Source organism: Lonchura striata, chromosome 4A (assembly GCF_050655825.1).
Source record: "Lonchura striata isolate lonStrDom1 chromosome 4A, ASM5065582v1, whole genome shotgun sequence".
In the NCBI taxonomy this organism is placed as follows: Eukaryota; Metazoa; Chordata; class Aves; order Passeriformes; family Estrildidae; genus Lonchura; species Lonchura striata.
In genome coordinates this window covers 15,707,219-15,820,763 of record NC_140742.1, presented here as the reverse complement: position 1 = coordinate 15,820,763, position 113,545 = coordinate 15,707,219, and the positions used below count along the sequence as shown (strand labels likewise).

The window sequence follows — 113,545 nt, the reverse complement described above, 5'->3', positions numbered from 1 at the left end:
GTTCACCCCCGCCAGCAGAGGTGTAGCAAATCCATGACAGCACAAAAACTGATGTCATGAGCCTCAGTTGGCATCAAATGAAACTATTTCTGCAAAGTATGTGCATTTTGATGGAAAAAATCACGCGACGCTTTGGCTTGTGCAATCGCGTCAGGCTGGGGCACCACCCACGCAGGTTTAGCCAACCTGCCAGCCCTGGCATTACCTTCTGCTGTGAAACCCAGCAAACTGGTGTGGCTCCAAATATGCAGGATGTAATACAGCTGGACTTGGTTTGAATTGCACTCCACAAGGCTTTCAACAACTCAAACAAAACCGCGTTGTTGACCTCCTTCAGAAGTGAACAATCCAAACGCTTGGTTATGTCCATGACATAGCGGAATCAGTTACCACATTCAGAGGCACTAGGAAAAATTCCTGGAACGCCATGGCTACGGCCTTTAACTCAACCACTTGGGCCGAGCCTGACTCATGGCCCTCCAGTGACTGCCATCCAGATTCATCCTTCCAAGTAACAATGGCCTTCCCCATTTTTCTGGAGCCATCAGTGAAGACAGTGGGCCCTTGCACTGGCACCCGGCTGCTCTTTGGGTGCAACAACAAACCCGTTGTCTTTGCCAGCAGCAGCAGCTTATGGCTGGACATATGATAGGCAATCTACCCTGAAAAGTTCTGCAGCACACTCTGCAGAGGAGCACTATTACCAAGACTCCATTCAAATCTTCCCGCTCCACAGGAAGAATGATCACTGTGGGATCGGCAGCCATCAATTGCAAACACCACTGACGGCATTTGATTATCAAATGAGCAATCAGCTCATACAATGAGAGCGCCGCCTTCTTCAGCTGATGGGGCAAAAAGACCCATTCCAAAACATGCAAGGGACCAGACCACTTGTCACTCCACTATAGGATGAAAATCTGGATTGCTAATGAAGACAGTGATATCAATGGAAGGATCTATTTGATGAACCTGATGAGCAGAAACAGCTCTTTGGATCTCCTCCAGCACTTGCCATGCTGCAGGAGTCAATTCCCAAGGCGACCTCAGGTCAGGGTCCCCCCTTAAAGTCTCATACAATGGGGACAGTTGTTCTCTGGTCAGTCCCAAGAAAGGCACAACCAGGTGATGACACCCATCAACTTCTGGGCATCATTCAAGCACAAAGTGTTGGCTCATCAAGGTACATGCCAGATTCCCCACCCCTACAATGGGTATTCCCACAGGGGCCAAAGGCCACGTAGAAGGCCACACAGAGAGGGAGAACGCAGTCACATCCACCCGTGTCAATCAAATCTTGCAGCTCAATCTTTGTTGGGTGGGCACCCGGCAGGGTCAAGGTACACACCATGTGGGGTCGTTGAGGAGGAATGGGCACACACCAGAGGGCATGTGGCAGTCCCAGGGATCCGAAGCCACCAGTCCCACAAGTCTGCAGATCAGTCCTGGGGACACATGACTGAAAAAGCACAAGTTGAGCAATCCAAGTCCCTGGCAGAATAGAGACAGGGGGTAGGGTGTGAAAACCACGGCAAAAACCAGACTGGAAAAGTCAGAGTCGATGATTCCTGGGTGAACAAAGATTCCTTGTTGGGCGACATTAGATTTCTCCTCAAGCAACGCGCCCAGTCCCTATCCCAAAGGTCCGAACACGTCCAAAGGAATGCTCACAACGGGATTCTAGGATGACTGTGGTTGCAGTATGTACATCCATGCCGGCAGAGCTGTGGGTGATGTCTCTGAGCCTGCTGGGCAAACCTGAGCCGGCGCTGTGCTCTGAGAAATCACTTTTGTCAGGGTGCAATTCCCCTGTGTGCTCTGCTTCCCGTTTCCCAGGCCTGCCAAAGGCTGGCCATTAGTGTCAAACTGGGAGCTGCACTGGTTTGCAAGGTGACCTGCCCTTTGGAATCTAGCACACAGGAAGTCGGTACCTGCCGGCTTGGGTGCACCTTGCTGCTTCTTGCCCTTAGCTTTGTTCTTCTTCCTTTGTCCACCCCCTAAGGCTACCTGGCCTGGCTGTGAAGCAACTGCCAGAGTGGACGCCCTGTGGTCCGCATCACCCATCGTGACACGTGCAATGGCCATTTCTGCCACTGATGGGTCACCTGGAAGAGCAGCTATGATCCTCTGGCACTCACTGTTTGAGTTGAACCGGGCCAATTGCTTGCATAAGATCTCCCTTACGGCAACATTCTCAATCTGTCTCTCCAGGGCAGCAGCAAGCTTCTCAGCAAACAGCAAAAAAGGCTCGCCTGGTCCCTGAACTATCGTTGCATAGTGTGGCCCAGGGGAGGCCTCCTCAATGGTCTTCAACAATGCACCAAATCCTACACTTTGACACTGCTCAAGAACAGCGGAGTCCCAGGTAGCCTGCAAATCAGGATTGGAAAAGGCATGCTCGCCAAGGAGAGCATCCACCCCCACACCATACCTAGGGTCACCTGAGGCAGAAGCCTGTTGCTTTCTGCCACCTTTGCAGCAGCCTGTGTCCAGTTCTTCATAAAAATCACATATTGCACAGGCTGGAACCATTCCTGACCAATACGTTTAGTATCAAATGGAGCAAGCAGGTCCAAGGCTATCACTCTGAGAGCCTGCATGACTTGCTCAGAGCCAAGGCCACGTTTTGCAGCCCGGTCTTGCAGATCCTGGATCACCTGCCAGGCAATCACACCATGCTTGTTGGCCTGTCCGGAATTTGGGACAGCTCTAAACATGGGAAGATCTTGCACCTCGCCCTGTGGCCGAACACGGTCCTCCTGAACCACCCGTGCCTGAACCACCCACCTCCTGAACCACCCCCAGACGTCGGAGAAGCCGCCTGACCGACACCTGCGGCCCCACGCCCCGAGGTGGGTGTCGTGTCATCGGCTGCACTCCCTGACCTTCCCGGCCCTCCCAACGGATCCTCATCCCCAGCCTCTGAAACCCGCGCCTTAACCGCTTCCCACAGGCTGCGGGGGTCGCTGGGCTGCCCAGTCACCCAACAGGGAGGTAAAGTCCAGAGGTTACGAGCAGACGCCGACTCCGCCTGCCGCTGCCCGCGGTCTCCCCCCGGGACACGGCCCCGCCGGGGGACTGGCCGCTGGTCGTCATCGCTGTCCGAGTCCCCACCTCGGAAAGGGGAGGGTGCCCAGCGGGTAACAGGGGATGGCATGCTAGCCAAAGGGTCCTGATTCGAGAAGCCGATTGCAGGCTGCGAGGCCGGAGGGCTGGTCAGAAGCCGAGACTCGGACGGAGCGGCCGGAGGCAGGGCAGCGAGCAGCGCTGCCCGGGCAGGGGTGGAAATGGCATTAAGCCAACGGCGTCGGTCGCCGCGCCGGAATGAAGAGGAGGCACAGCCCCTGGCACCTGATTCACCATTCGGACAGACGCTGCCTGAGCCGCGGTCACAGCCCTCGCCGTCCGCGCAGGCACCGCGGCGAGGGAGGGGAAAGCCGGCCGGGAGCGCGACGTTGGCTGGAGCGAGCCCCGGCTGACAGGCACCGGCGGTGGGCACGGCGGTACAGCCGAGCAGGCTCCGTGCCTGACGACGAGGGAGCTGGAGGGGCGACCCGTGGAGTCCTGGCGACCGCTGAGGCCGGAGCCGAGCCCGTCCCCTCCCGCGATTCCAGGGGGGATCCCGAGCCGGGAACTGCGGCTCCCGCCGGCCGGGAGAAAGGCAGCACCCGGGTGGCAACGGGGGACAAAAGCGGGGCTTCCACCGGCCGGGAGAAAGCCAGCCCCGGGTGTCAGAGGGGGAGAAAAGCGGGGTGACAGCGAACCCCCAGCCCCGTGCCCCAGGAGCGAGGAGAGCCGACCCGCCGGGGACGGAGGGGCCGAGCGCGGCGCGGCCGGGATGCGGCGATCGCTCTCGGCGGCGTTGATGTCGCAGCAAGAGGAGGCGGCGACCACCTCAAAGCGCAGGGAGCAGGGCTGGCCGCGGAACGCCGCAGGAGCCGCGGACCCAGTCTTCTTCAGAAGGACGCGGGGAAAGGTCGTTACCTCCCCGGGGAAACGGGGCTGTCCGAAGGCGGGCGGACCGCGCGGCTGCCGCGGGTCCGGCGGGGTCCGGCGGGGTCCGGCGGGGTCCGGCGGGGTCCGGCGGGGTCCGGCGGGGTCCGGGTGTCCCCGGGTGCCCCGCGATCCGCGAGGGGCCGGTCGGTGCAGGACACGTCACCAGATGTCACCCTTGAGCCCGAAATGATACAAACTCGCAGGAGATGAATTGCAGCTGAAGAATTGCAGCTGAAGAAGAAGGTGTTTAATGCTCTTTCTCTTTTTATAGACAGATCCGATACGTTCTACTTGACTGGCTAATTAACATAAACGTCTTTCTCACAAACAGTCCTTGAGAAGAACAGAAAAACAGAGTAGAAAAAGCACCGCCTGCAGGTTGTTTATACTAACGAGTTATCACCGTTCCTACAACTCCCTGAAGTTCTCACAAGCCACTGTGAGAAACGAATGTCGTTTCTCTCTCTCTGACCAGGCTGGCATCCACACCCTGGGAGGGAGGTGCGACCCTGGCACAGGGTGCCCAGAGCAGCTGTGGCTGCCCCTGGATCCCTGGCAGTGCCCAAGGCCAGGCTGGACACTGGGGTTTGGAGCAGCCTGGGACAGTGGAAGGTGTCCCCGCCATGGCAGGGGTGGCACTGGATGGGCTTTGAGGTCCCTTCCCACCCAAACAATTCAGAGATTTTTATGGCTTCCAGTCTGTATTTGGTGTGTGCCAGCAAGCAGAGGCTGTGAAGCAAAATTGCCATTATCAAACTTTCCTTCCAAACATCCAGGATGAAATGCAGGTGCAGCCTGTCCCTGGCAGGAACACTCAACAGGAGCTCCCCACGACTTCAAAGAGCTCCCTGGAGCACTCTCATCAAACTCCTTATCTCCCTCTCTCTGCTTTCCTGGCTTTTCCTTGCTGCAGCTCCTAATTTTGCTGACCTGAGATTGGTTTTGGCAGTGGGAGAGATAAAGAGAGATCTTCTGCTGCTTATCCTGGAGAAGGGAGAGGGAGGGAAGGGAGAGAGGATTACAAGTGCTTTTCTAGGTGGAGTTAAGGTAACCAAAACCTCCATTCCCCTCTTACAGGGATTGCAAAGGGAACTTGTTCAGGATTGTCCAAGGAATTTCTTTCAGTGCTGCCCTTGGAACGTGGGGGGAGCCCTGGTCCAGATACACCTCCAGAGAGGAAAAAGGGTGGCTTGGGTGTAATTACCAGAAATAGGTAAGAGGAAAAATGGATGAAAGCAGGTCAGAAATGACCCTGCATGTCCAGGGGGCAGAAAGGCTTGGAGGGCACTCCAGGGGTGTGCAGGAAGTGTCCATGGCCGGGCTGGACAGGGCTGGCAGCAAGCTGGGACAGTGGAAGGTGTCCCTGTCTGTGGGATGGAACAAGAGGGGCTTTAAGGTCCCCTCCAAGCCAAAGCATTCCATGAAATTCAGTGAGGTTTGGGAGCAGTGTGCCATTTGCACCCTGCACTGGGGGATTTCCAGACACAGGGATCCAGGACATGCTGCAGGGCTCCAGCTCAGCATTTTGGGAAGCTGTGGAAGGGGTGTTTTCTATCCCAGTACATCCAGTTACCCCAAGGTGCTGATGGCAGGGAGCACCAGGACATTCCCACACCTCCCAGCCGTGGCAGGATGGGCTGGCTCTGCTTCCTGGCAGAATTCTCTCCCGAGTTTCGCTGCTCTTGTGCAAGCCCCAGGCTGGTGCCAAGCCCACGGGGGGAGAGTGAAGCAACCCGGGCCCTGTCAGGGCAGGGGGAAGAGCAGCTTGTTTGCCTCAGAGCCTGCAGGGACCTCGCTGAGCTGCTGAGGAGAAATCAGCATCTCCCTGCTTGCGCCACAGCGGGTTTGGGTTTTGTGGTGGCACCACGGTGTCCCTGCCACAGCTCTGCCCCTGTCGTGCCCCAGCTCTGCTGACAGCACCACTTTGTGTTGTGCTGGCACTCCTGGGCCCCAGGAGCGTGCAGGTGTGTCCGTGACCACGGGAGATTGCTGTGCTCCTGCAGGGAATTGTTTGGGATAGACAATGCCCTGCTGCCACCTGCTATTAGGAAGGTGAGGTCTGGCGTTCTGGCAGAGCTCTGCAGTGACACCTCATGAAAAACCAGTTTGATTCCCTTGTAACAAATGGGTGTAGTGGTTTTACACCCTGCGACTCATCCCTGCTCTGCTGGGGCTTGGGGCTGGTGGCACCTCTGCAAAGCACCACAGGACTGCAGGGTTACTCACCTGCCCCAGGGAGGGGCTGCAGAAAGTGAGATGGGGAAAGCAGGAAATGTTCCAGGGCAGCTCAGTGCTCTGGAGGGGGCTTGGTGCATTTCTCACCACCAGAAAATAGTGAAAAAAATGTTACAGGATTGCAATGGCTGTTCAAACACAGGCTGGGCTGTGAGGCTGTCTCTGGGCAGGAATCACCTCTGCCATAGGAATGATTTGGTAAAACCCCCTTCCCATAAAATCGGCTGCCTGGATTTCCAGGGTGAGCAGGTTCCTTGCAGACATCCCTGTTCCTGCAGGAATGAGCTGTTGGCACCCAGCTGCTCTGGAAGTGGCACAACAAGGATCAGCCAGTGCCAGCTGTGGGACATCTTCCTGAGAAAGGGATCTTTGTGCTTTCCTCAGAGAGGAGAGCCCATAAAAATCCATTTCCTGGTAAAGTCAAATATTCCAGGCTGAAATTGATTTTGTAACAATAATGTTTTTAACTGGAGCTGGGGAAAAGACTCTTTTTTCTTGCTCTCCCATGCTGCAGGAGTGTGTGTGTCCCTGGAGAACTTGAGGGCTGGGATGGGATTCAGGACCTTGCTCCTGCTGGGCTGGGCTCAGGCACAGCTGTACCTGAGCCTTGGCTGGTGGCTGAGGAGGGGCCAGGCCTGCAGGGTGGGGGTTCAAGCCAGATCCTCTTGGTTTGAACCAGATTCAGTGGGAAAATTTAAAAATTCCTCTCTTGGATTCCACTCAGATTGGATGAATATAAAGGACTTTTTGTGTTGTTGGCTTCAGCGCACTCAGGTTTCCTCCAAAGGTGTGCGGGGCACCTGTGCTGCTCCAGGTGGGGCTGCTCCTGCCAGGGAGACCAAGATTGGTGTCTTTTCCTGGAGCATCTGAATTTGGACTTGTTGAAGTTCCACTGTGAGCAGCTCCCTAACAGAAATCTGGAGTCTATCCCTGAGCCTCTGGCAGAAGCTGTCTCCTCCAGGCCCTGCAAGGCCACACTGAGGTCACCCCAAAGCTTCTCCTCTCCAGGTAAACAACTCCAGCTCTCCCAGCAGAGCTGCTCCATCCTCTGCCTATCCTGGAGCCTCCTCTGGGCTGTATCCAGCAGCTCCAGGTCCCTCCTGTGCTGGGGCAGCTCTGCAGGTGGGCTCTCACCTGAGGGGGCAGAGGGGCAGAATCCCAATCCCTTTCCTGCTGCCCACGCTGTGGGGATGCAGCTCCTCAGGCAGCTGGGACCTCCTCGTGCTGCTTCAGGAGCTCCACATCCATTGCTCAGCGTTGATGTTGAGGTGCTCATAGCATCAACCTTTTATTTTTGCCCAGTTTTTGAGCAACTCAGCATGAACCAGTGTGTTCCCACCGGGAAAAACCAGAGCCCTGGGTGTCCCTGTGGTGCTTGGGGACCTGCAGGGCTGGCCAGGCCGGGCTGTTACTCACTGTTATTGCAGGGAAGAGCCGGGACAAACCTTCAGCAAACCCTGGCGTGACTCAGGGCTTACCGAAAATAAAGCTGCACTGTCAGCTGGAGCCCTGGAGCAGAGGATGCTGTCCCGGGAAGGGTCTGGGCTGCGTTTTCCAGCCGGCTTTGAACAACTCCGGTTTCCCTGAGCTGGACACCCGAGCCCGCGGGAGCTCAGGGCGCGGCTCTGGGAGCAGCCCGGCTTATCGCAGCCGGGATGGGCGGCGCGGCAGCCACCGAGCAGATCGGAGGGGAAGATCTGGGGCAGCAGGAACGCCTCGATGCCTGAAAATCCCTGATGTCATCCTCGCTGTGCTGCTGGGAGCCAGGACTGGGCCATCAGCCCTGCTCCAGCACATCCCGATGGGATGGGATGGGATGGGATGGGATGGGATGGGATGGGATGGGATGGGATGGGATGGGATGGGATGGGATGGGATGGGATGGGATATTTGCCCATCATCCCACAGCAGGAGCTTCCCTTTCCAGCTGTGCCTGAATCAGGGACAGGGATTCTGATGGGGGCTTGGCTGGGCCTTCATCACCTCCAGAGCTGCTCCAGGGCTGGAGCCCCTCTGGAGCCAGGATGGGAGAGCTGGGGTTGCTCCCCTGGAGAGGAGAAGCTCCAGGGAGAGCTCAGAGCCCTGCCAGGGCCTGAGGGGCTCCAGGAGAGCTGGAGAGGGGCCGGGGACAGGGGATGGAGGAACAGGACACAGGGAATGGCTCCCACTGCCACAGGGCAGGGATGGATGGGACACTGGGAATTGGGAATTGTTCCCTGGGAGGGTGGGCAGCCCTGGCACAGGTGCCCAGAGCAGCTGGGGCTGCCCCTGGATCCCTGGCAGTGCCCAAGGCCAGGCTGGACACTGGGGCTGGAGCAGCCTGGGACAGTGGGAGGTGTCCCTGCCATGGCAGGGGTGGCACTGGATGGGCTCTGAGGTCCCTCCCAACCCAAACCATTCCGGGATTCTCTGGTTCTTCCCACACTGTGGCAGGGCCAGGCTGAAGCCCTGACTCCTCAGTGCAGCTCCAAACACCCAGCCCAGCTGCCAGGCTCTGGCGATGGGCAGGGAGCGAGTGCCAGGGTCTGGCCGTGCCAGGGTCTGGCCGTGCCAGGCTGTCCCCACAGCCGGCCCTCGGCCCTCGGGGACCGTGCGGTGACCAGAGCAATTAGAAAGGGAAATCAAGTGCGGAAGAGCGGAATGCCCGGTAATTTCCTGTGGGATTATCACACCTGTGGGCCTCGTTAATGAGTTCCAAGTAGACAATCAGTGTCGAGGGTTAATTACAGCCCCGCTCCCTGATGCTCCCCGGGTACCACTGCTCCAAAGCGGCTCCGAGCCTGCGCTTCCCGAGCAGTAGCGGGGTCCTCGCTCCCCCTGCCTGGGGCCGAGCCCTGGCAGAGCTTACCCCGAGGAGAATCTCCACGTTGTGAGAGCTGGGGGCTGCTCTGGGCTGTGCCCGAGCACAGGGCTGGGGACCGCGGCATTCGCTGGGGAATGCCAGGAATGCAGAGGAGAGCCTACAGGGAGGGGAGCCCGTGCCGCCGAACGGAGAAACCTGTTTGATTCCCCTGAAGGGCGAAACACACCCAAGTCTCCTCCTCAAAACAAGGCTTGGCTTTCCCGGGGCCGGCCCTCTCGGCAGGTAAGGGCTCAGGTGTGCCACAGCCGTGCCGGGGCCGCTCGGACCGCGACGGGAGCGCGCCGGGGAAACTCCGCAGGTACGGCCGGGGATGGGGATGGGGATGGGATTGCTGCGTGAGAGCAGGAGAGCTGTGCTGCCCCCCGGGACACCGTAAATCCCCCTGCTCCGTGCAGGTGCAGCTGTCCGGGGTGTCTCGGATCGAAGCGTGGCTCTGCCTGCCGGGCTGGGAGTTCTGCAAGGATGGGGTTCCTGCAGGAACGGGGTGCGGCTCTGGGGTTTAGTTGCACCTGTCTGATCGCAAATTCCCTCCCTGCCCACGGCCCCACATCCTTGAAACCTCTTTCCCCTCTGGTTTTCCGTGGGGCACAGCAGTGTCCTACCTGGGGCAGGGTCTAGAAAACTGGGGAAGTTCAATCCTGTGTCCCCTGAGCCTCCGGAGAGGTTTGGGGGAGCTCCGGCTCCTCCTGCCTCCCCAGCCCCTCCCTGTCAGGGCTCCTGTGGGACACAGGGGCTGCAGGCAGAGATTTCTCCCTCTCTGCTGCTCTGCCTTGTTTTGTTTGTCCCCGAATCAGTGTGAAATCAGCACCCTGGGAAGGAGTGGCAGAGCTGGCACAGAGGAGAGAGCACCTCCCTCTTGTCCTTGCTTCATCCAGGGAATGTCACCCCCATTTCCCTGTCCCAGCCCTGCTCAGGACAGACCCCACAGAGGAGGATGAGCTGCACTCACCTGGGCAGGCTGGGAAGCAGGGATATCCTTCCTCCTCAGCTGGACCAGGAGGTTTTGTTAAGGATGTTTTATTTCTTCTATTATATTTTATTTTATCTATTTTATTCATCCAGCCAATGATTCAGTACATTTCTTCCCCCAGAAATTACCAGGACTTAAATGGAAGTCCCAATTTCCACAAGTGGCAGATTTTAGCTTTCTTTTACAAAAAAAAAAAAAAAAAAAAAAAAAAAAAGTTGTGTTTTCTTGGCAAAACTTTGTGGTGTCTCTGTGACGTCACGAGGCTTCAAAGAGCTTTTGTCCTCCTCTGTGGGTCCGTGACACAAACACAAAGCTCCGCCTTTGACACAAACCCCATTTTCCCTTCCTTTTTCCTTTCATCTTTAGACATCAAGGCTCAAGGTCAGCGATGTGTGGGTGTGGTGAACGTCCTGCACATCCTTCCTTTAAAACCCAGAAATTAGCTGAGCAATTAGGAATTAATTCCATGTAATTAGAGCAATGAAACTGCACACCCAGGATGGTGAAAACGACCCGAGAATTTCTGGCAGTAGCGGGGGTGAGTTGCTGTGCTGGGGGTGGTCCTGCTGCGAGCCCGGGACAACCCTGGGGATGGGCAGGGCTGAGCGCTGCTCTCAGGAATTTCAAGCCACACTTCCCTGATTTCAGCAGCTCCAGATTGTGCCAGCTTCAAGTGGATTTGATTTTTTTTTTTTTTTTTTTTTTTTTTTGTGGGTTGTGTTGTTGTGAGTGAACAAAGGGAAATTGTACCTGTGCGTTTGCAGCTTTTCACGCGTTGTCTGGAACGGGTCTGTGTTGCTCCTGTTCGGGATGTCTGGGCAGGATTTCCCCCCTCCAGCTGCAGTTTTCCATCCCTTCTCCCCAAGTTCTGGGAAAAAGAGACCTCCACTGCCCTCAGGTGATGGAGGGGAGGTCCCAAGGGAATGTGGTGATGTGGGATGAAGCTCCTCAGAGCTCCCACACAGCCCCCAGGCTCTGCTGCAGCCACCGGGGGTCAGGACAGAGCTTCAGGATGGGCATCAGCAGGAATTTCCCCTTGGAAAAGGTGGTCAGGGCTTGGCAGGGAGGTCTGGAGTCCCCATCCCTGGAGGTGGCACTCAGGGCTCTGCATGGGGACAAGGTGGGGATCAGACACAGGTTGGATTTGATGATCCCAGAGCACTTTTCCAGCCTCAGGGATTCCAGGACTGGGAGTGCTTTTGGCTCATGAACCAGGCAGGCATGAGCTGCTGTGTTGCACAAGCCCAGAAGGGTGAATTTAATGTTTGATTTAAGGTTGTCTGGACTGTTCCAGTTATTGAATTCCTGATTGTTCATAGCTTGACTTTAGAAGTCTCCTGGTGCTTCTTAAATATCCCCAATGTTTATGGAACAGCATCAAACAGTCACTGCATGGGAAAAGGGAAAGGCAGGAATAAAAAGCTGGTCCTTCAGAGCAGCTGAGCATTGTCTAAAACCTGGAATCCCAGACTGGTTTGGGTTGGGAGGAACCTTAAATCCCCTCCAGTGCCACCCCTGCCATGGCAGGGACACCTTCCCCTGTCCCAGGCTGCTCCAGCCCCAGTGTCCAGCCTGGCCTTGGGCACTGCCAGGGATCCAGGGGCAGCCCCAGCTGCTCTGGGCACCTGTGCCAGGGCCTCAGGCTGGGTTTGGTCTTTCAGAGGCTCCCTCAGAACCTCCCACTCCAAACACAGAGCCCCTGTGTGCAGGGGGTGTCTGAGATCCTCAGCTGGGAGTTCCCAGTGTGGAGCCTGAGGTGCAATTCCCGTTGTCCCTTGTGCCCCCAAGAGCAGACAGCAGCAGAGGGGTGTCCATCCCTCCCAGGAACGGGATGTGCTTCAAGTCACAGCTCAAAGGTGAACTAAATCCAGCTTTTAGAATACTGGCTTAAAAATGTCACAGCCACTGGCCCAGGTGCTGCTCCAGCAGGGGCTGGGGTGGGTCTGGCAGGGGATGGGGTGGATTTTGCAGGGGTTAAGGTGGGTCTGGCAGGGGTTAGGGTGGATCTGGCAGGGTTCCTTCCAGCTCCTGCTGTCCCTTCTCAGCAGATCAGGTGTCGGGTGACATCAGGGCAGAGCAGGGACAAGGTTTGCATTGTGTGCCAGGGCTGGTGCACAGAAATTCGAGTCTGTGCCTTCTTGGGATGGGGGCAGTGCCAGGGTCTGGACCTGCCTGCTGGGCCAGGTAACCTGTGCCAAAGGAAAAGGAAAAGCTTCTCTCCCCTCCTGCTCTCCTCCCTGTGAGTGCCCAAAAGCTGGGCTCCAGCTGCTGAGTGCCACATCAGATTGATGCTGGGAGCCTGGTTCCTGAGAATTTCAGATTTTCTGTGCTGCCAGGCACTGACCCCCAGAACTCTGCATTGACCTGAGGCCGTGTAGAAGGCTCCCAAAATGGAATGACAGAATTGAGATTATAAGTGTATAGTTTAATGATGAGTGTATAGTTTAATAATGAGATTATAAGTGTATAGTTTGAATAAAACTGTGTAATGCCACCTAGTAGAAAATGTAGAGTTTAAGGTTTTAGAATATAATAATATACATACCAAAATAGGAGTTTTAAAGCAGTAGCTAGTCCTTCTTCCTCACCTTCTTCTTCATGAGTTTAAGTAGTATTGTGTAATTAAATAAAAAAGTCCACATTACAAACCACAAGTAGTTAGTTCAGCTAAAAATAATTTGTCATTTCTTAATTAGACAGTTTATCCTTAAAAGGCCTTATAAAAAGAAAAAAATACAAATCCATTTTTTTAGTTTGTTAGTAAAATACTATAAAACTCACAACTTATAAATACAGTATATATATGTAATATAAATACACTATATATATGTAATATATATAAAAACTAATCAACATCTAAGGCCAAACAAGAAATACCATTTCACACATTGAATCTCAACCTTAAAAAAAAAAAAAAAATCCACAAGTTCCCACCTTTCACATGGAACTGGGGACCTGGCCTGGAGCTCGGCCTGGAGGCCAAAACTCTCAGCAGGCTTGAGGAGGCTCAAAGGAAGGAGGTTCAAACCTCTTGCAAGCTTTAAATACATTTGAATTTGAGGCTCGTGAAGGTCAGGACAGGCAGCAATTATCCTCAGAGCAGGAGCTTTTTCCGCATGACTGCCCTGGGTGCTGTTTGCAGCCCGGGGTCAAGGCCAAGCCCTCCATTAGTGCCCAGTCCTGGGGGAAATGAGTCCCGTGCTGGCAGCCAGGGGCAGGAGGAGCACGGGAGAGACCCTTGCAGAGCTCAGTGGTGGGAGCAGAGCCTGGAGCTGCTGCTGGGTCCCCTGGGGTGGGACCTGGAGCACCATGGAGCCCCGGTCACCGTGGGCAGGATGGGATGGCTTCAGAGCTGGGACCATCAGTGGTGCCACCTGGGTGTTGGGCTGAGGGAAATAACCCTGGTGAGGGCACAGGTTGGCATCTGTGGATGCCCTTTGTGGGAGGAACACAGAGTTTCACTCCCTGTCCAGGAGTCCCAGAGCCATCGAGGCCAGAAGGGACCTTCAAGGTCATCCAGGGACCTTCCTCATCCATCCAGGGCTGGGCAGGCCTTGCATGGACAGGGGAGGCAGCAGTGGGAGCTGGGGGCTCCTGTCCCAAAAAAATCCGACCCAGACAGGGATGGGAAAGTGAGTGAGGAGCTTGGGATGTCCCACCCCAGGGCCAGGAAACAAAACTGGGCCTGAGGCTGGCCTGCCTGCATGGACACTTCAGCAGTCTGAGGGCACCCGGGGTGCTCCCAGGAAAGCTGGATTTATGGGATCAAAGCAGCTCCCAGGGCGTTCCTTCAATCCTCAGAGCTGGGTCACCCCCAAAGTGTGACATTCCCATTCTCTGGACAGAGAGACACAATTCTATCTCTCAAAACTTTGAGGAGGGGACAACTTTGGTCTGGGGTCCATCCTTCGATATAAGGATTTTTTGAATTCAGGCCCCAGCCCAGTGCCAGGGGCCCCTGGGCACAACCTTTGGCCATTTTCCCTGGGAAAGAAAACTCACCAGTCCAGGTTGCTGATGTCAGTTTGTAGGGCTCCTTTGGGTCTATCAGGGCAGCACAAGTATGAGGAGGGGATTACTTCAGTTTGGGTTCCAAACGTCGATATAAAGATTCTTTGCAGTCAGGGCCCAGCCAAGTGCAAGGGGCCCCTGGGCACAACCTTTGGCCATTTTCCCTGGGAAAGAAAACTCACCAGTCCAGGTTCCGGATGTCACTTTGTATGGCTCCCTTGGGTCTATCTGGGCAGCAGAAATTTGAGGAGGGGACAACTTTGGTCTGGGGTCCACCCTTCGATATAAGGATTTTTTGCAGTCAGGGCCCAGCCCAGGTCCAGGGGCCCCTGGGCACATCCTTTGGCCATTTTCCCTGGGAAAGAAAACTCACCAGACAATCCTTGTCTCTGCTCCTTTGTTTTCCCCATGTGGAATTTGGTGTGGAGATTGTTTACCTGAAGTGATTGCTGGGTTGGATTCTGGTGAAGGTTGTTTGGGTTCCATGATCCAGCTGTGTCTTGACTTCCAGCAGACAGTCACGGGTTTGTTAGTTAGGTAAATAAGAAGTAAGTCTGTAGAATAGTAGAATATATCTTTAAATAGTATATTCATGTATTGTAGTATAGTTTTAATAAAGCAATCCTTCAGCCTTCTGATCTGGAGCCAGATATCATCATCAATTCTTCACTGAGCTGGGGTCGCCTGGTTTCTGATACCAAAGCACAGGGACAGCAAGGTGCTGTTAGGCACAAAGGGACCATTACCCCAGGTGCCCTACAAACAGCAGGCTGAACACTTGTTTTTAACATTTAAAAGTCCCAGCTGGGCCATCACAAAGGAGGGTGGCTAGCAGGGAAGAGGAGCTCCCAGCAGCTTTGAAAGAACAAGCAAGTGTTTCATCTCCTGCAGGGTAATTGGAGCTGTTTAAGTGCTTTCCGTGGAAAGCAGATTCTTTCCAATTAAGGACTGGGCTGCTGATTTCACACTTGAAGAATTTGTCAGGGAAGAGTTGGTGTGGCTGTGCCTGCACTTCTGAGGGTCAGGATGGGTGGGCAGGGACAGGTCACCCCCTCCAGGGCCAGGCAGCTCCGTAGCCTTGGACAGAGCTGGAGGTGCCCCTTGTTCATCCCATGGGCAGTGATCCATAGGGATCACTCCCTGCCAGGGATGAATTTGGGGTGCTGGAGCTGCTTGAAAACTCCAGGGCACAGAAAGAGGCAGGGCAGGGACCCCAGGGAGTGGGGAGGGACAGCTGGGCTGGGCTCTGCCCCGGAGCTCCTGGACATTGGCATCCAAACAAGGTTCCAGCTCCTTTATTAAATAGCCTGGAGTTGCTTTCCTCATTAAATAGCTTGGGATGGCTTTCCTCACAGGGATGAGGAGCTCCAGTGTCCTCAGTGGGACACTGCAGCCAGGATTGATCCCAAAGCAGGGGATCTCAGCAGAGCTGCCCGTGAGCCCCAGGGCTTCCCAGAGCTGGGAACGACCTGTGTGTGTTGTCTTGGTGGTGTTCCATGCCTTTGGAAATAGGGATTCTGTGTTGCTTAGCACGGGTTTAAGCAGCAGCTCCCTTTGGAGTATGCAGTCTGGGGACACAGTTTAATGGGATTTTTTTTCTGTGCAGATAGGACATTTACCTCTTGTTCTGGGTGGCTCATCTTGGGTGCTTTCTCAGTGGGAATTAACCATTTTTATGGATCTCCTGCTGCCTAGGACATCCCAGTCCTCCATCCCAGAGGCTGGTATCCAAAGCTGAGCACCAGTGCATTTATCCAGCACACAAGATGAGGGATTTAAGGTACCAGGGACATGAGCTGGACCATAAATCACAGGTTATTCCAAATACCAGAAGGAATACTGGAATATCAGCTGCCTATTGCATATTTGGATTGCACAGGGGTGGGTGCAATGCTTGGGGATGTTTGCAGAGGGAGAGTGTCGGAATCTGAGGTATTGATGATTCTGAGATTGTAGAAAGTCTCTGTCTGTCAGCCCCGCTGCCAAAGCAGAAGCCATAATTGGTCTGTGCTGGTTTCCAGGTTGTTTATTCTGTTTATCTCTCACATGTTCTGCTGCCCTGCCCAGCTCTGTCCTGCAGGGCAGCGTGTGGGGCTCTGCCCTCAGTGGGATGTTACAAACATTAAATACCAGAAACTCCCTGGGCTGCATTTACAAGAACGTGCCAATATCTGTCACCTACGTTGGACAGTGTGTCCCCAGCCTGAACCAACAGAAAAATGCCAACACCACAGTGAAACATGGAGGGCATGAAGAAGGAGAAAAAGGACAAGGCACACCCAATTTCCTCCATCTTGTCCCCTTTGGACCCCTCATCTAGAATCCTAAAATTTTACTTTTGCACCCGTGCCACACTTAATTATTACTGATATCAAACACTCAGAGCTTGTAATTGATCCTGTAAGATGGAAAACTCTTTTCCATGGACAGAGATCACAGCCAGTGTCTCTGGGGGCTCTGTCCAGGGGGGTTCCTGACCCCTGCCAGGGTCCCAGACCTGCCAGGGCAGCCAGAGGGAAGCTCTGGATTCCCACAGGAGAGGAGCCTTGGGGAATTGTTCATGATCCTGATGGGAAGAGCAGGGGATGAGCAGTGGGCAGATTCCTGGCTGGGACAAGCCGGGGAGGAGGCTTTGGCAAGCCCAGTGCCATGAGATCAGCACCCAGCAATTCCCCCTGGCACGCGGCTTCCCGGGAATACTGCAGGGACAGGCCCACTGGCAGGGAACAGCAGCCTGCCTCTAGATTCTCCCAAAGAGGGTTAGGCCTTCTCATTCCTGGCTCACAGAGTCAGTCCAGAATCCAGGAGAGAGTTTTGGCAAGGGAAGACTGGGGGTGGTAAAAGCTGGAAGGTGTCCCTGCCATGGAGTGGTTTGGAACTGGAGATTTAAGGTCCCATGCAACCCAAACCATTCTGGGATTCAGTGCAGGATTTTCTCCTCCAAAAACAAAAGCTCATCCCCCAGCTTCCATGGAAAAACCAGGAGTGCAAACAGAACGGAATTATTTCTGACAAACACAGCCAGGTGCTGAATTAACCTGGATCCTTCTCATCCCACCTGACACAAATCCCAAGGGTGCTCCGGGATCCTTGAGGCTCTGTGGATTCCAGAAGGTCTGGCCCAGCTGAGTGGCTCTGGGCACTTTTGCAAGGTCTCCCCCACCACTTTTCTCCCAGATCTGGAAAAACACCTCTGGCATGGTTGGGTTTGATTTTCCCTGTCGTTGATGCTGCAGGTTTGTGGATGGGGAAGAATCCTAGCTATGGTACAAGGCCAGAGTCTCCCCATGCTCTGCTGTGCCACTGTGACTGTGCTCTCCTCTCCCCACGCCTGCCAGGTTTTTATACCACAGCTGATATTTTGCTTATCCCCTTTTCCACTTCTTCCAGGGGCTTGTTGGCTGTGAGCAGTGGCAGAAGAGGAAAGTGCTGCTAAGACCATGATGTCCCTGGGTGTCGCTAAAGGTAATTCTTTCCTCCCCTGGTTTTCCTCAGTTTCCTCTGCCCAGCTGGAGCTGCTGGAATGTCTCTGCTAGGACAGGCCACCAGGGAGGTGTTTTTGTGAGGTGTGAAACTCTGTGTGAACCTCTGGGATCCACCGGGTTGCTGATCCCGAGGTCTGGATGGCCACGTCTCCATCTTCCATCAGAGCTGGTGAAAGTCTCACCCAGTGCTGGACCCTCTGACAGAGGGGAGAGGGCTCCATGCTGGGATGGATCCCATGTGCCCTGGGGTCCTGTGAGTCCTTCCCTCCCTGCCCCTGTTCTCCCAGGAGGGCTGATCCTGCCCACGGACGAGGATCGCCGCAGGATCATCCGGCAGATGAAGGTTCGCACCACCCTGCGGGGGGACAAGAGCTGGATCCAGCACCACAACTCCGACTCGGATGAGGAGAAGAGCAGCCCCCTGTAAGAACATTTCCTTCTCCTTCCCTTTCCCCATCAGAATTCCCTGAGTTGGATCACTGATCCAACCCCCAGCCCTGCAGACAGCCCAGGGATCCCACCCCGTGCCCGAGTGTCCAAACACTCCTGGAGCTCTGGGCTCTCCGGGCACCCCGGTCTCCAGCTGCACAAGATGGGCTGTGACAGGTTTTGGGGTTCCTGTGGTGCCAGGCAGTGACACTGCCAGAGGAATGTCTGCTCTGTTTATTTCTGGTAAATGCAGGGTGGGCAGGAGCTCAGACAAATATCTTCTGCTGGAGCTGGAATTCAGCAGCACAGACAGATTGGAAGGCTCAGGAGAGCTCCAAAGTTTTGTGAAGCCAGATTGTGCTTCAGCATCTTGGAGTGATAAACTCAGGGCAGGCCTGGATGGAGGGAGTTTGGGATGGAAGAGGCAGGAGATCAAACAGTTCCCTGGATGTCACACAGTGCCCTGTGCCAGGGAGCACCAGTCTGCTCCAGCTCCTCTTGGGAACAAACCCAGCTCCACATCCCCCTTTCTCTTCCCCTCTCTCCAAACCCATGCTCAGCAATCAGTTAACCACATCCTTGTGTTTCCTGTTCCCTCAGGTCTGGACAGGCTGGTAGAGGATCCCCAGCCCCCAAACCTGCTGCTCCCCAGCAGGACAGGTAATTCCAGGGGCCCATCCTGCTCCTTCCCTGCTCTGCTGTCTGCTGGGGTCGGTGCAAGCCATCGCTGTGTGCCCCCTCAGCTCCTGCTGCCAGCACAGCTCTGGGCACTGCCCTGCTCCCGGGGATGGCTCTCCTTGGAGAGAGCACAGATTGGCTCCTGAGAGCTCCAGCAGGATGCAGGGATGACTTGAATTCAGAGGAACTCAGCCTTTGAGCCACTGATGCCACAAGGCTGGGATGGGACATCAGCTGCTGTGCTGGTGCAGCCCCTCAGTGCTCCAAGCAGGGGCTGCTCAGGGCAGGGGGAGCCCTGGGTGGGGCTGAGTTTGGTTCAGAGCACGAGGGGTCTCCAGGAACTCCGGAGCTTGGAGCAATATCCTGAAATACCAAACTCCTGGGAAGGGCCTGGCCCTGTGGGAGAGCTCTGCCCTCTCCCCTGAGCACTTCCCTGCTTCCCTTTCCCTGTTTCTCCTGGTCAGACAGTGATCCCCAGAGGAGCCACGCTGTGCTGCCTCCTGGGAATGCACCTCGGAGGAGTTGGAGTGCAGCTGTTGCTCTCCAGTGACAAAATCATCAGGATCTGCATCACGTCTGATTTCCCTCTCCTGTGCCACCAACCTGGGCTAGAGAACACAGACAACACATGGCTAATATTAATTGGCTCACTCTAAAATTAATTTTCCCTATAAAAAAATAATTTATAGACCTTGTTCTGTTGATTATTCATTTGAAAACATCCCTCCAGCTGTGGGATCCCTCCAGGCCTGCTTAGCTGGATTTTTGGTTTGACATGCATGTGGACATTCCCCTTCAATCCTGGTGCTGCTGCTGTTGTTTTCCCTGTGTATTTTACTCCCTAATGTCTGTTCTTTGCACAGGTCCTCTGCCTCCAAGCCCCAGTCCGGATACCTCATCAGGTGGGTATGGAATGGGAGAGATCTGGGCTGCAGGGGGAGGAGAACTGGATCAGGGGCAGCAAATGTTCCCTCCTGGCTTCTCTCAGCTGGGAACATCCCAGTGCTCAGGGTCAGGAGCCAGCCCTGTTGTTTCACTGCTGGTTTGAACTTGGCTCCAAACATTTTCCAGCCAAAAATGTAAGATGTCCCTTCCCTCCCCAGGGGGGTGTTCACCAGGACCATCGATAAAAGCTCGTCCACGACGGATTCTTCACCTTCCAGCCAAGCACAGAAAAAGTACGAGTGTGTCCCCCTGTCCCCTCCTGAAAAGGAGGCAGATGCTGCCCTCCAGCTGAGCAGCATTCCCTGCAATCAGCGTGGGGATATTTGGGGTGATGCTGTTGTCCCCCTCCCTGTGGAGCTCCCCTGGGGAGGGATGGGAAGGTCACATTCCCAGGCGTGGTTTGTGTCCCCCCAGCACTTCCCTGAAGGGACAGAGCCGCTCCCCCTCCGGATACAGGATGACCACAGAGGACTACAAGAAACTGTGAGTGGGAAAAGGGAGCAGCTCCTCCTGTCCCTGCTCAGTGTGAACCCTGGGAATGCCCCTGGAGCTTCCAGAGCTCCCAATGGACGCTGCAGGGGTTCCCAGGGCCACCTCTCTGTGGGCCAGGAGGTGCTCCTTGAGCTGACACTGGCCTTTGCACGAAGGGGATTTTATCACCAGGCAGGAATGGAGGGTGAAGCTTGGGAACTGGGTTTGGAGCTTTCCTGAAGCTTGGAGAAAGGCAGGGCAGCACTGTGGGTGTTTCCTGCCCAGCTTTTTGTGTCCCAGAGCATGGCTCTGATCCCAAATGGGGCTGGGGCCTCAAAGGTCCTTCAGGGCCATGTGCACCCCTATGGAAAATACAGGTGTCTTCCAGGCTCTGAAGCAGTCCCTTGGGTTCTGTTTGGCTCCTGCTGTCTCTGCCCCAGGCAGAGCAGCAATTCCCTGACCCTGGCTCTCCCTTCCCTCCCTCCCCAGAGCTCCGTACAACGTCCGGCAGAAATCCGCTGACGGGGAGGAGGAGGATGTGCCTTTTTCCCCGGATGAGCACAAGAAGAGGTGAGGCCTGGAGGCACCTGCAGGGACAGTGACCAGTTCTGTTCCATCCTGGAGGCTTGGTGGATCCAGGCAGGGCTCAGGGCTGGGTGCAGTCCGAGGATAATCACAGCTCTCCCTGCCCCGAGCCCCGCTCTGCCCAGGGGCCAGCGTGCTCCCAGCAGAACGGCGTTAAAATCCTGACGTGATCCAGCCTGACAGCTCGGCCCAATTTCCCAGGCAGCTGGGAGGGCTGTGGGATCCCTGGGCTGCCTTGTGTCCGTGGGGAAGATGGAGATGCACAAACAGGCAGGAGGGAGGAGCCCGGCTCCCCCCACTGTGGGTGCGCCCCGGGATCACTCCAGGACTGGCACCCGAGGTCAGCTCCAGGCAGGGCTGTCCTTCTCCTACTGGGAATAGGATCAGAGAATCATCCCGGAATGGTTTGGGTGGAAGAGACCTCAAAGCCCATCCAGTGCCACCCCTGCCATGGGCAGAGACATCTTCCACTGCCCCAGGCTGCTCCCAGCCCTGTCCAGCCTGGCCTTGGCACTGCCAGGGGTGGGGAACAGGAACAGGAACAGGTCTGGTCTCTCTGGCTTCAGCCTCGTTGCTTTTGGTGGAATTTCTGAGGACCCTTTTCCTCAGCCACAAGGCTTGTACAAAGGAAAACTTGGTCTTTGTCCCCTGGGGTCCAACCACTAAAGAGCTGGAGAGGGACGTTGGATAAGGGATGGAGGGACAGGACGCAGGGAATTTCTGACTTCCCACTGCCAGAGGGCAGGGAGGGATGGAATATTGGGATGGAATTGTTCCTGTGAGGGTGAGCAGGCCCTGGAACAGGGTTCCCAGAGCAGCTGTGGCTGCCCCTGGATCCCTGGCAGTGATCCCTTCTCTTGGGACACATGGTAGTACCCAGGTCAGTGCAGAGACTCCATGGAGTGTGTCAGCCACAGAATCCATATCCCATTTTTCTGTCCATGGAATGCAGTATTGCAGCAGTCCAGGTCTGCAGTGGATGGTCCAGGCCTGGCACAGCTGCCCAGGGCAGTGGTGGAATCCCCATCCCTGGAAGTGTTTTAAAAAGCCTCTGGCTGTGGCACTTGAGGACGTGTGTTATGGTGACCATGGTGGTGGTGCTGGCTGATGCTTGGACTGGGTGATTTTTCTCAGGGTCTGGGTGTCAGGATGACCCCAAGATTGTAAAAGTCCTCATTTCCCAGCCTGTGCAGCCAAAGAAGGAGTCTGAATGTGTAGGATTGGTTTCTCAAGGTTGATTATTTTGCCTTATCTATCACATTCTTTCTCTGCCTGCTGAGCTCTGCCCAGCAGGTCGGCCATGGCATTCTGTCTGCCCTTAGGGCAGTGTTTACATTTTATACTAAAAGCTGCGTGTGCTATGTTTACAATAACGTGCCAATATCTGTCATTTATGTTAGACAGTGTGTCCCTACCTTAAACCAAGGGAAAAGTGTCACCATCACAGCAAGACATGGAGGGAAGAATAAGGAGAAAAAGGCCAGGACATGCCCAAATCCCTCTATCTTGTACCCCTGATTCCCATTCTAAAAACACCAAAATTCTACTTTTTCACCCTGTGTTAATCCAACTACCACACTACTCAAACCCTTGTGGCTTGTAATTCCTCATATAAAATTGGCAGTTTTTCTCACTGGCTAAAATTGAAGCCACGGATGTTTTTGACTTCGTGTCAGGGTCTCTGAGTCCCCTGCCAGGGTCTGGAGGCAGCCAGAGGGATGTCCTGGACTCCGACAGATTTTAAAGACCTTTTCCAACCTTACCCATTCCACGGTTCCATGCAATCTGCTCCCCAGAGCGCAGGAGCTGGTTCAGGGTTAGCCCAGCCTCCAGTGGGTTTTTCCTGCCCGTCCAAGGCTGCAGGCAGGCGGGAGCACTGGGATGAGCAGGGTGTGACCCGTCCCTTGCTGTCCCCCTCCCCTCCAGGACGGAGGCTGCCAACAGCGTCCTGCGGCGCTCGGCCGGCCGCGAGCGCGCCTACGTCCTGTCCGCGGCCAAGAAGAGCAACGGGTGAGTTCCAGAGGGTGGCAATGGCACAGGAGCCAGGGAAGGGCTGCTGGAGCTGGAGGGAGCCTCTCCAACACAGCAGGACAGGCCACGGGTGCTGCAAGGGCTGGAGCTTCTTCGCTACAAGGAAAGAGCTGGGGGTGCTCAAGCCTCAATGCCTGAAAATCCCTGATGTCATCCTCGCTGTGCTGCTGGGAGCCAGGGCTGGGCCATCAGCCCTGCTCCAGCACATCCCGATGGGATGGGATGGGCTGGCATGGCATGGGATGGCATGGGATGGCATGGGATGGCATGGGATGGGATGGGATGGGATGGGATGGGATGGGATGGGATGGCATGGGATGGGATATTTGCCCATCATCCCACAGCAGGAGCTTTCCCTTCCAGCTGTGCCTGAATCAGGGACAGGGATTCTGATGGGGGCTTGGCTGGGCCTTCATCACCTCCAGAGCTGCTCCAGGGCTGGAGCCCCTCTGGAGCCAGGCTGGCAGAGCTGGGGGTGCTCCCCTGGGGAGGAGAAGCTCCAGGGAGAGCTCAGAGCCCTGCAGGGCCTGAGGGGCTCCAGGAGAGCTGGAGAGGGGCTGGGGACAGGGGATGGAGGGACAGGACACAGGGAATGGCTCCCACTGCCACAGGGCAGGGATGGATGGGACATTGGGAATTGGGAATTGTTTCCTGTGAGGGTGGGCAGGCCCTGGCACAGCGTGCCCAGAGCAGCTGGGGCTGCCCCTGGATCCCTGGCAGTGCCCAAGGCCAGGCTGGACACAGGCTGGGACCAGCCTGGGACACTGGGAGGTGTCCCTGCCATGGCAGGGGTGGGGCTGGAAAGTCTTGAAGGTCCTTCCAACCCAAACCTTTCCATGATTCCATGGTATCTGCAGGTTTCTGCAGAACTGGGAAATCCCCCAAGTATTCCTTATTGAGAGGAATGAAACTTCCAGAAAAGAAAATCCATAGGAGTCCCTAATTCCCTAAGGCAACCAAGAGTCCCATTTTCAGCCTCAGTCCTTCAGCTGCTCTCTGCAGTTTTGTTGCATTATTTCATTGGTCTGACACCCCTGCTTGGAGCCAGCTCTGCCCAGAGGGGTGACAGGACCTTGCACACCTGGGGCCGGGTCCTGGGGGGCTCTGCCCCTGCCCAGGGAGTGTCTTTCCCTCCCATCCTTTAACTGCTCCTTAATCCTTCCTTCACAGCAGCCCAACACAGGAATTCCCACCCCTGTTTGCCAAGAGGTAGGTGCTGGACCTTGGGGAGCACTGCTGGGCTGGGTGCAAGTACCAGGCTGGGATAGCAGATCCTGGGAGTTTCACAGCAGAGGAAGAACAATTCCTTGAAAAAGGATGCTGGGGGTTGGATCCTACTGGGTTTTTTGGGGTTTTTTTGGGGGAGAAAGAGTGTTGGAAAAACTGGGAATGCAATCCTGATGGTGCTTTGGGTTATGGACAGCCTGAACCTGGGGAGACTCAGCCACAGCCTCCCTGTTTCCTGGGAAGCTGCTCCAGCCAGCCAGGAGAATGCTCCTCAGGCATTCCCTCCTAGAGCTGTCAGTGGGACAGGGAAACGTGCCCAAGGCTCCCTCTGGTACTGTTGTCACTGTCAGTAATGAAGGGATGGGACTATTTTTGAGCTAAGAACAATTTATTGCTCAGATAAACATCAGTCTCAGAGGCTGTGAGATTTTAAAGTAGTAAGTAGTCGGCCATAGCTCAAGAGTAGTCACAAGTTCTTTGTTACAAGACAATGTAGAACTTTCTGATTTAATGAACACAAGTTTCAAGGTTTAGTTTGCCTTTCTAACTTATCACTTTTATTTAATTTTGCTTATACTTTTGCCTAATGGGCTTCTGTCTCCCATGCACACAGATGCTTCTATTACAACATCTAAACTCTCAGCTTAGTCTATACAATTATATTACTACACTATAAACCCTTTACCATCACACCCAATACAGTTTCTTACTTACTTCAGATATATTCTTACATACAACTATAGGAACAGAAGTTTGTTATTTTTCTGCTTAATATCTGTATATTGTATTTTTACATCAATCCAAGCTTCTCCCAAGGCTCCAGATCAAACCCTTCAATATCTGTGGAAATTTCTGTTTTTCCTATTCACACACTCGGGAGTCTAAAAACTCAGGTGTGTGGAAAAATCCCACTGGCCTGGCTGCATTCTGCCCCTTGGGATGCTCAGCAGGAGCAGCAGCAATAACCTGGTCAAGAAACAGGGAAAACATGGCTGGGGGAAAACAGGGATAAACTGCCTGGAAAGCTGCAGAAAAGAGGAAATGATGTGCCATTTGTCTCTTTCTCCCTGTGGGAAGAATTGAGATAGAAGAGGAGGAAGGACAGCAGAGGAGGAGTCCGACCGTGCCGGGTTCAGCCAGGTTTGCTCCGGAGAGCAGCAGGTACTCATTCCTCAGGGTGGGATGTCTGATTCCAGGGCTTTGCCAGCTCTGGGGATAACTGCATTTATCAAACACAACCAAACGTGGAGAGTTTGCAGAGGAGACCTCCCAGGAAACAATGGGGATAGAAACAGCTCCAGCTGGGATAAATGGGAAAAAATCAGTTTCTAAACCCGAGCAGAAAGGCAGATGTGAGTGACAGCAGTGCCACAGAGCACAGGGACACTGCTCAGGAAGCAGCACAGGAGCTGTGGGCACAAAGCAGCATTTGTGCTCCCATGGGAGAAGCACCTAAAAAACACCTGAGTTAATGTTTTGTTGATTTATTAATTTTTTTTTTTTTTTTTTGTCAGTGCTAATGGGCTAAGAAAAACCAGCCCTGTGTCTTCCTGGGATGAGCCAAAGGCAGCAGCAGCCTCTTCCTCCAGGTGAGAGTTCCAGCACAGCCAGGATGGGTGGGACAGTTTGGGCTGAAGGTCAGAGACCTCTGTGGGCACCACTCTGGGAAAGGGGAGGAACCAAATCCATCTTTCAAGGGAAACCCTTCCTGGATGCAGAGAGCTCTTAATAAAGGTTTTATGGCTGAAATCCGTGGCAGGATCTGGCAATATCCTGATTGAAGGGCTCAAAACCCAAAAGGAAAAAACCCAAATGTAGAATCCTGGACTGCTTTGGGTTGGAAGGATTTTAAAACCCACCCAGTCCCACCCTATGGGCAGGGACATCTTCTACTGTCCCAGGTTGCTCCAAGCCCCTTTCTTTCCAAACAGGTATAAGGGAATCATTTTGAGTTGCTTTCCAAGGTTTTGGACTGAATCCATGCCTGGTGTATACAAAAGGTGGAATAGTTCTCACTGCACACAGGCTGCTGCCCTTGTGCTGGTGGTTTTACTGGTGTGCCACTGTAGAAAGTGGCAAAATCTGTGTTTTTAATTTAAAATTGCTTCTGAGAAGATGACTTTGCCAGTGAATGGATTGAGAAGAATGATGATTCATTCCCATTTTGTTCATTCCCATAAGGAACACTCCAGTGCAGGGTAGATTTGCTGCAGCTGGAGCTGGTTTGACCAGGAATGACAATTTTGTCCCTTGTCTTCTCTTGCAGCCCCGAGCCAGGCAGCAGGAGCCAAACATCCCCATCCCTGAGTGACACTTTGGGGAATATTTCCATTTCTGCTGAGAGCAGGTGAGTCTGGAGGCCCTGCAGCAGCCTCAGGATCCCCTGAGGGCAGGATGGGGAATTCAGCTCTGCCTGGGGGGATTCCCTGGAGACACAAAATCCTCCGACACAGAACAGCAAACACCACACAGGGAATTCCAGGGAAGGGGCAAAAACACCTGGGAGGAAACATTCCCAGATGGAAGCTGAGGGCCTGCCAAAGGTTGAACATCGCCCAGCCCTGTGCTGGGAATCAGAATCCAGACCTGCAGCTCTTCCTGTGCAGCTCCTGTGGCTCCTCATCCCCCTCCCTCACACTCCTGCTGTTTTCCCTGCAGGAATGGTGAGGACAGACAGGCCCTGCATGGGAAATTCCCCTTGGAAACGGGGTCCCAGCATGGAGATGGGTAAGGAACGGGCAGGGGCTGCTCTGTGCTGCTGACCCTGGATTTGCTCGGGAGCAGCAGCTCCCTGCTCCTGGTGTCACTCCAAGAGCAGCATCTGCTGGCAAAGCTGCAGCCTGGCAGAGATCTCCTCCCTTCCCTCACTGCTCTGGGATTCTGCTCCCTGAACACTCCACTCCCTGAACACTCCACTCCCTGCATTTCCCTTGATTTTGCTGCTCCCTTTGCCTCCCACTGCCATTCCCTGGAGCTGTCCCAGCTCCAGGGGCTGTGCTGGTCCTTGCTGGCTGGTGGCTCCTGCTGGTCTTGGGCCACGGTTCCATGATGTGCAGTCACACCCACTGGGCTCAGGAATGCTGCCCTGCCCATCCTGATGGAAAGATTTAACCCCATTTTGTTCCCCAACCAAATAGCAGCAGAGTTCTCTAGGATGATACATTACAAATGCTGACAAGTCTCACTTTCACTAGAATTTTCCTTTTTTTTTTTTTTCTAGTGACAAAGCTGTGAAGGAAAAGCCTGAGAGGTTCCCATGGGATGAAGGGGCCCCCAGAGCCACCAGGGTTTCCATGAATGGAAGGTAGAGTCACTGTGGGATCCCTGACTTGGGCACTGCACAATCCATAAACTGCTGTTCTGGGGCTGGCTGGAATCTTGGATATTTACTGATGGAGAAACAGATTCCATGTGGGCTTTGCAGAACTGCTCTCTCCTCTGTGAAATGCATGGGAAAGTCACTGTGGAACATTCCTCAAGTTGTGTCTCTCTTTTCCAGTTTTCCTGAGCACACAGAAGCTAAGAATGGGTTTTACCCATCAGAGTAAGTGGAAAATTCTTTTTTTCTCCTTCATTTTAGATTTGAGGGGGGGTGTTTCTCCTGACCCGGGACTGTCCTGTGGATGAGCCCAGGGAGCAGCCCTTGCAGAGGCAGCTGGGCCTGACCCAGCAGCTCAAAAGGCCTGGGCTCTTCCAGCTGCTTTCCTCACACAAGGACAAGTGGGTTGGATCTGGGGCTCAGCCCTTCAGGAAATTCCCATGGCTAAGCAGGAGGGAGGGAAAGACTGTTCCACTGGAGCCAGGAAAACCTTGTGGTGGATATTTTTACTTCTTGGTGTTCTCCTCCTGCTGGGACCAACCCCCTTCTCTTCCAGGTCTGGCTCTGGTTTCTGGCACACGCCTGGGGATGCTCCGGAGAAGCTGCTCCGTCCCTCCGAGCCCTCCCAGGGGGACATCAGGTGTGACCCTGCACAGGGCCTGGGGCTGGCACCTCTGCTTCCAGAGGGAGCTGGGCTGGGAATAAGCAACTTGTCCATAGTAGAGCTGGGATTAGAATCCAAACTGGGCAACAAAGCAACTGGAAAAGGGGAATCCTGTGTGGGTAAACAGTGGGAACAGCATCGTTCTGTTCACTGTTACATAACTCCTTCCCAGAGAAGCAGCCTGGGAATTCAGGAGGAATTTCTTCATGGAAAGGGTGGTCAGGCATTGGAAGGGGCTGCCCAAGGAGGTCTGGAGTCCCCATCCCTGGAGGTGTCCAAGGAATGCCTGGATGTGGCACTCAGTGCTCTGGGCTGGGGACATGGTGGTCACATGCTGGACTCGATGCTCCCAGAGGGATTGTCCAGCCCCTGGGATGCTGGGAGCAGATCCAGCAGCGTTAGCACTGCCTTTAGTGCCTCCATCCCACAGGAGTTTAGAGCCTTTGCTCCCCTGACATTGCCAGGGGTGCAAGGTCAGGGAGGAATTGGCAGCACTGATCTCCCTGGAGCTGCTCCCTCCCTTGTCCATTATTTTGGGATTCGTTTCCCTGTATTGGCCCAAAAAAGGTATTGAGGTGAGCAGGTTTCAGTGCCAGGTTGGACAGGGCTTGGAGCACCCTGGGACAGTGGAAGGTGTCCCTGCCCATGGCAGGGGGTGGGACTGGATGAGCTTTAAGGTCTTCCAACCCAAACCTTTCCATGATTCCTGGATTCTATGAAATGAATTCAGCCCCCTGAGCTGATGTGAGGAGGATTCCATGGCCTGGAGCTGCTGCTGGTGATGTAGGAATGTCTTCTCCAAAGTTACTCCTGTTGTGCTTTGTCCAGGTGCTCCATGCTGGGACAGGACAGGGAATTCTGAGATATGTGGGAATTTAATCCCAGTAACCACCTCAGTTCCACCAGCAGCCTCTCCTTCTCTTGCTTAGGATGGAAATGGGTTTTTCTGAGGGAAAATCAATTCTCTGAGACAATTCTTTCCTGTTTCCTGGTCTCATACAAAGTACAGTGTTGCTGTTCCAAACAAATCCCCTGGGGATTTTTGGAAGCTCTAAATTCCCCATTTTTTTGCTAGGTCATCCTTGCAGCCTGATGTCCCTTTTTGTCCCACTGAGAGAACCCCTGTGCGTATTGAGGACACAGAATATTCCTTTAAAAGGTAAGAGCAGGGTGAGTTTAGTGGGTGTAGGAGCAGCCCTGAGGATTAAGGGAAACCTGAATGGGCAGGCACAGAAAGAGGCTCCTTCTCCTGCTGTTTTCCCAAGGATGGAAACAACTGAGGTTTAAATAAACCAAGAGCTTTGTGTTGTATCCCCCCTATCTCCTCTGAGAGCAGCCAAGCACTGCAGATTTTTCCTCCTCTTGTGCTCTCAGTGGGGCTCAGTCATTCCCTTTCAATTCCCTGATAATCCAGGGATGCTGGAGCAGCAGCAGGGAGCTGGGAGCAGCTGTGACACAGGGACATGGGCTGTCCCAGGGAAAAGCCAGTGCAGGCTGGCACAAGCCTGGCCTGCTGAGCAGAGCAGTGCCAGGGTCCCGGTGCCAGGTTTTAGGAATGTGATGAGTGTTGCTCTGGTTTCCAGCTCTGTCCTGGACTATGAGGAGAGGAGCAGCTCCACGAATCCTGAGGGCCCATCCCACCACCAGCCATACTGGGATGAGACAAGGTTTGGACTGGGGGCACTGGGATGTCTGGGGTCGGAGATCTGGGATGTCTGGGGTTGGTGATCCAGGATGTTTGGGGTCAGTGATCTGGGATGTTTGAAATTACTCTGGCCAAACTGGCTCCTGCTCCTCTCCAGGGAATGGGTTTCTGCCCATCCCAGCATGGATTTTCCCAATCCTGGATCTCTGGTTTAGGTTTCTGGACTCAGCCAGCCTCACTGAGAGGGGCCAAAGAGCTCTTGGTCATGACACCCCCCCAGAGCCCCCCAGACTGAAGGATCCCACTGAGCCCAGCAGGGCTGGGTAAGGAATTGGATATTCCCCTGCCTTTTCCTGTGGGATGAGGGGGCATTCCTTGGGCATCTTCCCCCCTTCTGATAAATATTCTCCCAGGTTCTCCTTTTCATAGAATCCTGGAATTGCTCAGGTTGGAAAGGACCTCTTGGATCAAGTCCAAGCATCAGCCAGCACCATCACCATGCTCAGCACTAACCTGTGTCCTCAAGTGTCACATCCACACATTTCCTGAACTTTTCCAGGAAATCACAACCCTTTCCATGAAGAAATTTTTCCCAATATCCAACCTAAACCTCCTCTAGTGCCAATCTGAGGACTTCTTGTGCCTGATTCTAGTGCTGCTTCTGCTGGATGAACATTTTACCATGGTTTTATAGGAAAACCTGGGCAAAAAGATCATCCTTAGCTGGAGCAATCAAACCCTGTCCAGCTGGACTGCCAGGAATTGCTTCCTAGACTTTAAATTTGGGAGAAAAGGGTATCTAGGGAGAGACAATAAGCAATAAAATTTGGCATTGGGCTCCACAGTAACACTGGGTCTGGTTTTGAACTTCAGGGCTGGGTGTCCACATGGGAGGACTTTACGGACTGAATTCCTTTCTTTTGTCCGTGTTTTCCTCCTCAATGGGAAGAATTGAGGCTCCCTCCCAGGTGTGTCAGTGAGAACACCTTGGAGTCAGAGGGTGACCAGAGTGTTCTTCTCCCCAGGTCTGAGCTGCGCTCCCAGGACACTGCTGGGAGCAGGGACAGGGACATGGGAATGTCATCCTGTGTGCAGAGTGAGGAGACCACTGCAAGAAGGCAAGAGTGATCAGGGGACTGCTTTTCCTGGTGGGAGGATGTGGGGAATTTGCTGCAGGGGGCTCTGGAGAAGGCACTAAAGGAGCCGTGGTTGGGGTCCTTCTTTTCAGACCTGCTTTTTAAGAGTTCTGGATTTTCCATCTTGTTTTTTTTCACATCACTTTGAGTTATTTGAGAATTTGGGTTAGTGCTGGGTGGTTGCATTTGATGATCTTAGAGGGCTTTTCCAACCTAAACAATTCTGTGATTCCATGATCTGGCACATTTCCATGCAGAGATATTGCACTTTTTTTTTTCCCCTTGAGGCAGGAGATTTTCCAGGGGCTGCATCTCCGTCCCACAGGAATTCTGTGCTCAGGGTGCTTCCACAGACTGTAAAGGTCTCATGTCTTGGCAGGTCCAGCTCTGTTCTGGAAGGAAGCAGCATCCCAGCTCCAGAGATTCCACATGCAAACGAGTCTGAGCCACACCGGGACAGGTACGGAGCTGAGGGACCAGGACATCCCTCACAGACCTCCAGGTCTCCTTCCTGGCCTGCCCAAGGCATCCAAATGCTCATTCCCTGGCTTGGGGAATTCAGGAACCAATACAGGCTCTGCCAGTGCCACCTTTCCCCCTGGAAGGAGCACAGCCCTGCAGGATCTCCCACAGGAATTGTTACAGTTCAGCATCAGAAGGACCTGGAGCTGCTGGAGAGAGTCCAGAGGAAGCCACAGAGCTGCTCTGAGCCTGGAGCCCCTCTGGAGCCAGGCTGGGAGAGCTGGGGGTGCTCCCCTGGAGAGGAGAAGCTCCAGGGAGAGCTCAGAGCCCTGCAGGGCCTGAGGGGCTCCAGGAGAGCTGGAGAGGGGCTAGGGACAGGGGATGGAGGGACAGGACACAGGGAATGGCTCCCACTGCCACAGGGCAGGGATAGATGGGATTTGGGAAATTAGGAATTGTCCCTTGGCAGGGTGGGCAGGCCCTGGCACAGCGTGCCCAGAGCAGCTGTGGCTGCCCCTGGATCCCTGGCAGTGCTCAAAGCCACTGTACACTTTGCTTGGAGCAGCCTGGGACAGTGGAAGGTGTCCCTGCCATGGCTGGGGAAAAATTGGGATGAACTTGGAGGTCCTCCCAACCCAAACCATTCTGGGATTCTGGAATTCCCTGATCCTGTGGTTCTGTTAACACCATGGTGCCCCATTTCTCTCTGCTCCCTGTAGGAAGTGGCAGGATCTACCCTCAGCAGACCCTGAGCACTCGTGTGAGCTGCTCAGAGCAGACACCCCTTGGCTTTATGGTCACACTGGTTTAAATTCTTCAGCAGGTCTGACTTCAGCTCCCAGGAGAGTGCCCCCAGTGCCCCTGAGTCCCAGCCTGCCGTGCCCCTGTTCCAGGAGCGCCAATCCTTCGGAGGCTCCGTGCCCAGCCACAGGATTCCAGGCTACGTGGACAGCCAGGTGTTCAACACCAGGAGGTGGGGATCTGGGGACGGGTTTGGGGATGAGGGTTTGGGGGTGAAGGGTTTAGGATGCAGAGACAGGGAAAGCTGCTGGCATGGGACACTTAGTACTATCCCAAGCTGCTCCAAGCCCCAGCCAGCCTGGCCTTGGACACTTCCAAGAATGGATCAGCCACAGCTTCTCCAGGCAATCTGTTTGGGAATGCTTTGGCTTTGCTCAGGTGTTGGGTTTGGTCCCTGCTGTCCCTGTGGAGCACAAAAACAGGCAGAGCATGGGGGAATGCACGATGGAATCATGGAGTCCTCATGGCTGGAAAAGGCCTCTGTGATCATCAGCTGTGTGACATGGTCAGCACCAAGCCACAGCCTCAAGTGCCCCATCCACACATTTCCTGGGCACTTTCAGGGACAGGGATCACACTGCTGTGCCAGGGCAGTGCCAGAACCTGGCAGTGACTGTGAGCCCAGCGTGGGCACTGCAGAGATTCCTGCTGCTGTGTGCTCAGGGCTTTGTGTCCCTTCGGCAGGCCCAGCCCGGATCCCAAAGGGAGCGTTTATTCTGGGAGCAGCCCCAGGAGCAGCTGGTATGACAGTGCCAGGGGGCACGGGGACTTCAGCCCCCCCGCAGGACGGTGAGTCCAGGGCTGGGATCCCAGCTTCCCAAACCAAGCAACTCCCCAGTGCCACAATTACTCAGCGTCCTGATCCATTTGCTGATTCCCTGGCGGTGAGCAGGTGTTGGGTGTGCTGTGGGAGGGGTCAGTGCCCAGCAGGGAGATTCCAGCTGAGATTCCCACCCTGTCTGAGGATCCCTCAGGTGCCCAAACTCAGAGCTTGAGATTGTTCCACTTCCTGTCCCCAGCCACGACTCCCTTCCCAGAGATCCCACCATGTCCCAGAGAAGCCACAGGGTGCCATTCTACATGGACAGCTTAAACTCCAACAGCTCCAGGTAAATGGGGAGTCACAAGGGCTCCGAGGGGCATTTTCCCAGAAATTTATGACATAGGAGCTAGCAGGCAAAGCCAAGAGCTGAGAGAAGGAGGATTGTATTCCAGGGAGTGGATGCATGATCCAGAGGCACAGACCAGCTCTTAAACCATTCCTAGCTAGAGATGCCTAGCACAGGGTCTGGAGATTTTTCACTGTATGGGAGGCCAGAAGAGAGGGACAGGAGAATGGGGAGCTGGTTCCTGGCTGGGAACTGGCCTTTGCTACAGGAAAACAGAGATCACAGCAATGAGAGGGGGTCACTGTCCCCAGAATGTCAATGGATAAATGACAGAACTGCTCCCAGAAGAAGGCTGTTGGAAGGGGCAGGAGGTATGAAATACCATTATCCTGGGCCCCTGCAGTGCCTCCTGGCACCCATGTGCTATCTGATGCTCCATGCAGCCACCAGGGCAAGGCTGAGGGATTGATCTGTAACAAGGAGTAGTTGTGGAGGTGAAGGGGAGGCACAAGATCCTTGGGCTGGCTCTAGGGAAGGTCAGCCTCATTGCAGATCTCATTGCTGAGTGGATGGACAGAGCTGTTTTCCATAGTTTTGTTGCATTCTTCATTCAAATTACTGAGTTGGGGACAGTTCTATTGGCCTTGGGAATGTTCCCATCTCCTGCAGTTCCTCCTGGGCCCTTTATCCCCGTGGCTGCTCCCAATCAGGCTCTCACTCACTCAGCCCATCCTCACAGGAAGATCTCATTAGATCTTCTGGCTCATGGCTCTACAAGTGAGACTTCCCCAAATCCCTTCTACAGGGAAGCAGTTCTGTCCTGTGGCAGAGGCAGAAGGAGAAAGGGATTGGTTTGGTCCATGACAAGGTCTGGCAAAGGGCTGTGCTGTCCATCTGCCCTCCAAGCAGTGGCTGCCAGTTTGGATCTTGCCATGGCTCACAGACTTTTTCCTCTCTCCACAGGCTCCTCTCCAGTTCCAGTGAGAGGCTCTGCAGCTCCCACCACAGCTCTGGGTACCAGCCTGACTCCAGCACTGCCGGGTAAACAACCGAGGGGGCAAAATTCCCTCATCCTGCTTGTGAGGAATTCCAGCTTTGGCACCTGGCTGGTGTCACCCACTGTGGCCAGCAGGGTCAGGGCAGTGATTGTCTCGCTGCTGGGCACTGCTGAGGTCCCACGTGGAATCCAGGGGTCAGCTCTGGGCCCCTAAGGACAAAGCTGACCCTGAGGGGCTGGAGCGTGTCCAGGGAAGGGAATGGAGCTGGGGAAGGGGATTGGAGCCCTAGGAGCTTCTGAGTGAGCTGGGAAGGGGCTCAGCCTGGAGAAAAGGAGGCTTAGAGGGGCTCTTCTGGCTCTGCACAGCTCCTGACAGGAGGGGACAGCCGGGGGGTCGGGCTCTGCTCCAGGGAACAGGGACAGGAGGAGAGGGAACAGCCTCAGGCTGGGCCAGAGGGGGTTGAGGTTGGTGGTGGAAGTGTCCAGAAAATGTGCGGATGTGACACTTGGGAGCATGGTTTAATGGTGACCATGGTGGTGGCACTAATTGATGGTTGGATTTGATGATCTTAAATGTCTTTTTCAACATTAATGATTCCATGACTCCATGACGTAGAAAGAGCCCGTGCTCAGTTTAAGGAAAAAAAAGAGGTTTCTCTCCTTAGCCATGACAAGTCTTAGTGTAAGAAGAGAGGATTAATCCCAGCTTTTAGGCAGCAGTGGAAATGCACCATGGAAAAAGGCTGATTAATTCCTGTCAGGGCTGCAGGGTGTGGGGCACAGGGCTCCCCTCAGCCTGCACAGAGCTGCACCAGGGTGGGACATGGAATTCTGGAGCTGGGATTGGAAAAAGGCAGGAATATGCAAGGGAGGTAAAAGCATCCCCAACCAAGCAGCAGCAGTTTAACACTGGCTGAATGCACTGGAGATAATCCAGAGGCAGAGCAGCCCCTGGAAGCAGCGCTGTGCCACAGGGCTCGGTGGTGAGGGGGAGCTGGGAGTGCCCATTGTGTGCCTAATCCTGATGGGAGCTGGGAAAGACTTATCCCTCAAACCCGTAACTGGATGAAAGGGTTACATTATCCATCCCATTCTTTCCAATTAACTCGATTTGTTTTGGTGGCGTAATTAGAGGAGTTGTTATTTAGCAACAATTGCTGGATATGCAGGATTTATTCCAGAACAGCATCCTGCTCCGAGCCTGTCCCGCACGCGTTCCGTGTCCGGAGCACACACGGTCCCTGCCCGGCTCTTTTCTCATGCAAATGCTTCCCGTTTTCCCAGGAGAGGGATCCTCTTTGTCAAGGAGTACGTGAACACCGGCGGCTTTGCAGCCTTGCCACGCCACGGCAGGTACGGAGTGTTGGGGACACCCGGTGTCCCTGCCGGGTGTCCCTGCCGGGTGTCACTCCGTGTGTCACACAGCGTGCAGAGCCCAGCAGCTGGCTTTGCCACCTCACACAGCCCACCTGGAGGGAGCAGCTGGAGCTGATCAGCCTGGGGGGTTTATTGGGAGGGTGGGTTCTGCTCTGTGGGGTCCTGCCCTCTCCTCCTGCTGTGCTGGTGACAGCAGGACTGTGTCCCACTGCTCCCAGGGGACAGGGAGGCTTCACCGTGCACCTGTAAACAATGACTGGAATGCATGAGGAGAATGTGGAAAGTGAGGGCTCTCATTGGAAAAACGTCATTATATGAATTAAAAAAAGTTAAATTGCACCATTTTCAATCTTAAATCTTCAGTCCCTTGAGTTCTGCTCAAGTGAAGCTGCTCCACACTGGCCCCAGTGTGACAAGAGCAGAATTTGGCCCCACGCACATCATCCTCACAGTGTTGTGGCACCAGTTCACACCAGTTTGATGCTCCCTGCAAGCATTATCCTCCCTTAGCTCTCTGCTGGCATCCCTGGGGGAGCTGATTACACTCTCTAAATCTCCAGCCTGTCCCAGAGCTCAGCAAAGCTCCTGTCAGCAGCCAAAAATAAGCTAGGATATCCAGGAAACTCAGGCAGAGAGGGAACACTCAGCTGGATGAGGGATGAAACCAGGGATGTGCTCTGTGCCTTTTCCTGCAGGATAGTGCAGGATTTGGAGTTTTAGCAGTGAAAAGCTGGTATTTGTAGGGGCCAGATGTAAACATGGAGCCCTTGTGAGGCCAGGGGAGTTTTGCCTGGAGAGTCCTCTCGGGGGTACTTCAAGGTTTCACTTTGTGTCCTGGGAAGGCACTTTGAGGACCTTCTCCCCAAGGAACAGGTAGCCAGGATATTTCAAATCATTGGATTATGACTCCATCCAAAATTCTCTTCCCACATATCACTGCCAAGTGCTGATATCTGCCTCCTTCCTTCCACAGTGGCAGCCTTGTGGATTTGAGTGATCTGGGGAGAAGCAGCTACAGCCACCACAGTTACCTGTCCAGTGCTCCCCTGCACAGGTAGGACAGGGCAGGGCTGCCTTGGGCAGGTCCCAATCAGAAATTATTGTAAGGGTTTGCTTTTTGAACACACTGCAGTGTGTTTGCAGAACAGCAGCACATTAAATGGAAATACAGCGATTCCAAATCAGAGTCTGGAGCAGGCCACCAAGGTGATCAGAGGGATGGAGCACATTACCTGTGAGGAAAGGCTGAGGGAATTTGGGTGTTTAGTCTGGAGCTGAGAAGCTTTATGGTAACCTAATTGTGACCTTCCAGTGCCTGAAGGGACCCTGCAAGAAAAATAGAAAGGGATTATTTCCAAGGGCCTGGAGTGACAGGACAAAAGGGAATGCCTTCTCACTGACTGAGGAAGGGTTAGATGGGATAGTGGGAAGAAATTCTCCTCTGGGAGGGTGGGCAGGCCCTGGCACAGGATCCCCAGAGAAGCTGGGGCTGCCCCTGGATCCCTGGAAGTGTCCAAGGCCAGGCTGGAGCAGCCTGGGATAGTGGAAGGTGTCCCTGCCATGGCAGGGGTTGGAACTGGATGAGCTTTAAGGTTCCTTCCAACCCAAAGCATTCCATGATTCCAGAACTGTAGGATTCTGAGATCTACTGTGGGGGCACCCCTGGGACAGCACAGTCCCTTGTTCTGTCACTCACACAGTCACACCTGTGGGAGCAGGTTGCTGATGGCTGGGATAAATAAACCCTGGCACCAGTGCTGGGACTGGAACCAGAGCATCCCAGAGGAATCCACTGCCCTGTTCTTCCCAGGTCCAGCGAGCCCCTGTGCAGCTACTGTGGCCGGGAGATCCGAGACTGCCCCAAGATCATCATAGAGCACCTGAACATCCACTGCCATGAGTACTGCTTCAGGGTAAGCCCCAGTGCCTGTCTGCTGGGAATGGCAGGGCTGGGAGCAGGGATCTTCCTGCAAATTCCATCCCCAGGCTTTCAGAGGTATACATGGGGTGTTGCCAAATCCTTACCTCAAATTCGGACAAAAACAGTCTGGCAGTCACAGGTGTCCCCGGAAGGTCCTTGAATAAATGTTAGAACAAGGAGAATTCTTTATTATTGGCAGCACCATCAGAACACCCTCATGTCCTTGCCCCACTGTCCTTGGGGCAGACTTGCTGCTTTGTGCTCTAGTGGAGGTGGCTGAATTCTCAAACCCTGCAGGGTTTCCAAGGAAAGTGTGTGGGGATGTGGGGAGGGTGGGAGGAGGAGGGATGGGGAATGTGGGAGGAAGAGGGCTGCAAGGACATTTGGCCATTGTAGGAAAGTGCAGCCTCAAAGGTTGCATCCTCACCTTTCAATAGAACAGTGCAGAGACCTCTGCCCCCTCCCTTCTGCTGTTCCTGCGTGGGGTTTTGGCCATTGTCCAACCTCCTTGTTTTCCCTTTGGCAGTGTGGAATTTGCCACAAAGCAATGGGAGAGCTGCTGGATAAAATATTCATCCACCGCGACATTGTCCACTGTGACAAGTGCTACGAGAAGCTCTTCTAGGTGGGTTTCCAGGACCCCTTTCCAAAGCCATTCCCAGGGGGATGGCTGGGTGAGAGCTCAGAGTTCACTGGTGAAGGGCATTTAACCCTCACATTCCCAGGGTGACCAGGCAGGGATCTTCCTGGGGTGTTCAGTGGGAAGCAGTGACCTTGCTGCAGCATTAGCTGGAAACTCACTCACACTGTCCCGGGGGTGTTGGTTGGAGCCAGAATCTCGGTGGCAAAGAAGCTGTGGTGGCTTCCTGGGGGTGACAGGCAAAGGCTGGCTTGAGTGATGACAGAAATGCCCCTGGGAGGTGGAGAGTCTCCACGGAAGGCAGTTAAAGGTTCCTCTCTGTGTCCTGGGCTGACCCCGTGCAGGCACTGCGGGCGGTTCGGAGCTGTGACATTCCCCTGACAGGGCCACAGCTCCTCGGCAGCGGGTGCAGCTAATCCTTTACAAAAAGATCCTTTGAGGTGAAAACCTTCGGGTAGAGTTGTACATTCCAAGAGATCGACAGCAGCGGGTTGGACACGGCTCGGTTTTGTCTGATTATCTGGAAGGAGCAGGAGGTGCCATGGCAGCCACCAGAGTTGCTGTGCTGGGGCTGGGAGACCTCGTGTGCTCCCAATGCCTCCCGGCACAGGGAAGGGGCTCTGCCTCGCTGCTCCCCGTACCTGCTAATGGCATCTGACTGGTGAGATGACCATCCCCAACCACCTCCAAGGTCGCATCAGCCCGTGCTCAGCCGCTCTTTGTGTGCTTGCAGGGCACCGCGGAGCTGGGAATGCAGCCCGTGCCCGGCGGCACGCCTGGGAATACCGCAGCTCCTGACTGGCCGAGATTGCAGAATTCCTGCTGCCGCTTTCCTCGAGTTCTTTTCCCTCTCGCTGCCCCGTGGCCGTGGATGAGTTCAGCACCTGCTGGTTGATGCTGTCACCTGCACCAGATAAGAGTGATGGGAACGAGATAAGGCAAAGATAACATTTTCCAGAGGTGCTGAGCCCTCCAGCCTGGCTTTAGCTGCATGAAGAGTCCGAGTGCTCCCGAAGCTGGGAGTCAGGCACAGCTCCTCAGGTTCATCCCAGCTAACTGCCATGAGTCTCACCTGATGATATTTGTATTTCTTTCCCTTGTGCAGCCAGGCTGTGCGAGCTGGCACACAAACACCGGGAGCCTTAAACTCTAAATTTGGATTCTTGGGAGGATTTGAATTTAGTCCTTAGCAAAAGCCTATTTCTGTGTCTTTCACCCCCAAATTCAGCCTAGAAATAGCTTCTGCCTGATTTCCATTTGCTTTCTCCAGGATTCCAGGAGCACTTGCAAACTCTATTCTAATTGTGTGTCAGCTTTAATTCCCCTTCCTGCCTCTTCCCTGAGGATGCTGCAGCAGCACTTGTGGCTGCTGCCTGTTTGGGGAGATAAGTGTCCTTCCCCTGGTGTTTAACTTGGGCTCTGAGGGCAGGTGTCCTGTGCCAGAGCAGGGGCATCTCCATTCCCTCTCCTGACAAAGAGCTCTGCTCAGCTGAAATCACACTTTCCCCCCTCACCAGGGCTTTGCTGTAGATTATTCACAGCCCAAATGCTCCCTAACAACATTGAACTTCCAGCAGATGCTGCACTCAGTAAAATCAGAATTGTGTCATTTTAGCCCTTCACTCAGAGCTGAGAGGTTGGGAATGCTGAATAGTGAAACCTGAAAGTCAGGTGTTCTCAAAGGGTCCAGATGTAGTTTCCTCATGGAAAGCATTAGGAGCCATAGAACTAGAGAATCCTTAAAGTTCATCTATTTTAAAGTTCAAGGCAGGAACCAAGCTCCATCCAGCCTGGCCTTGGACACTTCCAGGGATCCAGGGGCAGCCACAGCTTCTCTGGGCTTCCCCATCCTCACAGCCAAGAATTGCTGAAAACCAAGCTTCTCCTAAAATCCTGTGATTACCCTGATCCCCCATGTGAATTTTTGTTTGTGTTGAGAGCAGCTGAAGGAGCTGGGAAAGGGGCTCAACCTGAAGGAAAGGAGACTAAGAAGGAACCTTCTGACTGTGTACAACTCCCTGACAGGAGAGGTTTTTCCGCTTAAAGACATGTATCACCCCAAAGGAACCTGCAGCTATTATAAAAATGTTATGCTTTATAACTTGTATTGATCTGAGCTTTGAAGAATTGCTGACCTACCCCCCGTGAATAAAAAACAAATGAATTATTCAAAGAGGCAAATCTTCCTGGTATTTGTGGAGAAAGGTCACCTACACACAGATTTTTTTTCCTACATGACGGATGAGGTCGTACATTTTCTTTCACAAAAAGGTCTTATTTCTCTTGGGATTCTGCTGCTTGTGGGGACGAATCTTGACCAGGTTATTTCACATTAAATCAAATAAATAAATATATAAAGGGTATGAAATGTGCTGGTGGTGACTGAGTGGAAGCAAACCCATCCTGGCACTCAGCTCCCATGGTGGCACAGGGATGTCTTCTTTTGGAAATCCCATCTTCTGCACAGACCAAACCTCCCTGGAGCATCTGAAAACTACCAACAGAGTGACAAAATCAACACTAGCCCAGCTGACACCAGGACAGACCTTGAGCAGTGTCAGTGCTGGATGTGGTGTTCAGGCCAACTGGTACAGAAAGGAGATTCTGCCCCCATAGCTCGTGGCCTTGGTGGCTGCAAACATCCAACACTTCTTATCAGGAGGTGCCAGAGGCTGTGTGTGGGTCCAACATGCACATTTGGGAGGAGCATGTCAAAGAATGCTGCTGGTTTTATTGTTGGTTGAGAAAAATGTCCCGAAGAGATGTTACACGCACCAAAGCTTTGGGAGATCCCAGATAAGCTGTATTTTGTGCATTTTTTTGGATCACATGCACAGGGAGAGACCCTTTCCCCCATCACTCATCTCTTCTTTACTCAGCCCTTTTCCCCTAATTAGCTCTTCTTCCTCCTTTCCCTTTTCCCTCACTTCCTCACCTTTCTCCCTCCTTCTCTTTCCTCCCCCTCGCTCTCATACCCCTTCACTCACACTCTTTCTGCCATCACTTTTCCCCATTCACCTTTTCCCCCTTGCAAACCTTTTCCCCTCATTGATCCCCACTCTTCACTCACCTCCTTCCCATCATCACTCCTTAATTTTCCCCATTCACCCCCTTTTTCCTCCTCTCACCCCTTCCCCCTCACTCACCCTCTTTCCCCCCTCACCTGCTCCATTTCCCTACAATTCCCTTTCCTCCTTCACCCATCCCATTCCGCTCTTTCACCCTCACTCGCCTCTTTCCCCTTAATTTCCCCCTTTCCCTCACATACCCCATTTCTGCTCACCCCTTTCCCCCTTTTAACCCTTTCTCCCCTCATGAATCCCCATTTCCCTCACCCATCCCTTTTCCCCCTCACTCACGTCCACACACCCCATTTCTGCTCACCCCTTTCCCCCTTTTAACCCTTTCTCCCCTCACGAATCCCCATTTCCTTCACCCATCCCTTTTCCCCCTCACTCACGTCCACACCCCCTCACTCCACTCACCTCCACGCCGTCGCTCCCCGTTTCCCCCCTCACCCACCCCCTTCTCCCCGCCATTTCCCCTGCCTCCCCTCACGCCCGTGCCCCGGCCGGGGCCGCGCGCTCCCCCCGGGCCGCTCCCCGCCCGGGCGGCCCCGCGCAGGCGCAGTGCCCCCATCCCCCGTCCCCACACAGGGGCGGGGGCGGCGCCTCCCGCCGTTCGCGGGCCGGGTGAGCCGCCGGAGAAAGGCGGCACCGGTACCGACCGGGCGGGCGCCCGCCCTCCGACCGTCCATCCATCCATCCATCCATCCATCCAGGTACCGTCCGAGGGTGGGGGGTGCCCGCCGCGCTCGGCTCTGCGCGGACCGGCCGCGCCCGTGCCCCCCGCGGGGGTCGCGCCCGCCGGTGCCGCACGGCGCGCACCCGCAGCGCGGCCATCAGAGCCCTCAGACCCTCAGCCCGTCCCTTGCCTCACCCCACCCCGGCCCTCGGAGCTGCTCAGAGCCTCCACACCCCCCCGCCATCACAGCCCCCCGGCCTCTCGGAGCCCTCTCGCAGCGCTCGTGGCCGTCACACCCCCCGCAGCCCCGTCGCAGCCCTTCCAGCCCCACGGCCATCGCTGCCCCGCAGAACCCCGCACGCCGTCACAGCCCCCCGCAGCCCCCTGTGCTTCTCGGAGCCCCCCAGAGCCTGCGCCCCCCATCACCTCCACGGCCATCACCGCCCCTGAGACCCCCCAACCGCATCGCAGCCCCTTCAGAGTCCCTTTGCTCGCCCTTGGCCGCCCCTGCGGGTCGCGGAGCCCTGCAGCCCCCGCGGCCGGGCAGCCCGGGGCGAGGGGACCGTTACCCTCGGTGAGGCACCCGGATGTCTGCTCGGCAAACTCCGAATTATTGTCTCCGACCCGCTCACGGCTGCCGCCTTTTTGCCTTCTTCTAAACGTGGTTTATTTCTTCCCCCCTCTCCTTCCCCCCCCCCCCCCCCCCCCCACCGTTACACAATAAAATTAACTTTCACAGGTTTGTATCTCTTCCCCCGCATGTCTTTGCTGGGGTTTTTTTTCTGGGTGGTTTTTAGGCGTAGTGGTTGTGGGGAAAGACTGAGCGCTTTTCAGCTGCTCTTCCCCCTCAACGTGTGTTTTTTCCTCACGTGAGGTTTCTTTGAGGCTCCTCACCCTTGAAAGAGAGCCGATTTTTTGGGTGACAGATCTCCTTAATTCGCTTCCTTGAGCCACTGTTTTGCTTGGACAGTGGAACTCCTAGAACTCTCCATGGTGCATCCTCCGAGTTGCTGAGCTTTGGGATATGTCTGGGAATCACACTGCTCCCTTCTGAGACCTCTTTGGAAATCACACCGTGCAGTTACCCGAGAGGATCCTGTGGGTTTGTAGGAGTGGGAATCCGTGCGAGGAGCTTTTTGAAGCTGGCACATGGGTGGGAATGGGATTGCTTGGTAACTCCACAGTAAATTTCCTTTGCGGTGCTGCTTACAGGCACGGGTTTGGAATACAGGTGGAAGGTGTGCTCTGTTCACTCACAGCTCTTCCTAAGGACTGTTTGTGTTTATTTATTAACTCAAGTGGAAATTGAAAATGTATATCTCGCAGATAGAGGACCAAAATAATAATAAGAAGAAAAAATCAGCTAAAAAAACCCAACAAAACAAAATGTATTTTTAAAGAAATGTACCCAGCTATTGCTGTTACAAGTGCCTAATTAATAGAGAGATGCTGAGGTACCTATGGGGGTGTCTGTTTGTAACCTTGCTTTGTGTGACACTTGAGTTTTTGTGCTTTCCTTTGCCTGCTGGCACTTAAAAACAAATGACATTTTCAGGCAGAAGAGGGAGGGGGAAGACCATCCACAGCCACAGGAAGTCAGGGTTTGATTTCAGTTGTAACAAGTGCATCAGTTTTTAAACTTTGAATTGGCTGTATTGACTCACTCCCTCTTCTGTCAGTCAGTTTGCCCTCCTCCAAAACAGAGAGGATTTCTGACTTCAAACCCATTTTACTGCTCCGTGTACTGTTAATTAAGGGATTTTCAGTACCAGGGTTTTTCATGAAGAGTCAGTTTGGAAATGAATGTGCCCCGTGAAACTGAGAATTCGCGTAAATCAGGTGGAGGGGGAAAGCAATGTTTGCTCATATTGTAAAACTAGTGTGAAATGCACTTTATGGTTTTTTGACTTAGTGGAGTATGTAATCTTAAGTTGGGATTTTTTTTTATTTTTCCCTGTTTACACCCCTCTCTTTTCAGTTGTAACAGGAAAATACACCAGTAAAAACGTTACTTAGTCTTTTTTTCATGTACCACAATACAGTAACTGCAGTTCCTGTTGTTGCTTTGGTATAAGGTGATACAGAAATCTTTCCAAGTTTTTTATGTTTTTCCAGGATAAGCCTGGTAATGAACAAAGGATGTTTTCACCATTTTCTTGACGCTGTTGTTGTCTGACGTCAGCACCTTGTTAATGATGTTTCCTGACTTTGCTCCTTCAGTGCTTTTCCCAAGTATTTTGTTGGTAAACAGATGGAAACTAAACTATTGGTGAGGGATTAAATCAGCTTCCTTCTATTAAATTCACTGATTCAGAACAGGTGCACATCCTTGCAGTTCAAAAAGAGGAATCCGTGGGCTTTGCAATTTTCAACCCTAACTTCAGTCATTCTTTTTGGATTTGGATGACGTTCACACACCTTCCACCCCAGTGTTAATTAGCCGATGCTTATAAAAGCCAGAATTTTCGGTGTCTAATTCCATTTACCTAAAACTCTGGTGGATCTCTGCTGTGTTTGCTGTGCTTTGCAGTGGGACCAGGCGCCCTGGAGGATGGTGGTGCCCGGGAATGCCCCCCTGATCCAGCAGGACCCTGCTCTGGAGCCAGCCCTGGGCAGAGACGCCCCGGAGCACTCGGCCATGGGCCCGGGCACGGAGCCCCCCGAGGACGTGGGCCCGGAGGTGCGGAAGCTGCGGGAGCTGGTCCGGAGGCTGGAGCTGGACAATCAGCACGCCAGGAGCAGGAGCAGCAGGACCCTGCTGGGGACAAACGTGCCAGGGGACATCCGTGCTGGGGTGGGTAACCACGAGCCCGGCCTCAACGGGATGGAGATCAACAACAGCATCAACGCCATCACCGAGCAGCAGGAATTGCAGCTGATGGCGGATCTGCACAGCCAGCTGAGCAAGATGAGGCAGGAGGAAGGAGAGAACAACTTCAAAAGAGCCCTGGATGCCCCAATGCAATACAGCTGCAACAGTGCCCCCGAGGAGGTGTCTCCCAATGGGGAGCAGAGCCACAGCAATGGCCAGTGTCCCTCACCTCTGGATACAAGTGACAGCTCTGAGCTCCTGGGCAGCCTGCTCATGGCAGGGATCCACGCCCCGGCTGCAATCCATGAACAGAATCTTGGTGAAAAGGGTGCAGATCTAGAGGGGCTTCCCAGTCACGCGGATCTGGATGAAGTCAAAGTGTTAGAACTGGAAAACTGCCCTGAAGAGGAGGATTGCTGGTAGGTACCCCCAGGCCTGGGGGAGAGGGACGTGCTGTGGTTAGGTGAGCAGTTCCTTTAAAGCTATAAACTGATTTCTGTACAGGACTTGGATTTTTAGCAGCAAAAATGCCGTTCTCATTAGTGACTGTTCTTATTTTTATGTCCATTGTGCCAAACCATTATTTTTTAAAAAATAAGTTTACCTGTAGGTGCTGTTTTTTCCCCTGCTTCCTTCCAGCCACTGCTGCAGCTTCCTTTCCCTCTAAGTTTATTTATATATAGCACATGCAGATGAATGAATAATGGAGCTTTTAAACCTTGAACACAACTGTCAAATACCATATTTTATTAACAGTTTTGTCAATAAGAATCCCTAGACCATCTGGAATTTGTGGCTTTTGCTAGGACCTGAGGAGATAAACCATTCCCAGCTCCTGAAGGCTGTTTCTTTCCAGTTAAGCACCTCTTTTGTTCAGAGACATGAACTGAACCAGATCAGTGATGTAATCCTTAACTGACCCGACTCTCTGGGACTCTCCCCTCCACCACCAGCCTTGTTTAGAACTTGTTTTATGAATCAGTAGGGAGGGCAAGGGAAATGTAGAGTTAAAAGCTGATTCCAGCTCCTGCAATAACTGGGACTTGAGATTTTACCCTGAACTGTTAATTTGTAAAACTTGGGAGGAAGAGCCTCAGGGCTCTGCAAATTGGGTTTCAAATTTGTGTAGCCAGATTAATCTGGCAGCAAGGACAGGGCTGCTGAACACAAACCAAACCTTCAGCTCCAAACATTCATTAGCTGTTAGAAGGGAAGGTAACGTTTTTGTTAATGGAGTGGAGCTCAATGAGGTCATGGCATTAGCTCCAGCTTGAATTTGAGGTTATATTTAAAACGTGATTTTTTTTTTTTCCTTTGCAAGTGTACTTTTAAAACCCAAATACTGGTTCTAACTTGATCACGGGAACTCTTCAATATACCTAAACAGCATTTTGAGCAGATTTCTTATAAATAAATAAGGGAATATATTTAACAGGTTGAATATGGAAGACTAACTATTATTTCCGTGATAATGGAAGCAGCCAGGTTTATATTGACATTTATAGAGCCTGTGGCAGGGGAGAGTTCTCAAATTCTATTGAGTCTCAGAGGCTGAGATTTACCCAGGCAGGGTAAATCAGTACCAGTGAAATCAGGAGAGATTCTGTGCCCAGGAGTTCTGTTCTTTGACCTTTCCTTCAGTTCACAGAGAGTTGGTGGCTGGTAAGGCCCTTCTTTCCCAGGTACCCTTCACTCTGCACCTTGTAGGATCCTTGTGGGTTTGTTTTCCCTGTTTTCTTGCCAGATTTGGTTGGAACAGGGCAATCTGTGACAAAGAGGCCCCTGAGGAGCTGGGTAAGGGTGGTGATCCAGAGCACTTTTGCAAGTGCTGTTTCCATAAATTATCTTTGATTGTGCTGCATCACTTCCATCTGTTCCCTTTTCCTCTTGTCAAACAAACCTGCTGAAGCAGGAAGCTGCTTTTAGTGGTGGCTTCTTGTTCTGAAAGTGGGGAATTAATCCTGTGTACAATCAATAGTGCCTGTGTTCACTGCCAAATATCCCAAACTGTCTCCATAAATGCAGCCCCTGCAGGTGTTTGTGCTTTCCCACAGCAAGAACCAGTAAACTGCTTGGAGGGGAGGGAGGGTTTTCTTAAAACAAGTAGGAAAAAAAAAACAACACATACTCCTTAATTCTCTGTGAATTTAGGATCAGCTCTAACAAGGTGGCTTTGCTGATGGGGGAAGTACTTAGTGCTGCCTACATTGAACAAATCCAAAGGGACTAGCTGAGTGTACTGTGTATTTGCAATCATTTTTAAAATATTGTACATCCTTCTTCCCTGGAAGAAGGATGGAGTGGTCAGAGGGTTTCTTGCTGTTCTCTGCAGGTGCAGGTGGAGTCTCAATCCCTGCTCTATTTTGAAATGATTCTCTTTATTCAACTGGAAGTTGCAGAAGTTTCTGTGCAGCTCCCCTGGTTCAGCAGCTCCGAGGTTGTGTTTTGGAGCTGTGTTTGCAGCCACTGAGCTGTGTGAAACCCGAGGCAGAGCCCACTCCCAGCTGCTGTAACTCTGCCCTGGCCTGCCTGGCCTCTGCTGCTCCCTCAGCTCCCTTTCTCAAATAGCTGCTCAAAATTGTAAATATCCTAGAGACCAATCCCATGGAGCTGGGCTCTGGCACTGAGGAGCCCAGTGATGCTCACCTTGGACTCGAGCACAGGGCAGCTCCTGAGCTGTTTTGGGAAGACTTTCATCCAAATTCCCTCTCACCCAGGGAACAAACCCAGTCTGCTGCTGACAGCATTGCATTGGTTGTGTTCCCAGTGTTTGTCATTCTGGGGTTTTTCCATGAGGTGAGGAGACGAAGGAATCCCTGGCACTCAGGTGAATCCCTGAGTTGCTGCTCTCATTCCCAAACGTCTGTCTCAGCTGAAACTAGGTCATGCTGTCTTCTCCTCAGTGTTGTGTTGTCTCCTGCCTGAATCCGTGCTCAGCACAGCAAGTGGGGTGCCTGTGAATTGGTGTTTGTAGGGAGCAGGAGCGTGGCTTGCTCTCAGAAATGACACTGTGGGAGGTTCCTGGCTATGTGATTTCTCAGCCTTAGCTCTGTGTCCAGTGACCTTCTTCTATATTCATGGTTAAGTCTTTTAATTCAGTGTACTGGAGGAAATCATTGCTGCTTGTACCATCAGAGATAGGGAGAGAAATCCTGGAGAAGTTCCACCAAGTGAGGGTATGATGCTGCACAAAATCAAGGAATTTTACCAGTGCAGCACCTTCTGCCTCCAGCTTGAGGGAGAAGGTTACTTACAGAGTGTCTCTGTGTAATCCATTTATACCCTTCACAGGCTGTGTTGTAGCTTCCCTCTGATCTCTTCTGGTGACAGGGTGCTGCTGACAAGATCTACATGACTTGGAAACAGTGATTTGCAAGGTCTTGTTCTCTAAGACTGGTCATTTTATGAGGGATTTTTACCACTGTTGCATTAAATAATGAACAGGTGACTTCAAACCTTTCTTGACTGGTTTGAGGAGGGTGTTACCTGTTTGTGCTGGGTGACATCTGCCCTGCTGGGACAGTCTCTGGGTACAGGAGCTGCTTCAGAAGGCAGTGCAGCTCTGTGGGAGTGTCCCCAGCACCTCCCTCCGGGCAGAGCTGAAAGGCAGGACCTGCCTGGAGGTGACATCGCGTGCAGAGCTCAGCCTGGGAGGGGGAGCTGCCTCTGATGGCAGAGCCTGCCTTCCCCTGCCTCAGGTTGGGAACTGCTCCAGGCTGTGGCTCCTGTTCCTCACCTTTGTGTAGAATGAGGGGTGAGCAGGAAAATCCTCAGTGGCAGTGGCAGAGAGGTGGGGAGCAGGCTGGCCCTGCTGGCACGGGAGTGCTGGGTTGTGTGTGTGTGTGTGTGTGTGTGTGTGTGTGTGTGTGTGTGTGTGTGTGTGTGTGTGTGTGTGTTCACAGCATCACTGGAGCTGCACCCCAGCTGCCTTGTCATCGCTGTAAGGCTGCTGCCTGGGTCAGGAGATCCATTTAATGTGAGCTTTAGAGCTTCTCTGACTTGGGGACTGATTTTTGGTGTTTTGTTTGGCAGGATTAGTCCCTAAATTGACATGAGAAAGTGTCTTTGCAGTGTCATTTTTTCCTCTCTTTGCAATTTCTTGGGAATAAAGCTCAGACCTCTCCTTGGGCTAACAGCACAATGTTTTTGTGTGGAGTGTTCTCCACGGGATTTTTCCCATTTTCTCCTTTTATGTTTCTGTCATTTGAGAACCTGGATAGTATTGTTTCACTGTGGCTTTCTACTCCAGCCTTGTCTGTGTTAGGATTTCTGTTCAGCAGGAGTGTTTAGATTTGATATTAGCACAGCATAAAGCAGAGTACTAAATCTGGAAATCAACTCTCTGAAGTCTGATATGTAAAGGAAAGGAAAATGAATGTATTACCTGTTTGAGATCCATGCTTTGGAGAGGAATTTAGCTGCCCTTTAGCACTTGAAGGAGGTGTATCTCATAAGCCTGAATTGTTCTAAACACTTCCAGCTATTTGAGGACTCCTCCTCAAAGGTCTGCAAATCAGTGCAGTGTTTGCCATTTTTGGAGCTGCTGCAGACACTGGTGCCAAGTCCTTTGGAAGATGGATAATAACCCAAGCTGTGTCTTCAGAAATGGGCTTTGCTTTACACTCAGTTTAATTTCCTAATGCACTGGTTCTAGAGCCTTCTGCAGCCTGAATTCTGCTCTTAGGATTTATAGATTTCTGTTGCAAATACTCTGCCTGAGCAGGATCTAAAATTCTCAAGCTTTCACTCTTAGACCTGCTCTGATCAGTTTCTCAGTGTGAGGGTGCTTTTTCTTGGTGCATTGTGCAAGTTGAGAAAGTTGCTGTGTTTCCTGCATTCTTGGGGTTTGGGTTTTTTTAAAGCAGGCATTTCAAAATCCAGCAGTAGTGGCCATTGACTCCTGTAAATCCTTCTGTGACATTGATTCCATAAGGGAAATAGTATCTCTGGAATATTCCTTGGTTTTAGTGCTCTTGATTATGTCAGAATAAAGTGCAGAGTGTATCATAAATTTATTTGTGAATGGCTACAACTTAATAGAAGAAAAAAATCCTTGTGCCACTGGGTCCTTACCACAGATGTTTGTCACAAAATACTCTGTTTTGTGGGGTAAACACAAATGTTAGTAAGCAGAAACTAAAGATACTTTATTATTGAAGGGTTTCCTCTCAGAAGCTGAAGAAAATCTCATTTGTATTTAATAATTTATACAACAAACCCTCGATACATCAAACTGGGAATATTTGCCCAAATGTTTACTTTGTGCATTTTGTATGAGGCCTTGTAATTATCTAAATAAACTATTTTCATTTGCAATTTGACAAAAGAAAACATTCAGAGACATTTAGAGAGAACACCCAAACTGCTGAGCTGGAGGAGCAAACTGCAGGGTAAGGTTTGGTCCTGAGCAGGGCTGTGTTCAGCTCTGCCTGACTCTGGGGTTCAGTGAACCTGGCAAATCAAATGGCCTCAGAAGCTGAAAGTACCAGAAAGAAAAATTCTGAGTGTTTTTAAACAAAGCCACAAGTTTTTAACTTTTCACACCCCCCTTGTTCCAAGGTTTTAGCTCCCTGGATGTGAGGCTGGGTTAAGTCAGCCTCTGGTGGGTGATTCTTGTCCCTGGACTTTCCTGAGCCTAGGAGAAGGTGACTTCTGGCTCTTAATATGTCTAGAGAAAGATTCACGTTCAAATATTTGAACTGATGCTTTTAGTTTAGTGCTGTGCCAGCACCTTTGGAGAAGTCATGGTGTGAGCCCTTCCCAAAGCTCCTACAGAAGGAAAATGGCAACCCTGGTGCTGTGAATTCAAACCAGAATTCCTTTTTTTTTTTTTTTTTTTTTTTTTTAGCTAAGTTGCCTGTCAGTGCTCTGAGGAGTTGAGCTGTGTTTGCTTAATTGGGTTTGGGGAAATTGTGAGAGCTTCTCTTGCCAATGGACTTGTCAGCAGAAAACATCAGAGTCCTGTCCTCTGACAGAGCTCAGAGGACTCCACAGCTTTGCTCCATGTGGGAATGGCTCTGCCAAGCAACCAAGTGTTGCCATCCTCAGCTGGGATTCTCCTGATGGAAAAAGGGTGAGGAGCTGGGCAGAGCAACTGGAGCAGGGCAGGATTCTCTCCCTGAACCTGGAATATGTGCAGAGCAGCCTGCCCTGCCCTGAGGAGGCTGTTGGCCTCTTTTTTGTGTGATGGTTTTACTGCTCCTTTTGTGGTCTGAGCTGTACAATAAATCCAGGGAGAGGGAGCACTTTGCTTCCTGGGTTTGATTGGATTTGAGTGCTTGTAATGCTCATTTCTCCGTGGAGAAATGCAGCAGGATTGGCTGCAGGGTCTGCCCTGAGAGGTACCTTTGGAGACTCAGGAATATTTGCATTCATTCCTCAGCATTTATATTGTCAACAACAAATTAGCCTTTGGATTTTTTTTATTTGCATTTGGGTTTGTGTGAAGCTTGGTGGGTGGGGGAAGCTCCTGTGTGAGTTGTGACTAAAGAGGCTGAGTCTGTTCCCTGAAAAAGATTGCTCTGGCCACAGGCAGGGCTGGCAAATCATGAGTGGTGTTTCAGGAGGCAAAAATTAGGGAATAATGTCCTTCTGCAGGTAACAAATAGTATTTTGAGAGCTGTTGCATGCAGTGGTGCTCCATCTCATAGCCCCAAAACCAGCCAGGTCCAGGGAGTGTTGCTTTCTGCATTCTCTGTTTTCCCTGCCTGGGTTAGGCTTAGGGTCAGGGCAGTAGGTCACGCAGGCCTGTACAATATTTTAAATATCCCAGCTGTTTATGTTCTGTCTTGGCCAGGTGTTGGTGTTACAGCCTGACAGCTGAGAGTCCCACAGTGTTTCTCTGTATTTTAAACCTAGGTTTTCAGGAATGAGTGGGATAATGACTGTCATTCCTGCTGATTTACAGCAGTTTTGTTGTGGAAATCAGCGTTTCATGGCTTGGATCTCAGCTGGCTGTGAGAGAATGAGTAACTGGAGCAGAAAGGCTCAGTGTACCTTGCTGCAGGAGTGACAGAAGTTGGAGAGAGGAGGAAGCAACTGAAGCACAGACAGACATCTCTTCAAATCTTAACTCCACCCCTATGGTTACATTATGCTTAAATACTGGATTTTGGCCTGATGAAGGTGAAATCCTCTGGATGCGTCAGTGAGGCCAGCTTTGGGAACACCATAAATGCTCAGCTGTGGCTGTAGGGGTTTGCTGGTGACCAGGAGGGTTCTTTGTCACCTGGGAGCAGGTCCTGAGGTGAAGGAGCAGCAGGAGAGGGAGGTGCTGGTGGGAAAGCAGCACTTGTGTGATTGTTTGCATGGGAGAGCTCCTGGCTGGCCCAGGAGCTCCTGGAGCTGCTGCTGGGGATTTTCTGGCACAGAGGGAGCAGCTGAAGGCTGTGCCAGCAGCTCATCAGAGCCTCAGGAGAGGAGGAACCTGAGAGCCAAACCTGATGTCCACAAATCACAGAATCCCAGAAGGATTTGGGCTGCCTGGGGCCTTGAAGACCATCAGGTTCCAGAGGCAGGTCGAGGTCTCACTGCCTCTGCACCAGGGTGTTCTCCAAGTGACCTGCAAGAATTAAAACCAGTTTCACTTTAGGAAGTACAGAGGACTGATTTTTCTTTCCCCTTACAAGTTTTGAATATGTTGCTGAACAGCAAAAACATTAAAAAATAGGGAACTGCTTTTTGCTTTTAAAAATTCAAATGTAGGATGTGTAAATAAAATACTTGAGTTGTTTTTATAGCAAAGGCTCTTCCAGCTCTGACCTTTCCTCAGAGGGATGTTCTGCTTTGGAAATCTGGTGAAATTGTTGCTTTCCACCCAATCCCTTGTAAATAATCCAGGAGTTTAAGATGATTAAATCTGTCTATCCATAAGGCTAATCCTGGGTGTCCATGCAAAGCAATGGAGGTGTCAGAGATGTGGCAGACACTCAGGCTGGAGGAGAATTTATCTGACATTACAGGGAAGATAAGCACAGCCTTCTGCCTGTCTGGGAATGTCTGAATCCTGCAGTGAAGGGGTTTATCCCTGGAATCTGGGAATGCACCTTCAGGTGTCTCAGAGCTGCTGGGAGGACACAGCTGTGAGGACACATCCAGAGGGTTTTAAACAAAACCCACAACTCCTGGAAGGAGATCACCCTGCAGCTCAAGTTAGGAGTGCCTCACACCCTCACTGCCTCTGAGATGGGGGAGGTTTTGGAAGAGGGGAGTAGAGGAAGAGACAGGTGGGTATTCCAACAACTTCATTTCCAGCAGGGTTGCAACAGCCTAGGATGGCACGTTGCCTTGCACAGCCTGTAGGTTTCTCTGTGAAGCCATAGAATTTTCCTGTTATGGCAGTAAACTTTCTTCCCAAGTCATAATATGAGATTTAAATCTCAGTTTTTAAATTTGGGTAACTTGGTTCCTGATGGGTACACTCTAGCAAATGCCACTTTGGTAGCTGTATGCTTTGAATTAATGAGTGTTTCTTCCTGTCTCCTTTGAATCCTTGCAAAGGCTCTATGTGTCTCCGAGGAAATCCATGGATGAGAAAACAGCCTCTCCTCTGAAGTGGTGCCGGCAGGTGCTGGATAACCCCAGCCCCGAGATTGAGGCTGCCTGCAGAACCCTCATCAACAGGCTGGACCAAGGTAGGGCAGCTGCAGCCTCTGCTGCTCTGGGGTCCCTTGCAAATCTCATTCTAAGCAGGAAAATCGAGCTTAGTGTTGGCAGGCTCTTGAATTTTTAAGTTTTGTTAATATTTAAACAGTTTTAAATGTAAGAAATGTGTAGAGGAAAAAATGTGCTGCTGGGGAGTGGGGAGAAGGCCATGGAAAACTGTTCTTGCAGCTTCTTTCTGAAGAACTGCTCCTGGTGCTGAGTGTTCCTAATGGTGCTGATTCCTCCTCTGGATATCCTACTGGATATTCCTGCTGGATCTTCCCAACTGCTCTTACCTGGCTGAAAAAATTGTCTGCTGTTCAAAGCTTACAATAATGAAATATTAAACTTGAAGAAATTGTGTCACTTGGAAACCAGGTTTTTTCTCCATTTTATCATCCCCTAAAAGCACTTCCTGGTGGCTGTGGGCTGTGTTAATCCTGAGGGGAAATCCATGATTTCATCTGCCTGATGCAAAAACCTGGAATGTTGTGTGCAGTGGGTTCAGCCCTGATCTCAGGCAGTGTTCTGGGGCCTGGCTTTGGGGCTTTGCTTTTCCACCTGGGCTTTCAGTGGTGGAAGAGCTCTCACAACATGTGCAGTTCACAGGACAAAAATGAATTTTTTCTGCCCCTACCTCTGTCCTGCATCACCTGCAGTGCACCTGGTGCATATCCTGCCTGTGTCAGTTCCAATGGCCCCCAGGTTTGTGTAAAATGGGCTGGAGGTCCTGACAGACCCTGAGGGGTTGGAAAGGAATCAGTAAATATTTTTTACCTTCTCTAGATTCCCTCTCATCCAGCTCTCCTGGTCAGGACTTGCTGCAGCTGCAGGTTTATTGCAGAGATGTGCTGCAGTCTCCACTACCCAGTTGGACTTGGGAACCCTCAGACACAAAAGCTGTGTTTGCAGAAGTGACACTTCTGAGAGAATCACTGATTGGAAGTTCAGGGATATCCTTGAGCTGCTGGGATCCAACTCCAGCTGCCTCCCCATGTTGGTGTCTGAGGGTTTGTCTCCATGGGAATGCAGAAATTCTGATTTCAGTTTAACAATTCGAGCCCTGTGGTTTGGAGTCTGAGGTCACTGCTTTGGTGGTTGGTCTGGGTTATTTTAATTTTCATTCTAACAGTGTTTGGCACTGCTTGAGATCTTGAGCTTAACCTTGGCATTCCTGACTGGAGATAACCGAATAGACTCTGTGAACAAACTTCATTTGCTTTCATAAACCATCTGTGCTTAGAAATTGGAATGAAATCTATTTGATACCCTGCTTTCTCTCTGAAATGTATCAGGCTTCAGTTGTACTTAGTCTGACCTGGTAATATTTGTGGGAGAAATAAAAAAAGAAAACTTAATATGGTGAATCTTCATTATATTCTTAGCTGATATTCTCACAATAGGGAGAACTGAGTTCTGTGGGCAGTTCAGCAGCCCTTTGAGTATCTCCAGATCATGGTGTGAGTAATTTCCTCAATGTTGTAGCTGCTCATTTCCACCTCCAGTAAAAGTGAGGGCACTTGGTTTTGCCACCTGCCTTATTTTGGTTCGTTTATTAACATGTGAGTGTGTGTGAGCTGAACAAATTTAATTCAAAGAGTTGTTTTTTATATGGGGTTGGCATAGTTTCTGTGGTTTAATACTGTCTTGGTTCCATCACAAAAATTCAGAATAACACACTTGTAACACAAAGTTCAGTGAGCTCTCTAAAATGAGGGGGCAGATAGTGATGGAAATAGTCATCCACCCAGCACTGGAACTTTGTGAAATGTATGGCTTCTTCAAAACTGAGCTTGTCAGGAGTTACTCGTGGAACTCTTCAGAAGGGACAGAAGCAGTTAAAGGACACGAGTGGGGGACTGGGCATTGCTGTGCTCAGCGTGGCAGGGAGCACCAAGTGCCTCTGCTGCAGAATTTAATTCTGGTTGATACCTCTGTATCTTGATCTTGCTCTCTGTTTCCAAAATAATTTGCTAACCTTTGTGGCTTTTTTGTATTTTTCCTTCTAGCCAGTAGATGGAAAAACCTGTATTGCAGCCCCCTGGCATCTCCCAGCGCACATAACCTGAATTCCGAGGCAGGCTCCTGTAGCAATGCACTAAACTCTCCTGGGCACCTCAAATCGACTAACAAAGCACTACTAACCTGTGGCAGCTCAGGTATGGCATGGCACTGCAGCACTGGGCTCTTGAAAATGCAAGGAGAGTTAGGGACTGGCACAGGGAAAAGTTCTCATGGCCACTTGTGGTGTTTTCCCCTTTTCATTTGCTCTCTTCCTCACCCAGGTTTCATTTGTGTGGGAGAAAACCTCCTTGCATTCTATATGTCCTGTAGTTATTTCTTGGTTTGGGTTTCTCTACTTTTTCTCTCTCTGTATATATTTTTATAAATGGTACTAATTTTAAGTGGCTTAAAATAGAAAACACCTGTTGGGGCAAAAATATATCACTCTTGAATAATGTTGTAGTCTGTAGACGTGATCTTTATAGAGTCACTTGGATTCAGTTTTCTGGGGAGGGTTTCTCTTGGGAATATCGATTAATGCAGGGAACAAAAAGCTGCCAAAGTCTCCAGGGTAAAGCCTCCAATTGCCTGAGTGGGCAACTAAGACAAAATACTAAAAGTTTTCCTTTAGCCATAATCATGTGTGGAGAAGATTCCCTGCCTTAGAGGCAGCTCAGCCACAACTCTTGTTACAGTCTGATAATGAAGCTCCTCCAAAATGCTGTGGCCTGCGGCCTCCCTGTGCCTGAGGAGGCAGGAACACTCTTCCAGGAGCTCCATTTGTTATCCTTGCTGCAGTTCCTGCTGTTCCCAACACAAAGGCTTTCCCTCTTGGCTCTGTTATCAAAGAACTCTTCCTTATTTGTTTGTTTTGTGTGGAATTGCTAAACCCTACTTTGCATGTTCCAAAACACAAAGCATGTTTAACAGTCTCTGCCTCCAAACTTGATGTTAAATGAATTTTTTTCCCTCTGAAAAAAGAAGGGTTGCCTGTGGCTGTTTTCACAGGTGCAGGTCTGGTTTTGAGGTCTGTTTTTCTGCTATAAATAGAAATTAACACTTATCTCTGTTTTGCAAACAAAAGGATGCACGTAGGACTGAGGATTTTTGCCAGCTGAGCTCTGTAGGGAAACATCTCTAAGGCAATTTCTTATCTCTCAAATGAGGCTGGGGGGCAGTCCAGGTGTCTGGGAACCTTTTCACCCAGAAGCAGCTCCTGATGAGTAAAACCAAAGTGTCTTTGGCTTCTGCAAATGTTCTGGGTGGGAGGGCAGGGCCAGGACAGGCTCTGTCTTTTTGGAGCATCATGAGTTCACTTAATCTCAGGTGCCTCTTCCCTGTGCCTTGTGCAAGTGCTAAGATGAGTTTAAAGTTTCCTGTCAACCTGACTGACTCAAATCTTATTTCCAAGAAAAAACAGCTTTCATACCCTTCAAATGGAAAATGTTTAACAGTGACTTCCCTTGAAAACCAAACCAACCCCTTTGACAAAGCCCAGATGTGGTTTCTGTTTGAAAAACATCATCAGCTCAGCTTTACTGATGGAAGAAGGAGCAGTTTTTCCCCTTCCTTGGCTATTTTTAACTAGACCTTCAATCTGAAATGCAACAGCCAAATTAAACAAAGTTGGATTGGGAGTTTTGCCCTTTAGAAAGCTGATCTCAAGGTCCAGCTGGATTTTTAATCAATGTTGAAGGTGCTGTTAATTACAGCAGGAAACCTGTGCTTGTTCATTCCACCACATCCTACAGGTGCAAACCCTGCTCAGGATGGATTTATTTCAACTTTTACAGTCTTTTCCTGACTCGGAAGGAAAGAAATGGGATTTTATAATGGAATATCTTGACTTGGAGTATGTATTTGTGCAGCATAGACCCAGCTGCACCTTTAAGGTATAGCCACACTTCTGTCACTGTATTATTTCAGCATCCTGAAGCTCACAGTATTCCTGCCATGTTCTGAGAAGATCTGAAGGCAGGGCACCTCCTGAATACTCAACAGTGATGTTAAAATAAACCATTTGCCAGCAAAGCTGAGCAGCCCGTTCCAACTGTGATCAAACTTAGCCAGGCAGGAAAAAGCAGCAGGTTCCCAACATGATTTCTTCAACCAGCTTGGAAGAGAAGTAACTGCTGACATGGAAAACCCAGGTGTGAAGTTCAGGTGTAAAATGAATTTCTTACATGAGCACTGACCAAGCTGCTTCCTGCCAGTCAGCCTCACATTTCTTCTTTGAAAAGCACCTGAAAACAGCAGGTTAAAAACTGAGCATTGGAATTTCTAAATTTTTATTTCTCAGAGCTGGACCTGAAGTTCCCACCTGCACTGCTGAATTCCTGGGACAGATCCCTGCTGCTCTTGGTGGGCTTGTGAGTGTCTGACTGGGCTTGTGTCCCTCTCCCCCAGGGTACCTGAGCATGCACTCGGCCCTGAGCTCCCAGTCCTCGGTGGACAGCGAGCTGAGCACCTCGGATGACTCCATCTCCATGGGCTACAAACTGCAGGACCTCACTGATGTCCAGGTCATGGCACGGCTGCAGGAAGAAAGTAAGTTTTGTTTGTTTGTTTTGGGCAGTTGGGTTTTTTTGGGGGGGTTTTATTTGGTTTGGTTTTGTTGTTTTTTTGGGTATTCTTTAAGTTGCTTATATATTGTCAGGCAGGAAAACTTCAATAAAGGCATAGGCTGGTGAGGAGCTGTAAATAACCCAGGTGCCACTCAGGCAGGTGTGTTTTCATGGGGGACAGACTTGAAGTCTTTGTTTCCAGCTTTGAAATGCTGGTGGGTGCAGAGTGAATTAAACTAAAAGATTTAACCTCTAAATGAGACTCCCATACCTGTAAATTAGACTCCTAATATCTACTTAATCTGTTGAAGCTTGGTAGCAATGTTCACAATCTCAGGTGAGATTAGGGAGCACTGCAGGTCCCCTGAATGCTAATTGTGCTGTAATTAAGCAGTGCTGATGCAGGTGATGCTGTTCCTGACGATGGATTCCGGGGAGAACAGATGTTAACCTGACTCTCCTTCCAGTGTGAAACAAATCCCTACCAAAGCATTGCTTTGGGATTTGGGGTGTGTTGCTGGAATTCGTGTCCCCCGTGTCCCCAGGCCTGCGGCAGGACTGCGCCTCCAGCTCCGCCTCCGTGTCCCGCCGCAGCTCCAGCGCCTCCCTGCACTCGCTGCGCCGCGGCACCTACAGCGACCAGGAATTCGACACCTACAGCCTGGAGGACGAGGACGACTGCGACTGCTCGCTGTCCTTGCGCAGCGCCCACCGCTACTCGCCGTCCCCGCTGAGCTCCCCGCGCTGCCAGTCGCCCTCGTCGGGCGCGGAGCTGGGCAGGGCCGCGGCGTCGCGGCTGCGCGCCCCGCGCAGGGCGGTGCAGAGCCCCATGCAGGAGCGCCTCAAGTACGCCAACAGCGAAGGTAAGGGCGATCTGAGCCAGGGAAGAGGCTTCTGGCACACACGGATCCCCCTGCAGGGCTCTGGGCTTGGGGGCCTGCAGTGCTGCTGGGCAGGAAGGGAGCTGGCGGTGCTGGGTGTGGGCCAGCGCGTGCCCAGGGGTCAAGGCCAAGGGACACAGGGGCTGGACGGAGTGTAGGATGGCCACAGGACCATGGTAGGGATTGTTCCCAGTGCTGGGCACACCTCGAGTGCTGTGTGGAGTTCTGAGCCACTCACTGCAAAAAGGACATTGAGGGGCTGAAGTGTGGCCAGAGAATGGAGTGGGCTGGAGCACCAGAAGTGGCTGAGAGAGCTGCAGTAGTTCAATCTGGAGAAGAGCAGGCTCAGAGGAGACCTTACTGCTCTCTGCAACTCCTGACGGGAGGGTGCAGCCAGGTGGGCGTTGGTCTCTTCTGCCCTATCCCAAGTGAAAGGACAAAGAGGAAATGCCTCAGGTTGCACCAGGGGAGCTCCAGGTTAGGTGTTAGAAACAATTGGTTCCCCGAAGAAGTGGTCAGGCCTTGGAATGAGTTGCCCAGGGAGGTGGTGGAGTCACAATCTCTGTGTGGCTTAGGGGTGATCATGGTGGTGCTGAGTTGATGGGATGGTCTTGAAGGTCTCTTCCAACCTCCTTATCCTGTGATTTCAAAATCACTGCTGTTTACTGGAAGCTACGAACCAGCTACAGACTGCTCTGCTTTTAAGTGCATGGGATTTTCCAGAGAGCCTTTTAGCAGCAGCAGCAGGGGCTGAGGCTGTGTTTGCTTTCAGAGGAGCTGAGGCACAGCATGCCCAACCTGGCCCGCAGCAGCCTGCGCGCGCTCGAGGCCGTGCGGAGCAGCCGCAGCCTGGAGTCTGACCTGCAGGTGCCCAGCAGCCGCATCCCCAGGACTCAGCAGCGGTCAGCAGGTCAGTGCCACACCTCCCACACACCTCCATTCCCTTCTCCCCTTAGCCAGCCCTCAGAGGTGCCCTTGTGTCCCTGCAGGTCTGACTCCCAGCAAGCTCAGGTATTCCTCGGGGGCCGCGCAGTCCCAGCTCACGGGGCGCCAGCCCGGGAAGGTGGCCCCGGGAGCCAGCTCCCTGCTGCCCGGCAGGCAGGTGGGGAAGCCCTGCAGCTACACGGCTCCTGTCCCCCCAGTCCGCAAGCCACAGCTCCACACGGGCACTCCCAGCAGCAGTTGCACTTCCAGGACCACCACCATGGTCACTGTGGCCAAACCCTCTGCCCTGAAAGCACGGCCGGGTGTGGCAGGGGTGGCCGTGCCCAAGGGAAAGGCAACGCCCCCATCCAGGAGGTGAGTGGCGCTTCAGACCTCTTTGGCATTGTGGTAACTTCATGGCATGTTTGGTGGGAGAAAGCAGAGCATGGGGGTGGTGTCACAACACTTACAGTTTTTGTTCTTGTTGCTTGTTTTTTAACTGTTGTGCTACAATTCATTATTGAGGGAAATTAAATTGATCCAGATATATGACATGACTTATATCAGACTAGTAAGCAACCAGTGCTTGTTAATCTTTTTTGTCCCATTGGAGCCTTACTTTGAAATGTATCTACTTACTTTAAAAATGTCCTTTTTCATGTTTCTAATATCCTAATTGATACCATACTCTACATGCCTGATTATTTTTCATGTGTTCAATTATATTTTTATGGAAAAATATTTATTTTGGACTCAGTCATGGGCTGAAGTCACAAAAGTGTTAATTTAGCAGATACCAGTGTTTAAGCATCCAGTAACAGCCACTGAATTTCCTTAAAGTGCCTCAAGTTGGTGTTTGCTGATGCTCAGGGTGTGACAGCAGCACTTCACCCATGGCAGGGGGATGTTGGTAACCCAAACCCCAAACCTGTGTCCATTACAGGGCTTTTCCTAGAGCTGTCCCTGATGTGTTGTTTTGTCCCCCCCAGGTTCCTCCAGGCAGCACAGACCCCCCAGGCCCCCGAGGATGACTCCTGGAAGGATGGGTGCTACTGACAGCCCAGAACACCTCTGTGGAGCAGATCCCAGCTGGCTGGGCATGACCTCACTGGAAAAGGCCCCGAGCCCCTGTCCCTGCAGACTGCTGTACATATCCCTCATTCTGTGCTCTCCACACCTCCCACCTCCCTCTGCTCTGCCAGGAGCTGGGGCTCACAGCTCCCACCCTCCACTGAAACCTGAGTCTTCCCAGGAAGACTGGAAAAGCCTTATTTCATCCACACCCCAGCTGCAGCCCTGGGGAAGGTCTGTCACCATCCCCTCCCAGGGATGCTGCAGGGCTGGGGGTGTCCTCTCTGTGCCAGAAGCAGCTCTGAGCTGGTGCTGTGGCAGAGCTCGTAGAGAGTAGAAACAGTGACATAGGTGTTAGATTTGAGAGTTTTTAAACCCAACCTGATGTACTCTAATATTTGTCTGGAATTCAACTGGGTTTGGTTTGTTGGTTTTTTTTACTTCTGTATAGAATGTATTTCTGCTACTTTTTATTGTTTGGTCTAGAGCTGCAGCAGGTTTTTATAACTGTAGAACACTGAGCTGTTGTATCCAGGTGTCAGCACAGGTCATGAGGAGCAGTACACAATATTTGTGTGGGGTGTGAACAGGCAGGGACAGGGACACCACTTAAAAACTGCTGGGCACCAGCACCTTACCTCAGCTGAGCGAGCTCAACACCACTTAAGAGAAAACTTTTTAAAAAATCCCCTCCCCTCACAGCTTTGTCTTGAAGTGTTGGAGGATCTCAGCTGGTTCCCAACTGCCCTGACTTTTGTAGAAGTTTTCTACTGTCTCTTAGGGATTCTGTTCCAGTGTCCTTTTCCTCAGCAAGTGCTGGATGCTACAAATACAGTCTTAGTCCAGGAAATATGCACTGATAGCAATGTTCTCCCTGCCATCAATGTGACTTTGATAGTGTAGTTTAATAAAATGTTATGGTGCTGAAATGAATTTGCTTTATTCCAACAGTGAGTTTTGTGCCACGAATGAGGCTTCTCCTGACAGAAGAGAGCTCTGCGAGGACAAACAGGGCTCCAATAAAGTCTGGTAGGGTGCAAGGAGTGAGATTTAACTTTAATTCCTCAGAGATCAGAAGGACAAGGCACTCAGTGTGTGCAATTTCTGAAGCATCCGCATGTGGCCTGAGCAGAACCAAAGGCAGGAAGCACCACAGGGGAAGTTCCTGCACCACAGGGATCTCTTGTGATCCAGGAAAAGAGGAAGGGACAGTTTGCCCACAGTGCTGTGAGGGGCCCAGGAGTGTTCTGTGCCAGCACCCAGCCTCTGCCAGGCCAGGGCTGGCACCAGCAGCACTCACAGGGCAGAGAAGGGGCCCGGGAGCCTCAGCTGGAGCTGCAGCTTTGTCCCTGGCTGTCACTCCCACCCTGATAAAGCTCCACGAGGTCCCAGCACTGCCCTGTTGAGGCTCTCCCCTCATCCAGAACATTCTTTTCTGAGACCTCTCCCTGCTGGCACAGCTGGACCCTGCTCACATTGATCTTCCCAGGGCACAGAAAGGTAAAAGAGTAGCAACGTGTCTGATTTCTCTATTACTGGAGAGCTCTGTTGCCTTTCCTGTGCCCCATATCCCAAAGGGGATTTTCCAGGCACTACCTTCCTCCACCCACCTGAGTCAAGAGCTGCTGCTCTTCCATGGACATGCAATAGCAGGTTGAAGAACAGAAACTTCTGAAAATGTCAGATATTAACTAGCTGAAGGCTACATCCTCAGGCAGGTGGGATTGTTTCCACGTTTTCCAGCCTAGCTGGCTGTGGAGATGCAGCTAGATACAGTTCCAGGCTGAACAGAGCAGCAGGAAGGTGCTGAGGTTGGATTTTGCTGGGATTCCCAGGTGTTTCCAGTACAAACCTGATGCTGACAGGCACTTGGGAGAGGCTGTCCCACTTCAGCAGGGAACAGAGCACAGCTCTGACAGAACCATCACACTCAGAGCAGTTAATTTAATTTTAACCTTTTGTTTTTCTGAGCTGTTCTCACACCAAGTGATCTCACTTCAGTTCCCAGTATTCTCTATCATCCATGTCCTGGCTGATACCATTAAAATGCAGTTTTGCCTCAAACTGAGATAACAATCAACAACTTCCAACAATTTCTGCAAGTCCAAGAGGAAATCCAACTCCCTCATCCCGAAGCATGAGCCTGCTTCCAAAACCTCCCCCTGCATCAGCATGGAGCATTCCCAAGGTAGGTGTTCCACAGAACTATGGAACTCTCTGTACAGGAATTTTATTGAAATCAAGGTAATGGTTTTTTACACTAATGCCTCAGTGCATCCTTGAGAAGGAAAGGAAGGGTTTTCTTTAAAAATTGTTTGTACATATGACAAGAAATCATCCAAATGAACATTGTAACAGCACGATCCCTAAAACATGCACAGCTGGACCTGGGGCTGCAGGGAGTGGGCTCCAACTTTACATTCAGAACAGAAGGAGAAGCAGTTGCCAGTGGCCACTGGCACTTTGTGGATATCAAGATCCAATCACCCTTGGTGAAATTTCAGCCTAGCAGAAGACACATCCAAAGGAGCTACTGTTCATGGGAGACTGTGACTCTTTACCTGGCCCTGCTGGGAAGCTCCATGGTCAGTGCCACAAGGGACGGAGCAGCAGAGCCACCTCCCCACCCTGCCAGTGTCACCAGGACCTCGGGACACCAACTTCGTGCTCCAGCTCAGACACCAAAAGAAGCCTCCCCTTCCATCCCTCGACTTCCCTGGGCCAAAAGCAGATTCCTTCCCCCCTGAAGTGCGTTTCCATTTTTTCTGTGGCAAAGGAGCCCCCTCAGCTCCAGGACAGAAGTGCCCCCAGCCCTTTCCCAGGCCCCAGCAACTCCAGCTCCTCAGCCAGGCCTGGCTTGGGATGGAGATGTGCAGCTGGCACAGAAACAGCACCCCTGAGCCTGCATTTGGTTACCAGCCTTAGGTTTGGTTTGAAATCCTCCCAGAGGAGAACGTTCATCCTCTGGCAGAGCCTTTCTCTCTCAGACCTTGGAGAAAGTCACCAGCCACCAACTCCACCCCTTCTCTGTCCTCCAGTTTCAGTGCATACCTTCCAGGAGAAGCACAAGCAGCAGCTCCCTGATACCTCAGCAAACCAGATTGGCCCCAAATTCACCGTAGCCAGTGCCAGAATTTTACTCATTGCAGTCCACCCTCCAAAGAAGAGCAGGAGAAATCATCTGTGAGGAAGGAGATCCTGAACCGTGTGCAACCAGCCCTGTTGCTGTGTCCATTCAGCCACCAGCCCAGGGGGAGATGAGGAAGAAGTGAGGATGAAGAGGCAGCCATTGCACACGCTGAGGTGACCCCACACCCTCCTCCTGCCTGCAGGATCACTGCAGGAACAGGGAGATGTCCCCAGCAGCAGCACCTCCACCTGTGAGTACACAAAGCCCAGACCCCATTTGTTCCTACCAGGGTGACACCGTGACCTCCCTATGGTGCAGCACAGGGAGCCACCAGATGTGGCCAGATGTGCAGGAGAGGCTCTGTGGGACCCCAAACCCACCTGTCCCTGTTAGTTTGGCTCCTCTGTGGGACAGCTCCATCCCAGGTGGGAGAGCTGCAGTCACTCCTGTCCCCACCCAGAGGAAGCCACACGGACACGGGGCCAGCATGCACAGAACTTTCTGCAGGGGTGGCATTGGGACAGCAAAAGGAACACAAAAATCCTTTCAAGTAATTAACCCAGCCCGCTCTTGAGGTCACAGCTGTGGGAGCAGCGACCAGCTGGGTCTGTCTGGGTGATAAGGCAAAAAGTCTGAAGTCCTGGAGGGATTGGGAGGTGGAAGGTGGCAGTGGTGACAGGTGGGAGTCACTCTGGAGGTTCCTTCTTCACACTCTGCCTCATCTCCTGGTGAGCAGCTCCAGTTACTTCTGCACACAGTGGGGCCAGGCCAGCCCGCCACATATGACCGACAGGATGATGTACAGGATCACCTGGGGGGGGAATTAGGGATTCCCAGCAGTTACTGACTGCCACAGCACAGACCTGGAAACCCCAGATGGTCAAAGCCTTGAAGAACATGTCTAACACCCTGCTGTCCCTCCATACCCCTGCAGCTGAGAAGTGTCCCCATGGAGGTGACAAAGTGCTTCCCACCCTGACCCTGCAGTTGCTCCATCCACAGTCCTCACAGCTGGAGAGGAACCGTCACACCAAAAAAAGCCACTTCAGAGTCACAAAACGAGATCCCACCAGGACTGAGAACTCAAAAGTCATCCCAGCCCAAGCAAGACACCTCAGCTGCTCCTGGGGCAAGCAGGGGCAGCTCCTGGCCATGGTGCTCCCATCTCCTCTCAGAGGGTGACAAAGGTTGAAGACCTCCATGATCATCAAATCCAACCTTTGATCAAATCTCCCTGTGTCTCTTAAACCATCACACAACATGCCACATCCACTCATTTTCTGAACACCTCCATGGTGACCCCAGCACTGCCCTGGGCTTCATCTCTCTCAGGGAAGGAATTTTTCCTAATATCCAACCTGAATCCCCCCAATGCAACCTGACCCCATCTCCCCACTTGCTTGGGAGAAGAGGCCAATTCCCACCCCATCACAACCTCCTTCCAGGTAGTCGTAGAGCCAGAAGGTCCCTCCAAGCCTCCTCTTCTCCAGGCTGAGCCCCCCCAGCCACTCCCTGCAGTAATGATTGCCCAGGCCCTTCACCCTCTCCCCACACAAGCCCCTCAGGCAGAGCTGGGCACACAGAGATCCCAGGACAGTGACAGGGGTTTGGAGTTTCCAGGGGTTCAGCCTGGCACAGCAGCTCCAGGCTCCACACTCACAATGGACACGATGATGATGACGATGGTGAGCTTGAGGTTCTTCATACACATGGCTCGGGCAAGGTTCCTGCTGGTGGTTTTGAAAGTGACTGACTGCAAAAGAAAACAAGGGAAATCCCAGGATGGATTGGGCTGGAAGAGACCTAAAACTCATTCAGTGCCACCCCCTGCCATGGAAGGGACACCTTCCACAATCTCAGGCTGCTCCAAGCCCCAGTGTCCAGCCTGGCTTGGACTCTGCCAGGGATCCAGGGGCAGCCACAGCTGCTCTGGGTAACCTGTTATGGAAAGCTTGTGGTTGTCCTATCCCAAGTGTCCCTGCAATTCCACGCATCCAAAATAGGGTTTGGACACCAAATGACCCCAAACCACCCCCCCCCCCCACGGCTAGGTCAGTGCAGCCATTCCCACACAGCTCAGGCAGGATGCACCTGCCCCTGGAAGCAGCCATTCCAGCAGCTCATTCCACTGGGCAGTGCCAGCTTTTCCTACCAACCACCCTCCATGAGGCTGCAGCAGGCAGGAGCCACAGCCCTGGGAGCTACAGTTCTGCGTGGGGCCCATTCCCAAGGTGGGGAACACCAGCCCTGGGTCTCCAGGGATGCCTCCTCCTGGGCTGTGGGACATTCCCACTGAAGGATGTTCCATCCCTTCAGCTCCCTGTGCTTTCCCAAAGCCCACACTCCACGGGACAGGTTCTCCACGAGCTCAGGCCAGCTGCTGAAGGAATTCCAGTTCCTTTATCTAAAGCTTTACCTGAGCTTTCAGCCCTGCTACCACCTGAGGACAGGGGAAGGTCTGAACACCTGGGAGCTCCAGGACTGTTCCCTGCTGGATAAACTCCAGGCATCTCTGCTGCTCTCCAAAGCAGGAGGGCTTTGGGACAGCTCAGGGACGTTTGGATCCCACACGGGAGCTCCTGGCACTCTCCCAGCCTGAGGACTGGATGCCACAGGAGCTGGGCACCAAGCCAGGATGCTGCAGAGGAGGATGCTGAGCCAGGGCCAGGGATTCCCAAAGGAAAGACAGAAAGCTTCCAGAGTGCACAGCACTTTGCTAGATAACTGTGCTTTATAATTACATTAATTTGGGACTTTTTTTAGTCTTCATTTCCTCAGAAATGTTCCAAGAAGCTCTGGAGTCTTTAAAGATTATTTAGATGCAACAACTCAGCTTTTTTAATTTTAAATCAGCTACACTTTCTCTGCTAGTATCAGAACAACTCCACACATGCACATTTTCCAGTTTATTTGCATCCAGCTGCCTTCAGCCCAGGCTTCCAGGGAAATGTAAATGGTGATTTTATGTCTCCTATCACTGCAGATAATGAGAGGGTTTTCCCCACCTTGGGCACAAGGGATGAGGACAGGGATGTGTCACCCTTGGCTGGCTGTGGCACAGGGAGCAGAGGGAAGCTGGATCTTTCCCAAACTGAAAAGCAGCTGGGAAACAGCTTGGAAGGTGAAGGATTCCCTGCAGGTCTCGATTCCTCTGTGTGATTTAAGAGTCTCCAGGTGCTGTCCCCACCTCCCTGCTCCCTGGTGCAGTAACACAACTTCCCCAGACTCACCGAATCCACGAGATTCTCTGTTTTATCAATCAGCAGCTCCAGTTTCTCTCCTCTTTGTGCCACAAGGTCTGGAGAAAAGAGACAAAAAAATCCAGCTCTGAAGGTGAAACCCCAGGGCAAAAAACTGCTCCCAACACCCAAGCCCAAGCCAGGAGCTCCTGGCTGTAGCTTCTACCCTCCCTGGGATAACCAGGACTTTAGGGAACAGCCTCACATCAAACAGGCTGCATTCTGGGACTGAATTCTGCTCAACTCCAGATCTCACCCTCTCTTTTGAATGGTCAAACTTGGCAATCCAAACCCAAAAGAAAAGCAGGTGCAGAGAGCATTTCCCAAGGAAGCAGTACCTATGTTCCGGACCATGATCCCTTTGAGTTCGTCGATCTGGGCTTGTGTCTCTGCCACCTGGTCTGGGCCCTTGCTCTCCGAGTGGTATTTCTGCAACAGACAACATGTTTTACTCTTTCAGCTAGGTCTCATGAGCTCTGAGAGGAATTTATGACACTTGAGATAGCTCTGCTGCTTGGAATGGTACAAAACTAGTAGGATGGTTTTTGAGGTTGTGTTGGAAACAGAAAAAGGTTTAATAAAAGGCAAAATAACAAAGGTCTTACAGAGAAAACTTGAGTTAGGGGTAAGAGGTTTGTGTTCTTGGTAAAACACTCTATAAAAGTGATTATTTCTTTTGTTTTCTTTTTTTTTTTTAGTGAGTTACTTAGATTGGACCTCTTGGCTTCTGTCTAATTGGGTAGCTCTAGGTCTGAGGTGAAGTCTTAAAGGTCTAATGAGGTGTCTTTTTACTAAATTGAGGAGAGACAATTTTGGGCTTTTTAAGCAAACAAAGAATAATTTGGTCACTCTGTCAACAGGGGTCACATTCCTACAAGAACAGGCAGGGAAAACAGGAGCCTCAGAAACCAGGAGTCAGGGAAAACAGGAGCCTCATGAAGCCAACAGTTTGGGAATGACGCACCAGATGGTGAAGGTGGCCACTTTGAGTGCCCTGACTGCTCTCCCCAGAGGAATGGAGGCATCCCATGTCCCAGAGCCACCCCAGAGGATGTCCCCTGTCACCTCCTGGGTACAGCTGAGCCCTCACTGACAGCTTTGCTGCTGCCAGCCCCTCTGGTGTTTATCCTGAGCACCATCCCTGTCATTCCACCCCCTCCATTCCCTTCACAAGTGACAGGGACTTCTCTCAGACTGCTTCCCCAGTTTGGGAATCCCAGGGATGCTCTGGTGACTGCACAGCTCGGCATGGGTGAGAGCAGCATGAGCCAACCCCAGATTAAAGGAGCCTGAGTGTTTGCAGGATCCAAGGCCCAGTCAGCATCAGGGAACTGAGCTCTGCTCTTTTTGCATGGACTTTACTCACTGCTCACATCACGACAGCTCTGCTCCATGATCACCCATGTAACTGCTTAAATCCTGATTTTCTTCTGGCAGGAACTCAATTTCTGCCACTGCCACTGCCACCTGGGCAGTCACAGCTCATGGTGACAGCACCAAATCCAGCAGCTCCTCCACCTTCTCCTCAGGGGGAGATTCCCAGGAGGTTTCACACTGGCCTCTGGTTTTACTGGAAGCACGGCCTCCCTCTCCAGGATTATCCGAGTGCTGCACTTGAGCTGGGGCTGGATCTCTGCCTCACACAGGAACCTCCTGGAGAACATCCCTGCTCCTGCACAGCAGGGAATGCCAGCCCCCACATCCCATGGGATCAGGGGAGGGAAGGGCTCTGTCAGCACTAACCTCCCCTCAGCTGACCCCTGGATCCCAGCAATGTGGAGAAGCTCAGGCAGCTCCTCCTGTGCTGAGGGAGATGGAAAGGCTGGGATTTTAGAGGAATATCAACCCCATGGCTCCAAAGACAGCCTGGCTTTTCTGATAAGGCAATTCCAGCTTATTCCAGCCCTGAAGAGCTTATAAAGTGATGAGTCAGCACTTCGGGTAGTTTCAGTCCCCACACACCAAAGCCTGGAGGAGAGGAAAAGCTCCCTCCTCACACACAGCAAGTTAATCCTATTCATTATACACTGGCATTGTTATTCCTTGCTCTCCCCTGCTGTGGAAGGCAAGGAGCAGCTCCTGGAATGAACTCCAGTGACTCTCCCTGCTCCAAACCACCTGCACAGCCCCAAATTCCAGTGCAAACTTCAGGCAGGAGCAGTGCGGGTGCAAATCCTTCCTCAGAGCCCTCGCCTCACCCTGAACCACCACACAACTGGTACAGCTGGAACTGCTCCACAATTCCTACACTGGGGAGAGTTTTGCTGTCCCCACAGCAAAACTCTCCCTGTGGGAACCCCAGCCTTATTCTGGGTTCCCATGTGGTGGTGAAATTCCTCCTCCAACCCGTGCTTCCAAAGAAAAGCTCTGGAGTCTCTTGCTGTTGGGTCTCAAGACGATTTATTGCTAGTTATCTAACAGATTATGTTCTCGGGCTGTTTGGTCAGCGGCCCAGGCAGGGATGCACACACTCCTGACACCCTGACTGTCTGGTGTCTTCTTCTCCCTTCCTGCCCAGGGCTGCTGCTATCTTTTATATGATATATTACGTGTTACATGTTTATAGTTTTCCCCCAATACCTACTACCTATATTACAAAGTGCTTTTCTACTCTAAACCAATCTGTGAGTGCCAACATCACCAAGAACATGGAGGTAAGGAAGAAGAAAGAGGAAGGACAGGATCAGCCTACTTTCCTCCATCTTAGAACTTCTGACCCCCATGTACAAAGTAAAAACCCCCCTGTACATGTGCTAAAACCCCCCTGTACAATACTAAAAAAATTTCCCCTCTACTTTGTAATTACTTTTACTATCCTATCTAACCCTTTGTGACTGCTTGTTCCACCTCCAAAGTTGGTAATTCATTCCATGGCTCAAACCCAAAATCACAGCTGTGTCCAGCTGCCTGCTAGGGTCTAAAATGCTTCTGACCAAGGCCTGGAACCTCTAAAAATGCCTGAGAGACATTTTGAGTTGCGACACCTCCCCTTGCAGCTGTGACACCCCCAAATCCAGCCCTTCCATGGGGTAAGCAGCAAAAGAGCCAAGCCCTCCCTGGAGAACAGCCCCAGCAGAGCTCTGAGAGCCTCCCACCCCACCGCAGGCTGGGGACAGCCCTAAAGCCACCATTCCCAGGACACCTCGTCTTTAATCTGAGGGACTCCTCAAACCCCCCAGAACCCCAGGCCAGGAGGATTTCTGGGGAGCAGCCTCACCAGCTGTGCAGCCAGCACGGAGGAGAACTCGCTGTTCATGGCGTAGGGCAGGGCGGTCTGCGCCCGCGAGCCGTACGTGGTCTGGAACCGCTTCTTGATCTCATTCAGGAACGTGAAGGCTCTGGAACGCTCAAAGTCCTGCCAGCAGAGAGCACAGAGAGTCAGGACACACAGCCTGCAGGGCTGGGGCTGCAGCTCCCAGCTCTGCCTGCCTCTGACACTGCCTGTGACACTGGCACCCCAGGGCTGGGCCACCTCCATCCTCTGAGGGGGAGGATTCCCTGCAGCGCTTCCAGAATTCAGGAGCGCCAGGCAAATTCCACCAGCAACTGGAATGGTCTCTGTACCGAGAGAGAAACTGGGCAAAGCCAAGAACTTCACCCCAAAACTCACAATCCACAGGACTGGAAGGTCCCTCCCGTGGCAGGGTTGGAATGGGATGATTTTGATGGTCACTCTGGACCCAAAGCATCCCACAACTCCAGTTTGAGCTCCAGGCTGAGTTCAAAGCTGTAACTGAGGTGACAGCAGCTCCAGTGGGAGAAAAGGCACCTCAGAGCAGCCCTTACTAAAAACTGCCATATGGAAACCAAAATCCCCCAATTTCCCAGGGCCTGCCCAGGCTGTAGCTGTGTTCCCAGTACTCACATCATCTGTGATGCACAGGTAAATGATCCTGTCCTGGCAGATGTAATGGAACAGGTAACTGCAGGGAATGGAAAGGAACAAACAAAATGTCACTGGAAGCTGACGCATTTCCAGAATTTTGTTTTCCAGAAGCCACTGCTGCCTGTGGAGCCTTTGGGGGCTGGCAAGAGAATATTCCAGCTATTCTACGGAGCTGGCACAGATAAACAGGTCCAAGGTAAATGTCCAGGGAAGTGAGGATAAACTCTCTGCCCTGAAGGTCTGTTCCCATTAAAAAGTTAAAAAATCTTTGCACATCCACAACTCTCCAGGAAGGAGTGAGGTGAAACTTGTCTGGTATCATCCTGCAGATTCCTCAGAGAGGACAAGAAGGATCCCAACAGCAGAGAGAGAGAATCCCAAGAACTCCTGATGCCAGAGGGCTGCTTTTCCTTGGAGATTCATACAGAAGACACAGAAGTTCTTATTAAAAACAAAAAGGACTCATTAAATGAATGTAAGGAGTTCAAAGTTCCTCAAGTTTTTCCTGTTTCAGAACAGGATGAACTATTCTGGACAGAACCCAGGGAGTTTTTTAGCCTATAGGCTGGGAGGCAGAGGATCCCTGGGAGGCTCCAGACAGGAGGAACAACTCCAAGTGCTCACTGAGCTTCACAGCTCCCACATTCTGCCCAGTTACCTCCAAAAATGCACCACAGCACTCCTGAAACTCAACTTTTCACTTGGTTGAACAGCACTCAAGGCAAATTTATTTCCTTTCACTTCAAGGAATAACTTAAAATATTAAAATTTATCCTTAAAATTCCAGCAGGAGAGAAGAGCTGCAGCATCCAGGGTGTGTCAGCCTCCAGAGAGGCACTGCCTCCAAGACATCTCCCACAGGGACTGGCTGTGCTCCTGAGCATGTGGGAAGCCCAGCTCAGTTCTGTATCCTCAGAACAGCTCTGATACAACACCTTGGGCACCGAGAGGATCCAGCTATGCTGCCAATTCCTAAAAAAGCTGAAATGGGCCCCAACGCCTCAAAAATCTGGTTTCTCCACAGTTGTTTTAGTTTATTCCCATTGACTCAGCCACTTCCACATGCAGGCAGTCACAGGTGATGAAGCACCATTATTCCCTGTCCTACCAACACTGACCAAGGGTTCAGAGAGCTGGGAAAGTCCTGGGAGAAACTTCTCTGTCCTGCAGATTTGGGGCAGCTCAGAATGACCCCATGTGATCTGTGAGCACAGCTTGTCTCAAAGCCCCCAGGAAGGGTGACATTTCACCTAAAGCCACCTTCAAACCTCAGAAAATCCAGGGGAAGTTTCCAGAAGCCAAAGATTCCACAGCAGGGCACCCCCCAGCTCACTTTGCAATTGTATAAAAATGGAAAAGTTGATTTTGTATCAACTGCCTTGTGCTGCTGCTGGAGCTGAACTCAAATCCTGGTTGTGCTGCAAAGTTCTGGGGGTCAGAAGTAGCTACTGAGCTGGTGGCATGTTCCATCAAATGGAAATTTGGACAGGAGAAAACTGCAGAATCACAGAAACACCCCCAAACACACCCCACCCAGTTTCTCCCTGTCCTCATGAATCCCCACAAGTCCCCCAGTGTGGGAGTCCAAGGCTTCCCTCTGGCTGCTCTGGCAGGTCTGGGACCCTGGCAGGGCTCAGGAACCCCCCTGGACAGAGCCCCCAGAGACACTGGCTGTGATCTCTGGCCATGGAAAAGAGTTTCCAATCTTACAGGATCAATTACCAGCTCTGAGTGTTTGATATAAGTAATAATTAAGTGTGGCACAGGTGCAAAAGTAAAATTTTAGGATTCTAGATGAGGGGTCCAAAGGGGACAAGATGTTGGAAATTGGGTGTGCCTTGTCCTTTTTCTCCTCCTTCATGCCCTCCATGTTTCACTGTGGTGTTGGCATTTTTCTGTTGGTTCAGGCTGGGGACACACTGTCCAACGTAGGTGACAGATATTGGCACGTTCTTGTAAATCCAGCCCAGGGAGTTTCTGGTATTTAATGTTTGTAACATCCCACTGAGGGCAGAGCCCCACACGCTGCCCTGCAGGACAGAGCTGGGCAGGGCAGCAGAACATGTTAGAGATAAACAGAATAAACAACCTGGAAACCAGCACAGACCAATTATGGCTTCTGCTTTGGCAGCGGGGCTGACAGACAGAGACTTTCTACAATCTCAGAAACATCAATACCACAGATTCCAACACCCCAGAGCCAAGGGGAGGGGTTACTCACTTGCCATGGGAATAGGTCAGTTTGTTGTTCTCGGATGGGATTTTGGCCAGGATCTGCTCGGTCACCTCCAGGAAGTTGCCTCCACACCAGGCATGCTTGGCCAGGATGGTGGTGCCCCTCGCCACGACTGCAAACAGGATGGCCATGGCTGCTCTCCTGCTTGGGACACAAAAGGGTGACATCAGGACTGGGGGCACCTGCAGGGTGGCACAAGGACCAGCACAGTGTCCCGTGGCCAGGACTCAGCCAGGACACCACAACCACAAAGTTCTCTCATTTCCCCTTTTAGGCTCTGCTCACGATGACACAAAACCCTCTAGAAAAAGGGGTTTTACCAGCTCTGTGCCCTGTGAGGGTGGCAAAGCTCAGGTTGCCCAGAGAAACTGTGGAGCCAGCATCCCTACCTGAAGAGCAACCAAGGCAGAAACCAAACCCAAGAAGTTTATGAGGATGAAAGCAAGCTAAGTCTTGGATAAGTCACATTAAATGCTGCTCACAGCAGAGGGAAGAGCAACCCCAACAGCCAGAGCAGCTGTGGCTGCCCCTGGCAGTGCCCAAGGACAGGCTGGATGGGGCTTGGAGCAGCCTGGGGTAGCAGAAGGTGCTGGGAGTTGGAACTGGATGAGCTTCAAGCTTCTTTCTAACCCTAAGCCATCGTGGGATTCCCTAAGTCTCCAGAGCTGGAAAAACATCCCTGCTGCCACAGAAAGGGACACTCTTAATCAGCTCAAGTATCAGCAAGTTAATCTACAGCCAGAGCCAGATCTAACACATGGAGCACATGTCAGGGCCCAGCTGGGACTGCTGCCCTGCTCATCCTGCACATCCATAAGCCTCTTTTCTGCTCAGGAAGGACTTAGGACGACTTTGGACCCCGCAAAACCCAAAAATCTCATTTTTCACTTTGCACTTAGATCCTACTTATTACCTGCTCTGTTCTGTGCCTCAACAGATCTGGCACGATCACAGACCTCCCCTGAACCCCCCAGGAGACCTCTCTGGGAGCAGCCACAGAGCAGGAGTGCTGGCTGAGTTTCTGGATCCACATTTTCCATCTCCCTGGCACTGCCTGGTGAGAATCAGGGATCTCTTCTGGATTAACAGGGCCGTGAAGGGAGATCCAACCACCACCCCAGCAGGGCTCACCTGGGCAGGCTGAGCCCTACAGATCCAGGTTTGGCCAGCACTGACCAGAGCATCTCCAAACCTCCCACAGGTCTGAGCCCAGCATTGGAGGGGAAAAGGATGAAGGCATGGATTTACTCACAGGACAGACTCCACACAACCACCTGGGAGCACTGCCAAGGGGAACAGAACCATGGAATGGGTGGGGCTGGAAGGGACCTCAAGACCATCCCCATGGCAGGGGTACCTTCCACTGTCCCAGGTGGCTCCAAGCCCATCCAGCCTACCCTTGGCCACTTCCAGAGATCCAGGGGCAGCCACAGCTGCTCTGGCTGTTGGGGTTGCCCTTCCCTCTGCTGTGAGCAGCATTTAATTTGACTTATCCAAGGCTTAGCTTGCTTTCATGCTCATGAAAAATTTGTTGGGTCTGGTTTCTGCCTTGGTTGACCTTCAGGTAGAGATGCTGGCTCCTGCAGGAAGCTTCCAAGGAATTGCTTATTCCTTTATGCTTCAGCTCTGAGTAAGCTCCACTTTGGCTCATTTTCAGGTTGAAATGCTCCTGTCTGAAATAAGACTGTGAGCTAACTCAGCCCAGGGAATTCACTGCACCCTCCTGCCCCTGCAGAGCCACTGGACACAGAGGCTATGGCCAGCCCAGGGCTGTCCCAGGCCATGGAGCAGCACCAGGGCACAGCCTGGAATCACAAACACCTCTTGAGCAACCAGCTGAGTGTCCAGCACCAGGAAACCACTGCCTGCTCCTGCAGCCACCCAGGAGCCACAGAAAGGAGCAGAAAACACATTCCCAAAGCCTGCCCCTGCCCTGCAAGGACCAGCTGAAGCTCAGGGTACAGAGCCCACACACACAGACACCTCAGTGCCCTGAGCAGAACAAGGGCAGCCCCAGCTGAGGAATGTGGTTTAGACAATTCCTACAAATCTCTGCTCTTTTAATATTGGATATTAATGGAACCCAAGGTGACACTTCAGCAGCAGAGTGAGGTGGCACTCGCTGGCACTGCAGGATCCCCCAGCCCTCAATTCCCTGAGTTCCTGGCTCTCACTTCCCCGGATTCACAGGCCTCATCTCCCAAGTTCACAGTCCTGACTCCCCAAATTCCTGGCCCTTGCTGTGCTCAGGACACAGGAGTTCTGTGCCTGGCAGCAACACCAGCTGCAGCAACAGATTAACCAGGAATATTTTTTGTACCAGCCTGTGTTACTCCTGTTAGTATCACAAATCTGCTAAACTGCCACAGAACGTCCTTCCTCAGCAGTTACAGGAGAATGAAATCCCTGTGAATCAACCCCTCTGCAGAGCATTTTTCTATCTAAACTTACAATGTTACACAGCTGGAAGCAGCCAAGACCAAACCTTCCAAAAAGACAATGCAAGATGCATGAGCTGCTGTCTGAGGTCCCTCTGGGGACTGAACTGAAGGATCCCAGAAACACAGAAGGGTTTGGGTAAGAGAGACCTCAGAGCCCACCCAGTGCCACCCTTGCCATGGCAGGGACACCTCCCACTGTCCCAGGCTGCTCCAGCCCCAGTGTCCAACCTGTCCTGAGACACTGCCAGGGATCCAGGGGCAGCCACAGCTGCTCTGGGCACCTGTGCCAAGGCCTGCCCACCCTCCCAGGGAACAATTCCCATTTCCCAATACATAGGCATGGAAAAAAGGCACCAAAAAACCTCTTAAGGAACATCAGAAACACAGGCTCAGTCTCAGCATGATGTTTAAAACTCCTGTAGGGGTGATTTACCGTTTTCCAGCAACTCTTCTGGCCCAAAAGATTCCCAGCTCAGTGCCAGTGAGCAGTGGAAAGTCCCTGCCTGCACTTCCAGAAATCCTCCTAACAGAAAGCAAAGGGCACCGCGGAACAAGGGGAGGTGTTGCAACTCAGTGAGTTGCAAACTGCTGCAATAAAGAGATCGTTTGAGCAGGGTGAGCTCAGCAGAAAGCAGCCCAGGCTTCCCTTTAACCTCTGCTGGGCAGTTGGAAAAATCATTATTTCATTACAGAACATTCCACCATGAAGTCCTGGGGCTCTCCTGTTCATTTTGAACCTGAGATTTGTGCCATTTGTGCTTCAACTTATCCCAATTTCAGCCTCCCTTTTGCACACAGTTTAATTCAGGTTCCCCCACTGCATCCCTACGGATGCCAAATCACCAAGGAAATGAATCCACGTGGTCTTCCAGCCCCATCACGTTTCCTGGAAGCAGCATTGCAGGGTTGGAGGAGGGTAAGGACCCACAACACAACGGTGATTGAGTAAGCAGCTCTCTAACAAGGGAACACATGCAGCCCAAAGCATGGAATCAGGGAATTGCTGAGGTTGGAAAATCCCTCCAAGAGCATCGAGCACAACCATTTCCCAGCAATGCCAAAGCCACACTATGTCCCCAAGTGCCACCTCCAGCCGGCTTCAAATCCCTGCAGGGACAGGCACTCCACCCCTGCCCTGGGCCCGGGCTGGACAGCCCTGTCCAGGCCAGAATGTTCCCAATATCCCACCTAAACCTCCATGGCACATCCTGCCATCCTGTCACTGTTCCCTGGGAGCAGAGCCCAACTCCCTCCAGCCTCCCTGCACCCCCTGCCAGCACACCTGTGCTTAATTAATTAACTAATTAAGCCATGCAGTGCTACATCCGCAACACCGTCCACTCCCAGACACACCAGTAACACACTAGTAACACCTCAATAATAGGTAATACATGGGTAACACCCGAGTAACAAGCCAGTAACACACTAAGCAACACCCCACTAACACACTAAAAACATCCCAACAACATACTGGTAACAGCCCTGATAACAGGCCAGTAACATGGTAATAACAACCCAGTAACACAGTGATACAACCCCAGTAATACCGTGGTGATATCCCAGTAACATCCCCGGTAACAGGCCAGTAACACAGTGCTATAACCCCAGTAATACTGCGGTAATATCCCAGTAACATCCCTGGTAACAGGCCACTAGTACACTAATAACACACCAGTAACACAGCGATAACATCCCAGTAACACGGCAATAACCCACCAGTAACATCCCAGTAATACAGAAAATAACACATCAATAGCATCTCGGTAACACAGCGATAACCCACCAGCAACACCCCACTAACACAGCAAGAACACACTAATAACACCCCAGTAATATAGCAAATAACACACCAATAACATCCCAGTAATACAGAAAATAACACACCAATAACATCTCAGTAACACGGCAATAACCCACCAGCAACACCCCAGTAATATGCCAAATAACACACCAATAACATCCCAGTAACACGGCAATAACCCACCAGTAACACCCCAATAACACACCAATAACATCCCAGTAATACAGCAATTAACACACTAATAACATCCCAGTAACACGGCAGTAACCCACCAATAACATCCCAGTAACACGGCAATAACCCACCAATAACATCCCAGTAACATGGCAATAACCCACCAGTAACACCCCAATAACACACCAATAACATCCCAGTAATACAGCAATTAACACACTAATAACATCCCAGTAACACGGCAATAACCCACCAATAACATCCCGGTAATATAACAAATAACACACCAATAACATCCCAGTAATACAGCAAATCACAAACCAATAACATCCCGGTAACACGGCAATAACCCACCAGCAACGCGCAGGTAACACCCCCGGTAACAGGCCACTAACACCCTAATTACACCCCAGTACATCAGTAGCGCACCAGTACCCATCAGTAGCGCACCAGTACCCATCAGTAGCGCACCAGGCCACAGCAGCTCTCCCATCACCCGCCGATACAGCCCGATACAGCCCGGTGAGCCCCGGTAAGCGCGGCCACCCCGCCGTGCCCCCCGTGCCTGCGCCGAGCGCGGCCTCCTCCCGCCGGCCCCGCACCGACCCCCGGCCCGGCCCGGCCCGGCCCGGCGCGGCCCCGCGCTCACCGGCGCTCCCGGGCCCCGCCGGCCCCGCTCGGCCCCGCCCGGCCCCGCCCGGCCCGGCCCGGCCCGGCCCGGCCCCGCGCTCACCGGCGCTCCCGGGCCCCGCCGGCCCCGCTCGGCCCCGCCCGGCCCGGCCCGACGCGTTTCCGGCCGCGGGGCCGCCGGGAGCGCCGAGCCGCCATGGCCGGCAGCGGGCCCGCGCTGGAAACCGTGAGCGGCGGCGGGGGCGGGCTGGGGTCGCGGCCGGGAGCCGGAGCGGGGCCCCGCTCCTGAGGGAAAGCGGCCTCGCGTTGTGCCGGGGAGGGTCAGGCTGGAACTTAGCGGAAATTCCTCCACGGACAGGGCTGGCCTGCCGGGCAGGAGTGCTTTAAATCCTGCAGGGGTTTGCAGCCCTGGGGACGTGGGTTGGGCTGGCCCCGGCAGTGCTGTGCTCCGGGATCTCGGAGGGTTTTTCCAGCCTCAGCGATTCCGTGCTCCCGTGGTTCTGTCATTCCCGAGCTTGGCTTAGTTGTAGGGTGGCATTGGCATCAGGGCAGATGGTGTCAGGATGGCTCCAAGGGGCACTCTGTCATGCTGTGGTGAACAGCAGCAAGTGGAGGTCAGGACTGGTTTAAAACTAGGTGGAATTTTGGAGCTTTCCCTCCTCCCTGAAGGTGTTTTGGTCCCACAGCAGCAGCAGAGGTGGCTCAGTGAGATCTATAACCCTCCCAGCTACTCTGGGAAGCTGAGCACGGGAGCTGATCCTGTCCCTTCAGGTCCCCCACCTCAGGGAGGTCACAGCTTCTCTCCTCTCGCACTGGTGACAGATCCAGGCGGATGGGACGGACGGGAACTGCATCACGTTCGTGCTGCACGACGAGGATCACACCCTGGGCAACTCCCTGCGCTACATGGTCATGAAGAAGTGAGTGGGGCCTCTGAGGAACCTCCCTGCCCTGCTCTGGCCTTCTCCTTCCTGATCCACACCTCAGCTGTCCCTGGGATGAGGCAAACGATCCCAAATCCCCTCTGTGCTCGCCCTTCCAGCCTTTGTGTCAGACACGGAGCCCTGCTCCCACCTGCTGCTCCTCCTTTTCCTTGTGCCATGCCAGGACCCTGAGAGCACCAACAGCCCTCAAAGGGCCTGACCAGCCTCTCCTGAGCCTCCACCCACACCCTCCCCTTGCCCAGGAACCCAAGTTAAGCTCAGCCCAGGGCTTTCAGTCCCTCCTGAGCTGCTGGAGGAGTAACTGAGTCCTGGACTCCATTTGCTGTCCAGAGGGGCTGTGGATTTCCCATCCCTGGCAGTGTCCCAGGCCAGGTTGGACACTGGGGCTTGGAGCACCCTGGGATAGTGGAAGGTGTCCCTGGCCATGGCAGGACTGGGACTGGGACTGGGTGGCCTTTAAGGTCCCTCTGATAAATCACTGTGGCAACATAAAAGAAGCTGGTGGCCGAAGCTGAGGGCAAAGTTCCAGCACTCAGCTCAGGTGCAGGAGAGGCTCTGCAACATTTTGGGAACTCCTCCAGTGCCCTGGACCTATTCCACCCAGCAGAGCAGCAGCAGGTTTGGTTACAGAGAGAATTGCAAGTATCCAGGACCCCATGTTTGGATCTGCAGAGCTGGCACTGCTCTGGTTGTGGTGCCAGCACGGTGCCAGCTGTGTCTTTGCCCTGTAGAGCTCCAGCTCAGCTCAGAGAGAGATGGGTGTGAGGGAACCAGGACACACAGGGAGTTTCCCCTCAGCACATCCCTCCCCATAGTCATTCTAGAAACATCCAGAGCCCCAGCAGGCCTGGTGTGCCCTGAGCCTCTAATTCCCTGGGATTTGCTGTGGATTGGCTGGGTCTCACTGCTCCCTCTCCCCTCTGCCCTCCTGCAGCCCTAACGTGGAGTTCTGTGGCTACTGCATCACACACCCCTCGGAAAGCAAGATCAACTTCAGGATCCAGACCAGAGGTGAGGCTGGGGCTGGCCCTCTGTGCCTGGGGCCCTGTTCTCATGGAACTCCCCCTGCTCAGGCCAGCTTCCCAGGAGTCTGTGAAATAAAGGAAAGCCCTTTCTCCCTGCCCTCTGCCAGGCACAGTGCTGAGCCCCTTTGCTGAGCCTCAGAGGCTGCTCCCAGAATTCTGCTCCAGCTGCAGTTGGAAGCAGCATCCCTGGCACTGCAAGCTGTAGGGCTGGGGAGGGGGCACACCCCTGGGAAGGCAAGGACTGCCCTTGAGAAGCCACCCCCCTTGTCCCTAATCCACCTTTTCCCATCTTTTCCCGAAGGGGCCCTTCCTGCTGTGGAGCCATTCCGGAAGGGGCTGAATGACCTGATGGGTGTGTGCCAACACGTGCTCAACACCTTTGAGGTGAGACATTCCTGGAGAGCTCAGGGTCAGTTCTGTCCCTTGGGCCATTCCTGGGGAGCTCAGGGTCAGTTCTGTCCCTTGGGTCATTCCTGGGGAGCTCAGGGTCAGTTCTGTCCCTTGGGTCATTCCTGGGGAGCTCAGGGTCAGCTCTGTCCCTTGGGTCATTCCTGGGGAGCTCAGGGTCAGCTCTGTCCCTTGGGTCATTCCTGGGGAGCTCAGGGTCAGTTCTGTCCCTTGGGCCATTCCTGCAGAGCTCAGGGTCAGTTCTGTCCCTTGGGCCATTCCTGCAGAGCTCAGGGTCAGCTCTGTCCCTTGTTCCCAGAATGGGAAACTGAGGCCTGTATTGGAGACACCTTTGGCAGGAAAACCTGGGAGTTTTTTTGGCCAGGCTCTGCCTGGTCTGTGGCATGGCCTGGCTCCCTTTCCCTTGGAGTGACTGTAAAGTTCAGTCACTTCCAGAAAAACCACCTGGAGCTCTGTCAGAGCTTCCCAGCCTTTCCAGGCTCCAGCCAGAGCAGTCCCAGCACAGCAGGGTGGTGGCTCTGTGCCACCCCAGGGGCATGTTGGTGACACTTGTTCTTTGCTTTTGTTTCAGAGGAGCATGAAGGAGTTCAGGGCACAGAAGGAGGAGGAGATGCAGTAGCCTTTGGGAGTGGCATGGATGTGTAACCTTTGTGTGTTGAATTCCCTGTGTCCAAACAAGGTCGTTTTTGTTGGGTTTTTTTATGACTTTGTTGCAAATTGTATTTTCTTTAATAATAAAAAGTTTATTAATTTAGATACTGCAGAGCTCATTAAGTGTTCTGCTCAGCACAGGGATGGAAAGTTATAGAACGTGGAGACAGATTGCTCCACCGATTGGGGATATTTGGGAAAATTTCTGCACCACAGATTGGGAAAATGGGCTGGTCTTGATATTCCTCAGTCTGTTTTCCTCAAACCCATTTGTCTTCATGATTTATTTGTAAAACATTTACATTTCAGTGACAGTTAAGCTACAAGTCCATCCCAACACCTGGAAAATGTTTTAATTGCAGGTCTCATCTCTTCTCCCCTTTTCCTCTCTCCCTTTTTTTTCTGTGACAAGGTAGAAGGGGAAAAGAAGGAAAAGAGAGAGAGGGAAAAGAGAGATGTAGGAAAGCCAACAAAAAATCGTCAAAAACCTGATAAATACAGCTTTTTCATGTAGATTTTCTGAAAGTTTTGGCAAGAACTTAGAATGGAATCACATGGATTCACAGACTGGTTTGGGTTGGGAGGGACTCCCACTCCCTCTCCTCCCACCCCTGCCATGGGCAAGGACTCCTTCCCTATCCCAGGGTGCTCCAAGCCCTGTCCAACCTGGCCTTGAAAACTGCTGGCAAATCACCTGGGGGATGAATTACTGCCAATAATAAATTCCAGAGAGCCCTTTCCCATATTTTACTTGGTTCTAGTGGCTCTTCCAGCTGAGATTGAATCTTCTCCACTGCCTTTCCCACCTCCACATGACCACGAGGACATCTCTGTCCCTCACAGGCTTTGCTTGGCTTTTACAGCTGGGAATTGTCACTCTCCCTCTTCTCCTCACCCCAACATTCCTTCCCTTCCCACACGCATCCCTCCACCCCACGTTCCACCCCGAGGCAGTGGCCAGAAGTCCTTTGGTTTTCCTGGAAGGAAATGAAAAGTCCTGTGAGGATGTGAATGTCCTTCCCTCTCCTGCAGGGGTGACCGCTGGGGCCAGGAGCTGGGCTTGGAGGTGGTCCTGGGGAATGCCCCAGCTCCTTCCAGTTGGGTTAGGACACAAAGGCAAAGCTGATTCAGGCCCAGCCAGGAAGAGCCTGGGAGAGGATCAGAGGGGTCCTGCTGTCCTTGTGCCGTGTCCTGGACAGTGGCAGGGATTTAGGAAGAGCTGTACTTGTTGCTCAGGCGGGAGCTGCTCCGGTCCAGCCCCAGCTCCTGCCCCGTGGCTTTCCACTTCCCAACAGATCCCTTCTCGTCCGTGGGGGTGATGCTCAGGGCTGGCCTCTGGCACCAGCAGCACAGGCAGGACTGGGGAGACACAAGAGGGAGAGGTCACACACGTGGGATATGGGAAAAGAGGAGGAAATATTCCCACATCGTGCCAGCAGGTGTCCCTGAACAGTGCCAGGCTGGGAATTGCTGAGCACTGCTGTCCTGCATTTTGCTGGGAGCAGGTTTTCCAGGATCGGGCTGGTGAGGGTAGGAAATGAGGACACTAAAATTTGGGGGCATTTTTTATAATTGTGTGTTCTTTTCATTAGGGAACAGAAAATACAGGTGATGCTTAGCTGTGCCCAACTCCCATCCCATCCCATCCCAATCGCCTTCCCTTTCTTTCTCAGGGCTTCACTACTCCTAAAAATTACCTCCCAGCGTCTTGGGTTCAAAGTCTGCAGCAGCCCCAGCTCCTGGTCTGAGGGTTTGTGGGGATATTCCTGTCCCAGAGTGACAGGGAATTTTTGGCTTATCCTAAATCCTGCTCTCACAAAAGCCTCCCCCCAGCAGGGTACTGAGCTCTGGTGTACTTGGAGAAGGTAGGTATCTAATGGGGAAAATTTGGGATGAGGAATAAGATCAGCTTGTGTCCCTGGGCCTGGTGAGTGCAGCCAGGAGCTCTGGAGGGATCATTCCTACCTGGAAGCAGTTCTTGAATTTCCGGCTGACAAAGTACAGAGCCACGGGGTTGATGCAGGAGTTGAGGGAGGCCATGTTGATCCCAAAATAATCCATCACCAGGAGAAAACTGGGATGGGAAGGGAGAGAACAGATATGTCAGAAGCTCGTGAAGAACAGAGGGAATTTCCAAACTGCCTGGCCTGGGATCCTGCTTCCATGGAGGAGCAGTGACTGATAACAGAGCTGAGCACAAATCCATCCTTCCCTGAGAACAAACACTTTTCCTTGTATGGAGCATTCCCTGAGGAAGCCAAGAACATGAGCTGTGATTTCTCCTGGTGCTCCTGATGTTCCCAAACCCCAGCACAGCAGCAGCCCCTGGCCTGGGCTGGATTTTGGTTGATGGGTGGAAGGGGAGGGAGATGGACACCTCCCACCTGGCAGAAAGTGAGGAGCCCTCAGCCCTGCTGGAAATGTTCCTATGCCTAGGAGACCTCAGCCTCACAGGAACATTCCAAAATATAATTTAACCCTTCTCATGTCCCCCCATCCTCTCTGTGCCCATCAGGAGGGCAGTGCAGGGAATTACTGAAAGCAGGAGGTGGAAGGCAGCTCCCCCAGTCTGGTCCAACCCGACAGGGCCTGTGCTGGTGCCAGTGGGGCTCCAAGGCTGGTGTCACCTTCTGGGGCTCCCAGGCCAGTGTCACCTTCTGGGGCTCCCAGGCTGGTGTCACCTTCTGGGACTCCCAGGCCAGTGTCACCTTCTGGGGCTCCAAGGCTGGTGTCACCTTTGGGGCTCCCAGGCCAGTGTCACCTTTGGGGTTCCCAGGCCAGTGTCACCTTCTGGGGCTCCAAGGCTGGTGTCACCTTCTGGGGTTCCCAGGCCAGTGTCACCTTCTGGGGCTCCCAGGCTGGTGTCACCTTTGGGGCTCCCAGGCCAGTGTCACCTGCTGGGGGCCCTACCTGAGCAGCTCGCAGCGGTTGGGGTCCATCTGGTCGTAGATGGTTTTCTTGAGGATGCGGCTGAGGTGCAGGGGCAGCCAGCAGAGTGCGAAGATCACCACCAGGCAGAACACGGTCTTGGCCACCTCCCGGCGCTGCCAGACAGGAGCAGGGGGGAGGATGAGCACAGGGGAGCAGGTCCCAAATCGTGGAATGCTTTGGTTTGGATTGGAAGGAATCTTAAAGCTCGTCTTGTCCTGCTGTGGGCAGGGACATTTTGCACCAGCCCAGGTTGCTCCTGGAATTCTGCATCAGGTCCAGGCTGTAGAAAAGGGCAGGGCAGCAGTAGCTCCACGTGGGCCAGACCCCTCCCCACCATCACTCCTGGTGGCTCTGCTGGGATGGTGTTCCCTGGGACACGGGGCCTCCTCCATCCACCCATCACACTGTTAAGGTGACAACCAGCTGGAGCTCCTCAGGGAATCATTCCCAAAGCGTGGGAGGGGACAATGAACTCTTCCTGCACCCCTTGTCTGGGATTTGGCACATCCAGCCTTTGGTCCAGTGTGGTGTGTGCTGGGATAAATGACCAGGAGAGCTCTAATGAAGCTGGGCTGTGGCCAGAAGGGTTTGGGGTCATCCCCGAGGCTGGAGATTATGGAGCTGAAGGCCCTTTTCCCTGATGTAATCCCTGCATCAACGTGCCAAGTTCCTCTGTGAGGCTTTGCCAGCTCATCCTGTCCTTCACAGGGATGGGAAGTGTCCCCCCTCCAACAGCACTCTTGGGGAATGTCAGGATTCCTCCCTGGCTCTCTCACCCGTTTCATGTGGTCATTCAGAGCAATCCTCATCCCGTTCCTCTTGCTCAGCATCTCACAGGACATGAGGGTGTAGAAGATGCCCGTGCACACCAAGGGCAGGCAGAAATAGAAGCCAAAAAGCCACCAGTCCTTCACATCCCGGTAGAACTGCGGGGGAAAGGGAGAAGGAACAGCTGGAAATGGGGAAAGGGCAGCAGGGGTAGCTTGGGATGCACACGTACCCTCCTGGAGCAGGATTGCGATTTGGATTTGGATTTGGATTGGGATTTGGATTTGGATTTGGATTTGGATTTGGATTTGGATTTGGATTTGGATTTGGATTTGGATTTGGATTTGGAATGGGATGCACACGTACCCTCCTGAAGCAGAACTGAGATTGGGATTTGAGTTGGGATTGGGATTGGGATTGGGACCAGAGTTGGGGTTGGGATGCACATGTACCCTCCTGAAGTGGGATTGGCATTAGGGTTGGGATTGGGATGGGTATTGTAATTGGGATTGGGTTGGGATTGGGATTAGGATGCACACATATCCTCCTGAAGCAGGATTTGGATTAGGGTCGGGATTGGGATGCACAGGTACCCTCATTAAGTGGGATTGGGATAGGTAGTATTGGATTTGGGTTGGGACTGGGATTAGGATGCACACGTATCCTCCTGAAGCAGGATTGGATTAGGGTCGGAGCTGGGATTGGGGTGGGGATGCATGGGTACCCTCATGAAGCGGGACTTCTGCTCCGAGGCCAGCATGCACACCCACAGGTGCTGCTCCCAGTAGCTCAGCTCCACCATGTCGAAGGCGATGGCCTCGGGCACTGCCAGCACGATGGCCACGGCCCAGATCAGCAGCACCTCCACGGCCTTCCACATGGGGATCCCAATGCCCTGGATCCGGCTCCAGGACGCCACGGCTCGGTACCTGCCCGGGGTGGGAACGGGACAGGAGCAGATGGGAGGGAGAAAAGCAGCCAGGGAGGGGAGCAGAAGGTGCAGGTTGGAATTGTCACCAAAGGTTCTGTCCCTCACACCTTCCTCCTGCACCTCGGGACCTTCCCAAGTGTGGGAATGGGAAGCAGGGGCTCAGTGGATGGCATGGCATGGCATGGCGTGGCATGGCATAGCATAGGGGCTGTCCTTGGCCACCCTTCCTCACCACCCCACCCACACCATGATCCTCCCCTCAGCCTTTCCCAGCAGGATTTCAGCTTTGTCCACCAGAGAGTTCCTGCTGGATTCCAGCTCCACATGAGAGCAGTCTGTCCCCATCTTGGCACTGGCCTGGGAACGAGCTCCTGGTTCTGCCTCTGGTCCCAGCCAAGGGCCAGGGGCAGGCTTGGCAGGGCAGGGGTGGCTCCTGTGTCTTACCTGTCGATGCTGAGGGCACAGAGGCTGAGCACCGTGATGCCCACGGAGGCTTTCTGGATGAAGGGCACCAGCTTGCAGACCTGCACCCCGAAGGGCCAGTCCTTGGCCAGGAGCTGGGGAGGATCCACAGGTTACCAGGCTGCTTTGGGAATGTGCTCCCAGCTCCCTATCTGTGGGTGCACCCACGAGGTGTGGGGAGCCCACAGAGAGCAGGGAGAGCACCCTCAGCTTCCCAGCACTGGGAATGTGGCCACTTTCCCATGGTTTGCTGGCACTGGGAAACTTTGATTTCCCTGACTGGACACAGAGATGAAGGATGGTCCAGACAGCAGGCCCTGACTCCAGACCCTGGGGGGTTTTGAATGGATCTGAGTCCTGAACTCCACACTGGGCTCCTTTGGGTTATTGTGAAAGTGAGAATGAAAGTCATGCTCTGACACAGCCGAAGTCCAGCCTGGACATCTTCAAAGCCATGTGTCCCAAGCCTTTTGCAGACTCTGACCCCTGAGCACACTCACTTTCCTGACTGAACACAGGCTCTGTGGCCCCACGCTCAGCTGGGACAAGCAGAGGTGGGGACAATGTGTCCTGACAGCTGGAGAAATCCAGGCCACTCCTTCCAGAGGAGAATGAGACTGAGTTCACAGCCCTTCTGTCCCCCTGGCCCCTGGAGCCCAGAACCACCCACCCATTCCAGCTCTTTCCTCCGGCCTCAGCACCAACACAAACCATGGAATCCAGAAGGGCTTCAGAGGGACCTCAAAGCCCATCCAGTCCCTCCCCCTTGCCACAGGCAGGGACACCCTCCACCATCCCAGGCTGCTCCAAGCCCCATCCAAACTGGCCTTGGACACTTCCAAGGATCCAGGGGCAGCCCTATCTCCTCCCAGGAGCAACTCCCAGGCCCCCGAGGTAGGATCACCCCCATCCCCACCATGCCAGGCGGAGCCCACCTTGTAGACGTTGATGGGCAGTGCGATGAGGATGTAGAGCAGGTCCCCCAGGGCCAGGCTGGCGATGAGGACGTTGGGGCCGTTCCTCATGCACTTGTTCTTGTAGATGATGCGCAGCAGCGTGGAGTTGCCGATGATGCCCACGATGAAGATGGTGCAGGACACAATGGTGTTGATGTACTTGAAGACGTGGCGGATGTCGGCGGGCCGGGCGCACACGGGCAGCAGCGGCGGCTCCGAGGGGCCGCTCCCGCCGGCGCCGTCCGACGCGTTGGGCGCTGGCACACCCCGCAGCACCAGGCTGTAGGCCTGCTCGTGGCCCAGCCCCTCCAGGGCCACGGTGCTCTCCTGGAAGGCCCGCGGGGTCTGGCTGTGCCCCCCGGAGAAGAGGCAGCTCAGGACAATGGCCAGAGCGGCAGGAGCTGGGATTGGTCCTGCTGAGGCCGTGAAGATGGAGGCAGGAGTCCTCATGGTGCTTCTGGGATGTCCTCGGGGTCCTGCTGGGATCTGCCAGTGGAGAAAGGGATCAGGGAGAGAAATTGTTTAGCAGAGGGTGGAGAGGTGGGATATTGGAGAGAAGAAAAGTTGCTCAGCCTGGAGAGGAGGAGGCTGAGGTCAGACCTCATGGGGGTCTGAAAGCTCCTCACAAGAGGTAACTCCAGTCTCTGCTCACTGTGAGCAGGGACAGACCCCAGAGAACAGCTGGAGCTGTGTCAGGGAGGGTCAGGCTGGATATCAGGAAAGGTTCTTCCTCCAGAGGTGCTGGCACTGCCCAGGCTCCCCAGGGAATGGGCACAGCCCTGAGGCTGCCAGAGCTCCAGGAGCCTTTGGACAGCACTGCCAGGGATGCCGGGTGGCATTGCTGGGGGTCTGGGCAGGGCCAGGGACTGATCCTGTGGGTCCCTTCAAAGCTGGGATATTCTATTTTATGAGTCAATTCTATTTATGAGTTGCTGGAGAGCTCCATCATCCCAGCAAACAGAAACGATGCCAGATCGGATCCCACCAGGCCAGAGCTGTTGACCCTGAGGGTGAGGTTTGTGCTGCTAAATTTAAACAGTTCAGCAGAACAAACTGGAAGGGGAACAAACCGTCCCTTGTGCCTCTGACGTGGCCCTGCAGCGGCTGGGACACCTGCCTGTGCTCAGTGAGTGTGGCAGCAGGGACTGCACCTCCTGCATTGCTGCTCCTGTGGACAGTCCCAGTTCCCTTCTGTGCCCATCCCACCCCTCACTTAGAATCCCAGAATCACTGACATTGGAAAAGCCCTCCAGGATCATCGAGTCCAAGCTGTGCCCAATCCCCACCTTGTCACCAGCCCAGAGCACCGAGTCCAGGTGTTCCTTGGATACCTGCAGGGATGGGCACTCCAAACCTCCCCGGGCAGCCCCTTCCAAGGCCTGAGCACCTTTTCCATGGGGAAATTCCTCCTGGTATCCACCTGAGCTTCCCCTGGCCCAGCCTGAGGCCATTCCCTCTCCTCCTGTCCCTGTTCCCTGCAGCAGAGCCCGTTCCCCCGGCTGTCCCCTCCTGTCAGGGAGCTGTAGGGTTTAGTTTTGGGGTATTTTGTGCCTGACAGGTTCAGGTTGTGGTTTTGGGGCACGCCCAGGACAGGAGTCCACTGGGGGTGTCCCAGCCTCTCCTCCCCACCGTGCCCACAGGATTGCAGCTCTCAGGAGAGGGCAGACCCAGCTCAGAATTCCTGCCTGAGGTAGGAATTCTACCTTTGATAGCTTTGGATGGCACAGCCACTCGTGGCTGGAGGACAGCGGGGACACTGGCACAGGGTGCCTGAGCAGCCCTGGGACAGGGAACGTGCCCAGAGCTCCCCGCAGCCCTGGGCTCTTTCATCAGCCCAGCCTGACCTCAGAGCTCTGCTGAAGAAAAATGTGGAAGCATAAAAACCCTGGGGCTTGGCAGAGGAGCTCATGTGAGGGAGGATCACAGGACAGGGCTCCTGCCCAGCCCCTCCACGGCGCAGCGGCAGAGCACTGGGGAGGAAAAACACTTCCTCCCCATCTCGCCTTAAACTGAGTCAAATCTTTTATTAAAGATTTAAATCTTTAATTAAAGAATTAATTAAAGAATTTAGGCAAAGAGGAATGGTTCTCTCCTGCCTAACAGCCCATTTACTCCTTGCTCTTCCTATCTTGGAGTGCTTGGAAGCACAGCCCTTCCTCAGCTGAGGGAAACTGAGGCACAGGAGTATCAAGAAGCTTGTTCAGCTGGGAAACCAATACCAGCATGGTTAAACCCCAGATCCAGAATTGCTTTCACCCATCCCGGGGGGAATTTTAACTGTGCCCAGCCCAAATGGCAGCTGAAGCCACTGGAATCCTGGCATGGATTCAGGGAATCAGGGAGAGACTCCCAGAGAGAAAATCAGACTGAAAACTGATTCAGTCACCTCAGCTCTACAGAGCCTAAATCCCCCTGAAAGGTGCCGTGATGGGATTGGAATCCCTCTTCCCTGGGAGCCCAGGAGAGCCCAGCACATCCCAGGCAGCATCCTCACCTCCAGCAGCCTCTCCTTCCATCCTCCTCCTCCTCTCCCTCCCTACCAGAGCAGTTCCACCTCTCCAGACTCACCTCTCCAGACACCAAACCCAGCTTTTTTGTGGATAAATATTGCAGCACAATCTCTGTGGATGGAGGAGAGGAGGGAGGGAGGTGACAGCAGCACATCCCACCGCTCCCTGCCCCGAGCCCAGCCTGCTCCGGGAGCAGAAGGACTTTCCATCCCAGGTGTGCTGGGTTCCTCCTCTGCCTGCCACCTCCTGGACCTTGTCCAGGCACCGTGGTCCCTCCAACGCCTTCCCCAGAGGGAAAAATCCCTGCAAAAAATCACCCTGACACAAGGAATCGTTTTGTCTGCAGATTAATGCACAGAACAGCAAAGCTTTCCATCGGAGTCGTTACCTTCCTGCTGACCATGGAATTTGGGAGCTGTTCCTCAGGGCTCCTTCCCCCTGCCCGGGACGCTGGGCATGTCCTGGGGGAGCTGCACTGCTTTGGATGCTGGAGTTGGCTTTTGGGAGGGGCTGGAGCTGCGGGGAATGCTCCTTGCAGTGGGAGGTTTTATAGAACATCCCAGGGCTCCCCCAGCGCAGCCCCTGCGACCAATGGCTGAGGGAGGGATGGGGATGGAGGAGGGAAAAGCGGCACAAACACGGGACAGCTCTGGGAAGGAGTGAAAATAACAAACAAATAAAGCTGCACGGGGGGTGGCACTATCTGCTCCGTGAGTGACGGGATCCCCATCTCAAGATTTGTTCAAAGTTGCTGATGAGAACTGGGCCAGCCTGGCTTTTCTCAGTGGTCAAGGCTTGTAAATAGGGTAGAAATCATGTGTGTATGCAGGAAAAGCCAGATTTAGTGGGAAGGGCACGGAGATAGAGACAGGTTTAAGTGGGAAGGACAGTAGGTAGAGCCTGGTTTACTGGGAAGGACACAGAGGTAAAGCCAGGTTTAAGTGGGAAGGACAGCAGGTCAAATCAGGTTTAGTGGGAAGGACACAGAGGTAGAGTCAGGTTTAAGTGGGACAAACAGCAGGAAAAACCAGGTTTAAGTGGGAAGGACAGCAGAAAAAGCCAGGTTTAAGTGGGAAGGGCATGGAGATAAAGCCAGGTTTAGTGGAAAGGACACAGAGGTAAAGCCAGGTTTAAGTGGGAAGGACAGCAGGTTGAATCAGGTTTAGTGGGAAGGACACAGAGGTAGAGCCAAGTTTAGTGGGAAGGACACAGAGGAAGAGTCAGGTTTAAGTGGGAAGAACACAAAGGTAGAGGCAGGTTTAAGTGGGAAGGGCATGGAAGTAAAGCCAGGTTTAGTGGGGAGGATGGAGGTAAAGCCAAGTTTAAGTGGGAAGGACACAGAGGTAGAGCCAGGTTTAAGTGGGAAGGACAGAGGTTTGGTGGGCTGGGCTGGATGGACACAGCCCATGCCTGGCCTTGCCTGGAGCACCCAGCTGCTGCCCCTTTTTGTCCAGTAATACCCAGAGACGTTTCCACCTCTTGTGTCCCAGAGCTGACTCTGGAGCTCTGTGGATCATTCCTGAACCTTGGTGCATTCCTGGGACTCTGGGGCTGGGCTTTTTGTTGGGCTCACACAGGAGCAATCAAGTCCATTGCCAGCTGGAGGCTCTGAGGGGCAGCAGGAGGTGACCTGGCCCTGTCCCCTCTGCTGGCTCCATCCCCAGGCAGAGCAGGGGCTGCCCCTCAAAGGGCTCTCTGCCCGGGGCAGAATCCATGGATTGAACCACCCTTTAACCCTTTGGCCTCTGCGAGGAGCTGCAGCTTTTCCTGGGCTCTCTTCCCAAAACAGAGAAGTTTGGGGAGTGCAGGGGCCCCCTCCCTGCCCCCTGGGGGTTCCTGCAGTCTATTCTGGGCCAGTCACGTTCCTGCACGGGACAGGGCATGAATGGCCCTCTCTGTTCTGATGGGGACAAAGGATGGCTCCAACCCCTGGGACAACCCCAGGAAAACCCAGCCTTGCCCAGCCAGAGTGGCCCTGACACACATTTGGGTCCAAGGCTGGCGCTGAGTGGCTTCAGTGATGAGAACGAAACCCCAAAGCCACGCCACGTCCCGTGCTTTGTGGCACAGCAGGAAAGCAGGAAAGCTTCCTGGGGAGCCCAGGGATCCCTGAGGCCTGGGGAGAGCCACAGCTCAGGGCACCCACCCTTCACAGCTTTGCCAGCTGTGGGAACGTGCCAATGGCTTTGTAATCCAATTTGTAATCCAAGCCACGGGAACAGCTCTGCCAGACAAGGGCTGCTGAAGGAGCATCTCTGCTGCTTCCAGCTGGAATCACGGGCTTCAGCCTGCAGGTGGACAAGTGTGGAGCCCCACAGAGGCTCAGCTGAGCTCTGCTTTGGAGAATGGAAATTGAGAGGAATCCGATTTACAGGTGTGGTCATGGAGCAGAGAAACATCTGGGAGAATCATTTGGGAGGTTCTCCTTTCCCCTCCCAACATCTGGGTGCTCCCCCCATGGCAGAGGGAATGCAGATGTGTGCCTGGGGATGTGCACAGGAGGGGATGGAGCTGCCTCCCACTAATTGCTTTAATTATGGCACTAATAAGGCACTAATTGCTCTTCACAGTCCTGAACCCCAGCCAGGCCCCAGACCCCGTTCCAGTCCAGCTGGAGGAGCCCCAGTGTCCAGGTGTGTGTCTATGTTATCCCAAATGCAGGGAGGGGGCTGTGGGGAAGCCGGGATGCCTGCGAGGAGGGAACATCCCTGGAGGCATCACAGACAGAGCCTCTCCTCTGGGACCTGAACAGGAAAACTCCGAGAGAGTCCCTCGGGAATTCAAAGAGGTAAAACATTACAGAGAAGTGACTGCTGGGGACCTGCAGGGACAAATCCTTCAGGAAGATGTTTTTCCAGGGTTGTCAGCTGGCAAATCCTGCTTTGGGGAGGCCTGGTGTCATCTGACTGAAAAATGCTGGGTGTATTTCTGCTCAGGCATCCTCTGGGAAGGCTTGGATTTAGTTCTGGGGCACTGGGAATGGTGAGGTGGAAAGCTCAGAAACTGCCTCCCAGCCTGACACCTCCACTGGCATCACTTAAAATAAATAAATAGAATAAAAGTGCCTGCATTTCTGGTCATACTCCTCAAGTCCTGCTGCCAGCATTCCCTTTGCCCTGCCTCTTATGCCAGAGGGATCTGGAGTGCTGGAGAACAGCTCTGGCATCTTTCCAGCAGTGCTTTTCTGCTGCAAATATTTTCATTCACGTCAAGTTCTGATCTCTGAATTTCCCCTTCTCCTTGCCCCCTCCAGGCTGATATTCCCTATCAGTTCTATCTCCTGGAGCAACCCTGCAGTGCAGCAGTGAAGAGTGAGGAGAGCAAGAGGTGGTGCCAGTCCCCGTGCTGCCCTCTATTCCTTTCCTATCCTATGGAGAACTGAGAGAAATCTCAGAGCTGCCCTTCAGGTGAGCCAGGAAAAACGCCCCAGTGGCTTGGAAAACATGGAAGCAGTGGGATGCAAACCCCTACTTGTCCCCCATTGCTGCCCCTGATGCCCATCCTGCCCCATCAGCCCAACAGGAACTCCAGGTAATTCTCCTCGGATTTAACACCGGAACCTCCAGCAACTCCAGGCTGGATCCCCCAAACCGGGGACGTTCTGCTGTGCAAAGAGCTGGGAAATTGGGATTATTTCAGTGTCTGCAGCCGGGCTGGGTGAGTGCAGGAACGGGATTGCTCAGGCACACGGGACTTTCCCTTCCCTGGAGGAGGGGATGCCTCGGGAAGCGGAGCCAGATCCCTGCTGTTCCCACGAGCCCGCGCTGACCCCGCACTTGAAGTTTTTTTGCTCATAACTTTCTTATCAGCCGGGGCCGAGCGAAGTCAAGTTCTTGGGAGTTGTTTGGAGATGTTTGGAGCTGTTTGGAGCTGTTTGGAGGGGGACGGGGCGTTCGCAGCCACGGCTCGGGCTGTGGCCGTGCCTGGGCTCCTGCCCGATTCGGATAAACCGGAGCTTCTGCTGAGCTCTCGCTGTCGTCAGCTGGCCCCGATGGCAAAGCATCAGAGGCTGGGGTCACCATGTCCCTTGGGGTGCAGGAGCCTTAAGGAAGTCGCAGGAGCTGGGGATATCTCTGTGTCCCAAAGATGTGGAAACCAGCGATGGGAGGATGTTGATCCCGGCTTGGTGGGAAGAGGGCTTAAAATCACAGAATCACGGAGTTGTTAAAGTGGAAAAGATCTTTCTGGCCATCAAGTTCAACCACCAGCCAGCACCATGAGCACTGCTAAACCTTGTCCTCAGGTGCCACATCCATGTGGTTTTTGAGCATGTCCATGTGGTTTTAATCCACTTTCAGGGATGGGAGTTCCACCACTGCCCTGGGCAGCTGTGCCAGGGCTGGACAACCCTTTTTGTGAAGAATCTTTCCCCAGTTTCCAATCTGACCCTCCCCTGGCACAGCTTGAGGCTGTTTCCTCTCTTCCTGTCCCTTGTCCCTGGGAGCAGAGCCCGATCCCCGCCTGGCTGCTCCCTCCCTGGTGTCTCCAGGAGCCCCACAAGTCCTAAGGGCTCTCCAGAGGCAGAAGGGAAGCACCTCCCAGGTGCTCACAGCACAAGGTCGGGATTACTGCTCCCAAGGTGGTTGGTGACTCCAAGTGCTGGTGACATTGTCCCTCCTCACCCAGAGCTTTGCCATGGCTCCCAAGAAGGTCCCTGCTCTCCTGGATGAGGAACTGCGGTTCCTCAGGATCCATAGGTCACTCCACAGCTGCTCTGGTGCCAGGCTGGACACAGGAGTGAGACCTATGGACACCGAAATGGGATTTCTGCCAGGGTTTTTGTGTGTCACAAGGTGCATTTCCCTGAGGTGCTTTGGGGAGGTCTCCCACAAACCTCCCTCTGCTGGAAGCATTGATGCCATTTGCTAAAGAGCTTGACTAAAGGTGGTCTTCTGGCTCCTGCAGCAGAGCTGGGATGCAATTATTACATTAATTTCTCTTTAGCAGATCTTTGAATCCGAAATACTGTGGGCTTTAAACCTGAGCAAACTCCCCTGCTCTGTGTAATTGTTCTAACCTTTAATTTGTCCTTTGCTTATTCACACCTACGTATGTAAAAAGTATTTCTGTTGATTGATAGAAAATGTGAGTGAATTTGGGATTTTTAGTTTCTGAATGCTGTTTATTATCTTCATTTATTTTGGTAAAGCTACTTCATTTAAGTAGTTCAGCTCCAGAACTGTGAATATTTTGAATTCAGGTCCAAACTTCCTGAAAAATTGGAATTGAAGGAAATCCAAGCACTGTCAGTACTGGAGTGGATCCAGACACTTCATCTGAAACCCACGAAGAACCTTTGTGGAGATCTCCAGATCTTCCCAGTGGCTGATGAGGTGGGGCAGATCCTCGGTGGCTTTGGCACAGCCAAAAGGCCCAGAAGCTCAATGGGACATTCCCTGGATTATTTCCCAGCGTCTCCCACCTTCCATTCCCTCCTGCTTAACAAGCTTCTGAGAAAAGCTGGGACAAATGGGTTATTGCTCCTGAAATGATTGCAGATAATTATAGAGAGATTAATGGCTTCTCCTCGAAGAGCCACCGACAGCTTCGAGTACTCTTGACCTTTCCAGGAAATGGGAATGAGGAAAGACAGCAGGAAGTGGGCTGGATAAACAGTGTGGAATTTAGAGTCTTCAAAGTTCTGGGAGGGCAGGACTGCTGAGATTCCCCATATTCACGCCATGGAACCCCCTCAATGCTCACCAGAGAAAGCTGGCAATGGGGAAGTGAAAAATGCCACATTGGCAGTGGAAAAATGCCTTGGGAATGAGAGAAAGGAGAGGAAAACACCAGTGGGGATCACCTCTGGCATTTGGGAGAGGAGCCATCCTTCCTGGGGTCTGGGCTTTGGTTATCCCTGGGAAAGGAGGGTGAAACAGGCAGGAATTCCGGGCTGCCCTCACTCTGGGATTTGCCAGATCACTTCCATAACTTGGTGGCCAGCTAAGGGATGAGCCAGGAGAAACCCGAATTTAATACAGGTGGTGGCAAAATCACAACTGGGCACTGCTGAGTTCAAACTCCCCCCAGAGCCTGGACCCTGTGGGAAGAGAAAAACATGGATGCCATCCAAGAAAAGGGAGGAATCCCTGGGAGTCCCCACAGCCTCAAGAGGCTCTGAACCTCTTTTGGATGAATTTTGCAGTGGCACCTCCAGCAGGGATCTGGAGGAGGCTTGGAATGAATGAACCAGCTGAGTTTTAGAGCTCTGCCTATTGGAGCCACCCGGAGAGACAGTCAAAGGAAGGATGGAAATTGCTTTGGGAGCATTGGAATCCTGCCAGGGGATGTCTCCTGCTGCAGGTGAGAGCCCTGAAGCTTGGCAGCCCCACCACAGCCTGGGACAGTTGCCTCTGGGTCAGGCACTGGCTGTTGAGATCAGTGCCCCCAAAAACATTTGAGGAAGACAAGAACAGTCCCATCTTTAATTCCCTGGCTGCCTCAAGGGAATCCTGGAAGGAGAGGTGGGAAGAGCATGTGCAGAGCTGGCTTTAGCAAGGAACCATCAGCTAAAAATCCATCTCTGCACAGGAATCATCCCATCTCAGTGTCCCAGGGAGATCTTCCTGTCCTCAGCACTTCCAGTCCAGGATTTAATGCCATGAACATCTAATCTTCCCATCCTGCCTCCTGATGGGGAAGGGCATTCCAACCAGAGTGGGAATAAATCTGTTGGAGAGCATCCCAAGGAGGCCTATGAGGTGGTGAAGGATGGAGGGGAAGCCCAGGAGAGGTGACTTGAGAAGAGGATGCTGAGGTCAGACCTCACGGGGGTCTGGAACCTCTGCTGAGGGGCAGCTGCAGCGTTTGCTTCCTGTGACAGGGACAGGAATTAGGGAACAGCTGGAGCTGTGTCAGGGAGGGTCAGGCTGGAGATCAGGAAAGGTTCTTCCCCCAGAGGTGCTGGCACTGCCCAGGCTCCCCAGGGCATGGGCACAGCCCTGAGGCTACCAGAGCTCCAGGAGCCTTTGGAGAGCACTGCCAAGGATGGTGGGTGGGATTGTTGGGGGGTCTGGGCAGGGCCAGGGGCTGGATCCCCGATCTTTGGGGTCACTGCCAACTCAGGATATTCCAGGATTCTCTGCAGGAGGGGATGTGCTGGGGGAACAGTGTGGAGCTCACCCTGGAGCCCAGGGTGGGTCAGATGACACAGGAGGGACAGAGGGGCTCAGAGGGGTTTCCACCCTGCTGGAGTGGAGCTGGAGTGCCACTGATGGAGGGCAGGAAAAAAGATGGGAAAGAGGAGTTGCCCTGTAAACCAAGGATGGCCTGGGGAGAGGAGCAGTCACGCGTGTTAGGGCTGACCGGGCCATGTGAGGAGCCTCAATGGGGCTCTGTGAGGGGACACTGGGCCTTCTGTGAGGGCTGCACATCCCCACAGAGCCACCGGGTCACAAGCACCACATGTGACTGGACACTGCCACCCCACCGCGGCCGAGCCAGCGGCACGGGGAGTTAAAGACAGCATTTTGGGAAGCCCCTCCCTGCTCCATTAATTAAGCAGGAGAGGTAGAGAGGGAATAGAAATGTTGTTTGGGTTTGTGTTTTTTAAGAGGGTTTCATTTTAAAAACACTCCCAATATCCCATTTTATTAAATGTTGGGGAGCTTTGTGGGCTCCTGCACAGGAGACCTGCTGCCATGGGTGGATGAGGACAAGGATCTCCTTGTGGAGACTCTTCATTTGTCACTCCCAGATCTCCTCTGGGATTCAGGAAGGGAAAGCAGCACGTGGACAGGAGCTGATGTCCTCTGTCACCTGCTGAGCACATCACAGAACTGTTTGGGCTGCAAGAGAGCCTGAGGGTCACCAAGCTCCATCCCCTCACCACGGGACACCATCCACCAGATGTGGGAGGTTCCTCCAGGCTGAGGAGTCTCTCCACCAATGGAAGCACCCTGAAAACACTCCTGGGACAGCCCTGGAATGAAGGACCTCATTCAGGGAGCTGGGATGCCCTGAGAGCCTCACCACCCATCTGTCAGAAGGTCAAAGGGACGGAAAGAAGGAGCCCCACCTGAGAGCAGGGAAGTGGAAGGAGATGTCTCGCTGCTGGGGGCTGAGCCCCAGAGCTTCCCACTTGAGGAGGGGAAAGCAAAAATGGAACAACAATTCCCAATAAACCCCATTCCCCCCACCCAAGCACGGATGGGACAGTGGCAGTGTTTAGAGGGAAAGCTGGGTCCTCTTGTTTATTTTAAGCTGGAAGCCAAGAGGCTCCTGCTGGTGACTTCAAAGAAAAGTTTGTTTCTGTGTTCTGCTAATTACCAGAACACCCAGACCCCATCTCTGGGGCCCGGAGTGTTGCAAAAACATGGAAAGGTTAATTGAAGGCAAAGGGAAAAGGAGAATCCTGGCTTTAACTTTCCTGGGCTGCCCTTGTTATGCTGACAGCACGGTGCAGGCAGATTTAATGACTCCTCATTACCCTGCTACCTAATTAACCTCCTGCCCTGAAGCACAGAGAGGCTGAGAAAGAACTCCCTGCCCAGGAACGTCCTCTGCCAGCAGCCCCCGGGGTTAAAGGAGACATCTCCAGCAATGCCAGGCTGAAATCCTGCCTGGATTCCAGCTAATTCCTGTGACACAGAGAAGGGCAGTGCTGGGATCCCAGCTCCGTGGTGTTGGATTTTGGGAATCTGCTTGCTCATCATCCCAGTGATGGCAGCAGGGTGACAGAGCTGGCACCAGGCTTCCAGTGGGACAAGGAAGACTCCAGCTGGTCATGGCAAGGATGCTCCCTGGTTCTGTGAGGGTCAGGGTGGTGGTTTGGGAGCACAGCTGCCCCTGCACCCACCTGGCAGATAGAGCAGGATCACAGAATGGGTCAGGTTGGAAGGGACCACAGTGGATTCTCTGATCCTCCCTGCTCAAGGGAATATCACTCCAGATGCTCGGGATTGTCCTGTATGGGACAAGAATCTGTCCCAGTTAATGGGGAAAAAATGTTTTGTGTTCTCTTTGCTGGATCAGCTCCTGTTTTTCCTCTTACCTCAAATACTGGTGCAGATGAAATCAAGGACTGGTCCCTTGATTTCACCTCAAGGAGGCTGGAGAGGGATTTCCCCTGAGGGCATGGAGGGATAGGACAAGGGGGAATGCCTTAAGCTGAATGAGAACGGGGGTAGATGTGACATTGGGAATTAGGAATTGTCCCCTGTGAGGGTGGGCAGCCCTGGCACAGGTGCCCAGAGCAGCTGTGGCTGCCCCTGGAGCCCTGGCAGTGCCCCAGGCCAGGCTGGACAGGGCTGGGAGCAGCTGGGACAGCGGAAGGTGTCCCTGCCTATGGCAGAGGTGGCACTGGAGGGGCTTTAAGATCGTTCCAACCCAAACCATTCCATGATTCCATGACCCACACTTTCAACAGAACTGCTGGGAGCTGCCAATGTATGGTGGGACCTGGCCCCACCTCTGAGAGGAGACAGTTCTGTCACCTGTGAGAGCTGAACCACCAACATGAGACCAGCTGGTGCAGGTTTGGAATTTATGACAGGAATTGCAGTTTGATTTCTTGTTGTCACCACCTGGAACAAGTCCATGAGTGCCAAGCATGGATAAGATGCCATGGCCACAGTGTCCAGTGGGAATGATGAACACCTTGCTGCACTTCTAGGAGCAGTTGGGCACCCATGGAAGACCTGGGGCAAAGGATGGGCAGCAGAGAGAAAAGGAGCAGGAGCAGAAGCGTCTCCATGGGCCACAGCCACGTGATGGGCCAGAAATGCAGAGGCCAGAGCTGGAGGGAGATAAATCACCCCAAGCCCCCCTGAAGAGTGCAACGCTCTGCAAGGCTTATCTGGGCTTTGATGTGTCACTGAACTGCGCAGAAGAAAGGCCCGTGTGGAATTCACTCCCCAGGACATTTAACTGTGTCCGGCTGCTCACGTCCTCCGTCCACGGGGAGCGATGGGGCCGTGGGGCCCCGGGAGCTGGGGCAGCCACTCACCTCCTCCTGCCTTCCTCCTCTCCCCTCTGTGGGAATCCAGGGTATCCCTCTGGCTGCCCTGGGACCCTGGCAGGGTTCAGGAACCCCCCTGGACAGAGCCCCCAGAGACACTGGCTGTGATCTCTGGCCATGGAAAAGAGTTTTCAATCTTCAATTACAAGCTCTGAGTGTTTGATATCAGTAATAATTAAGTGTGGCACGGGTGCAAAAGTAAAATTTTAGGATTCTAGATTAGGGGTCCAAAGGGGACAAGATGGAGGAAATTGGGTGTGTCTTGTCCTTTTTCTCCTTCTTCATGCCCTCCATGTCTCACTGTGGTGTTGGCATTTTTCTGTTGGTTCAGGCTGGGGACACACTGTCCAACGTAGGTGACAGATATTGGCACGTTATTGTAAATGCAGCCCAGGGAGTTTCTGGTATTGAATGTTTGTCACATCCCACTGAGGGCAGAGCCCCACACGCTGCCCTGCAGGACAGAGCTGGGCAGGGCAGCAGAACATGTGAGAGATCAACAGAATAAACAACCTGGAAACAGCACAGACCAATTATGGCTTCTGCTTTGGCAGTGGGGCTGACAGACAGAGACTTTCTACAATCTCAGAACCATCAATACCTCAGATTCCGACACCCCTCCTTGGAAATTTGGGATTGGTCCTCCTGGGCAAGGAGATAATTACTCCCGGGGCCGAGGGCTTGGGGTGGTGGCAGCAGAGTGGAGGGGACAGTGAGGCTTTGGGGTGTTCTAACAAACATCTGGGGTGGCCTTTTGGGGAGGTGGGTGTGGGTCCACCCCAAATTGCCAAACCATCACACATCCACAGGGGCTTGTACATCATTTGTGTCCATTCATTTCCTTTCTTTAGGCACTGAGGATTTTTAGAATGGTTGGATTGGAAGGGACCCTACAGCTCATCCCAGGCTGCTCCAAGCCTCATCTAACCCAGCCTTGGGCAGTGCCAGGGATCCAGGGGCAGCCACAGCTGCTCTGGGCAGTGCCAGGGTCCCCCCAGCCTCACAGGGAGGAATTCCTTCCTTTCCTTTCACTTTTGCCAAGGTGAGACATCCAACCCCACCTGCAGCTCATTCCCAGTGCCCTCAGCCTGTCTCGGGTGGGATGGATCACATCCCTTCCTTCATTTCTGCTGGAGCCAAAGACAGTTCCCTGGATTCTCCAAAGCAGGACCAGGCCTGCAGAGACAGAAACGCTGCAGGTCCTGCCCCAACCCAGAGCAGGGGTTGGCCAGCAGCTCCAAAGGGAAGAGTCAATCCCACCCCTGCTCCTTGCCTGGATAAACTGAGGGATCCCTGGATGTGGATGTGACGCTTGGGGACATGGGGCAGTGGTGGCTTAGGCAGTGCTGGGGGGATGGCTGGAATCAAAGATTTTAAAGTTCTTTCCCATCTTAAAACATTCAGGGACTGCAGCCTCTGGCCTAGGGGCTGCTGTTGGCCAGAAGATGGTGCTGCTAGGAAGGTGATGAAGCCCTCGGTCCACCCCGCTCCTGCCAGCAGAGGAGAGCTCAGGTCTTTGCTTTGCTTCCCCTCCTTCTTCCTCGAAGAATCCCCGTGAAGATAACTGGGCACATTTAATGGTCCCCATCCCACCCCACAGCACCCACCGGGTTATTTATTGCATCCAGCGGGGTCCTGAGAGCTCAACTGCAGTAACCTGAGACCCAAGAGGCTCTGGCAGCTTCTGGGCAGAGGGTTCTCTAATGGAAGCACAGCCCTGATGGATAATGGTTTTAAGCTGATTTATTTTTCCCCAGGATCCTTCTCAGAACATCCTCCTGACAGGCTGGGCTGAGCCAGGCTGCCCCACAGTGGGGTAACCCTGGGGATTTCCCCCCAAAAGCAGCACAGGGGGACACCTCACCCTGGGGAAAGGCTTTTTGGGGGTTTTAAGGGTTTGCCTTTCTGGCAAAGGCTGTAAAAGCAGGGGTTGGTTTATCCTGCTGCAGTCTGGGGCACTGAGAGGGACCAGGCTTATTTTTATTTATGCCTCAACATATGTGATGTTCTTATAGGGGCTGTACATGTTCCTGGGAGGGCTTCACCCGGCAGCCAGCCAGGGCAGAGAAAGCCTCCAGGATCGGGCTGTGATGGCACCCGCCACGGCTTGGCAAGGCAAATGCCCGGATGCCCACCAAAAATGCATGCCAAAAAGCACGCCAAAAACTCCTGCCAAAAATGTGCACCAAAAATCACACCAAAAATTCATGCCAAAAAGCACACCAAAAATTCCTGCCAAAAATGCATGCCAAAATGTACACCAAAAATTCCTGCCAAAAATGCGCACCAAAAATCACGCCAAAAATTCCTACCAAAAAATGTGCGCCAAAAAGCACGCCAAAAATTCCTGCCAAAAAAAAAACAAACTCCAAAAACACCCACCAAAAAAAGGCCACCAAAAGCCAGCAGCCACACGATGGGAGCCGTGCATCTTCACGTACCTGGGAGGGAGCAGGGCTCACCTGGGAGCTCTGCTCGGCCCTTTCACCCCTCGCTTTTTCCTCCCTGTGGTCCCGTGTCCCTGTCTGCACCTGAGAGGAAAGATGTGCTAATGTCTTCACCAACAATTTGTGTGTAAGGGATGGGAGTTAACCTCTGAAGTGGGTCTGAATTTCTGCGGACTTCGGGCGGCTGATAGAGAAAGGTCTGCACAAGTCTGATCTTCTGAACTCTGGGATAAAAATGTAGGTTCAAGGGGAAAATGTGGGGTAGGCAGCTCGGGAAGGCTGCACCTTCCTAGTACCTCAGCCAGTGGGGGAAGGAAGAGGGCAACGTGCAGCCAGGAGTTCAGGATAAAAGGATGCTGTGCCCTCCAAAACCCAGAGAGAGAAAACCCCACAGAGTGTGCCCCAATGGACTCTCTCCCTTTACCCAAATAAAGCTGAAGGACTTCTCTGTCTCCTTGTTGGGCATAAACCTCTGGTTTGTGGATTTTCCTGACGGAAGGACCACGCAGCCTGCTGCTGTTTGGAAATGGTGCCCAGCCCAGCACGGACACAGTGCGGTTCACAGCACGCTCTGTCTGCCAGGCCAGGCTGACCAGGCTGACAGACAGCCAGGCTTCTTCTGGGAACCTGTCCCTGCCTGTTGTTTCTTTCTCTGTGTCTCTTTTTCCCCTCTCTGCTCTTTTTTCCCTATCCTGGTTTAGTAGGAACGCTTACCCTTTTTTATCAATACTAATATCAATATTGAAATAATATTGCCGTGTTTGTGTTTATTTTCTTCTGAGCTATCGACCAAAAAGAATCCTTCCCAACTGCCCCTCTCACAGCAGAACGGGACTGGTACAGTCTGTCCTGGGGGCAAATCCCTGTTGGAGCCACAGGAGCATCTCTGGTGCCTCTGGAGCTGCTGCCCTTGGCTGCTCCCTGATTCCCTGCCCACAGAGTCTGGCAATGCCACAGGGATCTCTATTCCCAGATGAGGGGGAAAAGCTGCCCCAGTGCAAAGGAAAAAGGAACCAAAGCCATCAACCATCCCAGGGCAGGCTCCTTCCTTCCTACCAACATCCTCCTGCTGGGCTTGGCAGGAGCCTGGCAGCAGAGACCCATGGAGTGGTTTGGGTTGGGCATGACATTAGAGATCACCTTACTCCATGGGCAGGGACACCTCCACTGTCCCAGGCTGCTCCAAGCCCCATCCAGCCTGGCCTTGGACACTTCCAGGGATCCAGGGGCAGCCACAGCTTCTCTGGGCACCCTGTGCCAGGGCCTGCCCACCCTCACTGTAAGACTGTTTTTTCATCACATTTAATATAATCCATCCCTCTTCTAGCTTAAAATCATCACCCCATCCCCGAGGTGTGAGTGGATGGGGCTGGGATGTGCCCCAGGATGACGGGAAAGTGGCTCTGGGGTCTGAGCCTCCAGCTCCCAACTGTGGAGCCAAGCAGTGATGCTGGAGGGGAAAGGCTGAGCTGAGCCAAAGCTGGTTTGTATCCCTGCATATCTGAGAACCTCAATTCCCAAGGCCAAGGGCTTCTCCCCAGCCTGGGCAGTGCCAGCACTTGGGACTGTGTGTGGTTGCCCCCACACTCCCACTGGCAGGGGGAGAGCAGGGACTGAGGGGCGCTGACCCGTCGGGATGAGTGTTACCGAGGGGGTGGGAGCAGGCTGGAATTTATTCTGAGCTCGTCAGAGAATGAAATCATCCTCCTGCAGGGTGAGGACTGATGGCTGTGGCTCTCCAAGCCCTCGGCCCCCGGCAGGTGAGGGGTGGGGGCTGGTCCCAGGTGCTGTGTGACATCCAGGACAGCAGCGGGGAGGGGATTGTCCCTCCCTGTGTCTCAGGGCTCCTGCAGGACCACTGTCCCTTCTGGAGGGGGGGATACTCACTCTGGACATCCTTTCAGCTGCAAACCATCTCCACTGGGATCCCCGGGCCTATTATAGGCTGATTAAATATTAAAACAATTCATTTTGTACTTAAACTGTTCCGAAGGCTCCTGCTGACGAGGACTTTGAAGTCTGTGGTGCGAGGCTTTGCTCTCGTTTCCTCCCTGCTCCATCCCCTCCTTCCACACCTTTTCCCAGGCAGGGAGGGAGGGCAGGGGAGTCCTGGCTGGGTCTGGCTGTCCCAGGGGATGGGGTCCTGCCTGAGGGTGTGGAGGGTGTGTTGGTCCTTGTGTGGGAGCTCCATGGCACTGCTGGAGACAGGGAAAGCTCTGGGTGCTGATTCCAGGGAACAGGATGGGCTTTGGGAAGAGCTCAGCAGCTGCCTGGACGTGGATGCTCAAGGAGAAGGGGCAGTGAAGACCTTCACCTGGTCCTGCTGGTGCCCTGGGAGCCCCCAGGAGCTGAGGGCAGCATTTCCATGGCAGGGAGGTCCCTGCTGGTTTTCCTGTTCTGCTCTTTCCAGGCACTCCAGGAATCATTCGATACCTCCAGGACCTGAGTCTGGAGCATCCCAATTCTGAGTGCAAGGCCTTGGTGACCCCCAGGCCCTGATGTCCTGCCCCTCTGTGTCCTGGGGTCCTGCAGGGAGGGACACCCACCTGCAAAGAGCATTCCAAGGTGGGAGGGCAGGATGGGATGTGGTGAGCTGGTGCCTGCAGCAGAGGGACTGAGGATGGAGATGTGGGAGAGGCACCCTGGGGTCCATGCCAACCCCTTCAAGGGACGAAGCTGCCTGAAGGAGAGGGAGGACAGCTCCTGGGAATGAGGGATTGCTCAGGTTCTGCTGGGGGAAAGGTCCAGGGTGGGACCCCTGCCCTGCAAGGGTGTCTGAGCACCTCAGGGCTTCCATTTCCAGCTGCAACCTCCCTGTTTGTCCTCCTGATCCCAGCTCAGGAGCCCGAGGTTCCCAAAAACCTGAGCATCTTCCAGCCCCTGCAGAGGGAGGAAAATGGGAGTGGCGAATATTTCCCCTCCCAGCTGGATCTGGCCTCCTTCCCGCTTCCCTCCCCCTTCCCCAGCCCCATCTTTTACATCTGTAGGATGTGAAATGCAGCAAACTCTCAGCAGAGCTCATTACTCCGGGCCCACTGCTCTGAACGGGGCTGAAAGGTCCTGCTCGTAATGATTTGGAGGTGATTTGTATTTAAGGCGCTCGGCTTTCAGATGCTGCCAGGGGGAGGGGAAATTAAATAATTGAAAGCTGTGGGGAAGGGAAGGAGAGAGCCCTGGATGGAGGGAGAGAACCAGAGTTTCTCCTGATCCACAAGTGTTTCGGTCCACCTGCATCGGTCGCGTGGGTGCAGGTTTAAAAGGATTGAGGAAAATCTTCCTCTTCTCCATGCAGGGTCAGAACATGCCCCAGGGATTGATGGATGCCCCAGGGATTTTCCAGGGATGGCCCAGCTGGGCAGTGGGGAAAAAGGTCTGACCCGAGTGGGACAGGTCTGCCCTCGATGTCCTGGTGGGACATGACTGCCTTGGCCACACCAACTGCTCCCGTCTCCTCCTTTCTCCTCTTCCACTCCCTGCCTCTGGCACACTCCAGGCAATAAAGGCAATTTTCCAGCCTGGCAGCGGGGGTGAGGAAGGCTGGAGTCCACAGTGATGTCCCCAGCTGGACAGGACAGAGCTGGAGGCCCAAAGCCACCGACTGAAAACTCGCAGTGAGAGCCTCAAGGTGTTTGTTAAGGTATCAGAGCAAAAGAAAACCCCAGGCAAACTCTGTGGGGTGGGTGGGGACACTGAGACATGAAGGGTGGAAATGAACTTCCTGGGAAAAGGGCAGGTGGGTTGTGTTATTTGCCTGGAAGCTCAAGCTGGGATATGCAGCTCAAACTTGATCTAAAGCAATGCTGTTCCAACTTTCAGACACCAAAGGTCCTTTCAGCCGAATTGCTTCTCTCTTTTTTTGACCAAATTGCCAAAAAATCCACCAGTCTGGTCTGGTTCTACCTGAAAATAAATGGACCTGCACACTGCAGGGTTGTGGCTCCTGCTCTTCTTCCAGCTGATGCCAGAGCCTGGGATCACCAGTGCTCCTGGGTGTCTGTGGGTCTGACACTGGCCTCTGGGAAGGAGAGCACCTCACAGAGCCCCTTCTGCACCTGAACTTGGAGTTTAAGCTCCAAAGCCTGTCCTTAACCTTGACCCAAACTCGTGCCTGGCTGCAGGAGCTCAGGGGAAGCTGCTCCCCAGTGTGGGGAGCCCTCAGATGCTGATTCCCCTTCCAGGCCCTAACGAGCTCCCGATGCCTCCAGGAGTCCCTGGAGGGGGGCAGGTGGCCCATTGGGCTCGGTTTTAGGGCTGGGAAGGGGAATTTGCCTTTAGCCTGGTCAGTGAAGATCACAGAATGAGCTCAGATTAGCCTGCTCGGGGGCTAACGAGCCAGGAGAGGGCTGTGGAATGAAGGTCAGGAATCAATAGCCTGGGAAGATCTGATGCTTTCCACGAGCCCTTCATGTATTTCCCAGCTCTGTGCAGAGAGCAGGGAAGTCTTGGGAGCCTCCCCTAAAGTCTGGTATTTAACCCTTGTGTGTTTTCCCCTCCAGCCCAGTTTTCCCTCCCAAGGTGGGATTCCCACAGCGCCATCCTCCCAGAGAATCACATTTTCTCCCAAAAAAAAAGGGGTGGGGGTGTGTGCCTGGCTCTCTTGTAGAGCGGGAAGTCTAAGAAAATGAGTTTTTCATAATCCCATCGTCACAAAATTCACTTCTAGGCTAAAGACACTGGGAGGGCCAAGGGCTGGGAGATGTGATAATTCCCTAATGTTGGCAACTGATGTTCAAACCCAGTACCCAAACACACCTTTCCTCGAAATCTCTTGGGAAAAGCTCTCTCCTATTGACTTTGGGGTGAGGACAAACAGCATTTTGTTGTCCCTACCCCCGTGTAGCTCTATCTGGCTGGTGCCCTACAAGTGTCTGGCCATTCTTGCTCTGTGCCCCCTCCACCCCTCTCTCCCTGCAGGTGCTCCAGGCAGGAGAAGCAGCCTCTGCCCTGTCCTGCTGCCTCCTTGGTGGATGTCCCTGCTGGACCTGGAGGTCTCCCATTCCCACTGTGGATCACAGCCATGCAGAGAAGAGTGAAAGAAAAGTGTTTAGAGAAAATGCTTCCATGTTTTTATAGTTCCAGTGCTGGGAATTCTGGATCTCTGCTCCAAATGCGTGTCCTTTTCTTGTGATCCTCACATCCTGTGACAACTCCCAGCCAGCATCTTTATGGAGTGGGAAGGCAGTGTCTAATTAAAGCAGGTTTAATTAAACCTGCTGCCAGGCAAGTCACCCCCTTCCATCCCATACCGGCTTCCCTGGGTGGTGAACTTGGAGTTTGTACTTGGAATTTGGGGTTAAAATCAGCCAGGGATGGAGAGAAATTACCCAGCACACCTCGAAGGAGAAGTGAGTGCCCTTCATGTGCTTCCTGATAACCCTTATTGTCCTAAATTTATTGGGAAAATAATTAGGTTTTATGAAAAATAATGACAATAACAACAGCAGCAACAATAATAATAACAATTATATTAATATTATTATTAATGATAATAGACACCCAGGGGGTTTACAGAGAATTGCATCAGTAAAAACACTTTCCTGGGAACCCAAATCCATGGTAAACACTCTATCACAGAGCTCCACAAGAACAGCTGGAATGAGCCCTAAATATTTATTATTAATAGCAAAGCTGTTTATTTTTTACATATTAAATAGGTCATATCTCATCTAATAAAACCTCAGTGCTGGCTCTGCTCGCCAGGCAAAGGATTTTGCAGTTGTGGTGTGAGCAGAAAGAGGCAATACAGGAGTTCCTGCTTGTGCTAGGATCACTTCCAAAGTTCCAACCTTTGGATTTGCAGGAGGGCTGGAAGATTCCTGCCTGGGTAACTGCATGGCTGCTTCTGGCATCTCCCAAGACATGGTGTAGAAATGTGACCAAGAGGTGGGGATGCAGGTCCAGCCCATCCAGGGATTCCCTGTGTCAGGATGGATAAACCACTTAAACCCTAGACTGGGCTGGAGTCTGGAAATGGGATTGCACCGAGCAGCCCTTTGGGACCCTGGGAGTGACTGGGACGCACATGGTGACAGCAAAAGCTCTTTTCCCCCTTCTGAGACATCATTAAGCAAATATCTATGAAGCTTCCCAAGCTGCAGAGCCTGAATTCCTGAAGTTTGCTGGATGCTTAAGTGCATCAGGACTTAATTGCTGCCAAGTCCAGGTGTCAGGGGGGAAACGAGTGTTGCACAACCCCCCATCACTTCAGCCCCCTTCCAGTGGTATTAACCCCACATCAATCTCCCCAGACCTCCCAGGAGCTGGGAAAAGCTGGGTATCCCCATGGAATTTCCTTCCAAGGGCAGTGCAGCCCCTAATCCCTGACCTGAATGTGGGATGCAGCAGCAGGCTCTGCCCTTCACCATGAGCTGGGGGGTGTCGAGCCACCCCTACAAAGATTGGGAAGGAATTCCTTCCTGGGAGGGTGGGGACCCCTGGTCCCGGCAGCACCTGGGGTGGCCCAGAGCAGGAGCAGCAGGTCCAACCTTCCTCTTCAGCAGAGTGAATGTGGGTGCAACCAGAAACGTGGGGTTGACCCATTCCTGGGTTGGTTTGGGAGCAGAAACGTGTTCCAAAAGCCCAAATATCCCATTTTCCGGACAAGGTATTGCACCACTGGAGAAACTCAAAAGCTTTCCCAAAGACTGTCAAACCCTTCCTGTAGGACAAGAGAAAACGGCCTCAAGTTGTGCCAGGGGAGGTTTAGATTGGATTTAGGGTACTAGGGAAAAGATTTTCATGGAAAGAGCTGTGGAAAGCATGGAAAGGTGTTCATGACCAGCACAGCTGCCCTGGGCAGTGTGGATTTCCCACCCCAGGGCAATACCAGACCTGTGGATGTGGCACTTGGGGACATGGGTTACTGGTGGCTTTGGCACTGTTGGGAGAACAGGTGGACTCGATGGTCTTGGAGGGCTTTTCCAACCTGAAATATTTTGTGATCCCATCAAAATCCCACCTCCCACCCGCCCATGGTCACTCCAGTCACCAGCTGCTCCAGCCACGTGTGCAATTCCCACCGTTCCTCTGGCAGCTCCAGCCGAGTCCAGGCTCCTTCCCTGCTCCCACAAACTCTTCCTGGTGCATTTCCATGGGAAGCAGAGCCCCACGGAGCATTTCCATTTGAAATAAGCCGGGAAGCTCCATCAGGAGCCTCCCTCCGAGGGCTGCCGGAGCCTCAGCAGCATCATGTCAGTAATTTGTTCTACACTGGTGATAATAAGCAATAAGAACATAAACACAGGCAGGGCTTTGTGTGAAGAAGGTTTTTTTTTTCTCTCTCTTTTTTTTTTCTTTTTTTTCCTTTTTTTTTTTTTCCCTAAAGGAACCTCTGAGGTGGAGGGGGGAGAGAAAAAAAAGGGCATGAATGATTCATCGATGCGAGGGGGGGAAAAGGCGGAGAGAGGGAGAGAAAGAGAGAGAGAGATTAAGAGAGAGGAGCTTCAAAGTGACTGGAGAGGATTTGAAGTGCTGAGCGTTCCTGGGCTGGGCAGAGCAGCAATTCACCAGAGAGGCCCCGTCAAGCTCCCTCCACCCCGGCCTCATCCCGCCTGCCTCCTCCTCCTCCTCCTCCTCTCCGGAAAAAGCAGCCTCCAAATCACAGGTTCAAAGTTCAGCATCATCTAATGATGGGAAGGCCTCCCAGCCCCTCTGTGAGTGGCATCTGTTTATAGACATGGCCCTTCCCTGGTGGTTTAGCCTGGCTTAAAATATTTTTTTTAAAAAATAAAAATATATATATATATATTAGAGGAGGAGGAAATGGGGAATGAGATGCAGGGCTCCATTTAAAAAAATATTATAAAAGAATCTACTGGTGGTGAGGTGCCTTTGATTCTGAATATTAAAAAAGGCCGCTGGATTTCAATGTAATGAGAATATTAAAGCTGCTGCCTTGATTTGTATTCACCGGCCAGCCCGGCCAGGCTGGGGAGTGGGGAAGGGAGGCACAGCTCACTCCTGGCTGGAGCTGTCACCCTGGCAGGGATGTGGGAGGTGGAGGGACCAGCCCTGCCCCTCCCATCACACGGGAATGGGATGGGCACTTCCAAAGCCATCCCCGTGCTGGTGGAACTGGTGGGGTCACCACCAGCACAGTCAAAACTCAATATCCCTTCCCAGGGAAATCCAGGCATTTTGAAACAGCATTTTGGGCTCATTCAAGGGGAGTTGGAAGCCAGGTTTGCATTAGGTGATAGTTAGGAATTAAAGGGTGGTTCAATGGGATTTGGGATGGCATTCCTGGCTGTGAGGGTGGGCAGGCCCTGGCACAGGTGCCCAGAGGAGCTGGGGCTGCCCCTGGATCCCTGGAGTGCCCAGGGATGCCCACTGTCCCAGGCTGGATGGGGCTGGGAGCAGCCTGGGACAGTGGGAGGTGTCCCTGCCCATGGCAGGGGTGGCACCGGATCAGCTTTAATGTCACTTCCAAGCCAAACCATTCCATCATTCCACAACTCTATGAATTCTGTGTCCATGGAATACGAACCTTGAAACAATTAATTTCTTTTTAATTTTGCCCGAAGAGCCATTCAGTTCCTGCTCCTCCAGTTGTCGCTGAACTGAGCACCTGTGCACTGGTGATAAATCTGAGTGAGGGACGAGTGACATCCACGAGTCCTGCAAGACCCATTATTGCTCCTGTGTCGCAAAGTAAATGGCCCAGTGATGAATGGCTAATTAGCAATTCACTCTATTTTATTAATCAAAGGCCGTGCCATTCACTGGCCTAATGAAAGAGTTTGATGTTTTAATATTTCTGAAAAAGGGAAAAAAGAAAAGGGCTCAGGACTAATTAGAGAAGCTGATTTTAGAAGAAACATCTTAAATTATTGCTTGGCTGAAATAAGAGTATCAAACACTGCAAATCTCCCATTTTGGGAGTGAAAAGAACAGAAGATAAAATCAGAGGCTTGAAAATAAAGTTAAAAAATAATATTTGATATAGTTGTCCATTCTGTCCGTACCAGAATATGTCAGGACATGTCAACAGAGGTCACAAGTACTGAGTATGTACTGCTGTGAACAAAATAGAAATAAATTATACTGAACAAATAATTCCATCACAAATATCAGCTAATATAACAATATTCATATAATAACAGCTAATATTTAATTAATAATAATAAAGTAGACTTTCAGGGATTTGTAACTTATTTTTGGGAAGTGCAATATTCTAAAGACTTGGACAGGTTTTAAGGTCCCTCCCAACCCAAATAATTCCATGAAATGTTCCACACCCTCCAAAACTGGAAATGCCAAGAGGGGCATCAAGCATGGCCTTTCTCCTGTTTTGTCACAAGTCCCTTTAAAATCTCATCTCCATGTGACAAACAACAACCAAGGACTGATGGAAAACCAATTTTATCAACTCCCAGCTCCTCATTACCAAAGTCTGGGTGAAGCCACAGCCTTTTAGCAAGGGAAGGGAAGCTCTGGAAGTGGTTGAATTCCATGGGGCTCCTGCTGGGGTTCACAGGGAGCCATCGTAATGGGATTTCCCCCAGAGGAAAATTCCCCCTGCAATGCCCAGACACAGCAGAAAGCACAATTAACTCCACTGGAGGAGCCTTAAGCCCACTTTCCTTGAGTGTTGTGTAATTAAAACCTCAGCCTTGTTAATACATTAGTGAGATGTTTGCATATAATTCATCAAATGTTTATGAAAATGCGTAACAAATAATCCTGACAAACAAGTTGCTTAATTGAGAGAAGGGCTGGGAAGCCTTGTGAATTTTTAATAAAAAGGGGGAAGGAAGCACACTACATTAATCAGACAAAGTTATCTCATTCAATATTTTCAAGTGGCTTCTCCAGCACACATTTTATTTCATGTATTGCACCAAAGGAGCTTCTTGGTCCTCCAGTGAGATTTGCAGAGCAAACCCTGCCTTGCTCCAAACAGGCCCTTGGCTGGAGGCATTCCCTCTGTTACTGATCAAAATCCCAATTTTTGGCTCTCAGATAACAGCACTGAAGCCTGGCTGGGATTTTTCACTTTGTGTGTGGGAAGAGGAGCCTGTGTGTCTTTCTGCAGGTTGTAGAGAACCAGAGATGATGTCAGAACTCACAGCTCAGAGCTCCCACCCAACCCTGCCCTTTTGCAGCCACTCTGCCTTGTCCTGTCACTCCATCTTTCCTGGAGGATTCTTTCCCACCACGCCCATCTCCCCTTGGAGCGAGAGGTTGTGAGTCCACAGCTCCTCAGGTCTCCCCATCAGGGCAGGAAATCTCCCCCAGGGAGTGAGGAGAGAGGATCTGCTCCCAGAGCAGGCTGATCTGATCCCACTGTTTCTTCCAGCTCCTCACAATCCACGGGGATCCCACAAACCTTTATCCCTGGATCTCAGTGCTCAGAAGTGCAGTGTCCATTGGTCAGCCTGAGCTTCCTCGGTCATTGTTTTGGTGGAAGATTGTATGGATGGGACAAAGAGAAAGTCTGGGAGTGGAGTAGAAAGAGTGGGACAGAGGGAGAGAATGGATGGAAAAGGAGGGTTTGGGATGGGAGAGGTGGAGATTCACTGTGGGTGTTAACAGGAGGAGGCAGCAAAGGGTTAAACCTGCCCAGGTGTGGATCAGAGCACCAACACCATGCCTTACTTTGGTCTCCTGGCAGATCCTCAAGTGCTCCATGGTCTTTCTCCAGCCCCAACTCCTGCCCTGGCTGGTTCCACCCCACTCCTGGTGGCTCCTTCCATCCTGGCTGGAAGCAGGCAGGAAAAGCTGCAGTTGGGAAGCTGAGGTGGAAATTGCTCAGCCTCAACAAAGCTCACCCTGGCACATTTGACTGTGCTCCCAAAGTGCTCCCGCTGAGCCAGGCAGGGATGAAGAAACAGAGACTCCGTGGTTTAAAAAGCTCCCAGCCCAGAGTCAGCATTTCTGCCCTGCCCTGCCTCATGGATTATTCAGCATGGGACTTGTTGATGCACACTTATATTCTGCTCCCAGTGGAGTTGATGATCTTCCTTCCTCATCTCTGCTCTCTCCCCACCACTGGGAGCTGTGGCTGGGGCAGGGCTGGGCTGGGCTCACCGCTGGGATGCCCAGGATGGGGATGGAGCACGGAGCTCATGGCCATGGCTGGTGCTGGTGGCAGCCAGGCAAGGACTGGGGGGCAGCGATGGGAGAGGGGTCTACGGGAGAGAGAAAAGTGGGAGAAGTGCAGTGGGAAGTGAGTGGTGTTAATGAAATATTCAGCAGTGGTGGGCCTGAACGCATTGCCGAAATTGCAGAAGCAGGGATGATTAATATTTCACAGGGTAAGCTGCCACTTGGCTGCTTTCTGCACAGATTCCACCCCCACATGCACACACACCCCTTCCTCCTCCTCCCCACCCTCCTCTGCTCCCCCAAACTCTGCCTCCACCACTTCCCTGCCTCC

The 113,545-nt window shown here is 52.8% G+C and overlaps 5 protein-coding genes and 1 long non-coding RNA gene across 28 annotated transcripts; 3 read left to right on the top strand and 3 right to left on the bottom strand.

Annotated features, from left to right (window-relative positions):
* The first annotated feature begins 8,984 nt into the window (after positions 1 to 8,984).
* On the top strand, positions 8,985 to 40,178 carry ZNF185 (zinc finger protein 185 with LIM domain). 17 transcript variants are annotated; one of them, XM_085570762.1, is made up of 31 exons: positions 8,989 to 9,392; positions 17,466 to 17,540; positions 17,848 to 17,983; positions 18,590 to 18,649; positions 19,531 to 19,569; positions 19,771 to 19,845; positions 20,027 to 20,095; positions 20,573 to 20,653; positions 22,595 to 22,678; positions 23,873 to 23,908; positions 25,004 to 25,087; positions 25,441 to 25,515; positions 26,193 to 26,273; positions 26,585 to 26,653; positions 27,147 to 27,230; positions 27,426 to 27,470; positions 27,802 to 27,885; positions 28,985 to 29,068; positions 29,493 to 29,576; positions 29,770 to 29,877; positions 30,580 to 30,672; positions 31,070 to 31,150; positions 31,973 to 32,125; positions 32,638 to 32,742; positions 32,973 to 33,062; positions 34,026 to 34,103; positions 35,344 to 35,412; positions 36,410 to 36,490; positions 37,247 to 37,349; positions 37,884 to 37,982; positions 38,731 to 40,178. In XM_085570762.1, exons 2-30 carry the CDS (start codon positions 17,516 to 17,518, stop codon positions 37,980 to 37,982), a joined length of 2,355 nt encoding a protein of 784 aa, XP_085426888.1. In that variant the 5' UTR covers positions 8,989 to 9,392; positions 17,466 to 17,515; the 3' UTR covers positions 38,731 to 40,178. The 17 variants fall into 17 exon arrangements, with proteins under 17 accessions (XP_085426899.1, XP_085426893.1, XP_085426891.1 ...); XM_085570759.1 differs by having other exon boundaries at positions 8,990 to 9,316; positions 23,870 to 23,908; XM_085570760.1 differs by having other exon boundaries at positions 8,990 to 9,392; positions 23,870 to 23,908; positions 31,976 to 32,125.
* On the bottom strand, positions 32,120 to 38,732 carry LOC146763297 (uncharacterized). Its single transcript, XR_014952470.1, has 3 exons — positions 37,785 to 38,732; positions 37,462 to 37,512; positions 32,120 to 36,762 (listed from the first exon to the last, which is right to left on the bottom strand). It is a non-coding gene; the product is annotated as an uncharacterized LOC146763297 (long non-coding RNA).
* Positions 40,179 to 41,647: 1,469 nt separating the features above from the next.
* Positions 41,648 to 61,569, top strand: LOC110477966 (SLAIN motif-containing protein-like). Of its 2 annotated transcripts, XM_085570777.1 has the most exons (9): positions 41,648 to 41,778; positions 44,272 to 44,972; positions 53,053 to 53,186; positions 55,206 to 55,355; positions 57,607 to 57,747; positions 58,310 to 58,627; positions 59,418 to 59,555; positions 59,635 to 59,944; positions 60,559 to 61,569. In XM_085570777.1, the coding sequence occupies exons 2-9, from the start codon at positions 44,293 to 44,295 to the stop codon at positions 60,623 to 60,625; spliced, it is 1,938 nt and encodes a 645-aa protein (XP_085426903.1). In that variant the 5' UTR covers positions 41,648 to 41,778; positions 44,272 to 44,292; the 3' UTR covers positions 60,626 to 61,569. The 2 variants fall into 2 exon arrangements, with proteins under 2 accessions (XP_085426903.1, XP_077642699.1); XM_077786573.2 differs by lacking the exon at positions 55,206 to 55,355.
* A 1,285-nt stretch (positions 61,570 to 62,854) lies between these two features.
* VAMP7 (vesicle associated membrane protein 7) lies at positions 62,855 to 78,390 on the bottom strand. Of its 6 annotated transcripts, none has more exons than XM_085570822.1 (8): positions 78,281 to 78,390; positions 73,117 to 73,275; positions 70,875 to 70,932; positions 70,227 to 70,364; positions 67,348 to 67,438; positions 67,001 to 67,068; positions 65,431 to 65,523; positions 62,855 to 64,581 (listed from the first exon to the last, which is right to left on the bottom strand). In XM_085570822.1, the coding sequence occupies exons 1-8, from the start codon at positions 78,373 to 78,375 to the stop codon at positions 64,513 to 64,515; spliced, it is 771 nt and encodes a 256-aa protein (XP_085426948.1). In that variant the 5' UTR covers positions 78,376 to 78,390; the 3' UTR covers positions 62,855 to 64,512. The 6 variants fall into 6 exon arrangements, with proteins under 6 accessions (XP_085426948.1, XP_085426949.1, XP_077642704.1 ...); XM_085570823.1 differs by having other exon boundaries at positions 73,117 to 73,272; XM_077786578.2 differs by having other exon boundaries at positions 78,197 to 78,310.
* LOC110477965 (DNA-directed RNA polymerases I and III subunit RPAC2) lies at positions 78,350 to 81,308 on the top strand. The gene is made up of 5 exons (XM_021544233.4): positions 78,350 to 78,403; positions 79,000 to 79,097; positions 80,056 to 80,132; positions 80,448 to 80,530; positions 81,126 to 81,308. The coding sequence occupies exons 1-5, from the start codon at positions 78,374 to 78,376 to the stop codon at positions 81,171 to 81,173; spliced, it is 336 nt and encodes a 111-aa protein (XP_021399908.2). The 5' UTR covers positions 78,350 to 78,373; the 3' UTR covers positions 81,174 to 81,308.
* A 151-nt stretch (positions 81,309 to 81,459) lies between these two features.
* On the bottom strand, positions 81,460 to 91,166 carry LOC110477964 (endothelin receptor type B). Its single transcript, XM_021544232.3, has 8 exons — positions 90,152 to 91,166; positions 87,233 to 87,739; positions 86,280 to 86,392; positions 85,629 to 85,833; positions 84,913 to 85,062; positions 84,116 to 84,249; positions 83,171 to 83,279; positions 81,460 to 82,564 (listed from the first exon to the last, which is right to left on the bottom strand). The coding sequence occupies exons 1-8, from the start codon at positions 90,164 to 90,166 to the stop codon at positions 82,415 to 82,417; spliced, it is 1,383 nt and encodes a 460-aa protein (XP_021399907.1). The 5' UTR covers positions 90,167 to 91,166; the 3' UTR covers positions 81,460 to 82,414.
* Positions 91,167 to 113,545: the final 22,379 nt, after the last annotated feature.

Bases quoted from the DNA above. Each gene is read 5' to 3' on its own strand.
- LOC110477964 (XM_021544232.3), bottom strand. The intron at 84,250-84,912 runs GTGAGAGAGCCA...CCTGTCTGGCAG, and splicing joins TGAATGACCACATGAAACGG to CGCCGGGAGGTGGCCAAGAC. The intron at 83,280-84,115 runs GTAGGGCCCCCA...TTCCCATCCCAG, and splicing joins AACCGCTGCGAGCTGCTCAG to TTTTCTCCTGGTGATGGATT.
- VAMP7 (XM_085570822.1), bottom strand. From the start codon at position 78,375: ATGGCGGCTCGGCGCTCCCGGCGGCCCCGCGGCCGGAAACGCGTCGGG. The intron at 73,276-78,280 runs GTGAGCGCGGGG...TTGTGTCCCAAG, and splicing joins GGCGGGGCCCGGGAGCGCCG to CAGGAGAGCAGCCATGGCCA. The intron at 70,933-73,116 runs GTGAGTAACCCC...CATTCCCTGCAG, and splicing joins CTGACCTATTCCCATGGCAA to TTACCTGTTCCATTACATCT.
- LOC110477965 (XM_021544233.4), top strand. From the start codon at position 78,374: ATGGCCGGCAGCGGGCCCGCGCTGGAAACC. The intron at 80,133-80,447 runs GTGAGGCTGGGG...CTTTTCCCGAAG, and splicing joins CTTCAGGATCCAGACCAGAG to GGGCCCTTCCTGCTGTGGAG. The intron at 80,531-81,125 runs GTGAGACATTCC...CTTTTGTTTCAG, and splicing joins ACGTGCTCAACACCTTTGAG to AGGAGCATGAAGGAGTTCAG.
- LOC110477966 (XM_085570777.1), top strand. From the start codon at position 44,293: ATGGTGGTGCCCGGGAATGCCCCCCTGATCCAGCAGGACCCTGCTCTG. The intron at 58,628-59,417 runs GTAAGGGCGATC...GTTTGCTTTCAG, and splicing joins CAAGTACGCCAACAGCGAAG to AGGAGCTGAGGCACAGCATG. The intron at 59,556-59,634 runs GTCAGTGCCACA...GTGTCCCTGCAG, and splicing joins GACTCAGCAGCGGTCAGCAG to GTCTGACTCCCAGCAAGCTC.
- ZNF185 (XM_085570759.1), top strand. From the start codon at position 17,516: ATGATGTCCCTGGGTGTCGCTAAAG. The intron at 18,650-19,530 runs GTAATTCCAGGG...TTCTTTGCACAG, and splicing joins GCTGCTCCCCAGCAGGACAG to GTCCTCTGCCTCCAAGCCCC. The intron at 33,063-34,025 runs GTAAATGGGGAG...CTCTCTCCACAG, and splicing joins TTAAACTCCAACAGCTCCAG to GCTCCTCTCCAGTTCCAGTG.